Source organism: Lynx rufus, unplaced genomic scaffold (genome assembly GCF_022079265.1).
Source record: "Lynx rufus isolate CCGP_SWC_20201006 ecotype Redwood Valley unplaced genomic scaffold, mLynRuf1.p SCAF_15, whole genome shotgun sequence".
NCBI lineage: Eukaryota > Metazoa > Chordata > Mammalia > Carnivora > Felidae > Lynx > Lynx rufus.
Window position 1 is genome coordinate 53,341,618 of NW_025814829.1, and position 110,195 is coordinate 53,451,812.

Consider the following 110,195-nt stretch of genomic DNA (forward strand, 5'->3'; position numbering starts at 1 on the left):
TCCGGTGACAGGCGTTAAGATGGGATCTTAAGTTGTGCTCTAAGCTGTACAGGCTACAGAAGAAAACCCAGCCCCCAAAATGTTTAACTATTGCCCGTGATTTAATCACCCATTTACTAATTCGTCCACCCGTCAGTGCTTGAACACTGTCTGTGCCCGGGGCGATTCCGGACCGAACACACACAGGGTCCTTGCTCTGGTCTGAACATTCACGTCCTGCCCAAATCCACAGCTTGGAAGCCTAACGCCCGGTGTGATGTGTTAGAAGACCGAGCCCCTGGGAGGCGATTAGGTCGGGACTGGTGCTTTTCTGAAAAGAAATCCCCAGAGCTCCCTTGTCACTTCCACCACGTGAGGATACCAGGAGAAGCCGCTGACGCAGCACAGGGCCCTTACCCGACCATGCCGGCACCTGATCTCGGACTCCCAGATTCCAGAACTTGTGTTGTTTTCAAACCACTCAGTCTGTAGTATCTTGTTACAGCAGCCTGAACCGACCAACTTAGTCTCCTGCTCACGGAGTTTCCATTCTAGCGGAGAGGGCGGACAAACATAATTATTCGTGGTGGTGAGTGCTAGGAAGAAAATAAAGCGGGGTCACAGAGCCCGGAGTGACTGCAAGTTGTGTGCGGGGAAGGCGTGGCCGGGGAGAGTCTCTCTTCCTGAAGTTGTCCTTAACCAGTGCAGGAGGCTGAGAAGAGCTCAGAGAAGTGAGTTCCCGGAGTCAGGAAGCCCCCGGGTAAAGTCCCTGAGGTGGAAAGGTCTGAGGTGTTGGCAGACGGCAAGGAGACACGTGGCTGGGGCAGGGGGTGAGCGGAGGGGCTGTGGCTTGAGAGGTCAGCCGGGTGCAGCCCAGGTAGGACCTCGTGGGCATGCAAAGGAGGACGGACATTCAGTGGAACGAGGAGCTGCTGGAGGGTGTCTGGAAAGAAGGAACATGCTCTGCTTATAATTACTTAAGGAGCATGAGAATTTTTTTTAAAGTCATGTCTACAGCAACGTGGGGCTCGAACTTACAACCCTGAGATCAAGAGCCGCATGCTCTACAGACTGAGCCAGCCAGGTGCCCCTGAGAGTTGTGTTTTTTTTTTAACCGGTTGTTCTGGTCTAGGATTTTTCACACGTCTTTGTGGAATCTATACGGCGAAGCCTGTAAAAGATTTCTAGTTCATTCTAGTTACCACAGCTGGTATTCTAGTAGTCACCCGGCGGCTGACAGTACCTTCTGTCACAATTTAACCTCCAAAGTAAAGTCATCCTTGTCTGTATCAAAACCTGTGATTGTCCAAGATAAAGCCCATGCTTAATACGTGTAGCTTTTTCTAACGTGCAAAAGCTCCTTACATGAAAAATAGAAATATTGGGGCACCTGGGTGGCTCAGTCGGTTAGGCGTCTGACTCTTGATTTGGGCTCAGGTCATGATCTCACGGTTCTTGAGATCAAAGCCCCTCCTCGGGCTCCGTGCTGACAGCATGGAGCCTGCTTGGGATTCTCTCTCTCCCTCTCTCTCTCTCTCTCTCTCTCTCAAAATAAATAAATAGACATGAAAACTTAGAAATATTTTTCAAACAGTGGTTTAAGGAATGGGGCGTTAAGATCTAAATGACGCAGGGGCCTCATATGCGAGCCACGCAGCGTCTTGACTCAATTCAGCGTCTTGACGACTCAATTCTGTCTGTCGCTACGTAGCTTTCGTTGTCCTTCTTCCTTTTTAGGAAAAACTATTAATGGCCCCACATTCCCTAACTCCCCCACCCCTCCCCACACCACTCATCCGCTTTCTGGGGAAGTGAAGATTTTGACCCTGGACCTAAGCATCTCGGAGGTTGTAGAGAAGCAAGAGGGGGATTCAGTCTGCCGCCTGTCACCTGAAGACCTTGACCAAAGCCAGCTTCTCATCCGCCTCAGACACAGTCTCTAGCCAACGACAGCTTTACCTACCTAAGTAGCTTCTGTTTGCCCGGAGACAAAGCGGGTCACGTTAACAGTAACGCTCTGGGTTTATGGTCCCCCACCTGCGCTCACGGCAGCGGGACCTGGCCCCTATCCCCCAGCCTTCCCATCACCCATCCTATCAGGATGTCACTCTGACATTGTAAAGAAGTCATGGAAAGACTCTGACTTCCATCTTGCCGGCCCTCTCTCCTTCTCCCTCAACCACTTGCTTCGAAACCAGCTGCCAGGAGGTGAACGGCCCTATGCAGAGGCCATGTGACAAGGACTGGAGGGAGGCCTCCAACCAGCAGCCAGCAAGAAACGGAGACCCTCACTCGAAAACACACTAGGGACTGCATCCTACCTGTGAATGAGCCTAGAAGCAGACCCGCTCCCAGAGGAGCCTGGAGGTGACCACAGTCCCTGGCGTCAACAGGCCCACCACCCACCGTCGGCTCTACTCCCTTCGTCCTACAGCTCCTTTTTCCCAACACCCCGTGTCTCCCTGCTGTGTATGTTCTACTTCCTCAGTGTAGACCTCTTCCCTTCCTCCTCCCCGCCCACTTTCTCGCTGTCTACGAAGCTTCCATTTATCCTTCGAGGTTCAACTCAACAATTGCCCCTGATATGGAGCCTTCTCTAGGTTCCTTCCTCCACGTGTCCTCTACCCCTTGTGAACTCATCCACACAGCACTAGTGCGGATCTGACCCAGTCAGAGAACCAGGGCAGCGCTGTGTGAAAAGGCGAGCATGCAGGGTGGGTTCTTGACCAGGGTCAAACCCAGCCGTAAAGAGGAGAGAACTATTTCCCGGTGGGTCCACGGGGGATGGAGAGCAGCTCAGGATGGTTGGTCCAGCCACTCCTAGCTGAGGGTTTTCCCCAATATTCCAACGAGGAGGGTTTGCCAATTAAGAGCTCAAGTACCTCGGTGTTATTCTCGAGCATCTCTGCTTGGTCAACCCCGCTTCCTACTGTTGATTTTAGGCCTTATGTGCAAAGAATTCCATCAGATATTATTAGCCAGGCAGCCATTCGATAAGCATTAATTGAGTGCCTACTTCATGCATTGGGAATGCAGGGGTGGATAAGACAGACAACATTCCAGCTCTCCTGGAGCTTGGGTTCCAGCAGGGGACACAAGGACGAGTAGCTATATAAATAAATATAGTTATTAGAGTGTGGTAATCGCTATGAAAGAAATGGACGGTGCTCTCCACTGAAGAGTAAGAGAGGAGGGCCTCTTAGAAACAGCGGTCAAGAAGGCACCTCTGGGAAGTGCATCTGAGTGGAGATCTGGAAGGCAGTGAGGTGGCCATGCCCATAGATGAGGAGGAGAATGTGGGGCACCCGGGCACCAGGAGTAGTGCAAAGACAGACACTGAGGAGAGGTGCTTGAAGTTGGGGGGTTGTGTAGACCTCGTTCTTTTAATTTTTTTTTTCAACGTTTTTTTATTTATTTTGGGGACAGAGAGAGACAGAGCATGAATGGGGGAGGGGCAGAGAGAGAGGGAGACACAGAATCGGAAACAGGCTCCAGGCTCCGAGCCATCAGCCCAGAGCCTGACGCGGGGCTCGAACTCACGGACCGCGAGATCGTGACCTGGCCGAAGTCGGCCGCTTAACCGACTGCGCCACCCAGGCGCCCCGACCTCGTTCTTTTAAAAAAATGTTTATTTATTAGTGAGAGAGAGAGAGAGAGAGAGCACAAGCAGGGGAGGAGCAGACACAGAATCTGAAGCAGGTTCCAGGCTTCGAGTTGTTCGTGCAGAGGCTGATGCCAGGCTTGAACCCACAAACTATGAGATCACGACCTCGGACGCTTAACCGACTGAGCCACCCAGGCGCCCCCGTAGACCTCATGTTAAAGCTCCAGTGCACGGAGACCAAGTTCCAGGCACCTGTTTTGCTATGGAGCTATACTCGGGCCTGGTGTTATTCTGAATACTGGCAGTAAGGGGCATAGCAATACGTAAAAAACATTTTTTTTTGTCCTCTTGTAAAAACATCATTGTGAAACTCACCAAAGGCCCATATTTTGCATGCTACCAGACTATACAGCCAAAACGGCTGTCAGATCCCATCTAATCCAACCTCCTTTCAGATGAGAAAACTGAGGTCCAACAAGGTAAAATGGAAATCCCGTGGTCCACGACGTGACTGCGGCAGTGGTGAGATGAGAACTCCAAATGTGCGATTATGTACACTCTTCCCTTAACAGGTTAAGGCAGCTACTCAAGTTACTTGTATTTGTTTTGAAAATTATAAACCCGATCTTCCTCCTCTTAAATTTCTCCCTCCCTAGTTTCCCATCTAGCTTGAAACTCTTTCCAATTCAGTTGTTAAAAAGGAAACCGACCTTGATGAAGGGTTGTTCACCCTCCTCTCACCCCAAGGTGAAAGCAGTGTGTGCAACGGCGTTCTTTGTCTACGAGAGGGAACTGAAAACTCCCGTTCACAGTAAACAGTCTTGTTTCTATACAGAAGTTCTCACTGAGTAGCCTGAGAATCTGCTCGGCTGAATAAGGGGAGGGTGAGTTTGAAAGCAGAGGCCGGACTTTGGCTCACATACCTGTTGCCTACACCTGCTCACATGACTGGCCCAAAGCGGCTGAATGAAATTACTTCACCCGTGTTGAACAGCTCAGCCTCAGAGGGCCAGGTATCCGCCAGAGCCGGATTTACAAAGCTGACGAACTCTTGCACAAGCATCACCACGCAGCATTTATAACAATTAAGATGGGGGTTTAAAGCCAGGCCACAAAGAGTAGGATTCACTCCAGGAGCTGTGACCAAAGCTTATGGGTACAAAGAAAGTAGGTCAGGTGGTATGAACTTATTTACCGATTCGTAGAATATCATCATGAGAAGGTGTCCGGATGGGGCTGAGGTAGCCGTGCCCACCGCTGAGCGAACAGCACACGGGGCACAGCGAACAGAGCTCACAATGCTCTTCCTGGAAGAAGATTCTTAGGAGCATGGCCTGAGAGGGGCAGTAAGGGTGAGAGCTTTGTGAAAGCACTGACCCCTCAGATGACTTAACAGGTCCATAAGTGGTTTCGAGAAGTTCAAATTTGTGCATGAACACCGAGAGTCCACCAACAATCCCTTAGTGTCTCTGAGAGACTCCTGGGCCAGGAGCAGCTTGTAAGGTGCTAAACTTGGGGCCTTCTGTCTTTCCCACTTTGGTACGGATAGTGAAGTAAACAGAAAAGAGGAGCATAGATAGAAAATGCAGCATTTCTTCTCACGTGCCTGTCGGATATCCGTATCCAAAGGTATTCTCAAAAGGCGTGTGTGTGTGTGTGTGTGTGTGTGTGTGTGTGTGTGTGTGTGTGAAGACGCCCGCCTTCTCCTAGCAGGATGATTTAGGCGACTTCCCTAATTTCTCTAAGCCTCAGCAAACCTCGCACGGGGGACAGTTTCCCGGCCCTGAAAGAGGAGGCGGACAGGTGCGGGGGGGAGGTGCTAAACAAGTCCCCGCCCCAGTAGGTAGCCGAGCACGCAAGGGACCCGCCCCCTGCTGCCCCCGGCTCCGATTGGCCCCCGCGGAGGGGGCGTGGCCGGCCTGCGCCGCGGTGGGCGGGGCCGGGCGCGCTCGGCTAACCCCGGGCGCCTGTGGGTGGCGGGGCTGCGGCCTCTCGCAGCAGTCACCGCCATGGCCGGCCGAGCCCGCGGGTCCGCGCGCGCGCTGTTCGCCGCCCTGCTGGCGCCGGCGCTGGTGGCGCTGCTGGTGGCGCCGGCGCGGGGCCGGGGCGGCCGGGGTCACGGGGACTGGGACGCCGCCGCGGCGCTGCCGCCGCTGCCGCCCCGCGAGGACGCGGCGCGCGTGGCCCGCTTCGTGACGCACGTCTGCGACTGGGGCGCACTGGCCACCCTCTCCACGGACCAGGCGGTGCGCGGCTGGGCCTTCGCCGACGTCCTCTCGCTCAGCGACGGGCCCCCCGGCGCGGGCAGCGGCGTGCCCTACTTCTACCTGAGCCCGCTGCAGCAGTCCGTGGGCAACCTGCAGGTGAGCGGGGGGCGACGGGGCCAGCCTTTCTTTCGGTCGCCGAAATTCTGCTCGGGGACGGAGGGCGGGGCAACCAGAGGGAAGACTTTGCTCGCGGCCTACAGCCCTGCCTCTTCTCTCCCGCGCTGGCCGGGCGGGCTTTGCAGCCTTCTGACTGTTGGGCAACTCAGTGCCGGGAATTTCACGCACGCCCCCGCCTCCGGGTTGAATTCTCTGCCCGTTTCTACTTGGAGGACTTCGCATCCCTGACTCGTCCTGGGGCACGGCTGCGCGTGTTATTAAAAGTCTTACAGGGCTTGCCCTTCCTAGGAATTTTCCTGTCAGCAGCAGGAAGCTAACACACAACATCGTGAGTGATTAATGCAGTCTTTAGGCCCCCGGTGCGCATGACCTTCCCTGGTTAGGAGCAGCACGGAGTTGGGTCTGGGTGCTCATCCTGTGCCCACCTTTTGTGGCAGGGCCAGGTTTACAACTCTGGTGGACCTCTGCTGTCCCGAGAGTGGTGTGACCGCTGCGCAGCGCACTGAGTCCAGCAGTGGGCTTCGGATGAAGAACTGGAGGCATGAGACCGGTTAAATAACCTGCCCAGAGCCAGTAGCCAAACTGGAATCTTAAGCGAGGTCTGTCTGCCGTCAAAATACAGGACACAGAATGGTGGCGCACGAGCTGCCCGTGTCCCTCGGGCCAGTTGTCTTTGGTCCACGGAGTTCTGTTTGGTTTTTAACAAATTTGAGTTACAGTAGTCCCCCCCCCCCCCGCCCCTTATCCCTGGTTCCATTTCAGCGTTTCAGCTGCCTGAAGTCAACTGCATTCCAGAAGCAGAAGATCCTTCTGAGGGGTTGTCTTAGAGTCTAGTAGCCTAGTGCTAGGTTGCAAAAGCCGCCCCAGGTCATCTCGTCATGTGGGCATTTGATCATCTCTCATCATCCTCGGAGGAGGAGTGAGTACAGGACAAGAAGATACTTGGAGAGAGCACATCCACATAACCTTTATTAGGGTATAATTGTACCTTTCTATTTGTTATTGTTGCTAATCTCTTACTATGACTAATTTATAAATCGAACTTTGTCACAGGTGTGTGTGTGTGTGTGTGTGTAGAAAAAGACATGAGGTTCGGTACTATTCAGGGTTTCAGGCAGGCATCCACTGGGGGTCTTGGGTTGTATCCCCCCGTGGGTAACGGGTGGGGGGGGGGACTATTGTAGCTACCGCCATTCAAAAATTGAGATTTCAATTACAGATCTAAATGTTTAACTTCTTGGAAGATCCGTGGCCCTGGGGGCTTGAATTCTTTGAGCAAAACCAGAAACAGCTGCCTCCTTTTAAGGCACCGACACCTCTGTTCACCCTTCCCTTAATCCCAGCCCCCTCCACCCTCGTAGGCATTTGCCCAAAGGAAGCTCATTCTGTTCAATCAGTGACGCTCAACTTTGTCTGCAAACACAGTCACCTGGGAAGACTTTTAAAAATATAGTGCCGAGGGATTTTATTAAAAAAAAAAACAACTCCCCATTCCCTCCCTGATGCTTCTCATGAGGGAGAGGGGATGGAGAACAACTACTGCCCACACGACCCTATTTAAACTCGTGCGGATATGGTCATCTGCGTTGCAGGAAGGAGGAAAAGTAAGATGTACAGGGACTGTACAGATGTCAGTGACAGACGTCACTGGTGAGTGACCAGCCACTGATGACTTCCAGGTAGAACTCCAGCTCAGGTCTTTGGCAGATCTAGGGACACAGTGTAAGGAACCTATCCAGGATTTCAGGTACCCATGATGGCAGTGAAAAGGGGTGGCCACATCAGAATGAGTCTGACTCGTATTGGTTTATAGTTTCTGCTTTTCCTCCCGATTCTGCCTCTTATCTTCTCCGTGTCACCCAACCACCTGATTACATGCACACAATGCCACTCAGCATTTCCCTCTGCCCAGAAGCCTTCAACAACAACCGGCTGCCTAGAGCTGCGTAAGATTCACTTGGGATGTTTGTTAAAAATACGAACACCAGGGCTGGGACTCGAGCCCAGAAGTCAGCATTTTAACAAGCTCTCCAGGCAGGTCATTCGTGGAAAGCACAGACAGACATTGGCCTTACAGAATACAATTCTGACTCTTTAGCTTGGAGTTGAGCCCCCCACCCCCATCCCACCAAAGCCTCTCTTTCGGGTAGGTTGGGTTTCTCATTACAGTCATGTCCCACATTTCCCCAGTTCTGTTTCTGCAATGCCCTTTACCTTTAATACGTCATCCCACTTCCGTCCCGATTTTGAAAATCTTCTGAGGCTCCCTGTACTGTCCATATCATTCCAGGCTATGTTGACATCTCCTTACCCTAAACTGTACTGTTCACTTGGCGATTAGTTATACGCTGCCTTCTGATCTCTTCTGTGTCATTTTGCATTATTTAAGTTTTGTTTATGTCTGACTTTACAACCAGATTATAAAGTCACAGAGAAAGGACTTTTTTTTTGTTTTTTCCCTCCTATGGCGCCTTGCCTAATAGTGTATAGACAGTGAATGTTTGGCGAAATGATTTCAAGGAGTTCCCTTTATAACCAGTGTTGTGATGGGTCACCATGAGATGGCAGAATTTTCCACACAAGCCGTTGAAAGCGCTAAATGCAACGTGTGAATTTTGCTGTAATCTGTCAGCAGTGTCTTTCACGAAGCTGATTTCTGAATAAGAAAGAATTGAGAATTTTGCCTGCTTCACTTTTTGAGTCTAAGTGTTGTTCTTTTACTGCTGAAACAGGAATGAACAACTTCTCCAGTTTTGAAATCACATGACAATTTCTGCTAGCATAAGATAACCAAAAAACATGATTCAGCTACTTTCTTGCTTAATTAGCTAGTTGGACAACTGTGGTATTTTTATGCACTAGTTTCGTATTAGATCTAAGCCTTTAGATCTTTCAGTGAAAGCTCTAGACCAGCCTTGTATTTGGGTGATCCTGTAATTGTAATTTCTCTGGTTAATATGAAACAGCTTAAAGGCTTAAGGAAAAAGGGTGTTAAAATAATTCTTACTGAGTTAATTTCAAATCTGAAACCCTACCCCCTGCTTTTTGGGAGGAAAGGTCAAGATCAGTCTCTATCCAACAGGTGATTTTCTCAAGTGGTCAGTGGTGTTTTACCATTCATTGTTTCATGGAAGAATGCTCAGCTCTAGGGACAGTGTGTATATAACTTGTGAAATTTATTACCTCTCCAGAGACAATATTTCATGTGGGAGTATCTTTATTTTCTCTCTGCAGGAGAATCCACATGCTACCCTGACCATGTCTTTGGCACAGACTAACTTCTGCAGGAAACAGGGATTTGATCCCCAAAGTCCCCTCTGTGCTCACATAATGCTGTCAGGAACTGTTACCAAGGTAAGTGGTTATCCCACCAGAACACAGACAGGTTTTAGAAGGGTATCACCTGAGGGGCCTGGGGGTGCTCAGTCGGTTAAGCGTCTGATTCTTGACATCGGCTCGGGTCATGATCGCGAGATTGCAGTCATGAGATCGAGCCCCGAGTCGAGCTCTACGCACAGGGTGGAGTCTGCTTGGGATCCTCTCTCTCCCTCTCTCTCTGCCCCTCCCCTGCTCGTGCTCCCTCTCTCTCTCAAAATAAGTAAATAAATGAAAAAAAAAAGCATCATCTATTAACAATGAAAGGAGATATTTTAAGAATAAAATGAAAATGATTTGTGATTGAGATAATATGCAATTTCAGGAAAACTAAAGACTTAAATCAGTTCATTTTGTATAGGTGTTCGATAAGGTATTTACGCAGAAAGCGAACTATTGTTTGAAGCTGAATGGATGTAGCTCTGTAAGGTGCATCTGCTCAACCAGAGATCTCTGCTCCTGGCCATGCTGTTCACTGCACAATATTTCCCACGTGTGGGTTCCTTGTCTCCATATTTTCATAGTGGCTCACGGCAGAGAGCCTACCAAGTGAGCGAGGAGAGGGGTGCCCGTTACTGGAGGCCGGATGTGGGTTTAGACAGTGGGGTGATTGCTGCAGGGCAGAAGGCAAGGTGTCCTAGCGCTGATCTGATTGCCGAAACCGCACATTTGCTTTTCGACGTTGTCAGCCACGCTGACCTCAGACAAGTTTGATTTATGGTCTGGACGTTCCGTGTGGGCGCATCTCTGTGGCTGCATTTCACCAGAGAAAGGAGGGGTGGCAAATACTCTTGAGTTCCACGGTGCTCCTTTGAAAGACTTTTATCTTTTGTGAACTTGCGTCTCCGTGTTTAAGATGGCTTGTCCTGGCATACGTGTGCTGACGTTTTATCACGTGCCCCGTGCCGGGTACTCTGACAGCTCCAAATGACCACTCGACCGCGAAAGCTGGTGCTGGTGATGGGTTCCCACTTCAGTAAATCTCTTACCGCCAACACCTGGACTCTGTTGTTTTCTGCTTTCCTGCGTGCTTCCTTCATTTTCTCTTGATTCCTTAAGTCGAAGATCAGGATTTATAACTAAATAAACGCTTCAGGATTTGTAGAAGAATCACACATCCTTAACGGGGTTGCGGCCATGAGTCGTTTACATCACGTGTGTCCTTTAGGTGAATGAATCAGAGATGGACTTTGCCAAGCAGTCGCTGTTCGTCCGACACCCTGAGATGAAAACATGGCCCTCCAGCCACAATTGGTTCTTTGCGAAGTTGAATATAACCAACATCTGGGTCCTGGACTACTTCGGTGGACCCAAAATAGTGACACCCGAAGAATATTATAATGTCACATTTCAGTAAGTATTTACACAGCTTTCGTCTTTCCAATGTTGCCGCTTTCATTTGCGGTCCTCAATCTTTTAAAGCCAGGGGGCTCTTAACTCTTTCTTCCACCAGGGGACCCTTTGGCAAGCTGGGAAAGCCTCTGATCCCCCCTCAGAATATTTTTTAGGAGTATAATATACATTGGAAATACAATGGAAACCAACTATATTGTATTGAATGTAATGTATTGAATGTATTAAAATACATTTATAAAACATAAGTTAATTCATACATTATATGAATATAATGTAATGTATTGAAATGGATTGAAATACATTTATAAAAATATTTTTTAAACGTGTGGTATAGTAACATGTTGACTTTTAAAAAACATGTTGACTTTTTAGTGAACATATTAAATAAGATTTAGTAGCGAGTCTATATTACTGTCCTTTCTGAGTAGTGAGGGCTGAATTAATTTAAGACATCTGCGACAGCTCTAACATGATGTGAAAGTATCTGTGGGTTCTTTATTTCTGTTGATGACAGTCACAGATACGCTGTCACCACTGGGGTTTATTGCCCACATTCATCATTGAAGGAAATGATAAATTTCAGGTAGAGCTTAATGAAAACCTCTCTTTTCCATCCAAGTTCACAGAGCCCTGAACTCTGCCTATAGGCTTGGACACCAGGTTGAGAACTTGTTTGTCTGTTTTGTTGTTGTTTTTTTAATGTTTTTATTTATTTTTGAGAGAGAGAGAGACAGAGGTCACAAGCAGGGGAGGGGCAGAGAGAGAGGGAGACCCAGAATCTGAAGTAGGCTCCAGGCTCTGAGGTGTCAGTGCAGAGCCTGATGTGGGGCTTGAACCCACAAACTGTGAGATCATGACCTGAGCTGAAGTCGGACGCTCAATCGACTGAGCCACCCAGGCGCCCCTGGGACCTTGTTTTAAGGCTATGCTTTGGGGCCCTGGTTGGAGCCCAGTTCTGGCCCCTGATGGCATTTTCCCATGAGCACCAGACTTCGGCACTTCTGGACTACGAATGGTACACATCTGAGTCTGAGCATGCGGTCCTGCGCCCATCGACCTCAGTGCTGTGAATGCTGGGGGGCCGTGTGGGACACCCACCAGGAAGTGGACACTTGGGGGTGAGGAGGTTGCCACCCAAGGGGCCCTGGGAAAGAACAAAGAAGAAGATAGCCTGGAAATGGGAAAAGAACAGGAAAAAGGGGTGTGATCAGATCCTCTGACATTAGGTCAGGGTTCAAATGAAGGAATACAGAGGACTGGGACTTTTCCCGGGTGACACGGGTCACTGGCATAGCTGACATCCTCAAGGCCCAACAGCCAGTGATCATGGCAGCAGTGATAGCAGCTGGGGCTCGGTGGGCGCTGTTCGGGCTGCCGTGAACCGCCTGCTTTCTCCCCACCAGACGTTCGGTAGTGTTTCTCCTCGTCTGGAAGGTGGAGAGCTGGAGCCCCGAAGAGTAAGTCTGATGGCCAGTATGTGCTGGTGCCTGGACCGAGACCCTGGCATTCTAGCCCCGGGGCCCCCACCTTGCTTCTGCCCACGAAGATCGACTGTGCCTCTGGTCACCTCACTGCTGGCTGGCTGGGCTCCTCGCCCGGTGTCAGCCATGTGACGCACTTCTGCTGTAACGACTGGCTGCTGTTTGCGGAGATTAGGGTGACGATGCTAAGTTAGACCCGTAGGTCATGGTCATTTGGGGGCTTCATTCTCAGTGTTTCTTTATTTTGTCTCTTACTCTGTTGTAGAACAGTTCCACATTGGAGCGCTGACTTCCCGTCACCCTGGTAAATTTCTTTACGGCAAAGCTCGGGCTTTATTTATTTAGTCAATCAATCCCAGACAGGGCCTAGGACAGCGCATGGCCCAGAACAGGCGTGTGGTAAACACTGGCTACTTGTCAGGCTGATAATTTGAGACAAAGATCCTCAGCTCCTTTGAGTAAAGAATCCGGCAGTGGTGTTTATGTTGCTTCTGTATATGCAGGAGAGGCACAGGCCAGTGATTCTCTTCCGGACCCACAAAACCACCTGACTTTATAGGAATACAGACACAGCAGTTCCAGCATCACGACCGGGCAGTGAATTCTCCAGTAAGCTGGTTAAAATTTGTAAGACGTGACCATCTCTCATGTACAGTCATTTTTGCATAAATGACGTGCCCGAGGGCAGTGCTTGCTTTAATAACAAAAATGAGCTTGCCCCTGTTGAATAAGTGAGTAAAATAGATAAATTTGAGGTTCCCATTTTATTTCACAGACGAGTGAGCCTCGTCTGCAGCTCAGAGAAAAGACGGAGCATTGTCCTGTCCTTTGGAGAGGAGGACCAAAGGCTAGACCAGAGTCGGACCCCTTCTAAGGCAGGACACCCGAAATCCTAGAGATAGACACGTCTGACCACTAGTTGTCCATTTCAGAGTCTGGGAGTGGGCCCCTCATCATCCTACCCACCTCGTTTGCCCGTAGCCCAGGAGAGGGTAATGCCTGTGAGGGCCGAGAGCCTGCACGCTCCGAGGGAACCGCTCCCAGGGGCCTCGTGGCTTTCTGGAACTTTACAGAATGGCCGGCTTGCGCAGCTCAGTTTTGGAAGATGTTACTTCTCCAGATGCCATAAAGCCTCCGCATCTGAAGTCCGTTGCATTCTGGTGTAGTCTCGAGAGAGCTTCAGTACAAGTGCCACTTAGTAGGGCTCACGTGGGGATTGACTGAATCTGGTGTAGCTCATTGGACTGTTGGGTCCAGACCACGAACATATTTGCACGTGGACCGGAAGGTTCTGCCGCCACACGGCGCATCTGCGGGCGTCCCTGAGTGGGCGGTTCTCAGGGGTCTCAGCAGTCGCCTCCTGTCACCGTTGAGCCTGAGCTGCGGGGTGCTCACCCCAGGCCCCCCCTCCCCGCCCGGTGCTCCCGAAGGTTCCCCAGCACAGGCACAGGGAGTAGAAGGCTGTAAGCCACCGTCTGGCCCGGTCTCCCTCACCTGGACGTGGTTTCCTGGTAGCTGTGGCCAGACTGCGGCAGGAAAGGGGGTCCAGGTCGCCTCCCCGGCCAAACTCAGTGTCGTGGGAAGCTTGGCTGATTCCCTTCTGTCCTCAAACGCTGTTGTCTTTTAAGTGAGCTGTCAGGTGTTCTTGGCGCTCATCTGTGCTTCATCCCGGCGGCGCTTCCTGGAGCGTGCGGCACCGCACTCGGAGGCGAGGGGTGCTGGCTAAAATGAAGATTCCAGGGCCCGACCCTACACGTGCTGATACCAACCAGAACTCCGGAGCAAGCCCAGGCGACTCTCGGGTACCTGAAGCGGCTGAAATTGGCTCCAAATTTTAAGCTTCTGGATCAGGAGTTTCTCTCGTCAGTGATTATTAACTCGGAAGATTTGTCAGCTCGGTTTAATGAAATCATTCTTCCTCTCTCTTGCCTTCTCTAGGTGAAGCAGAATACAGCGAGTTAACAGCACCCGGCGGGTTGCTTGGGATGCTCCCACAGACTGGAAGGGCTTAACGTGTCTCTGTGGAATGTTTCCCAGATGCACGTGCTGATTTGCTTGCTTGCTCGTTCACTCGCTCGCTCGCTCGCTTACAAGGTAGCGCCGGACTGATCCTGGATTTCTCGGAAGACGTGGTTGCTAGATCTTCTATTTTTTTCAAATTTTGAAGCCATTTTCATAGAGTTATGCCTTCATTATGACCCAAGAAGCTTTGGTCTGTCAATTCCAAATGGTTTTCTAACGGGGCTCCTGGAAGAGGGGTGGGTGCCAGATTTAGATTGCCCATTGGCATTTGAAGGTACTTGAAGACGTGTGGGTGCTTTCCGGAAGCCCCCCGGGCTGGGGAGAGGGCCTCACTCACCCACGGCTGCACCAGCACTGCCCAAGCCTGCTTGGCAGGGCTGGCCTGTCACCGCGCGCCCGCAGGTATGTGGCCGAGCCAGACTGTGGTGGACCACTGGTGGACCTTCCTCCCCGTGGTCCATTTGTGTCTGACTGTCCTGGGTGGTGTTGATCCAACGTAGGGTGATACTTCTTATAAAAGAACTTCTTTTTCCGCTTTTCAAATCCGAAGTGATAATTACCTAGAATGAGAGAAGTCCATAAAAGCTTCTGAATTTCATTTGCCCCCCTGTGCGGACACCGTATAATCCTCGTCCTCCACTCAAAACACACCTACGCACATGTACACGCTGTCTTACTTTTTGCCCCCACATGGCTTGCAAAAGAAAAAAGAGGGGTGAAGGGGATCTTGTGGAAATCATTTCCCTGTTTTGTAAGTTAAGTTTCCTGGACATAGACCAGCTTGAGCCAGGTCCAAAGCCCGCGGCTGCCCAGTGCACTCTGTAGCTTGTTAACTAACGGTGCTCTCAACAGTGGCCTAAGGCTTCCTCAGCTGTTCTGAACCTTCAAATGGCTCCCATGTTGTTACCACCTAACGGGTCGTCGGGGAGAAGACAACACGACTTTAAAAACCAACCACATTTCTCCAGAAAAGAAGAAACTGTTTGCTTTTGTTGCCTAGATACGTGATTTCTGAAGATGAGGGAAGACGCTTCGTAAAGAAGTGTGTCAGGGATCAAGCCACTGAATCGCTAGCTAAGAGGAAGGAAGTTGAATGGGAGTCCTTGTGTTTGAAAACTACAGAACGAACCTACCTAAAATTCAGCAAACGGCTTCTGACTAAGAAAAATGACTTATCTTAAACTTGGTAAAATAGGTTTATTCCTCAAAATAATTAAAAGCGTTATTTCCCTGAAATGTGTTGGATTTATTTTCTTAACCGTAGATGTTAATATTTGTGACGCTTTGTTTCATTGCTGGTGAAACCCTTTTGCGTTTTTATTTTAGCATGCTGTTAAATCAGCCCTTGGCTGTTTCAGAGCTTACGGTGAATAATCTGACTTTTTCCCGTTGGTAAACAGCTCATTGTATCCTAACATTTGGGGGGTGGCCAGAATGCAACCTTTGTCAGGGGGCTTTCCTTGTGATAGAATTAGGTTGATGACGGGTATCTGCTTTTCTACCTTTACCGCACTGTTGTGAGTTTTGTCTCCATCATCTTATATAAAAACATACCTGTATTCAGGTAAGATCCAGTTATCACATAGGAAAGTCAACCGCTTTTTCATAGCAGGTGCCGGAGATCCCTTTACAGTTCGATGTGAAGACGAAGGCTCTGTTGTATTCTGACCACCAGAGGGCGCTGTAGACCACTTTTCTGGAGACGCTGGTTTCTTCTTTCCGGTTTCTTGGAGATGGGGATCAGATCCTTAAGAATGACACCCTGGGCCGGGTTGTGGGTGGACGGCCTTGATGAGAGGACACTGGGGCAAAGGCAGCCTCGTAGGGGCAAGGGGAAAAGCAGAGGCTTGGTCTCAGGCTGTTGCTGCTAGGAATTTATCACCCCCTCCGTGTCATTTGCTTCGGGTCCCTTTTTATTCCACCTACAGCAAAAGAGGGACAGCGTCGCCCCCTTAACCAGATAAGGGGTGAGTGTATCAAATGGTGACTGGCTTTTTGGCAGAGAGCAAGGCAGGCCGTGATCAAGAAAAGAGAGAATAACTGGGCACCTGGCTGGCTCAGTCGGTTAAGTGTCCGACTTCGGCTCAGGACGTGATCTCACGGTCAGTGATTTCGAGCCCCACATCGGGCTCTGTGCTGACAGCTCAGATCCTAGAGCCTGCTTTGGATTCGGTGTCTCCCTCTCTCTCTGCCCCTCCCTGCTCATACGCTGTCTCTCTCTCAAAAATAATAAACATTAAAAAAAAATTAAAAACAAAGAAAAGAGAATAGGGGCGCCTGGGCAGCTCAGTTGGTTAAGCGTCTGACTTCTGCTCGGGTCATGATCTTGCGGTCTGTGAGTTTGAGCCCCACGTTGGGCTCTGTGCTGACAGCTCAGAGCCTGGAACCTGCTTCAGATTCTGTGTCTCCTGCTCTCCCTGCCCCTCCCCCGCGCGTGCTCTGTCCCTCTCAAAAATAAATAAACTTTAACAAAAAAAAAGAATAAAAGTAGAAAGGGAGTGGGAGCGGAACCTGAGCCCAGATGGCTGCATTTGGCGGATGTTGTCTTGGCTTTGGGTCTGTGCTTAGCAGGTCAAGGCTGTTTGTCTTTACCAGGCCGTGGCCAATAATTGGCATTTACTCTGTCATCTAGTCCAAGTTCAGATTCCTTGGAGGCATGAAATGGGGTGGTGGCAATCCTTTATGAGATGCGGCAGGGCCCAATGAAATCAATGCACAAATAATCTGGCTCGGGGTCGTTAATGTCATGGTTCCCTTCTTAGTAATATTCAGACTGAAGGTCACAAAGTAATCGAAGAGCAGAGCCTACTTTCCTGTAGTGGGGCATGTTTTCAGTTTTAGTAATGAAAAAAAAAAAAACATTCTCCTTTGTGCAAAGCTGGTAGGTCAGTGTTTTTTAGGGGAATTCCAAACTGTCACTTCAGAGCAGCTGCTTTATAAATTTTCATCTGACAAGACCATTATAATGTAAGTCCTTTTTGGAATCAAAGGAGGTGTAAATCAATGAATAAAACTTTATCCTTTTCGTATATATATGTGTGTATGTATATATATATGTGTGTGTGTGTGTATACATATCTGTATCTGTGTGGAAACATTTTTTTAAGTTTAAAAATTCATAATCTCACCAGCCAGCATGGCTGCGAATATTCTGATATGTTTTCTTCCAATTTTTGTGTCCATGAAATATTTAAATGAGATCAAGATCATGCTGTTTAGTGATCATATATCACACTTTCACTTAATCATAAGCTTGTTATGTTACCAGAAACCATTCGTGAGGACAGCTTAGAATGGCTGCAGGATATTTTGTTAGATTGGGGTCCTCTGGGTACCAAATAATGGTCTGTATTAGCGCTCTGTTGCAGGAAACCTCGTCAAAGTAGTTGAAGCAAAAAGAGTTCACTGATCTTAAAATATTCCTTTCGAACTCAGTCTTCCTCTCCTGGCTTCTCTTTCCACTGTGTTGGTTTTAATTGCCGCCAATTGAATCTTACGGCAAAGGGGATACATCTTTCCCAGTGAGAGAATCGTTCCTGAATAATTCCTGTGTCCAGGAGTGGGCTTCCCCCATTGGCTGAGTTGGGTCCTGTGTCCTTCCCTGCAGCTGGGGGTTCAGAACGACAGGGACTGGGAGAATTTTGAAGCAGGGCTCCTGAAAGAAGAGGAAAAGTTAGGCTAATGAAAGGGACACTGGACAGACAGAAGCTAAGGACTGTTGTCACTTTCTCCAGGTTTTTTTTTTTTTTTTTTTTTTTAATGTTTAACCCAAGCAGGGGAGGGGCAGAGAGAGAGGGAAAGAGAATCCCAGGCAGGCTCTGCCCTGTCCGCACAGGGCCCGTGTGGGGCTCGAACTCATGAACCACAAGATCATGACCGGAGCTGAAGTCAAGAGTCAGATGCTTAACCAACTGAGCCACCCAGGCGCCCCTCACTCTCCAGTTTTTGAACATTGAAGTGACTTCCAACTCCTCCCTGGTATAAGAGAAAGCTCTTTCTGCATAGAGTGTGTTCCACATCTCTGTTTATTTCCTTAGAGAGATTCCCAGCAGCGGAATTCCCACGCCAAAAGCTGTCAGTACTTGGTCCAAATTGCTCCTAAGAATTTATATCGATTGTCAATCAGTCCTGCAATCGACATGGGATAGTGCGCACCTAGGGCGCTGAATTTGATAGGTAAAAATAGCATGCTTTTAATTGACGACTCTTAGGTTACTGGTAACATTGGACATTTAAAAACTCAAATACTAGTTGCTTTCCTTTGCTTCAAGTATCAAGTGGCAACCCGTAGGCTGAGTTTTCTCAAAACTAAAGGTTATGATCGTCATAGGACTTGATTTTACAAATAAGTTCATCCACAGCATTTTATCTCCTCCTTGCTTGGGACACACATTACTTTCCCTTCTATAGGGAGGGAGTTGGAGTCCCCAGATGGTTAGTTTGGGGGTGTTCACGCCATCGCACCTCAGGCGGGCTCCTTAGCTCTGTCCCTAAGAATCCAGTGACCCCTCAAGCGGCTGGTTCATATGGGTCCTTTGAAGAAATGTTGGCATAGAAACGGCAAGGGTCACACGTCAGAGAAGAATGCACGTTTCACAGGTAGCGCACTGACATTTTGGGGGCAGACAGTGCCAAGTACAGGAAAGGGTGTGAGCTCAGGAGCCAAAGGGCTGTGTTCCAATCCCGACTCCACCACTTGGCCGAGTGGCTCTGGCAGGTGCTCTGCTGGAGGTCCCTTCTGTAGGTGGGCGATTGGCATTGGTTAGTCTCTGTCACCGTATTATCGTGCGGGATGGCCCGAGGCCACCCATTGCGTCGACGAGCTGGTCAGCCTGTAGAGGTGCAAAGACCTGGCCATTTTCTGGGTAATAACACTGCCACAAGGTCACGCCTGTCATGTGTTAGTCACTGGCCTCCACTGTGCACGGGGAGCAGACGCCCCGCCCCCTCCGTGTGCTGGGTGTGTGCTATGTCCAAGGACAGGAGAGGGGGGCAGCTCTGGGACCCTGTGCTGAAACCTGGTGAGAGGTCAGGCCCCCCAGGCCAGGCGCTAGAAGAGCCTGGGGACTGCAGTGTGAACAGCGGTGGCTAGAGGTCCCCGCGGAGCTGCACTGAACTGTGCAGGGAAGGTCGCCCAGAGCAGGGAAATCCCGTTCAGTCCTCTCAACCCAGGGCCAGACCAGCTGCCCTGCTGGAGTTCAGGGCCCCTGTTTGCCTATTTTAACTTCCTTACCTTTCCCTTAAGCTGGTGACCGTCCTAAGGAGCCATAAAGGTCTAGTTGGGGACCCATCTGTCCCTGCCCAGCAGCCCCCAGAGGTGGGCTCCCTTCAGACTTACTCCTCGAGCGGGACACAGGTCTGTATGGCGGAGTGGGGGGGGGATCCCCAAGGTCCAGGCTGGGCTGAGAGAGGACTTCCGAGCCACCAGCTGCCCCCATCCCATGCAAACTCAGTTGGTCCTTCCCCTTTGCAAATGACCAAAATACAGGCTGCATGAAGTCAGAGCCTCTCCGGTGCAATCGGACGGGGTGGAGCCCTGCAAACCAGCGGCAACCTGTGAAGGTCTAATTGGCTTTATTGAATGATTCCTGAATCAGGCAGCGTCTCATCCAGCAAATGGTGGGGAGCTCCCAGGAGCTACACAAAAAGGGGGGCTTCTTATAGGCAGGAAGGGGCAGGGACAGGGACAGAGTGGATTGCCTCATCTTTCTTTGGGGGAACAAAAGGGCCTTTGGGGTAGATACCCTCACTGGTGCTGACCAGAAAATTCCAGACTGACCAGTTAAGACTATGTTCGTGGAGAAGGCTGAAACTGCAATTAGGTTAGGCATGAAGCCTCAGTTTGGTGATGTGGGCTTAGCACAAGGGACTCCATTTTGGGTCTGTTGTGTGTGTTTGTGTGTGTGTGTGTATGTGTGTGTGTCCCTTATCTGGAAGCCTGGACCCAAGGCCATCATCTGGCCTGCACCCTCAGTCTAAGTGCCGCAGGGCTAGGTAAGCTGGCAGGGCTGAAAGGGGAGGGCGCTGGACAGGCAGGAGTTGTTATACGTAAATATAATTTCCAGCTAGAAGGTAACACGCAGGGGCCATCTAGTTTGGCCCTTCTGTCTTTTCTTTTTAAAGACAAGAAGAAGAAAGTACTTTACTTTTTTAATGCTTCGATGACAAACACAAAGACATTTTTTATCTGACAAATACTCACCCAACTTCAAGTATGTACGAGGCATGGCACCAGGCAGCCCTCGGGAGCCGCTTTTCTGGTAGAGGAGCCCACACCATTATTGATTTCTCAGGATGTTTTCCAGTCTCAAGTAATAAAAAAAAAAATCCACCTCAAAGTTCGGCCCCTTCGTCTTTGAGCTGCAGACATCAAGGCTCAGAGAGGTAAAGTGATTTGGTCAAGGCCACCCAGCCAGGTAAGGGCGAAGCTGGGACCCTCTCCTGGGTTTGTGCATTCCCCCAGCAGCAGCTCTCTGCCACACCGCACTGAGGGGAAGGCCGTCTGGGAGAGTCGGAGGAGGGGATAAGCCATAGGAACGGTGGAGAATATCCGGGCTCTCAGATGCCCTGGCGTCTCCCGGTTTGAAGCTCGTTCATTGCAGATGATGATTTTGGGTTTGCTCAGATGCCCAGGAATGGACTTGATAGGCTTCTGTGGCTACACTTATCGCCTCCACCAGCCCAGGGGCCGGATCCACACGGGGCAGAGGCAGTGCGTTCCAACGTGGTGCCCAAGAGCTGCGAGGTTCAAGACGAGGAAGCACACGGGGGCCCTGCCCAGGGGCGGAGACCTCCCTCCCTCCAGAGGACTTGTCCATGCCACCCGCCCCATCAGCAACCCTCCTCACTCCCTTGGGGCACCTGTCATTCCCAGAAGGACTTTGCGCACAGCATCTCGCCCCTGGAGTCCTTTCCCCAGGCCACGATGGGGAATGTCACCTCCCCTGAATGGTGTACATGGAACCAATTCTTCCCAACACCTATTCTGGGCACATAACGTATTTTACTCATTCCTTCAATCGCCCGCCGAGGAGCACACCGTCAGCCAGCATGTGGTAGGGCTGGGATTCCAACCCGGGGCTCGTGTCTCTCCACCACTGCGGACCAGCACCGGGAAAACCTGAGTTCCAGTCCTGCTCCGGCCACTTAGCAACCTTGTGACCTTGAGCAAATTACTTCATCTTTCTGAGTCTCGGCTTCTGTAACTATCAAACGGGAACTGTACAAGCACTATTGACTACCTTGCTGAGTCGGAACGAAGAGTAAATATGACGCATAGCTAGAGTGACCGGGGGACGCAAGGTCCCCATTGAAGCGGAGGCAGCTCTCTTTCCCGTGGAAGCCCCTTGACTACCGATGGCAATTCGCAGTCGGTTAGAATTCTTCTCCTCCCCTGACAGCATCTCTTTAATTTTACCCACTTCCCAGCTTGTTTCTGCCACCTCTTGCCACCTTTGAAAATCTTTTAGGGGCACCTGGGTGGCTCAGTCGATTAAGCGTCCGACTTCGGCTCGGGTCATGATCTCACAGTTCGTGGGTTCGAGCCCCGCATCGGGCTCTGTGCTGACAGCTTAGAGCCTGGAGCCTGCTTTGGATTCTGTGACTCCCTCTCTCTCTGCCCCTCCCCGCTTGCACTCTGTCTCTCTCTCTCAAAAATAAGTAAACATTAAAAAATTAAAAAAAAAGATAGACACCAGGCGCATCTAATCTTCACAGAGGAAGAAGGAAGGAGCTTCTTACAGCTTCTCTTGGGGAGACAGGACTGTGAGATGGCCTCCAGAATTTCCATACGTTGGTGTATATACACCCTGTACAATCTCCTTGTTTATGGGAAGGGCCTGTGAATATGATGAGATATCACTCCTGCGATTATGTGATGTTATCCTGGGTGGGCCTGACCTAATCAGGTAAACCCTTTAAAAGCGGTTTTCTCAAGCTGGTTGCAGAAGTGAGAGATGGGCTCTGGTTGGCCCGGGGGGAAGGCAAACATCATGCCGTGGACTGCCTGTGGGGCCACGTTCAAGGAACTGCAGGTTTTCTCTGGCTTCTGAAAGCAGTCCTGCCTAACGGTTTGCAAGAAAGTTGGGACCTCGGTTCCATATTTGTAAGGGAATAGATTTTGCCAACAACCACAGACCTTAGAACAGGTTCCTGAGCCTCGGATGAGAACTGCCACCCCAGTCAACCTACCTTTATTTGAGCCTCACAGGAAGCTGAGTAGAGAATCCAGTCATGCTGTGCCTGCACTTCTGATCTACGTTACTGTGAAACAAGAAGTTTGTGTTGGTTTAAGCCACGAAGTTTGTGATAATCTGTTATGCAGCGATAGAAAGCTAATGCAGCTTCCAAAAATCTCAGTGTGTAAGTTAGGATCATTTGGTGGCAAGCAACAGGAACTTGCTCTGAGTAATTTCAGCGAAAAGGAAATTTACTGGAACAGTGTTCGTGGGGCCACAGGCCACGAGCCGCTCCTGGGATGGGTCCAAACAGGGGAAGCGAACAGGGGGGTGTTTCCAGGTCCTGTTTCACTCTTTCGGGGTGTGAATTCCAGGGAGAATGCGGCTGATTTGCTTTCCTTGATTTGGCAGCCTCACCAAGACGGTAACCGAGGGAGAATCGTTGATGCTTCAGAGCAAAATTGGAGTGACATCAGCAACATGTCTGAATGAGACATCCCTTGTTCATGTCCCACCCTTAATAACAATTTGGCATCGGTCCATGGACAAAAGTGCCCTTGTGGGAGCCCTGGGATCCAGCACCATATGCCAAGGGATCTGAGAGGAGTCTTGCCCACCTGCGCATCAGGTCACAGGCAGACAGGTCTCAGTCCCTGCTGTGGACCCTACAGTGGCCCGTGAACTAGCTCCTCTCAGCCACCATCTGGGAGCCCCTGGAAAACACTGCCTCAGTCACCCACAAAGAGAACCTTTGCGGAAGTCCAGAGACCAGAGAAGAAGTTGCAACACTGTTGGAAAAACAAGAAAAAAATACGAGTTTGGGTACATCAAGGTGGTTAAGAGGAACAGCTTGAATTTGTTTGCGTCACCCCGCCCCTGAGGTGGCACAGCTCGGGGGCTAAGATCTCTTGGCCCCCGTGATTTCTCCTGCGGGGGAAAGTGAGAGCATAGGAGTGAGTGCTCGGCTTTCCCAGTTGTGAGGGATGCTGTTACGGAGTCTCGCTTCTCTCTCGTTCCATCCAGGCTACTGAATCACCAGCTACATGACTTGGGAAGAGACTGGGCAGGTTGACTGGGCAGGAAGAGACTGGGCAGATAGGACACTTGGAGCATGTTAAAGGGATGTGAATCTTACTAACTGCCTTGTGGATCCCATCAAGAAGCCAGCCCACGAGCTGCTGGGGATGCCTTGCCTGTAGGTCCCCCCCCCAGCTGGCTCACAGACACCCCAGTGCTCTGGGTGCCTCCCTACACACCTGGCTCCCCGGGTGTGTTCCTGATGGCGCCAGTGCGGGCAAGTGTTGGCAGATTACCAGGAGTGTGCACAGAAGGCCAACCTGAATCCGTGGACCAGGGAGTGACCATAAACTTACCTTTAGCACCACCCTTGGGAAAGCGAAAGGGAGGCTGTCAGCAGGTGGCCTGGCACGTCACAAGACCGAGAGAGGGCGTACAAGTTTATGAATTCTGCCACAGGAGGGAGCAAGGAGTGTGGAGCAGACATATCTACAGAAGGTTTGGGAAAGTCCCAGAATCCCTAGCACGGCTGATGGAAGATATTTTCCCCCAAAGGCAATTAGTAAAGACTGGAGGAGGTCACGGCTACTTCAGATGTGAAGACAGCAACACAAAACTCCGGGGAACAAGAAAAAGTAGTGAAACATGACACCACCAAAGGACCACAGTAATCTTCCAGTAACTGATTCCAAAGGCGTGGAGAGCTGTGTTTTACCAAAGGACTCAAAATAGATGTTTTAAGGAAGTCACTGAGCTACAGGAAAACACAGAAAGACGATTCAGGAAGTCAATAAAATGAGACATGAACAAAATGGGAATTTTAACAAAGACAAACTAAAAAAATAAACACACTCTGGAGCTGAAGAAGACAATGAGTGAAAAATACAGCAAAGAACATCAACAGCAAAATAGATCGAGCAGAAAAAAGAATCTGTGTGTTGGAAGACTGGAACTTTGAAATTATCCAGCCAGAGAACAAAGAGAAAAAAATGAAAAAAAGTAAAGAAAGTCTACGTGATCCATGGGATACCAGCAAAAACAAGCAAACAAAAACAAACACAAACAAACAAAAAAAAACAGTTTGTGAATTATTGGAGTCCCAGAAGAAGAGAAGGAGGAGACAGAAAGATTACTGAAAGAAACAGTGGCCAAGAATTTTCCAAATCTGGAGAGAGATTGGGATATCCAAGTTTATGAAGCTCATAGGTCATACGACAAACTCAAATTAAAGAGATCTCCTTTGAGACACATCCCAATAAAACTGTGAAAAAGAAAACATAAAGAGAATCTCAAAAACAACAAGAAAAAAGAAGCTGGTACCTTATAAAGGAACCCTTATAACTTCATTAGCAGAGAACTTACAGGCAGGGAGAGAGTAGGACGATATATTCAAAGTGCTGAAAGAAAAAACTGCCAGCCGACAATACTCTACCCAACAAAGTTAACCTTCAGAAATGAAGGAGAAATAAAGATTTCCCCAGACAAACAAAAGCCGAGGGAGTTCACCACCAGGAGACCTGCCTCAGGAGAGATGCTAAAAGGGGTCCTTCAAGCTGAAATTAGTAATGTGAAACCTATAAAAACGTACAACACACTAGTTAAGGTAAGTGTATATAGTCGAATTCAGAATACCCTAATACTGTATTATGGTGCTGTGTTAACCATTTAATTCTAGTATAAAGGTTAAAGGTCAGGAGTATTAAAAATAACTATAGCTATAATAATTTTAATAAATACACATTTAATAAATAAAAATGGGTGAATTGTGACATCAAACACATAAAAGAAGGAGAGCCTGAGTGGCTCAGTCAGTTAAGCGTCTGACTCTTGATTTCAGCTCAGGTCACGATCTCATGGTTTGTGGGACCAAGCCCTGTGTCAGGCTCTGCACTGAGAGCGCAGAGCCTGCTTGGGATTCTCTCTCCTTCTCTCTCTGCTCCTTCCCCTGCTCCTGCGTGTGCTCTCCCTCACTCTCTCTCAAAATACAATAATAATAAAAAAAAACATAAAAGGGGAGAGCAAAAGGGTAGAGTTTTTGTATGTGATTGAAGTTAAGTTGTTACTAGTGTAAATTAGACTGTTATATCTAAAAGATGTTTTAAGTAAGTGTCATCGTAAATACAAAGCAAAAATCTATAGTAGAGTCAAGAAAAATAAGGAGAAGGGAGTCAAAGCTTACCACTACAGAAAAGCATCAGTTCACAAAGGAAGGAAGCAAGAGAGGGAGGAAGAATCAAGGGAACTACAAACCAGCCAGAAAACAAGTAATAAGATGACATTAGTATCAATAATTAACCCTACTAAATGTAAATGAATTATATTCTTCAATTAGAAAACAGACAATGACTGGATGAATTAAAAAAAAAAAAAAAGGCAAGACCCAACTATATGCTGCCTGTAAGAGACTCACTTCAGTTTTAAGGGCTTAAAGTGAAGGGACAGAAAAAGATGTTCCTAACAGGCAAGTCAAAACCTAAAGAGAGCAGGGGTAGTTACACTTATATCTGACAAAATAGACTTTAATCCAAAAAAAATGTAACAAAGATAAAGATCATTACCTAATAATAAAGAGGTCATTTCTTCAAGAGGACATAACAGTCATAAATGTATACACATCCAATGTCAGAGCACCTAAATGTAATTAAGTAGATACTAACGGATCTAATGGGAGAATTAGGCAACAGTACAATAATAATAGAGTTCAATACCCTGCTTTCAACAACAGACAGATCATTCAGACAGAAAATCAATAAGGAAACGGACTGGAGCCACACTTTAGACCAAATAAACTTATCACACATATGCAGAACATTCCATCCAGCAGCAGAGAACACATTCTTCTCAAGTGCACATGGAACATTCTCCGTGATAGATCATACGATAGATCACAAAACAAATCTTAGCAAACCTAAGAAGGTCAAAATCATACCAAGTGTCTTTTCTGACCACAAGGGTATAAAACCAGAAATCAATTAGAAGAAGAAAACTGGAAAATTCACAAATATGTGGACACTTAACCACATACTCCTGCACTACTGATGGGTCAGTAATCAAAAATTTCTCAGGACGCCTGGGTGGCTCAGTTGGTTAAACGTCTGACTTCGGCTCAGGTTATGATCTTGCGGTTCATGAGTTTGAACCTGGCGTTGGGCTCTGGGCTGACAGCTCAGAGCCTGGAGCCTGCTTCAGATTCTGTGTCTCCCTCTCTCTCTGACCCTCCCCCACTCGCACTCTCTCTCTTCTCTCTCAAAAATAAATAAACATAAAAAAAGTTAAAAAAAATTTTCTCAACAAAGGAAAGCCCAGGATCAGATGTTCTCCGTGGGGAATTTTACCAAACATTTCAAGAATGGTCACCAATCCTCAAACTCTTCCAAAAAGTGGGAGAGGAGGGAATTCTCCCAAACTCATTTTACAAGGTTAACATTACCAAAGGCAAGTAAAGACATTACAAGAAGACTTTAGATCAATATCCTTGATAAACATAGACACAAAAATTCTTCCTTTTTTTATGAAGTTTTTGTTTTAATTTCAGTATACTTGACATACAGTGTTATATTAGTTTCAGGTGTCACAAAAATTTTCAATAAAAATATTAACAGACCGAATTCAATAGCACATTAAAAGAATTGTACACTGGGACACCCGGGTGGCTCAGTCGGTTGAGCGTCCGACTTCGGCTCAGGTCACGATCTCGCAGCTTGTGAGTTCGAGCCCCGCGTCGGGCTCCGTGCTGACAGCTCAGAGCCTGGAGCCTGCTTCGGATTCTGTGTCTCCCTCTCTCTCTGCCCCTTCCCCGCTCATGCTCTCTGTCTCTCAAAAATGAATAAACATTCAAAAAAATTTTAAAAAAAAAGAATTGTACACACTAATCACGTGGACTTAGCCTGGGGACTCCAGGGTTTCACACATGCAAATCCATCAACATGATACACCACGTGAATAGAATGAAGGATGAAGGTCATAGGATTATCCTGATAGGTGCAGAAAAAGCTTTTGACAAAATACAACCTCTTGTCATGCTAAAAGCTCCCAACAAATTGGGTATAGAACATAAGCACAAACCACAAGAGAAAAAAATTGATAAATTGGGTATCATCAGAATTAAAACATTTCCATCAAAAAATACCATTAAGAGAATGAAAAAGCAAACCATAGACCATGAGAAATTACTTGCAAGCACAGAATTAATATTGCTTGTTTTAACGTTTTTTTTTTTTTTGCATTGAGATATAATTCACGTAACATCGCACTTACCATTTTAAAATGTAATCTGAATGACTTTTACTATGTTCACTGTGTTGTACACCATCCCACCATCTAATTCTAGAAGTTTCTGCCACCCCAAAAAGAGACCTCTTACCTCTTCGTCCCTTTTTATGCCTGAATCACATTCCATTTGGGGGATATACCACATTTGTTTACCATTCCCTAGTTGGCTTGTTTCCAATTTGGGCCTCTTGTGATAATACTGTGTGGACATGTGTTTTCAATTCCCTTGGGTCTATGCCTAGAGGCATAATTTTTGTGTCCTATGACAACTCTGTTTGACTTTTTTGGGGAACTGCCAAATTAGTTTCTACAAAGGCTTTATCATTTTACATTTTCACCAGCAATGTATGCGATCCCAATTTCTTTGTTTTTTTTTAAATTTTTTTCTAATGTTCATTTATTTTTGAGAGAGAGAGAGAGAGAGAGAGAGAGAGAGACTGAGCATGAGCGGGGGAGGGGCAGAGAGAGGGAGACACAGAATCCAAAGCAGGCTCCAGGCTCTGAGCTGTCAGCATGGAGCCCCGACGCGGGGCTCGAACTCACAAGCTGAGAGATCATGACCTGAGCCGAAGTCTGTTGCTTAACTGAGCCACCCAGGTGTCCCTGAGGGTCCCAATTTCTGTATACCCTCCCCAACACTAATTGCCTTTTTTATTTTAGCCACCCTAGGGGGTGTGAAGTAGGATCTCACTATGGGTTCTTCTTCTTCTTCTTCTTCTTCTTCTCCTTCTCCTTCTCCTTCTTCTCCTTCTCCTTCTCCTTCTTCCTCTTCCTCTTCCTCTTCCTCTTCTTCTTTTCTTTTACCCAGCCCCCAATTCCCCTCCCCTCTGGCAACCGCCAGTTTGTTCTCTGTATCAAAGAGTCTGGTTTTTTTTTTTTTTTTTTTTTTGGTCTCTTTTTCTCTTTGTTCATTTGTTTTGTTTCTTAAATTCCCGCATACGAGTGAAATCATATGGTATTTGTCTTTCTCTGGTTGACTTCTTTCACTTAGCGTTATACCCTCTACATCCACCCATGTTGTTGCGAATGGCAAGATGTCACTCTTTTCTGTGGCTGAGTAATATTCCGTAGTATATGTATACCATATCTTCTTTATCCGTTCACTTGTGGATGAATACTTGGGTTGCTTCTGTATCCTGGCTATTTTAAATATAATGCTGCAATAAACATAGGGATGCATATATCTTTTTTAATTAGTGTTTCCCTTTCCTTTGGGTAAATACCCAGTAATGGAATTACTGAATCATATGGTAATCCAATTTTGAATTTTTTGAGGAACATCCATGTTTTCCACAGTGGCCTCATCAATTCACATTCCCACCAATGGTGCACAAGCGTTACTTTTTCTTCCCATTCTCATCAACACTTGTTCTAATTTTAGCCATTCTGGCAGATGTGAGGTGATATTTTGTTGTCTTTTTTTTAATTTAGTTATTTAATTTTATTTTAGAGAAGAGAGAGAGCAGGGGAGAAGGGCAGAGGGGGAGAAAGAGAATCTTGAGCGTGGAGCCTGACACAGGACTCGATCCCATGACCCTGGAACCATGACCTGAGTTGAAATCAAGAGTCGGATGCTTGGGGCGCCTGGGTGGCTCAGTCGGTTAAGCGGCCGACTTCAGCTCAGGTCACGATCTCGCGGTCCGTGAGTTCGAGCCCCGCGTCGGGCTCTGGGCTGATGGCTCAGAGCCTGGAGCCTGCTTCCGCTTCTGTGTCTCCCTCTCTCTCTGCCCCTCCCCCGTTCATGCTCTGTCTTTCTCTGTCTCAAAAATAAATAAAACGTTAAAAAAAAAATTAAAAAAAAAAAAAGAGTCGGATGCTCAACCGACTGAGCCACCCAGGCACCCCTCATTGTGGTTTTAATTTGCAATTTCCTGATGATGAGTGATGTTGAGCATCTTTTCATGTCACTTGGTCATCTGGATGTCTTCTTTGGAAAAATGTCTATTCAGGTCTTTTGCCCATTTTTAATCAGTTTTGGGTGTTGAGTTGTTTAAGTTCTTCATGTATTTTAGATATTAACCCCTTATCACATATGTCATTTGCAAATATCTTCACCCATTCCATAGGTTGCCCTGTCATTTTGTTGATAATTTCCTTCACTGTGCAAAAAGTTTTTATTTTGGTGTATTCCCAATAGTTTTTAAAATAGTCCCAATTTTGTTCCTGCTTCCCTTGCCTGAGGAGACATCTCGAGAACAATGTTTCCATGGCCAATGTCACTGCAGTTTTGCTTTGCATTTATCTAATAACTAACGATGTTGAGATCCTTCTCGTGTGCGTATCTTCTTTGGAGAAATATCTATTTTGATTTTGGCCAACTTTTTTTTAATGTTTATTTATTTTTTAGACAGAGAGAGACAGAGCTTGAGCGGGGTAGGGACAGAGAGAGAGAGGGAGACCCAGAATCTGAAGCAGGCTCCAGGCTCTGAGCTGTCAGCACAGAGCCCAACGCAGGGCTTGAATTTGTGAACCGCGAGATCATGACCTGAGCTGCAGTCGGCCGCTTAACGGACTGCGCCACCCAGGCGCCCCATCTTTGGCCAATTTTTAATTGGGTTATGTTTTCTTATTGTTGAATTGTAGGAGTTTTATTTGTGTGTTGGTACTTTTAGTGGAATGGGTTGATTCGTTTACAAAGAATTGTAGTCTTCTTAAGATTATCAAAGACCGTAGACTTTTCCACATACCCAGGTCCCTTCTGCATCCTTCAGTCATGTTTTAAAATGTATTTCATATAGATCTAACTAACACCTTTTATTGCATTTGTTCGTAGGTATTTATCTTTTTAGTATTGTAAATTATGCCAATGCTTCAATGTTGACGACCAGCAAAAGCATTTGCAATACTGTGTGGTTCCAACTCAGGCCAAGTTTGGATCTGTAACCTCAGATCTACTGCAGCCATTTGCTTTACAGGTAAGGATGCTGATGTCTAGAGACGCTGAGTGAGTTACTGAAGGCCACACAGCACCCGGGTGGCAGAGATAGGCACCAAAGCCCAGGTATTCTGTCTCTGTGTTTCTCCTGGATCCAGAGTTCTGCCGTCTCACCAACATCTATAAAATATGTAAGTCCAGGAAAATGTCCTTACACGCATCGGGAACTCCTGTTCGCCTAGGGACTGGCTTCACCCCTCAAGAGAGGAGCTAGATAAAAATTAGACAAAAATTCGGAGAAAAGGAGAGTAAAACAATGGTTAAATGAGAGAAAAAGCAAGATGTAGACACACACACACACACACACACACACACACACACACACACACCCCTCAAACCCTCAAACCTCCAGAGCTTCCTGCCTATGAACCGAAAGGGGGAGTGCGTTTCTTGGCCTTGCTGGCAGGTGTCTGCCTTCTCAGAGGCCCCACAGTCCTCTGCTTCCTGAGGAGGCAGCAGCACAAAGCAGAGACACCGTCTCTCTTCTGGGTCCCAGCCATGGCTGCCACAGCCTCGGCCTCCTGGTGCCACCCTGGGGGAAAGGACAAGGTGATGTGGAAGGTGCTTGTCATCATGGCCCTGCTGCAGGCACAGCTCCCAGGAACAGGTAAGGCCGGACAGATGGATGGCAAGGAACTTCCAGAAACTCTTCTTGCGTGTGTGTGTGTGTGTCGGGGAGGGGGGGGGGTACGCAGCGGAGGGGTAGCGAGGAGCTGGCGTCTCTTTCGAAGCTGAGCAGGTTGGATCTGCTCCCTTACAGCCGAGCTGGGCTCAGACCCAGCTGCTTGAATGCACACCTGCCCCCAGTACAGGTGTTTCTAGCGCTAACAGGAGAGAGGACAGTCCATGGAGGGGAAAGGACAGGGAGGAAGGGGGCAGAGGAGCGACTGAGGCAGGCCCAGTGTGGAGAAAAAGAGAGGGAGTATTTAACAGACGCTGAATGGGATGAGAACACGTCAGCCAGGCCACTTTTCACACTGCGACGCTCGTCTCGTCTCTGCGTCTTCTCCTCGTACCCCCCCGGCTGGCTCCGTCACTTGGCCTCTTTCCTTTGTCCTTTGCCAACAACAAAACACTTCTCTCGGTCAGACGGGGTCACGGCTGTGAATCTGGCTGACTTGAAGCACCTGGACGGGGCAGGGACTGAGCAGTGATGTCCACGAAGGACAGAAGGGGCCTTCCTCCGGGCCCGTGTCTCCACTCAGCTCTGTCATGGCTGCCCCTGCCCCCCCCCCCCCACGGCCAGGGGCTGCCCTGGGACACACCCATCGTGGCTCAGTGACTCACCCACCACCCTCACTGCAAGCAGCCCTCTATCTGAGGCCAAAAAGCTAGAGACGCTGACAGAACGTAGGGACGGATGAGAGGATGTGACCTGTTAAGTCGCCATCGTGAGTAACAACCGACCAGCGAGAGAACTTACTCCTCACTTCATTTTAGCTCGCGGGAGCCGGGCTTTTCTAGAATCCTTTCACTCCCACCGTGTTGTCTAGGCCAAATTATGAGGACCACATGTGAAAAGAAAGACAAAATAGACTGTCTCAGGAGATTGGTATCATGGCATTTTTACCAGAAACAGGACCAGCTGTATTTGAACCTAAAGAAACAGGAAGACAGGTCACAAACACATGTCCCTTCTCCACGTCACGGGTCACCTCAGTGCGGGAGAGCGTTTGGCGACAGTGCTGAGAGGGCAGGGGAGGCCCCTGGTGCTTCTGTTCCTGACAGGGAACATGGCACAGCCCCAGCCTGACACCTCAGGGGTTCTGAAAACTCTGTAAGGTCACAGCGTTCTTCTCGGAAGAGCCTTGTTGGGTGTGAGTCACAAGGCCCTGTGAGGTGAGGGCCCCAGAGCAAGTCCCGGGCCCGTCCTGCGTGCGGGGGACAAGAGGGTCCCTGATGCCACAGTGGCCAGTGGATTCAGTGATTTCAGGGGAACAGCTGACGGCAGTGGCTTCAGACCCTGGGCTTCAGGCCGCGAGGTACTTCTGCTACGCGGTTTCCTCACCGGTCCGTTTGTGTTGGCCTCGGGGCCAAGGTAGCAGCAAACTAGAGTTAGATGAGGGAAAAAAAAAAAAAAAAGCTGCTTGGGTGGCGGTGGCTGCCACGAGTGACAAACAAGACCCCACCCAGCAGACGAGATGCGGGCCGTGCCCAGTTCCACGCACAGCGCCCAGGAGGAAGAAACAGGATGGACGGGATTTTCCATCGTGCGAGGCCCCTTGCTGTGCTGGTGTGGGGACGGCCCTTTCAGCTACTCCCCGAGAAGGTTCTTCCAAGCGTTCAGCCCAGTTGAGGTGAGGTGAGGAGAGAGAGGTAAGGAGAGCCCTGTAACCCCTAGGGCTGCGAATGGCATCGTGTTGCCTTTACAACTTTGCTCCGCGGAAAGGCCGCTGACAGAATTTGAGCTGAGGTCTCTCTTTTCTTGCTCAGTGAAGTCACCTATCTCCAAACTCTTTAAAAACATTTTTTTTTTAATGTTTATTTATGACAGAGAGACTGAGCATGAGCGGGGGAGGGGGAGAGAGAGGGGGAGACACAGAATCCGAAGCAGGCTCCAAGCTCTGAGCACAGAGCCCGACGCGGGGCTCGAACTCACCAACTGCGAGGTCATGACCTGAGCCGAGGTTGGACGTTCCACCGACTGAACCACCCAGGCGCCCCTCCAAACTTTTTAAAAGTCTATCTTTTAGAGATCTTTCCATTTGCCTTTTATGGAAATGCCCAGATCATGAGGATCAAAGCAAATAATGACCTAGCGTCTCCACGGGAGGAGGTCTCCCTGGGTGAGAGTCTGCCAAGCCGGTCGCCGGGGTCTGAGGCTAGTCGAGACAAAGGTGGTGTGCCTAGCGGCAGGGGCATGCTTTTGCCTGCGGGGCCCTCAGCTACTCAGTACCCCTACCTCCCTACCCCACTGTGGCCAAGAATGCTTCCAGCTGGTCAGTGTGGCCGGTCCTTTCTCCAGCCAGGAGATGCAGCGCGGCCACAAACCCTCAGGAAAAGCAGGCCCCCCAGGCTGGTTTGCAGCTCTACGTTCAAGGAGATGGCTGGATGTGGTGGCAAAAGTCAGGCCAATCATAGATGGAATCCCGGTGTTGCCACTTTCCTAGCTGTGCAACGGTAGGCAGGTTACTTAACCTCTCTGGGCCTTAGTTTTCTCCCCTCTAAAGTAAGGATAACTTTCCTTGCAGAACTGTGAAGATGAGAAATGAATGTAATATGCTCGATACATAGCAGACAGCCAATACACGGAGCTGTATTAATTATGACTATTATTACATCACGGTCTGTTTTCTTGTTCTCAACATCTAGCAACAGGAAGTGGAAACCCATGGTTAGAATTCTTAACTTGCTCTCAGCTGGGTTGTAAACAGCACTGGACATTTTCTCCATCTGTCGAAGCCCCACTCATCCTCCTTTTGATTTCTGAGCCTACAGCACAGGAACATGTGAGCGGGGGGGTGGGGGGCAACTGTGAACAAGGATCAAAGCTTGGGCAGGTCACCGGATGAGCGTTAGAACCGCCATTTTTCTTTTTTAAGACACTTATTCTGTAAGGGATACTCCCCCAAAGTGAAAACATGCTCCCAAGTGTATAATCTAAATAGTTGGGGGGAGGAAATTAGAGGACAAAGTCCACCAGCTCGTCACTGGTCGGGGTGGCCACACAGATCTCGAGGCTGAATGCTTGGCATGGGTGTCCAGGACTGGGTATTTAAATGCAAACGTCTCGAACGCCAGATCTCTGCTTAAGCTGCTCAGAGCTGGACATGAGGGGAACTCCTAAGTGGTGCCAGGACAATGGCATTTTCACCAATATTTCGACGTCCTGTCACCGGCACTGCTCGTCCAGATGAGCTACTTAAGTTCTCTCCTTTGGCGTTTCTCCCACTCGCTGGCTTAGAGACCCCAGTGCTGTGAAATGTCCCCCAGAAACAGTTCTGGGAAGCTGTCACTTAGGTAACTGACCACTGCTGTATGTTTTGAAAAATGTTTTTTTATTTTTGCCTTTGTCTTTAAAAAATTAGATTTAACTTTTACTGGATGTCCAGTCTTACTTTCGAGAGTCCCCCAGGCATCGTGTCTTGTGTTTTATTTAGAACAGTTAAGGCACTTCTTCGGGAACTGTTTTGCATTAGAGCTGTCCAGAGACACCCTTCGGGAGTCTTTTTCTCCTGAGCCATATGTACCTGTGGTCAGCTAATGGATTAAATAAACAGCGGGGACAGCTCAATATAGACTTCTTCTCTGCTCGGGCCAAGGCAAGTTCTTATTAACAATGACCTGATGGTAGATTGAATCAATTTGAGCAAACATTCAGTCACTCTGCTTAATAAAGAATCCAAACCAGTCACTTGGCACGTTAGTTGAAACAAACTGATCTGGTGAGTCACCACCTTTCTTAGCCGTCCCTCCCAGCCTGCAAAAAGGAGTCTCTGTTCCCCAAGGGAAAAGACACCTCAGTCTTGTTTAGAGAGGTGCCTAGCGCTTAGCGCACTGCCATGAGTTGAGTCCACACACAATAAATACGTGTCAAATGAATTAAAGTGGGTGAATGAAAGAATTCTAGATGTTTCCACGTAATTATATTAACTTTAATGGTTTACGAGGAATATACTGGAATGGTGTTATTTGGACTTCCCTTCTAGAGAATTTAGCATTTAAATCTAAACCCACCCACCAACCAACCAAACAAAATTTAGCTGGTGGAGGGGACAGGACAGTTTGAGGGAACAGAATGATTCAAAATGAGTTGCCGGGATGGTTTAAGATACAATCTGCTGTTATTAAAATTTTTGATATAAAATTTCCGCTGTTTGTTTTTGGACCTACAAACAAGATAATTTCGTATGATTCAAATAATATTATATCTCAAACATAAACGAATGAAGAAAGACGTTGGTTTTTCTGACTTGGCTTAAACCCTAAGGAAAAAGCAGAAAATAAACAAGGCTATCCACTGTGGGAGAATGTTAAGTAATAAACTTAAAAAAGAAAAAAAACTCATTAATGAGAGGCACCAGGAGAAAAATAAGAGTTTGTGGATGATGGCAAAAATCACAGTATACAATTGCCTCAAAATATGGAAAGAAGAAAAAAGCAGTTTAGCCGGTGTAGTCTCATTTGTTCTGAGTTACCAACTAAATGTTCCAAGTAACTATCGCTTTTTTCCCTTCTCTTAATTTGAGGTGTTTTAACAAAAATATCACAAACTCATTGGAGGAAGTTATGCATTTTTTAAATCCAAAATCTTACAAGCTAGCCCAATAACTTCAATTTTCCTTCTTTATGTTCCATTCCAATATTTTAAAAAGAGTGTACACAAATCTTTTTATGGTTGCCATCATAAAAGCATTTCCGTGTGCTTATTTTTCTTAATAATCTATCGTGAGCATTTTTTTTTTTTTAGGCCTAGCCTTCACGATGGTTTTTAATTGCTATGTAAACTTCCAGAGTTTATGTAACGTAGTTTCCTACTTCTTTACTGTTGGACATTGGCCTGTTTCTAATTTTTGTTATTATAGCTAAGCCTGCAAGAAAAATCTTTACATGCGTAGCTTTAAAATTGTCTTTTGACTTATGTCCTTGGGCTAATTTCTCCCGGGTTGACAGTGAAAAGAATAAGTTAAAGAACATTTCGCAGGATACTTTAGGCTTCTGTTGAAAACGATCCAGTGGAGGAAAGAGAGTTGTTTCCTAACTCTGACCATCTGCAAGTGTCCTGTCTTCTCTGGGGCAGCTACACAGTGGAGGGAGGGAGCGGGCCGTGCAGCTAGAAAGATCTGGATTCTGAGCTGCCGCCCTCAGAGCCTGTCCTTCCTCTATAAGATGGCGGCAGTCATGTCTGCCTCCCGCAGGGGACTGGGGAGCAGAGACGCCACTCAGAAGTGCCGCTCACAAAAGGTTCCCCGAAAGGTCGAAAAGTCGTAGCCAGTCAACATGTGGGCCCGAGCCTCCCAACCTGCAAAAGACAACAAGCGTCATTTTCCCCAGGGCGACAGCTGGATAACGTCTTTCTTCTTCTCTGTCGCTAAATCGCGGGGTGAACTTGGGCAGACAGCTCTCTCCGGGCTTTGGTTTCTCATCTGTGAGATGAGAAAGGAGAGAGTCGGACGTGCCTTGCACCTAGCAAAGGAATCGCATGTGGTCTTGAAATGGCACTTTTTGAGAACATTTACTTATCGGCCCCCACCGCGCTGGCATTGGCTCCCAGGATTCGGAAACTAAACTTGGACTCCGTGCGGCTCCAAATACTTTTTAGGTCTGGACTTCCACCTTTGTCACAATATCTTTAACTCTCTCGCGGGAGCCTCTGGCGTGAGAAACCCAAGGACGAGGCCCAGCGTTTTCTGGCTTATTAACCCTTATGCTCGTGCCCTGACTGCAGATGTATCGGGGGCGGGGGAGGGGGGGCACCCAAGGACTTGGTTGGTAAGAAGTGACTTGAAGAGAGAGCAGATTGCCGCCTGAAGCAGCGGGACTGCAGTGGGGCAGGTGTCAGGAGTTTCCACCAACCACCTTGCTTGCCTGCTATGATTTGTGCTACTCAGCAACTGATTTTCAGCTCAAGGGGGGGAAAATAAATAAATAGAAAACATTAGAAAACAAGGACAGGCAGGATCCCTGCCCCGACCAGACCGCCGCTCTCTGAACGCAGTCATCCCTTTATAGTTACGAAGTGACTTCCTACACCCTTACTTACGGGGTCCTCATTGCCATCCTAATGCGGGTAGCAGATGAAGCAGTGGGGTTCTCTCTTTGGGAACACAGACAACGAGGCTCCGAGCTTTGATGACCTGGCCTAAGAGTAGAGCGAGGCCCCAAAGCCGGTTTCTCTGACAACCTTGTCCGGTGTATACATTCTCGAGGGTTCTCTGCAGCCTCTTTCCCGGGGGCTCGCTCGTCATTTGACAATGTCATACCCCTGGTGACTGAACTCTGAGGCCGACCTGTGAAGGCGTTCCTTTTAGCAAGCATCCTTTACTGTTTTCCTCTCCATTTTGGAAGAAATAATAATTTTGATGCTGTATGTCCTCGTGTAATAGGCTTTTTTTTTTTTTTTCTGCCGAGTATATGAAATATTCGGTAGTTAATACGGAATTATGTTTCTCTCTGGCACGTTACTATAATTCTGAGCTCGGGTTTCCCACAAATTTGGTAAAATCCTTCTTCTCTGTTTCACTGTTAAGAAATAGAGCTGTTTGGGAGCTTGTCTTGGGAGGGATGGCCCTCAGTTTGCAACCGACACAGGTCTGTGTGTTCGCCTGCCGCAGCCCCACCGCCCTACGTGCATGTGAAAACCAAACGTGTAAAGCTAAATGAGGTTAAATCGTATTTGAGAGGTTTAGAGTGTAAGTAATAGCCTGTAATTGATCTGTTGGATAAAAACGTGTCTTCATACAGTGTGTAAGGTTTTATGTGTGAGATTTTAAAGAACAGTAGAGTGTTACACACAGACTGAGTGGGGATTGGTTTTTTGGCTTGTTTGTTTTTGTGAAAATCCTCAAGGAGTGGGGCAATTGCCTTTGAATGACAAACGTCTGTGAGCAGTCTTCAATGATTTATGCCCTGAGTCCCCTTGCATTTGCTTGAGCTGAGCTCAGGGAGGGCAAACCCTTTTGCTGGTGACTGGAGCAAAACAAATCAAGTTAAGAAATCCGCTGCAGAGAAAAGTACGTGAAGCATTGAAGAACCACGTAGGTGAATTTCTGGTACCTTCCCAAAGCTGGCCGGCAGGACGGCTGGGACAGGAGTGTTCAAGAGCTTCCACAGGACATTTGCAGGGTGCTGGGCTAAGAGTGCATTGTCTTTGCAAGCCTTGGGGTTTGGGGAGGACAGCCCAGAACATAAGCTGACGCCACCATTTAGGATATAACAAATGCCTACTTCTCTCTGTCGCTGTAGATACTAGAAACTCAGCGCTGCGTTTCTGTGTTTCGCCTGTTCCCCTCCATGCGATACCCCCGCCTGGGTCTAAGACATAATGTGACGGCCCCTGAGTTAGAACTGCCCATTCATCATGCGGGCTGAGGGTGGTGATGGAGAATTGGAGAGAAGAGGTGTTGGGGGGAAAGAATAGAAAAAGACAACCTGGGGCGCCTGGGTGGCTCAGTCGGTCGAGCCTCCGACTTCGGCTCAGGTCGCGATCTCGCGGTCTGTGAGTCCGAGCCCCACGTCGGGCTCTGTGCCGACAGCTCGGAGCCTGGAGCCTGCTTCGGATTCTGTGTCTCCCTCTCTCTCTGCCCCTCCCCTGCTCATGCTCTGTCTCTCTCTGTCTCAAAAATAAATAAACATTAAAAAAAATTGAAAAAAAAAAGACAACCTGGGGGTGGGGGTGGGGGTGAAGGTTGCCCCCTGTTGCCACAGGGGGCGGAATGGCCAGAGCGACCTGCTCCGGGGAGAAGGCAGCTGTTACCAGGTGACTTCACCATGGGAGTAGCTTGTGCCCAAGCCCGGTCCTAGCAAACGTGTGTGCCAGTGCGTGCTGACCCAAGTGCTCTGGTGGGGGTGCAGGCGCCCGTGCCCTACTGTGCATGTGCTGGTGTGGGATGCCATGAGCGAGTGTGTGTGTGTGTGTGTGTGTGTGTGTGTTCTGGTGTGTTCCAGTGTGTGCGTGCATGCACTGATGTCCAGCGTTCACGCACTGCTGTGCCTGGTGTGCATATGTGCCCGTCTGCGCACTGACGGACACGTCCCGGGCACGTCCTATGTGTTTCCGTGTGCACCAGGGACTGGTTTGGTGTGCCTGGCACGTCGGTCGGACTCTCAGCCGGCAATCTGGGGAGGTGCGCACTAGAGCTGAGACGTCTCTGCGCACCTTCCAGAGATTCTGTGCCGGAGGGGGGCGAGAAGTCCAGACTAGAATCGCTAGGATCCTGGAGAGGAGGGGTGGCCTCCTTACGGATGCAGAGTCTCCAGGTCCCCCAACTCCCCTCAGAACGTCCCCACCTCCCGCCGTGAGCCTGCTGTCTTTCCTTCACGCCGTCCTGTCCTTCCTCCTCCCAGCTCCCTCCACTAAGACGCTGACCGCCTCCTGTAGAAACCCGTAGGCCCCCTTCCAATCAAGCCCAGATATGCGTGACTCTCCTGGGCCCGCTGTTACCCGTTTGTTACCAGCAGTCAGGTGACAAAAGAAGGTGGAAAATGTACTGTTCTCAGAACTCAGAATTAAAAACCCAACCCAGAGAGTTCCCGATGGTGAGTCTTTCGCGCAGTGGAAGCCCAGTACGAAAACAGTTTCAGGAACTTCCCCGTCAGCAGAAAGCGTCGCCAGCTCCCCCAGTTCTCACCAGTTCTTTCCACGGTGGCCGTCTTCTGTGTTCTGACTAAAGTAGTCCAAATGCGTGTGGTGCTTTTCTTTGTTTATTTCTGCCCTCAGAATAGAATGGCAAGCAATCCAACCAGGTGGGTTTGGCCTACTTTGGCCATCGAGAGTTGGTGGCGCCAGACCGACAGTTATTTTTAATATCTGATTGTTCAAACAGATACTTGAGCAATCTGATGGTTCAAACTTTTGATTGTTCAAAAGTCCGGGTCAGCTACTGGACTTAGCAATGAGTAAATAGTAACCGAGCACATCTCCTGCACCCAAAGTCAAACAACCAGTCCTACAGATGGTTGGCCAAGCAGCCCAGTGATCAGGCCAGTGTCTTAGAGATGCCTGCTGAGTCACTGAGAGCCTTAAGTAAAAGAAAAGCTTCCCTGGCCCAGTGGGTCACATTCTCTCAAAGTCTTAATTTACCTACAGGCCTGCTTCTGTACGGTCTGGCCTAATTGTCGTCATTTTGCGAGCCTGTGCTAATTTCCACGCTGAGTTTGGTAGGAAAGGAGGGGTATATGGGGAGATACCACCCAGGGCCGTTTTGAGTTAGGCCAGAGCGCTTCAGAAATCCCCCCTTTGATGTCCTCAGATTAGAGAGAAATCTTTGTCTTTTCTCCCACTTAACTATCAATGCTTCAAAGCTCAGACCTCTATAAAATACACACATGCTTTCTGGACAAAATGAATCTTGTCCGTTTTCTTTGGATTTTAGTGGGAACAATAAAGATTGAGCTACAAAAGGTTGGCAAAGAGGATTATTCTTTTTCTTTCTATTAAGGGTAGAGGCTTCAAAAAGAACGGCTCAGAAAGTCAAATAATTGTATCCACTGCAGCTCACCTATCCATCTCCCTGCTGACCTGGTGTGTGAAATCCCCTTTAAAAAGTTGGCCAGCTCTCACCTGCCCATTGCAAATGCTGTATTGTTAAATGCTCCCATACATAATTCCACAAGGGAGGCTGCTATAAAGCAAATTCCTTCCGTTTCAACAGAGCGCGCCTCGTCAAGGATAGCTCTTTGGGGTGAGGGGAGGGGTGCCTCTAATTTTCAAAGCTTTGTCATCTCATCTTGGGGAGGGAGCTGCTTGGAAACCTCAAATGGGTTGTGAATAAAGTTATAATCACGAACTCTTGCAATCTAAAGGGCCCGGCAGGGGGGAGAATGTGGAAGGGAAGATTTAGAGAACAGTTTTTATCTTCAATTTCTTGATTTCTTTGGTTTGGAAAAAACAACATCCGTTAGTTTCTAGCTATGGCTCTAAACACAAAGTCTCAGCCTTGAAGTTGATCGAATCCCTAGTTTGTTCTCAGACCATAGCTTCCTCAGAAAATTCCTGTCAGCCATTTTGAAGAGCACAAAATGGCTCCTCTGCGCCAAAGAATAAAGAGAGGATTTGGCTCTTTAGGCATTTTTAATTTGGGGGTTGAACATCTTCTGGCAGCATTCAAGCCGGGAGTGATTTCAATTAAAAGAAGAAGAAGAAGAAGAAGAAGAAGAAGAAGAAGAAGGGGTGCCTGGGTGGCTCAGTTAGTTGAGCATCCAACTCTTGATGTCAGCTCAGGTCACGATCCCAGGGTCGTGGGATCCAGCTCTGCATCAGGCTTTGCACTGAGCATGGAGTCTGCTTAAGATTCTCTCTCTTTTTCCCTCTGTCCCCTTTCCCCCACTCATGCTCTCTCTCTTTGTAAAAGAAAGAAGGAGGAGGAGAAGGAGAAATCTAACTTCCAAATTGGCCAGTCATCTCAAACTCAGTACAGAGTGGTGACCCAAGGAAACCTGTATTGTGCTTCTGGGTCCTGGGTCCTCTCTAGGGCATCCTCTCTATGGTCTTGGATAGTTGTCCTGTGGGTTCGCTCAAACCCATGGTCTTTCTCCATCAAGTCTGACCCAGCGTCATCGCCAATCTCTTTTACTACCTCCGTTCCCTCTCTCGAAGGTTTAGAAAACCCTTTTAGAGAGAATACACAAGTCACATGTAATTGGATTCTGAATTATGCAAATTCAAAATAATGCAATTCAAAAAATTAATGTCTCAATTTAAGTGCACTGTTAAAAATAATGTGACTTTAAGTTTACACTTATTCTTATGAGAAATTAATTTCGCAAAGTCGTCAAGCATGCGCCTCGCGTGTTGTTTAACTGCCTTGTAATCAGAAGCGGCTTGTGGTAATATCATGATTAGGTTGGGGTGGGGGGGGGGCCCGACGCTGCCAGTGAATTTTACCTTCAGTGACAGGAAGAGAAAGACTTCTCTGGGAAGTCTTTCTATGTGCGGCTGGCCTGATGTGACAGAATCACAGAATATTTGAGCTGGGGAGGATAGATATCTCCAAGTTCCACTTGGAGATTTTACCAGGGAAGAAACGCTTGCCCAAGAAATCAATAAACCAGCCGAATGTCACGTAGAAAGTACGGGGCAGAGTCAGCACTTGAACCCAGGACTTTTGGATTCTTGCTCCGGCCGTCAGTCCTCTGGGCTGTCAGGTTGCCATGTTGTAAGTAAATGGAGCTTCCTGAACTGGCCGCTTGGGTCTTAGGTGCCCATGAAGATGCATGGCACGTTGGAATGGCGACCACCAGGAGCTCAGGTGACTGGGTGGTGTTAGCTCAGCCTGCCCATGAGGCCCTGATGGTGGCTGACCGGCCACCTCCATGAGCAGAAAACATGCTTAGAAGCGTGTTATCAAATCATTTAGGAATGGAGGGATTTGTTTTCTAATTTAGCGATTTTCATTAGTGTACGTTTTCACGTACCGGATTTTCATAGAACGAACATACCTATTTAATTTTCTTTTTAAAAAACGTTTACTTATTTTGAGAGGGAGAGAGAGCACAGGTGGAGAGGAGCAGGGAGAGAGAGAGGGAGAGAGAGAATCCTAAGCGGGCTCCACGCTGTCAGCACAGAGGGGCTCCGTGTCGCGAACCGTGAGATCACGACCTGAGTTGACATCAAGTTGGATGCTTGGACGACTGAGGCACCCAGGCGCCCCACGTTTAATTTTCTTAAAGAGGGACATGCCCAGATTTTCCTTTCGGTTGTTCCCCAACCTAGTGTGGGCAGGACGGATTCTTAGGACTTGGGAGGATTTCCCTTCAAGGGTTTTCTGTTAATGCCATTTCACCCGGGATTCCCACCCTCCTGCCGGGCACCCTCCCCTCGGGAGGGAAAAGAAAATGCCTTTGTGTGGCTGAATCAGTGGCATCTCTGGCTTCTCCGCTGAGGTTGTCCAGGGCCTGCGGTGACCACAGGGACAGTGACCCACTGATAGAAGATTCTGGCAGCCAAACTTGCCTCTTATAGTGACAGGGCATCTGTTAGGTTAACCTGGTTGGGGAGAGAAGATTGAAGCTAATGAGAGACATTCAAGTAATCTTCCTATTTAGTGAAGAGAGTGTGTTTTAACGACATGTTTCATTGTCAGAAACATTATCAGAGGTGGGAAGAAAATTCAGAGCAGAGTCACGCGCCTTACTTCATCCTGAATGTGTTTTCTGCGCAAGCAGGACAATGCTGCTTGTAACAAGTCCCAGCCGCCGAGCTCCGAGAACTCACAAGGGCTGATGGATGTCTGGCTGGTTTAGTGAAGTGACAAGTGGCAAGAACAGCTAACACCTGTTGAGAGGAACTCGCTCGGTGTGTGTTTTTCACATGTTTTAGGTCAACCAAGCTTGCGGCACTTTTATTGGTCTTCGTTTTGCAGGTGGGGCGACGGAGGCTCGGCGGCGTGTGGCTAGCACAAACCGGAGCTGGGCTTTGACCCGGGCAGCCTGCCCCTCCCCCTCCTCCACCAACCGTATTGCTTCTGGGTGGGGGATAAGAGCCTGACATTTGTCACGAACTTCAAGGGAGGAGCTGAGGGCTGCTTGCCACATGGAGAAGGGAGTTGCAAAGGGCAGGTCCGGTGGAGGCAACACAACGTCCCCACCTGAGGAAACCAGCAAACACCTGTGAATGTTCTCGGTAGCCCCCCACCCCAATCCCTGGACCCTCCTTCCCCACTCTCAGGGTGGGTCCTGGGGTAGAGAGCCTGGGGGCATCTTCCACTCAGGGCCCTCGGGACCCTGACGCACAGCCTGCCCCCACGCCCTGCTGGCCTGGTCTGGTCCTGACGACGCTTCTCAACTTCTCCTAAGACTATCTGGCAAGGTTCTCTCTACGATGGCTCAGTTTATTTGTTTTGAACGCTAATTGCCATTCGCCATGATGCGGCTCAATGAGGAAAGGGAAGAGGCATGTTAACATGCGATAAAGACACGGGACTTTGCCATCAGGCATCATTAAGGGAAGGACACTTGCAGCTTAAGACATTCATTTCCTACCTGGGTGACCGTCGAGCCCCTGCTGAAACGGCCGGCAGAGATGCCGACTGGGGGGTTGCTGAGCCAGCCCTGTCTCCTCCCTCCCTCCGGAAAATGGAAGAAGTCTGTCAGAAGGGAGGGTACCTCCCATCTCGGGAGCACCGGGGTTGCCCTTTAGAAAAACATCGCCAGCACATTCTGCGATCTCGAAATGAATCTGAATGGTAATTCAAGCTTCGGGGCTTGTTCTGGATTTTAGACAGTGTCTCTGCTCAGAGCCTCTTCTCCTGCTCCAACTCTGACATCTTGGCTCCACCGTAGCGGTGGCCTCCACTGGCAGAGGGACTTTGGCGGGAGGAGAGGCCACGGTGGCAGCTGGGGCTGGCCCCTCCTGCCCTCCGCGTGGTCTCCTTGGCTGGGGAGGGAAGAAGAAAGAGTTACGTTTCCAGGTCACAGCTGCCAGGGGCCCCAGCTGTGAGGCAGGGCGGTTCTGGTTTTGTTCTGAGTAAAGAAATGCTTCAAGCATGTTCTCCTCGGGAAGAGTCTCTAGAAATTGGCCACTTCTCTCGGTAGCTTTCCGCAGTCAATGAGGGTTTGAGAAACTGGATTAAGGTCAAGCCCTGACTTGCCAGGAAAGTGTGTTTCAGTCAAGAATACACTCTCATTCTAGTGAGACCTGTTTGTTTACACGCAGGTGGATAGGGGACTAGGGATGACCTTGATTTTCTCTGTTGTTGCAAAAAAAGTGTGTGTGTGTGTGTGGGTGTGCGCGTACACATACATGTGAGAGAAAGAGGGGGGGCAGGGGTGGGAATTAGGAGTCAGGGGAGGTACAGGAAGATGTACCCAAAGGGTACTCATGAGGGGCACCTGGGTGGCTCAGGCGGTTAAGCATCTGACTCTTGATTTCAGCTTAGTTCCCGATCCCAGGGTCGTGCGGTCAAGCCCCGCATCAGGCTCCGTGCTCAGGGTGGAGCCTGCTGAAAATTCTCTCCCTCCCTCTCTCTCTGCTCCTTCCCTGCTTTCATGCATTCTGTCTCTCTCTCTCAAAGTAAAATATTAAAAAAAAAAAAAAGGCCTAAACAAATAAATGAAAGGGTATCCATGAGAGAAAAAAAATACAATCTCACGATTCCTTTTCTTTTTGTTAGCAACCATTAATCTGGAACATGGTCTTCCTTCAGGTAGGGGCCACTGTCTCTTTTTGTGAGGAAGCGGCCCTGTAATGCGTGAGAAGGACTGGGCTTGGTGCCCAGGACCTAAGTGCCCGATACACGCCAGCTCCTAAGGTCGCTGCACTGTGCTCTCCTTGATTGCTGGCCCATGTCGTCATCTGACTCTTGTATTATTAATGAACTGTTCGTGTAGTGACACGTCGCTTTTCCAACGGAAGGATTCTTGACACAGGGATTCGGGCATTTGTTTCTTTGTGCTCCCTGTACGCCTGAGGTGTGAACCACTGGGGTCCCTCCGATGACACCCAGCGTCAAGCAGTGCTCAGCAAACTTTTTCTCGAAAGGACCAGATAGTAAACATCCTGGGCTTTACGGGCCACGTGGTCTTTTTCACAGCTACTCAACTTGGCTGGCAGAGCGTAAGAGCGACCACGGACGATATGTAAACCCACGAGCGTGGTGATGTGCCAACCAAACTTTATTTACAGAACCCACAGCCACTCAGATCTGGCCACAGGCCACACTTTGCCAACCCCTGGTTAAGAGCAATGATCAGAAGTCAGATGCTTGGGCCCAGACTCACCTTCACTACGTCTTAGGCCCGGTTTTCCATCTCTGGGTTTGAAAGGAGACCCCAACAGTAAAGGTCTGCCCCCCGCCTCCCCCCGGAGTCTCTATCCTCAGGAACTCAGCACATCACAACGTGTGGCTCAGCCGCGCTCAAAACAGTTCTGCTCCGCGCCACAAGCCTTTACGGGCAAGAAAGGCGAGCGGTTATGCGAAAGCATGTGTGTCAGAATCGCCAAAAGTGCTTCGAGATCAGTAGACACAAGTTCATTAACAGCACATGGACACGTGGAGGCCACTTCCCTAATTCACGCCAGAAGCTCGGGTCATAACGAAAGGGTGGCAGGTGCCGTTTTAAACCTTCTATCGCCCTCGAAATTGGGTTGAGTCTGGAAGTGAAAAATCCAGCGTCCTGTTACTTAAGGAAAGACAGAAGCAGACAAGAATTAAAGACCACCAGAGTTTGGCTCCAAGTGGGAAGAATTATCGGAGGACAATAAAGCATTGTGTGATGTCCAGCTTTTGTCCCTTGGAAACCGGACAGCTGTATCATAAATGCTGTCTGCCTGATTGTCCTCGCCTTCTCGTTGTAACGGGAGGCACCGTCCTCTCGGAAGCAATACTCTCCTTTGGGCCATGAGTAAAATAAGTCGAATCCAATCTTTCATTTCATGCTACGGAGAGCCTTCCTCCAGCGTGGCATAGGAGATTGAAAGTCACCCCGGGGAAACTAACATAGGCGGCGATCGTGGGGGGAAGTGGGGTACAAAGAATCCATGCAGCCCTTGAAGGAGAAGCCCTCTGTGGGTGCGTGATCATGGGGACGATTAAATCATACTTGGCCGTTTTGCCAAAGGCTTTCATGTAAATTACTTCGTGAGAAGTCTACAGCCCTCTGGGATGTTCCAGCAGCGCTCCCTCTTACTGGTAGAGAAGCTGAAGCTTAAAGAAGGCGGTTTGTTCACGATTGGTTATTGGTAGATTTGGACTTTGAATTCCATTCTTCTGGATCCAAACCCAAGCTCTCCTCCTACGAGTTCATGTGGGTGGGTGATGTACGTATATACCTGTGGCCCGGAGGGGTGGCATGGTCTCTTCTAAAAGAGACCTTATATAAGGTCTCTGTATAACCTTATAGAGAGAGAATACGTGCTACTAAAATTTGCACACGAGCTTCCATTATTACACATATTTTTCATTCTCTGTTTCTTCTCCTCCTAGAGGCTAAATGTTCCATTCCTGGTTTTAACCCAAAGAAAAGCTAAGTAAATTCCATAGACCACTCTTGAATAAGACAAACTGGAAAAAATACACAATGCCCACTGACTGACCTAATAGGATGTGGACTCCCTTAGCCACAGCTAACCCAACCGACGATTTCCCAATTTCTCTTTCTGATATTTAATTAGTGTCCACTTGTGTCAAATCCCTTTGGATTGAGTGCTTGCGGCAGGGTTTCTCAACCTCTGCACATCTGGGGTCAGATGGGTCTTTGCCCGGCATGAGGGGGTTGTCCTGTGCACTGTAGGATGTCTGGGAGCATCCCTGACCTCTAACTAGATTCCCATTAGCACCTTCAAGTTGTGACAACCCAAAACGTCTTCTGATATTGTCAATATCTCAGGGGGCAAAATCTGCCCCTGGTTGAGAGCCAGTGACTGGGGTCATAATTTTTGTTTGTGATCACTTGGTGATGGGTTAAGCTGTGATGGGCCATCCAATCTGACTTCATTTTGGCCAATTACTCCATTGCTAGTCACTTCCCCAACAGCGGTTGAAATGACGGCTTCGGGGACGCCCTGTGAGCATGGCTTTTGGAATGGCTCTTCCCAAGGGGGACAGCCGTAAGCCGTGCAAAGCCCTCACTTGACCTTGGGCATCCACAGTTGGCAAGTGACTCCTTCGTCTTTCATCTGCATTTCCATCTAGGTGGCGAGATGGAGGGAGGTCGGTTTCAGTAGAAAGTGGAAGCAGGATAGACTTATGAGGCAACCAACCCTAAACCGAAATTCTGGCGTTAGTACTACCTAGCTACGTGACGTTAGGCAAGGTGCTTGACCTCTATGAAACGGCCTTCTCTTTTATAAAATGAAGACAACTCTGCCTGCCTTGAAGGTTGCGGGGGAGAACTGCAGATCATGCGTTAGCTAGCCCAGAGGGCACACAGTAGCCCTACAATAAATGTTTTCTGTTACCATAAATTAAAGAAAGCAAACGCCTGAACAGATGAGTAGAACTGCCAAACGGAGTGCCTGAGGCACCCCCATGGAAATGCCAGAGGCCATGTCTGTCTGCTCCTGACCTCAAGGGTCTTCGGTTGACCCCTGAAGCATGTGCTCTTCTCCCCCAGCCCCTCAAGGCCCTCTGCCCCTGACCTCACCCCGACGTCCCTGCTCCTCTGACTCTTGGGGGACCTGAGCATCCCAAAATGGAGGATTGGAAGATGTGGACTCATGTGGACAGAGCCAAAGCATTGTTAGTTTTGCAGCTCATCTGTCCCGGGGAGTAACCAACCCCAGTTAGGAGCCACAGAGTGACAGAAGTGTGACCAGATGGGCGGACGGGAAGGCAGCTCTCTGAGGGCAGCTTAGAAGCTGCTGCCTTTGGCCGGGGGCTGGAGGAGGGGCTAGAGGGCAGGAAGTGATGGCGGAGAGCCGCACAGGCCAGGCCAGCCCTAGGTAAACGATGAAGGAGGCTTTTCTGGAACCATCTCTCTTCCCCTTCTGCGTCACGGAGTCTCTGCTTGGTAAAGGATCTCCTACGTCCCAATCACTATTTCACCAAGAAAGGAGCCCTGAGAAAGGAGGTGGCCGTCATGAGGCTGGTGGAGGACCAGAAAGGCGCTGCAGGTGCAAGTCAGGTCACGGATGGGGGGGAGGTGCCCCTTAAATGGGGGTCTGAGCTTGTTCCCGGTGAGAGTTTGTGATTCTAGATCTGCAACCCAGGACCCACGCTCAGTCCAGTGCTCCTGCTATGCCAGGCTATTTCCCTCATCCTTGCGTCTTTTTTATTTTTTTATGTTTATTTATTTTTGAGAGAGAGAGTGAACACGAGTCAGGGAGGGGCAGAGAGAGAGAGAGAGACAGACAGAATCCGAAGCAGGCTCCAGGCTCTGAGTTGTCAGCACAGAGCCCGACGCGGGGCTTGAACTCACGAACCATGAGATCCTGACCTGAGTCGAAATCCAGAGTCGTGCTTAACGACTGAGCCACCCGGGTGCCCCCCTTCCGTGTCTTCATTTAATTCTAAGTTCCAGGATAACAGGTATTCAAAGAGATTTGTTTCCAAAACAAATACCAGCAGCACTTACAATCTTCTTGTCTTTATTTATTTAATGGTCCTCCTAAAAGTAGTAATTTACCACCAAGAACGTTCCCCGCCCTGTAGACAATGAGAAACAAGCAAAACATGACCTGGAATGAAATCATTATTGTACTATATGCTGACTCATTTGGATGTAAATTTAAAAAACAATAAAAAATAAATAAAATAAATAAAAAGGAAAAGAAAGAAAACAACATGACCTGGAAGTCAGCCATTTCACCGCCCATTCTATTTAAAACTGGGATGGATTTTATTTTTTGCTTTCAGATCCTAAAACCCACACGGTTTAAAAGAAAATGTTTTTCATATTCTAATGATGACAGGGTCAAAGCACACTTACCGCGGAAAACTTGGAAAATACGGAAAAGGACAAAGCAAAAACAAAAATCATTTTGTAAAAGTTTGCCACCACGACTCGTTAGCATGTTGGTGACTGTCCTTCGAGGTTCGAATAGGTGCGTTTAGTTTTGCAGCTGTGTTTTTCACGGAACAATAAATCCTGGCCGTCTTTCCCTGTGGTCAAACGTTTCTCCACATCAATTTTCGTGCCTAGAGAGTGCCACATTTTATTCTACCACTGCCTGTCGTTGGACATTCAGATGGCTTCACATTTTGACACATGATGATGGTGCTGCTATGGACATTCCTCTGCATTAATCCGCGTCCACAGTTGGGGTTATTTCCTCGGAATAAATTCCTGGCGGTGGAATTGCTAAGTCTCCCCTCGCCCACGTCCCTTCTCCTTGGGGCCGATCTCTGGTGTCATCGTTGACGGCGATGTTAGAGTCCTGACTTCCCTCTGATGGTCTCACGTGGGACAAGGTACCTACCGCACCCCTCCCGGCTGCTCCCAAAGCACGGAGCTGGTGACCATTTGCGGTCATGGTGGTCAAGTCCGAGACCCGTGTCGTTCCTCCCAGGCATTCGTGACGGTGACCGAGGACCGCAGTGGACACAGCGTTCTCCTGCAAAGACGTCTCTCAGGGAATGCAGGCAGACCGTCTAGAAACGGTCCCCATAGCTCGACCTTCCAACCAGCTCGGTCCCCGTTTGGACGGGCAGTATCCCTGCTTGTGATTTTCGGCCTCCCGCCCTGTGACCCCACTCAAGGGGGTCGTGCGTGTCAGCTGGTCTGGTTCGTTTCTCTCTCAGCCCAGCACCCCCTCAGGTTCTTTCCGGCTTCAAGGCCAAGGTGGTGCAAAATCTCGTCATTTCAGTGTTCGGTGGTGAGCTATTGCTTTAGAGCAGACCCATGGCCAGGTGCTAACCACGGGGGGAGGGGGGAGTTGGGGGTTGGGATGGCACACGGGGCTCCCGTGGTCCTGCTTCCGCACAGGCAGGCCCAGCTAGGCACAGCGGTCAGAGAGTCGGAAGTGACTTCAAGGTCATCAAGGCCAAACTCTTTTCCAAGATGGCTATCGCTCAACAGAGTCCCGGGTGGGTGGAAATCCAGATGGTTGGAAACACTTACGTGAGGAACAACTCACTACCTGCTTACTTGCTGCTTTGTTCCACGATTCTTGCCGCGTGAAACAGAAACGAAACCCACCGTTAATGTTATTCGTTCATTGATTTATTCAACAAATATCTATTGGGTCTCTAGTATGTGTCAAGAACCGTCCTAGGTGCTTTGGGAACAGCTGTGAACATGCAGATCAAAAAAAAAAAAAATCCTAGACCTCACAGAGCTCATTAAATATTTAAAAATAGTTTAAAAGTATTTTAAAGATGGAGGGGCGCCTGGGTGGCGCAGTCGGTTAAGCGTCCGACTTCAGCCAGGTCGCGATCTCGCGGTCCGTGAGTTCGAGCCCCGCGTCAGGCTCTGGGCTGATGGCTCAGAGCCTGGAGCCTGTTTCCGATTCTGTGTCTCCCTCTCTCTCTGCCCCTCCCCCGTTCATGCTCTGTCTCTCTCTGTCCCAAAAATAAATAAACGTTGAAAAAAAAAAATTTTAAAAAAAGATGGAGACAGACAATAACCGAGGTAAGTGGGTGACGTATGCAATGGTCGTGAGAAGTGCTAAGAGGAAAGATAACACAGGGAAGGTGCACAGAGAAGGTCAGGGTGGTGGTGGAGGGGATGGGCCCAGGTGGGAGCAGGGATGTCCTTGCTCAGAAGGGGACACGAGAGTCCACCCCAGGAGGAAGTGAGTGGACATCTGGGGAAAGCCTGGCATGTTCCTGGAACTGGGGAGACGTGGGCCAAGTGAGGGGAAGGCCGGTGGGACATGGGGTCAGAGATACTGGGTGCCAGCCGGGATTCCAACGAGAGTGGCAATTGCTTACGGGCTTGAAGGACGTTTTATACCCAATGAGACAGAAGTTAAGGACTTGGACGGGCAAACAGATGCAATTTTGTGTTTTAGCACCAACACTCTAGCAGCTGGGCTGGAGTTTACTGAGGGGGAATAAGAGCGGAAGTATTACTTAGTGTCATTTGTTCAACAAGTAATTATTGAGCTCTTGTGTGCCAAACACCGAGCTAGATGACTTCCGGCATCTAATGAGCGCTTAGCCAGTGCTGGGCTCGAGGCCAGGCCCGACCCATCCATAATGGCAATTGTGTCTGTCTCCCCGTTTTACAGATGAAGAAACGTAGGCTCAGGGAGACCGCACGGCTAGCAAATAGCCAGCCTGGATGTAGCCCAGGGACTGTCCCACTGCAAAGCCTGCGATCCTGACCACTGTGTCATTGCTGGGAACTTTTTCTCACACTGGACTTTGCAAGTCTCTCTACGACAGCATGAGAAGTCCACTTCTAGGTGGTCACCTGGGCCCCCTGTCCTCTCCTCCCACTGTGTCTAGGCAGGGACACAAGACCCAAGCGGGCGAGAGCTGAGTTCCAGCCCCACTGGGGCAAGCCACTCCCCCTCTCTGGACCCCGGACTTCTTTGCTCTAGGATAAGGCCTTGGAATAGGTCTCTAATCCTCCCTCCAGCTTTAGCGTCCAATGAGTACAAGATCTGATGTGATCATCACCTTACCCCTTGTATTTGATTTTTTTTTTTTAATGTTTATTTATTTTTGAGGAAGAGAGAGAACATGAGCAGGGGAGGGGCAGAGAGAGGGAGACACAGAATCCGGAAGCAGGCTCCAGGCTCCGAAATGTCAGCACAGAGCCCGACGCAGGGCTCAAACTCAGGGGCCGTGAGATCGTGACCTGAGCAGAAATTGGACGCTCAACCAACTGAGCCACGCAGGTGCCCCTCCTCATATTTGATTATTGACAAGACCTTCACACTCAGCACCCATTGCTTGAGTATTCTCCCCCCACCCCACCCCCCACCCCCCATCTGCTCATCTGACCCTCACAGCAGACCTGAGAAGGTAACAGGTGAAAAACTCATCCCCGCGTCATAGGAGGGCAAGCTGGGGCCCGGTGGGCTACACGATTTCTCCAAGTTCCTGCTCACACTGGTGTGGAGGAGCCACTCCAAACCCTTCAGCCAACCCAACAGTCTCTAGAATGTTCCAAGTACCTGGCCATTGCCCACGCAGAAGGAGAACATCTGGTCCTTTCCAGAAAAGATGGAACCAGTCCCTAAATTGTTGGCAGAGGCTTTGCTGCAGTGGCCCCAGGGATCCCGACTTAATGGTTGGTGTGATACAAGAAACAGAGAGCAAATGGCTCTCTAGAAAGCGGGTTTTATTTGCCAGCCACACTACCCCGAGCCCTTCCATCCTCCACAAGCTACTCCTGACCCATCTGCACCTTCCTGCTTGTCCTGCTCCCCTAATGACCCTGGGGAGACTCAGCCCGCATCACCCTATGATAGCCCTAAGCCATGTCCTCATTTTTCAGCCCTTAGTGCCCTCACAGCTGAGCCCCAGAAAGAATGTCCAAGGTCCCCGAGGCTGTACCTGCAGGCACAGATTCGGCGAAAGAGCATACCGGTAGGCTTTACCGCTTCTAGGCCTGAGCAGGATGAGTGCTTCATAAACGCGGGATGAGTTAATGATTCCATATAATGATTCCACCTAGCAGACACCCATCTACGGAGAAGGCCTCTAGAACAGAAAGAGTCTCGGCCTTAGGCGGCCACCTTCTGGGGCTGGGCTCTGCCACTACCCCGCTGTGCGACCTTAAGCATTTCACTTGATGTCTCTGATCCTATTTTCTTCTGTATGCTATGGAAGGTTTGGACAGAGGTAGTTAGTAAGTTTCCTTCCAGCACCGGAACTCGGCTGTTCTGGAAAAGGCAGGCATGAAATACATCTACATTCACGTCATGAGCTGGAGTCTGGTGGCCTTCTGTGCTTATCAAACTTCCCCGTTTTCTGATGACACCATTATTACCAGACTTACTGCCTTAAGGAAGAAAAATGAAAAAAGGCATCTGTGGAAGGGGAATGATAAGAGGAGGGAAGAGAATTTGTAAAAAAAAAAATATATATGGCAACAACACTGGGGTGCCTGGGTGGCTCAGTCGGTTAAGCGTCCGACTTCAGCTCAGATCATGATCTCTCGGTTTGTGGGTTCGAGCCCCGCGTCGGGCTCCATGCTGACAGCTCGGAGCCTGGAGCCTGTTTTGGATTCTGTGTCTCCCTCTCTCTCTCTCTGCCCCTCCCCTGCTTGCACTCTTTCTCCCCCCCCTCTCAAAAATAAACATTTTTTAAAAATTAAAAAAAATACAGCAACACAATGACAAGCCTGAGCTCTGAAGGCAGACTGTCAGCATTCAAATCTTTGCTCTGTGGCCTTGGACAAGGCCTCAGCCTTCTCATCTGTAAAATGGGCACCATAACACCTATCTCACATGGCTGCTGTGATATGACCCATGTCACATATCCCCCCGCCCCTCACTTCCGTGACTGTGAGGCCTTCTCCTCTTGGCTGACACCCTCCTGGGTGCCCCTGGACAAGGCCTCCTTCCCACACACACACACACACACACACCTACACACACTGGAGGGGTCCCTTTGAGATGGATCTGAGTGGTTTCTCACCTCCTACTAGGGGGACCTGTTCGTTCAAGAAGGAGGTTTAGGGGAGCAGGGTGTCCCCTACCTGGGGCTAACCCTGGCTGGGGAGGTTGTTTATGATTTCAAGCTGAAGACAGCCTACGCGTGGAGAGGAAAATTCCCCTCCTTGCTAGGTAAGAGGCTTCACAGACCTCGCCAGCCTGTTGCTTTCGCTTTATTTTTCTTCATGCACACCTAAGCTTCTAAATTTTATAAGCCACGGCTTACTTTTATCTCTGAAGGCGGTGGAGAATGTTGGACTCAGCAAAAGTCAGTAATGGCCAACTGGGAATAATCAAGTGACAGCGGTGAGGTCTCCGCTTTGCTTTGGTGCCGCGAGGGTTAAACCCTCCTGTCCTCAAGCAGCCTGCCCCAGCCATGACCTCGCTCACCTCTTCTGTCGGTCCCCCTCCCTCCCAAATGCCATCGTGAACATATTCAGAATAGTGACCAGACAGCCTTCATGCGTCGATTGGTTTATTTATCAAAAAAAAAAAAAAAACCTTTTTTAACGTTTATTCATTTTTTTGAGAAAGAGAGAGACAGAGCACCAACCGGGAGATCATGACCCGAGCCGAAGTCGGACGCTTAACCGACTGGGCCACCCAGGCGCCCCTGCCTCAGACAATTGTGAGATAGCAAATTACAATTTTAATCCTCCTCCCTCCCCCCCCCCCACCCCGCCGCGCCACCACCGATGTTTTTATTGTGGGGAAAAAAAGCACATAACATTTACCATCTTAATAACTTCTAAGTGCACGCTTAGTGACATTAAGCACATTATATGGTTGTGCAACCCCCGCTAATGTCGAAATGTCCCTTTTCATCTTGCAAAACTGAAACTCTGTACTGGTGAAACACCAGCGCCCCCGTCCCATTCCCCCCGCCAGCCCCCGCGACCACCGTTTCGACTTCTGCCTCCGTGAATTTGACGACCCTAGGTACCTCCGACGGGTGGCCATATAAGATACTGGTCCTTTTGTACCTGGTTTATTTCACTTAGCATTACGTCCTCAAGGTTCATCCGTGTTGTGGATTGGTCAGAATTCCCTTCCTTCAAGGCTGGGTGATACCCCACTGCCTGGGGGGGGGGGCGCGCTTTGCTTCGCCCTGTATTTATTGGTCAGGGTTTGCCTCCACCTTTTGGCCAGTGTGAATAATGCTGTTAGACACATGGGCGTACAAATACGTCTTCAAGGCTCTGCCTTCAGTTCTGGGCATAGCGCTAGACGTGGGATTGCTGGATCACATGGTCGATCTGCTTTTAATTTTCTGAGGAATCTCCATGCAGTTTCCCACAGTGGCTGCACCATTTACATTCTCACCGGCAGGGCACGAGTGTTCCATTTTCTCCACATCCTCGCCAACACTTGTTATTTTCTGTTTCTGTTTTTTTTTTTTAATGTTTTATTTTCTATTTGAGAGAGAGACAGAGAGAGAGACAGAGTGCAAGCAGGGGAGGGGCAGAGAGACAGAGACAGAATCCGAAGCAGGCTCCAGGCTCCGAGCTGTCAGCACAGAGCCCGACGCGGGGCTCGAACCCACGAACCGTGAGATCATGAGCTGAAGTCCGACTGAGCCACCCAGGTGTCCCGTTATTTTGTTTCTTGATGATAACCATTGTAACGGACGTGAAGCGGTCTAAAGTTTTTTTAAATGGAAGAAATGCCCAAACTAGGATTTCCAAACTTGTATAGAGTAAAACGTACTCTTTTATTTTTAAAACTTTTTTTTTCAACGTTTTTATTTATTTTTGGGACAGAGAGAGACAGAGCATGAACGGGGGAGGGGCAGAGAGAGAGGGAGACACAGAATCGGAAACAGGCTCCAGGCTCCGAGCCATCAGCCCAGAGCCCGACGCGGGGCTCGAACTCCCGGACCGCGAGATCGTGACCTGGCTGAAGTCGGACGCTTAACCGGCTGCGCCACCCAGGCGCCCCAAAACGTACTCTTTTAGATGTGGCAAAGTAATTTCACAAATTAATGATTTTAACACACGCACAGAAATAGAATAACTGCTTATGTAAGTTCCTTCAGAGATGTCAAAAGGAGGAAAGGGAGAGGGAGAGGGGAAAATAGAAAGAATGGGAGAGAAAAAGTGAGCGGAATGGGGGCAGGATGGAGGGAAAAGGCAGCAGAGGTCCGAGGGTGGGCACCTGGATTGTTCTCGGAATTTGAGGCCGTGGGGCCTGTGCAGCACAGGGGTCCTGTAGGCACGTATTTGCCCGAGGGACGCTGATTGCTTTCTACAGTGTAGCTCTGTGCTGGGAGGGACGCTAAGAAGGGCAAGTCACTTTCCAGTGGGCCCAGAAGGCCCGAAACGGGTCCGGATGGGGCCATAGGCAGCGGACCCTCCTGTGCACAAGGCCAGTTTCCTCACCGGGCCTGGCTGTCCCGGTACCTGGGGGCGGCCACAGGTCAGAGGCAGGGCTGGGTGGCATTGGGCCTTGTGTTTCCCGCATTTCAAAAGCCTCTTGAAGGAACAAATGCATCCCAGTTGGACCTGGAGGGGTCCCCTGGGCTTCAGGCAAACAAAAGCCCCCCTCCCCCTCCCCAACCTCTTCTTCCTCCTCCTCCTCTCCTCCCTCCTCCTCCTCCTCCACCGCTAGGCTCCTGCTCTTTAAAAACCAGTGGGCCAGGAACCCATCGGCCTCTCCTGTGGGCCAGTCACGTCACATTTTATAGATCTCAGTAAAGAGGGCCCAAGTCCCTGTCTGCTGTCACTCTGGGTTTGCGTCCCTGCGTCGCTGCTGTACCATTTTTCTGGGCAAACAGAACCTCTAGGTGAGCAGCCCAGTTTTGCTCCTCTCATCCCTGGACGGGGGTGGGGGTGGGGGGGATAAGGGGTTACACTCGCGCGGAACACCACGGCCAAACCACACGGATAGAAAGAAAACGAACAGAGTTGACCGAGTAGACGGCATTGCTGGTGTGTCCAAGGGAGTATCACCGATTCACCAGGCAGGCAGGCCATCTTTAACTGACCCTGTTTCCAGACCCAAAAGCCCGTGGTAACATTTCATCCTGTCTGAATACATATTTTCAAAGAGGGTGAAATGTGGGCGTTTTTACTGTTGCTATTGGCGTGCCAAGGGAACCTCGCGGAGATTTGAAGCTCTCATCCGAGACCACAAAATCTGTCCCTGTAAACACGGAGTGTGGAGGGGGGCACAATCCGAAGAACCTATTGGCTGTCCCCCATTTGGGTATTCCGTAGTGACACATCCCTCTTGGGAAAATCCTGCCCTGGATCTGGACTGGTCTTTTGCAGGCTGTCGGGTATGAAAACCCCACAAGTCCATTCTGTGCTTCTCGGCCCTGCTTTCCAAGTCGCCTCAGGTGTGGATTCCGGAAGCAGGAACGGAGCTGCCCTCGCCCCAAAGACAGCCAGCCGGTCCTGCAGGAGACCCTGCAACTTGTGGTGGCCCTGCGAGAAGTGGTCGGAGTGTCTCACGGGGGCGAGGAGAGGGGGGGACGATTCTGTGCTGACCCTCTCGGCAGGCAGCCGGGCCCACAAGCCAGAGAGAAAGGATGTGGTAGCGGAGACTGGCCTCTGTCGCGTGGGAACCAGCGGCGTGCCAGCGGCGACAGGTGCTGCGCCACCGGGCGGGTGCAGTGCGGGACGCGCGGGGCGGGGCCAGTGGGGGTCTGCGCCCTAGACCCAGCCCTGCCGCCCACCCCGTCCGTTGCATTCCCGTTCTTCAGTCTGCAAAGTATGTTCACAGCGGCGCTCCCCGCTGATCCCCGCCACGGGCCTCGAGGCTTGCAGCATCCCCGTTTCGCTCCGGTGCTCAGAGAGGTCAAGTGACCCGCCTGTGGCCCACAGCCCTCCTGCCTCCAAGGCCGGGACACTTTCCACCTCCCCGAGACGTCACTCGTGAGCTGTGGTGTCCCGCGTCCCCTCTGAATTTGGTTTCTCATATGAAAAATGAGGGGGTTGGTGCAAGAACCAGTTTCTTGGTTTTGCTGCGATGAAAACATGTTTTCTTTCCGCTGACTTTTCCACGTTGCTCATTTCTTCGGCCTGGCAATACCTCTTCTCTCGTCGCCTCTCAGGAGCGGCCGAGCTGCTGCCACCTGCCCCTCTGAGCAGAGGGTGTGTCCTTGAAGGGGTCCGAGGGGCAGTGTGGACAGGGAGGGAGGGGGAGGGGAGGAGGCCCAACGACAAATTGGCCCCCTCCCCGCCCCAGCCCTCAGGTCATTTTCTTTTTGGTTAATGACCTTGTTGTTTGACCTTCTGGACAGCCCCGTGGCTTCTTTCCCCACCCCCATCCCATGGCCATCTGGTCTACTGGGCTCAGCCAGAGGGAAGCAGGGAGCAAAATTCATCTTGTCCTTGACGGGGAATAGCTGAGATGAGCCGGACCCAGCCAGAAGGCATGTGGGGACTTAGGCTGGAGACAGCCTTGAAAGGAGGGCTTCCCGAGCTCTGCCCTCCATGTCCCCCGCCCCTGCCCCGGTGTCACCCGTCAAGGAAGCCCTGAGCAGCGGGCCACTCCTTCCTGTGCCTACCAGCAATGCGGCTGCAAAGAGACAGACAGACAGGGCACCGGTCCTAGGGAGATCTTGGGGATTCAAGAGAGGCAGGTGCACACCAGATCACCTCCTTCAGCCTCCAGCAGTGCGCCCCAGGGCCCGAGATCCTTCGGCTGGCTGTTATTGCACCATAAATGCTCCTGCGGCCCCTTAGGGCTGGCACCCCGCAAGGTCAGCTGAGGGGCAGGGCCACCCCACCCTCATAATGCCGGCCACCCACAGGTCTGCTCAGGCAGGTGTCGCCCCTGCCACCTCCAGCCCCTGGCCTGCCTCTGTTTCCCTGCAGTGGCAAAGGTGGGGGCTATACGTAGGCCACGTTCTCAGGATGTTCTGGCCAGAGGGCTCCCCCCCCCCCCGCAAGTCGGGAACTCCGCAGTAGCCTCTGGGCCCCTGGAGGGGAAGGAGCAGGGAGGGGGGGCCGGGAGGCGGGCCAGTGGTTGAGATGGAGGTTTGGGACCCTCTATGACCAATGGCAGGTGAGGGAAGGAGAGAAAACAGGCGCGGAGAGGGGCAGGGTGGGCGGGCTGCATCCGTCTGATGACTGGAGGTAAAGGAGTCAGTCTCCCGAAGGACAACCTGCTCCCAGAGAAACAAGAAGAAAACAAAAGGGGGCCATTGGCCTCTGTGCCAGAGCATGAGGAATGATCTGGAAGAGCCGCGGCTGCAGCCGGCACCCCGCCCGGTGTAGCTTCCACCCCCAGGGCCACTCTGCCTTCCCCCCCACCCCCCACCCCCATCAGCTGCTGGGCCGGCCACCGCTCAGCAGAGCTGGGTCTGAAGGCCCCGGGCCCCGCCTCACACGTGGTAGGACAGCGGGACACCTGCTGGCACGATCTGGGAGGCCTCTGCTCGGGACCCTCCTGCTGTCACTGGGGCCAGCTCAGTGGGCGAGCCATGTCTTGGGTCCCTCAGGAAGAGGCTGAGGTTGAGGCGATGCTGTGCCGGGAAAACTGGGCTCACATCCCGAACTCTGAGCTGAGGAGCACTGCTGTAAAGGGCCGTGCAGATGTGAAATACTTACATGGTCACTGTCATTATCATCGTCCTGACATGCCCGTCATGCCCTACCCCCACCCCCAAGCCGGCCTCCAGAAGCAGCCGCTATGATCGCTGCAAGTGATGTGGGCCTTGCCGCCTCACACAACAGCCTCTTTACCTACTGGCTGTGTGACCTTGGACGAGGAACTTAACCTCTCTGAGCCTCTGCCTGTCGTAAGACGGCAAGGCTATGACCCGTCTCCCTGAGCAGATTCTGAGGGGGTCAATGAAATAAACATTTATAACCGGTGCTGGGAACACAGGAGAGAGTAATAAACACCAGCTCCCCTGTGGAGAAAAAGCAGCATGAACGTTTTAAAGGGCACGAGGACGTCCAAGATTGGTGACAAAGCAGAGTAAGAGCCAGAGGGTGGCCATTTTTAGGGTCTAAGCACCGAATCGAGAGAGGCTTGATTTCCTCCCCTGGGCACTATAATTTATAAGCTAAAGGTATTGGTTAGCTGCTCTGTGGGCAGAGCTGTGGGGTCACTGGATCGGATTGGGCCGCTCAGAAAGGGCCCATGCCGGGAGCTGAACAACGGCCTCTCCCGCCCTCCAGTTTTGTACCTCACCCCCTCGAGCAAACTTGGGTAGCGTGTGCCCATCCCGCCTCCCCTGCTCAAGGTGGGGCAGCTCCAGGCTCTGTTCCAGAGAAGAGACATAAGGCCCTGTGGCCATGAGTCCAGAAGGATTCCTGAAAGTCACTCCCATCCTCCACCGTGCCTGGAGGCCCAGGGCCTGGGCCTCCGTGGGCTGCTGCCTCCATGGCAGCTGCATTTCCTCTCCCGTCTGGGGTCAGTCGCACCCTCTTCAAGGCCACCACCTGGCCTGGCCTCTGGAGGCCTTGCTTCTGGCGAGGGCGCGAGACAGGAGAGGGACGCTGGCAGGGGTGGCCAATCGAGATGTTGTTGAGGGACGCCGGGAGAGGAGGAAGGCTCACTCAACCCCAGCCCCGCAGAGGTAGGATGAGATTCGAAACAAAGCCCACGTGACCGTGAAGCCAGTGCTTGACCGTGGAGCAGCCTCGTGGCTGTTGGGGGCAGGTCCCCAGCCTTCCTTCTTTACCTTTAGCACCTGCAGGAACTCAACATTTTGTGAGCGCTGGGAAGGGTGTACGGGTTCTGAAAGGACCCAGAGGAGGGAAGGACGTGTCCTCTTGACCCCTTCGTCCCAGGATGGCAGAGATCAGGGTGGCCCCAGGAGGGCGGGCAGGGGGGCTGAAGTCCTGGGGGACTTTTGGCCAGACGGAGGGAAGTCCTCTGATTCCTGCTGAGACCGCTCGGATGGACCCTTCTTTTTTTAAAAAAAAATTTTTTTTTTAACATTTATTTTTGAGACAGAGAGAGATAGAGCATGAATGGGGGAGGGGCAGAGAGAGAGGGAGACACAGAATCGGAAGCAGGCTCCAGGCTCTGAGCCATCAGCCCAGAGCCCGACGTGGGGCTCGAACTCACAGACTGCGAGATCGTGACCTGAGCTGAAGTCGGACGCTCAACCGACTGAGCCACCCAGGCGCCCCTCGGATGGACCCTTCTAAGGGTCGTCCAGTGGGTGAGGGTGGGGAGGCCGGGAAGGGAGGGGGCAGGCCACCCAGGCAGGGATCACCCCCCAGTGAGAGGTACAGACAGCTGCTGCAGCTGGGCACCAGCTCAGGCCCCACCTGCCCTGAGCCTCAGTGTGTCCCCAGTGACGAGGGCAAGCAGGGACCCCTGACCAGTCTCCCGGGACTAATGAAGCGAGGATCCTGTGATCCCACTGCTTTTCCAGGAGACAGTTGGGACAAGGGTCCCATCTGGAACATGGGTCCACCCGGAGTATTACGCATCCATCGGCCCAAGAAGCCATTTCTCAAGCCCCTGGTGCCCGGTACCAGATTGCGTGGTGAACTTAGCGCATCTATCCTCGAGAAACTTAACGGTTTCGAAAAGAAAGAGGACATTTCACACGAAAGGATCAGAGCAGTAATTCTGAATTGTTCTTTCAGCCTCCCCCCAACATTACGGAGGGCCCCAAATTGCGTGCTTCCCCGCGTGCTTACAAAATTCCCCCCTTCCCCTACTTCCAAATCTCTCCCGGAGTCAACGAAGCTTTTGGAAAGCAAATGAGTGGCAATGAATTTAGGCTTTGATTCCATTTTACGTCTTTTAAAATGTTTAGTTGTTTATTTTGAGAGAGAGAGAGAGAGAGAGAGAGAGCATGCATGAAAAAGCATGCACACAAGCAGGGAGAGGGACAGAGAGAGCGGAGAGAGGGAATCCCAAGCAGGTTCTGCACTGTCACGACCCAGGGCTCGATCTCACAAACCGTGAGATCATGACCTGAGCCAAAAGCAAGAAAGAGCTGGACGCCCTCCCAGGCGCCCCCTCCATTTAACACTTTTTATACAGTAAGTTATTTCCCAGTTTCTGTATTCTATTCTAAGTAACAATTTTCTGGCGATACCTCCTAGCGGGTCGTGGTTGCGAACCAATAGGCTAGACTCCGAGTGTTGAACCATAACCGTAATTGTGCTCTCTGTGGGCCTGATCGTTGACTTGAACAGCCCCATGAATCTTACGTGTGAAAACAAGCACTAGTTAGATTCACGTTACAAAAATTCCCAAGTATGATAAAAAGCCAAGAAATCCTAGCCGGTTACAAATTAAGTGAATTCTTCGTAGCCAAATCCTTTCCAAATCAAAATTACAAGAAAGATTATCGTATCTTTTTATAGTAAAAGCACTATATATGTTATGTGGCCTACGCGTGCACCTTCACGCTTGATTTAAAGCAGGGTGGGTCGAAGAGTTAAAAGGTTTAAAAGGGGCCTCTTTAAACCGTCCTTTAAAATAAGTCGCTATTTCCCTTACCGCCACCCGAAAGGGTATTCTGGAGTCCCTCTTGTTGGCGTGCCCCAGAGCCTGCAGTGTGAGGTTCAGGGGGCTCTAAACTAGGCTTTGGGAACCGGAGAGGTCTCGCGTTGGCTCATTGGCTGGTTGAGCAGGAAGACACCGCAGGAGGTGGGGGGCAGGACTGGGGACAGGGGTGGCCTCTGGGAGGTGAGGAAGCCCCGGGTCGCGTGCCCCTGCCACAGCGTTCTTTGTATGGTAAACACAAGTGTTGTGTTGGCGCTTTCTCCAGCGGAATGAATACTCTGTTTGTTCTGTATTCCTTCCCAAGCTGCTTCCCATTTTCAGGAACCTGTTGACCCTGGGGCGTCAGGCCCAGGGCCGGTGGCTATTGGGTAACAAGGTCCAGCCAAGGCACATTTTTGGATTCTTAGGACCCCTTCTGCACGGAGCTGGATGTTTTGGTTGGGGGCACGGGAGACAAAAAGTACAGTTGGGGAGCTCACACCCACCAGGGAGAGGCAAGATTCAAGGTCAGCAAGCAAGTAAACAGGTGGCTGTGACGGTCCGGTTAGGGAAGGAGGAGCTCAGGGCACCTGGCGAGGAAGAAGTGACCTTGACTGATGCATAGGATCTGGATCGACAGGAGAGAGGAGGGGGTCCCAGGGGCAGTGGAGGCACAGACAGGGCAGGAGCTAGCGAGGCCCCACGGAGGAGAGACCCGGCAGAGTGAAGACACGTAGACCGGGAACATAAGTGGAAAGTTGGGTGACCAGAATAGGAGACGCTGAAGCCTCGTGGTGAAGGCGGGGGGGGGGGGGGGTTGCTATGTGACGTAAAAACAAACCAGAACTGCCCGGCGGTCTATCTGAAGGTGGGGGCCGTGACCGCCATCAGGCTGCAGTGTGTGGTGGATGGAATCAGATGTGTCATGTGATGTAATTGCCACCATCTTGTGGTCACAGAATCATGGTCAAGGTAACTCGATCGGCAGGCCTACTTGAGCCTTTGAGCTAATCCAGACTGACATTTAAAAACAATTCTTTTTTTTTTTTAGTTTTCATTCCGTTTCATATCCTCCGCCATTTTCAAAGTAATGCACGTTGAATTTAGAGAATTTTAAAAGTATAGGAAAGAGGGAAGAATCAAACAAGGCCCTACGCTGTCACCCATCACCACGGGGCGGCTACTGCCACTGGGGTCGCCTATTTCCTTCCAGTCTTTCTGTTAACGCTCTGGCTTCTTACATGGTTGGGATTAAACAGTGAACTGTCCATGAGCCATATGGGCTTGAATCCTTTTTTTTTTTTTTTAACGTTTATTTATTTTTGAGAGTGCGAGCGGGGGAGGGGCAGAGAGAGAGAGGGAGACACAGAATCCGAAACAGGCTCCAGGCTCTGAGCGGCCAGCACAGAGCCCGACGTGAGGCTCGAACTCACGGACCACGAGATCATGACCTGAGCCGAAGTCGGACGCTTAACCGACTGAGCCACCCAGGCGCCCCTGGGCTAGAATACTTCTAGTAATCGTGTGGTTTAATGACCAGGATCTCACTACCTTTTAAAGCATATTATGCCTATTTATTTTTATTTTTTAGAGAGAGAGAGAGAGAGAGTGTGCAGGTCGGGGAGAGGGGCAGAGAGAGAGAGAGAGAGAGAGAGAGAATCTCCAGCAGGCTCCATGCTCAGTATGGAACCCAACGCAGGGCACCCTCCCACAACCCTGGGATCATGACCTGAGCTGAAATCAAGAGTCAGACACTCACCCAACTGAGCCACCCCATCGCCCCTCTTGTGCCTTTTTAGAACACAACAGTGGGGCACCTGCGTGGCTCAGCCGATTACGCATCTGACTCTTGCTCTCAGCTCAGGTGTTGATCTCAGGCTCATGGCTTCCAAGTTTTACAGTTGGTCTTTTGACCAAGAAGTCATCAGCTCAAGCCCCATATTGGGCTACATGCTGGGTGCGGACCCTACTTAATAATAAAAAAAGAAAAAAATAGAGTATTAAGAATGGGGCTTTTTTCATTTATAAAGTAATATGTGCTTACCTTGAAAGTGTGCAACACTCAAAAATGTAAACACTTAAATCACCCATAACTCTATTGTCCAGAAATCATCTCCTCTTTTGTGACATTTCCTTCTAGAGTTCTTCCAAAACCATGTGTGTTTTCAAAACAAAACTGGAATCACACCACGTGCAATTTGGATCGTGCAGTCTTCATTTATCATATCATAGAAGTTTCCATTTTCTGACAGTTGTGAACGTTCTACTAACCTAGCGTTCATTACTTAGCATGAGTCAGGCCATACAAAGCATTTTATGTATATTAACTCATATTATCTCACAACAACCCTTGGAGATAAGTACTACTTTTTAATTCCCACCTCAGGGACAAGATAAACTCTGGCACAGAAGGTGGGATTTAAACTAGACGTTCATGGGGCGCCTGGGTGGCGCAGTCGGTTGCGCGTCCGACTTCAGCCAGGTCACGATCTCGCGGTCCGTGAGTTCGAGCCCCGCGTCGGGCTCTGGGCTGATGGCTCAGAGCCTGGAGCCTGCTTCCGATTCTGTGTCTCCCTCTCTCTCTGCCCCTCCCCCGTTCATGCTCTCTGTCTCAAAAATAAATAAACATTAAAAAAAAATTTTTTTTTTAAATAAACTAGACATTCATATGCCAGAGCCTGCACTCCTATTCCCCAAACTCCCCAGCACACACACACGGGCACGCACACATCTATGCTTTCTTCCAGGAAACAGCCTTTCAAATATTGAAAGCATCTCTGAGGCCCAAGCCTTACCTTTCTCAGGCTTAATAGCCTCATCTCAGCCATCGTTCAAGGCTGGGAGGCCCTTCGCCCTGCCAGCCTTCACTCAGGCAGGCCTGGCGTTTCTGGGTCCCTTTAACTGGGCAACTAGACGCAAAAACGTGGTTGCGGGGACTTCTGCCCAAGGCAGTTTGCAGCCAGCCTCTCCACCTGCGTGTGCTGGACGTAGACTCCGTCATTGTAGCCGGAAGTGCATTGGCTTTTATGAATAACAGCCAAACCGTGATGAGCAAAAAGTACTTCTTCCAACTCCCTCGGTTCCTCACGGCTCCGCAGCCCGGTTCTTCCAGCCTTTTGATTCTTTGCCTGGTTCTCCAGAGCACAGCCCAGGAAAAGAGGGGGTCAGAGTTTCCAGGGGCCTTAGGGTGGCTGGCTGAGGACTTTCATGACACCTTGGTGGGGATCAAAATGGCGGCATCTCGCCTGCCTGGGGGCGTCCGGGCAGGAGGGGAGACCCAGAACCTGGAAGGAGGCCGAGGCTGCCCCACGAGCACCTGTGGTTCTCCAGAGGGCTTCCAAGTTGTACAGTTGGTCTTTTAGCCAAGAAGTCACCAGCAGTCACAAGAGCGGGTCCAGAAGAGTCCGAGTGGGTAGGACCGGTCAGGAAGGGAGGCGTCTTCCGGGAGAGTGTTGGAACCGTGCAGACGGCACGTCCGCGGGGACCTCTCCCTTCCCCAGCACTGATCAGTGGAGACTGGGGTCAAGGCAGCCTTCAGGTAGAATTGCCAAGGTCACGAGATTTAATCCCCAGTACCTTCTGCCCAGGTGTCTCCTGGCCTGACCAGTCCTATTTTCTCTCAGGCTCCTGATAAAGGAGGGCGAAGAATCCAGTTAAACAATTTCATGTTAAGGCTTTAGTGGTGCTTAAGGCGTCGTCATCTCAGGGTAATTTCTACTTTAACAGAGACCTCTCAGACACCCAAACGCCTCTGTCTAAAGATATTTTCAGAGAGGGAGCTCCTTGTATCTTCCTCCCCCCCACTCCTACCCTCAGTTTACAACAGGGTGGCCAACCCTGTCTTCCATCCATAAGAGCAAAGACTGGAAACCTGACGGTGCGCCTTTGACATCTTTGTGCCTCACCGTCCCCGTTGGGGAGAGGAGGAGAACGACAGCATACACCTGTCGGTTTTTACGAGAAATAAATGAGCCACACGATGCATCCGAAGCTCAGAGAATCGACTCTGGACCGCAGTCAGCCTTCAATACGTGTGAGCTATTACTGTCGCTGCGGGTTGCTACTTTGGGTTGGAAAGCCGATTCACATACATTATGCCATTTTATCCTCGTGACAACCCTGGGAATTCAGTTTTATTGCTCCCACTTTATAGCTAAAGAGCCAGCTCCCTGAAAGGAGCGTTCCCTCCGCAGGGGCAGGGCTTGGCCCTGGGCCTGGGGCCCCGGAGGACTCACAACCCAAGCTCACCAGAGCTCAGAGAAAGTGTCAGCAGCCTGGGAAAATTGCTATTTCGACACACGGTGTTGTAGTGACGGGGGTAGGGTCATCCCTAACCAACGCTCTGACTTCTAAAGGGGAGAGCGGGGTGGCTGTCTCAGTTCCAAACACGTATAAAAGCAGAGAAAATGATAAAATGAACCTCATGTACACATTTCAGTAAGTATCTCTAAACGATGGGGACCTTTTTTTTAAATTTTTTTTTTTTACATTTTATTTATTTTAGAGAGAGAGAGAGAGCACAAGTTGGGGAGGGGCAGAGAAAGAGGGAGACACCGAATCCAAAGCAGGCTCCAGGCTCTGAGCTGTCAGCACAGAGCCCGACGTGGGGCTCGAACCCACGAACCGCGAGATCATGACCTGAGCCAAAGTCAGTTGCTTAACCGACTGAGCCAGCCAGGCGCCCCCCCCCTTTTTTTTTAACATAACCACAATTCCGGTATCCTACTTAGACAATTTACAATAATTCCTTAATATCATCAAATATCTACTGTGTATTTCAACCTCTCCAACCTCCTCATTTTTCTTCTTTTTTTTTTTCACTTTTGCGTTTGTTTGCATTAGGAGCTAACTGGCTTATGTGTCTTTTTTTTGTATGTTTCGTGTCTTTTGTACTTAAAGCTTCCTACCCCCCACCCCCACCCCCTTTATTTCCTCGAACCGTGTTTGCTGAGGAAGCCGGGGTGTTTGTCCCATAGGCTTTCCCACGGTCTGAATCCCACTGATGGCTTCCCCGTGGCATCTTGGGACTTGTTCCTCTGCCTGCCGTCTGTTTCTAAACTGAAAGTTGGATCTAGAGGCTTCATCAGATTCAAGTCTGATAATGTAGTGAGATGTCACTGATGATCATGCCCCGAGCTGCTGTTTTGTTGGGGGTTAGCTCTTCTTTTGTTTATTTGGTGGAATATTTCTATAAAGAAAAACTTCCCGGGGGCGCCTGGGTCGCTCAGTTGGTTGAACATCTGACTTTGGCTCAGGCCGTGATCACACGGTTCGTGGGTTCGAGCTCTGTGCTGACAGCTCGGAGCCTGGAGGCTGCTTCAGATTCTGTGTCTCCCTCTCTCTCTGCCTTTCCCCCACTTGCACTCTGTCTCTGTCTCTCTCTCTCAAAATAAATAAACATTAAAAAAAAAAAAAAGAAAAAAGAAAAGCTTCCCTTCATGAACTATTCGGTTATCCTGATACTCAGGATAAATGCTTGATTCCTTCCCCTTAGTTACAATAATTTGTTACTTTTAGATGAAATGACAGGGACAATGTGTGTGCTTTGATTCTAAATAATTCTGGGAGCGGGGCATGGGCAGGGGTCCAGAAGATCTGTGGCTGCTGTAACAGGTGCACAGAGGTTCCTTCTACTACTCTACTTGTACATATGTTTGATACACTTTATTACAAAAAGCAGTGTGTGGGTTGTTTTTTTTTTTTCTTTTTCAGTAAAAAATTCAGTAATGGTTGAGTTCCCTGGCATCCTCCAAAGATGAGCAATAAATGTGTTTGTTGGTTTTTTTATTTAAAAAAAATGTTTTTTAATGTTTATTTATTTTTGAGAGAGAGAGCGTGAGCAAGGGAGGGGCAGAGAGGGGAGGCACAGAATCCCAAGCAGGCTCCAGGCTCCGAGCCGTCAGCGCAGAGCCCGACGTGGGGCTCGAACCCATGGACTGTGAGATGGTGACCTGAGCCGAAGTCGGACACTTAACCGACTGAGCCACCCAGGCGCCCCTGTTTGTTGGTTTTAGTGTCATGATATCTGCCCTGGCTTGAAACATACTTAAGTGTTTTGATTCGTTGTACTTGTTTTTCTTACTGATGTCAAACTGATTTTATCATTGGCCAGTGGGACCCTCTTCCAGTTGGCTCCTTTTGACATAAGTCCAGTGGTCTTTGACAGCGTCCTTGCTTACAGTGTGACCAGAGTCCCATTTGTGTTGTACATTTCCTACCCAGACCGGGGGCACTTTTCCAAGGTAGGGCTGCTATCTTTTGCTAAGGGTGTTTTGTGCCTGGCCGCTGTTACCTAAAAAGATCTCTTGGAGGCTCTGGTTTAGACTCTACGGCCAGGGGCAGAATTTTCCTCCCCGCATACCAAGCAAGTGTACCCCAGCCAACCCCCACCCCACTACCGCTACCCTCACACCCCCAGCCAAGCAGGTGTCTCAGGACGTTGACTGTGCTGGTGGGTGGGTGGGTGGAGGGGAAAGGAGATTAAAATCTGACTTTAAAGGCTCAGGCAGTAACTTGCTTGAGGTTGGCTCCCCCTCCCCAGCGCCAGCCCCACCCCCCAGACTCAGAACCAGGTAGAAGGAAAGCAGGGCAGTGAGCATATTCAGTATCTCCATCTATCTATATTTAGGCAGATTTATCTCGGAAGTGAAATCAGAGAGAAACATTTAAGGAGGGGGTAGTGGGGTACCTTGGGTTCACATAGCTTGATCTAATTTGCCGGGGGTGGGGGGGGGGTGGGGTTGGGGGGGTTACAGAGCAGGCAGAGCCCCCCCCAGAGACGAGTGTAAGACAAAAAAGGCATAGGAGGACCAAACGGGCGCAGGCCAAGCACAGCCTTCCGCTGTGTGAGGCACCACCGCGTAGAGGAAGGAGGGAATTCGTCAGCTGCCAAGCACACAGCTAGACTCTACCCGTCCGTGTGACCAGGAGGCCGGTGAGAGGTGAAACCACCCGGTGATGGGGTGAGGGGCTGCAGCACGAAGCAGGGAGACCCCCTTCCCGGGGAGAGTTGCACAAGCCTGGAAGATCTCTGGTCAGGAATGTCTGGGCCGGGCGTTCCACTGTGTTCCACTGTGGCCAGCGGGCCACACGCTCGCGCAAATTCCACGTGGCAGAGGAGAGGAGGCCCAGGGCTCCCAGCTGGACATACCAACGGTGCGAGCTCGGTCTGGCCAGGTCCTTCATTTTGCGTGTTTGTTTTTTAACAATGGGGATAATAAGGACCCCTCGTCCTCAAGGCTGTTGTGGGAGGTGAAGGAGTAGGTGAGCCGGGAAGGCCCGTGAGTCACCAGATGTGCGTATGACTAAGCGAGCCTCACATCTCTGCTATGACCTGTGAGCACAGGGTCCGCACGCGGGTTAGAAACAACCACAGCTGTTTTCACGACAGTGTCCAGATGGAAGCTGCTCTCGGATGGAGGTGGGGCGACGGAAGGGCCCAGAAGGGAGGATGTGGTGAGCAGAGGGAGGGAGAAGCCAAGCTTGCCCCTGGGCACCGGCTGGAGACTCTGGGAGACAGCTGGTCATTTCAGGGGAAAGAATCACCCAGAGGCCCTGATAGGGAGGCTGAATATAGATCTACCGCTTTTCAAGGCGAGGCCTTAGAAGACCTAAGACCATAGGGGTGTGTGTGTGTGTGTGTGTGTGTGTGTGTAAGAAGCAAATGGTGGCAGACACCTGAGGGGTCAATACCTGACATCCTTCCAGGCCCGAGCACTCGAATACAGGCTTCCCCCGCCATCTGAAAGAAGGGTCCCACGAAAACTTTCGTAAGTCAAAGTGGCATAAAGCAAAAAAAAAAAAGCAATTACCGCTAGCGTACGTGGAAACATTTTTTAGCGTTCCCAAGCTCAAAAAATAACCTCTCTTTGGCCTTTCTCATACCTGAGGGCACAGCCTGCTAATGGGTGCACGGGATAAATTGAGAAAAAGCACAGGAACTCACAGACGCAGGCTGCACAGGGCATTGCCCAGGCCAAAAGGAAGCTTCTCCAGGACGTGAAGTCACTGGGCCGTGGGACCACCACGCCCGACAGGAGCTGAGGCTTGATCAGACATGAGATAGGCAGCCACACCATATACACACATTGACAGCATTTCCTACGGATGCTTCTGTCCTTTTGATTTTTTTTAAATTTTTATTTAAAAAATTTTTTTAACGTTTATTTATTATCGAAAGACAGAGAGAGACAGAGCGTGAGCAGGGGAGGGGTGGAGAGAGAGGAAGACACAGAATCCGAAGCAGGCTCCAGGCTCCGAGCTGTCAGCACAGAGCCTGATGCGGGGCTCGAACTCATGAACTGCGAGATCGTGACCTGAGCTGAAGTCGGATGCTCAACCGACTGAGCCACCCAGGTGCCCCTGATTTTTATTTCTTTAAAGAAACCATGATAAGTTAAATAAGCTGCAGAGGGACCCAATGTAGTGTTGGCAAATCCTAACAGAAGTGTCATGACACCAAAAAGTGATCGTGGCTGTGTGTACTTGTCCCCTTGAAAACAATCCACACCTGTGCCTTCTTAATTTTGCCGCGTTTAGATAGAAAAAGTCAATTTTGCTAGACTCGCTTTCCCGATGCACACATACTACGTGTGAGTATACAAACACATGTAGCAATAGATAAAATTCACCAACTGGGTTACTGCTGTCCGTCTCTTAATTTTTCATTGTGATTGAAAATAGTGCCTTCCAGAAAATATAAGTGAATGTATATTTGATCTCAAAATGAGGAAATACTTTCTAAGCATATAAGTAAAAGCAAAGTATTTGACTACTTAAATTTCAATTTCTAGATGTCAAAAACACCAGGTGAGAGGTAGATGACAAAGTGGGAAAATATTCACAATATATGCGACGTGAAAGGCTGAATATCTCCAGTAACATGCTCTTAGAAATCACTTCTTTTTTTTTTAAGTTTATTTATTTATTTTAAGAGAGAGAGAGAGAGGGAGAGAGAGAGAGAGAGCACGCACACCAGCACATGTGTGGGAGAGGGGCAGAGAGACGGGGAGCTGTGAGCACAGAGCCCGACGCGGGGCTCAAACTCATGAACCGTGAGATCATGACCCGAGCCAAAGTTGGACACTCGTGCCCTGAGCATGTGACTCTTGATCTTGGGGTCGTGAGTTCAAGCATCATAGGGGGTTTACAGTTTACTAAAAATAATAAATAAATAAATAAATAACTTAAAAACAAAACAAAAAACATTTGCCCTGTGTAAATTGGCACTGTCTTTCTGGAAAGTAATCAGCCCTAAGCTTAAAGAGTCTCAAAAATATTTATTCCCTTCGGTTACGTATTCCCATGTGTCTTAATTTATTTCTCGAGAAATAATCATAGGAATAAAAATGCCTGTGTTCAAAGATACCTATTGCAACACTAGAATACTCAAAAATCTACAAAAACCTATACTTCTGGCAATGTGGGGGGTTGCCAAATAACTATACATAACAATACTTAAGAACAGTCAAGAATAGGCATTCTTGGGGCTATGACCCCAGTTTTGGAAAAAAAAAAGCATTAGAATAAACATTGGAAGACAATACAGCAAAATGTTAGTAGTGATTATGTTTGGGTGGGGGGGGTTGTGGGAAATTTTTATTTTCTCGTTCATGCTTTTCTATAGTTTCCAACATTTCTATAATTAACATTTTTACTCCTGGAATCAGAAAGGCTATATAGAATATAAAATTATCCCCCCCCCACTTTTGAATTGAGAAATCAAATTCATCCTACCATTACCCCGTGGTCTCTGGAAATGCAGGCTGGTGTGGGAGGAGCAGAAGCGAGCCCCATGGCCCATCAGACACGGAGTCGAGGTGCGAGTCTGGATTTCAGGGGGGAGTGGCTGGAGCTGCAGGTCTGATTGTTGGGGTCAACAGCACATGCAGGTATTTCGAAGCCCCAAGAAGGAAGGGGTGAGGTCACAAAGGCAGCGAGTTCAAGATGAGAAAAGAGACCCAAAGCCTGACTCTCGAGTCCCTTCGAGACACCGGGAGAGGCAGGGGCATTGGCAGGGGCCCAGGGACCCACTCTGGCCCTTTGTTACAGGTCTTCAGTGACTGAAGGAACACTTGGCACTGATTTATTCTCAGACTTGACGTCGTTCGCCTGCACATTTTCCTTTATCTCTCTTTCTCCTTTCAGACCCAGTTCTTAAAAAAAAGGGGGGGGGTGGGGAGGAATCATGCATTGTTCTTTTTTTTTTTTTTAAAATTTTTAACAATATTGTTCTTGAGAAAAAAATCATGTCTGGATAACAAAACCATCAGATGAAAAAAAATGCTGATTCTGGGGCGCCTGGCGGGCTCAGTCCCTGGAGCGCGCGACTCTGGATCTCGGGGTCGTAAGTTTGAGTTTGACATTGGGTGTAGAGTCTACTTAAAAATTTTAATTAAATCTTTTAAAAGTGCTGACTCAGTGCATGTGACCATCTTAGCGTGTCAGGGTATCCACATCAACAATAAGCTCTTAAGTGGACTGGGAAGCGATCCAGTCCTGAAGGACGGGCAGAGACTTGACTCCCTTCTCCAGTGAATCCCTTGATTGTGTGGCTGGGCCTTCCTGCAAATCAAATGGGTCTCCGTCTTCCAATTCGACAGATCAGTCCTATGGGCCTCAGGTTTGGGTCCAGCACGTTCAGTGAACTCAGTCCCACAAATGTGTAATTCTCGCTTGCCAAAGTTTTTGAAAGATTTATTTTGAAACCTGATCACTTTTTTTTTTTTTTTTTTTTTCCAGTTTCAGCAACTTCTGTTTTTGCGGGCAGTTTGCGTCTTTTCTATGCTTGGGAGCGTAGCTTCCTTCCACTGCCTGGAAGGAAAGAGCGCGTTGTTTTTTTCTCATCCCCTCGGTTCACAACCGACCAGTAGGTGCAGGACTTCTTTTTTTTTTTTTTTTTTTTTTTTTTTTTAAATTTTTTTTTTTTTTCCAACGTTTATTTATTTTTGGGACAGAGAGAGACAGAGCATGAACGGGGGAGGGGCAGAGAGAGAGGGAGACACAGAATCGGAAACAGGCTCCAGGCTCTGAGCCATCAGCCCAGAGCCCGACGCGGGGCTCGAACTCCCGGACCGCGAGATCGTGACCTGGCTGAAGTCGGACGCTTAACCGACTGCGCCACCCAGGCGCCCCAGTAGGTGCAGGACTTCTAAGAGTGACCAGTTCGTGGGGAGCAGAAGTGTTAACCCCTGTAGATTTGTGGGTTACAAGTTAGCAGAAGGCAGGGCTGGCAGTGGTGGTGGGCAGAGAAAAATGAGGGTTCCCTAGCCTCGGTGTCCCCTTCTTGGGAGCAAGGTGGCCGGGGAGGAAAGACCAGCCCTTCCCCAGGGACTGAGCCCTGTGATGTGGGCCCAGTGTAAGTCGCCGGGCTGAAGCGAAGGCAGGTGGCTCAAGCGGTCCCGTCGGTCTAGCAGAGGCTGACTTGGAGGAACCTTCACATTAAACTGATTGATGGCTTCTCCGTGTCTGGGAGAGGTGTTTTGGCTCTGTGTCAGAGCCCCCATCAGACAGGCCTGTGCTACGAGAGGTTTGAAAAATGGCTTGGATGAAAAAATTGACTCTGTTCAATAATAAATTATAATGATGATTGGTATTTATAGAGCATCCTTCAACTGAGGGAGCTCTAAGTTCTTTATGGATATTAAGTCACCTTTCTCACCACAGAGAAAAGATAATAATTTTGTCAATTCAATATTTTTGTGTCCCTTTTTTTTTCTTTTATCGAGGGAGGAGGATGCTATCACAGGGGTGTTTTCTTACGTTAATTTGGAAGCAATAAGTCTTCCTTTCTTTTTTTTTTTTTTGCTGGAAATCTCTTTTTACTGAACGCCACGTCAGAAATTAAAAATGAATAGTGATGCCTAAAATGCGTGTGTATGTGCATTTATATGTCTATGCGGATATAGTATCTATATAAATATTTAATTTTTATGGTCTAAACCTTCTCCCTCAGTTTTCATGAGCTAGAATTTATTAGCTGCTGAACAGTAGGGCTATTATTATTTGCTTTCGCACCTAAATGATTTAAAAGTCAATTATGAATTGGCTGAGGGGATTGGAGAACTGTGCACGTAATACGGCTCCGCGATTTCGATTTGTTACCAAATGTCTGGAATGAGGAAGTGTCCAGGGTGGGAAATAGCCCACAGACGTACCATACGGATATTAAAGCAACCAGACAGAGGCCCTAGGTCACTGGGATGTGAGCAAGTCTGCCGGGTTTCATCTGAGTGGGTTAGGGGTGGGGGCAGATGGTGCTGCAGGAGGTGTAAGCAGACACATAAATCTGAGAATAAAGCAGAACCCCAGGACTGGCCAAAACAGTGATCGAAAACCAGGCAAGCCCGAGAAGAACAGCCCCCAGCACTCTGGTCCGCGCTGCACAACCCTAGCAACAATTAGAGCCAGGGCCAACCTCCGCCAGGGTCCCCCAGTGGGGTTGGGGGGGGGGTGGCGAGGGACATAAACCTTTACTGCGTTTCCCGTTTATCTGCAAAGTGCCGTGTTCTGAGTCGCCAAGGCAGAGAAGCAGGCGGGAGGCTGGTAATGACCCAACACGACAGAATTATTTGTCGAACGGAAAACATCCCCCTAGAATTCGTGTCTTTGAACATCCCAAATGGGAGATGAGAGTTTTCAGGTGGTTAAAAAGGATGAAGTACTTTTGGAACAAGAGCCAGGCCTTCTGATGCCTTTTCACACTTACTAACTAACCAAGGTGCTCCGGCCAGTGGGGCTGTGCTACCGGGTTATCACTCCCCCCACTTCTCAACAGTCCCCACCCCTGAGCACCCCCATGTACATTACACACGTACTCACATACACATAGATATGAGTACATGCATGTGTATACACATGCTTATATATACACATACAAACACACATTTTCCCTCATGAATGAAATGAGTTCACCTTTATTTTCAGCATTTGAGTGACTTTTAAAAAGTTGGGGTTAAAAAGGCAGGGCAGGGAAATCATTAGTCTTCGGATTATCGCGAAGTGTAAATTTCCCCAACATCATTAGTCCCCAGTCCTAACGTTAAAAAAAAAAAAAAAAAATCCAAAGTGATACAATGTCAAGATGGACTCAAATGTCATACACAGAACCGTCCGGCTCTGTTAGTCCAAAGACGAACTGATTTTTTTTTTTTTTCCCTGAAGGAGGTCCGAGGTACCCCGGCAAATGGTCAGACAAGTGTGCGAGGGAGAGGGTTCTTTTCTTTGTTCGTTTGTCTCATTTGAGGTCCTCCTAAACATGGTGATTGGTCCCAATCATGAGGTCTGCACCGAGCTGCAGACTCCAAAGCATCAACCAAGACCCCCAGTGAAGTTAATTAAGTTTGAGTCTCGGGCTAGTAGATGCCAGAATAAATCTAATGTGTTGTCAGCGGGCTCAGTCAGCAGAGCCGAGCTCCAGTGAGGAATTTCTGTGCAGTAAATATCACTTAAATTCCTCTCAAAGTTGGAGCGGGTGTCAAAGTCCAAAAAAGCAATATTCCTTGGCAACTGCTGTCAGGAGTGTGTTTGTGCCTGGCCATGTATCATCTGAGCACTCAAATTAGCAAAGAAGAAAGATAGGGAGTTAATATCACCCAGCTGACTGCTCCAAGAACTACTTTAACTGTAACCAGAGAAATATGGAGAGGGCATGGCCAGTCATCGACGACCTCCAAATGACTAGATGCTCAGAATTTTCTGGCAGCCCGGGCTAGATAAATAATTCCTGCTGTGAAATAAATAAACTCGCCGCAATATTTCAGGGAAACCAACGCTTTTACTTCTTGTTCCCTCGGCTACAAGGAGCTGAGGAAACACTACAGGTGCAGAGCCAAGGAAGGTGGGGAGCCTATCTGCGGCTTTCTGCGTTCTGTCTCGCTGCCCTCTGGCTGGGGAGAAGTTGGTGGCCCCGGGAGGCTGACGAGGTCGGAGTGGGGCAGTGGGAGTGCTTCCAGAACTCTGAACACGAGGCTTGTAAACCTATTCCATGTCTGGACAGGTCTTTGGAAGGGAAGGAAGGAGACAGGAAAAGAAGGAGGGAAAGGGGGAGAGAAGGAAAGAGGACAGAGGTTCAAGGCAGATGAATATTGCAGTCAGTAATCGTGCTTCCCTTGTTCTTTGTCCTTGCTTTTTTTTTTTTTTTTTTTTTTTTTTTACATCAACTTGACAATTTTTGCCTTTAAAACAGAGATGAGTGAAGTTTCAGGTTAGTGCTGTCACCGGTTGTCAGGTGTTTCGGAGCCAGAAAAACTACAGGCAGAATTCTTCCCTTTTCCCCATCTTCACTCACCCTGCTTGCAGTGGCCTTCTGCTTTCAGAAGGGGGGACGGAGTGGGGTGCTGAGAAAAACAGTTTTGGGGAGTTCAAGGTATTGGGGCCCCTAACTGCTTTTGGGATCAGCGCGGGTGCCCAAAGCACCCAGGAGGCAGCCAGTTCTGAGCCCGAGGCAGCTCCTCTCCGGGAGTTTGCTAAAGGAGACTATTTCAGAGCCATTACTGGCTGATGCAACCCCTAGAGATGTCCGGTGCTGAAACTAAATTCCTCCTCCCCAGAAGAAAAACAGGGGTTGTTTAGGAACCCAACACACAACTCACAGCAGGCAGGCAGCCTCTGTATTTGGAGCTAAGTGTCTGTAAAAACCCAGTAAGAAATGCAGGCTAGGCAAATAAATAAGCTGCCTTCAATACATCACAAATTGGGATGCAGAACACTGTGGCTTCATGCTGAGCTCGGTTGCAACCCCGGGGTGATTTTGTTTCAGAAGAGTGGCATCTGGCTGGGGGGGAGATTGTAAGCTTATTATTTCCGGTTGTAATTTAAGCTTATCAAAGGAAGGGTACTTAACAGCTTTATTAATGCCCAATAAAAAGGCAATTGCTACGTGCCACAATTGGCACGTTCTGGAGAAAAACAATGTACAGCCAAACATTCAACTGCAGGGGTTTCTATTTTGGGGGGCAGTTATTAAAGGCGTGTGTCTTCTTAGCCAGAGTCAGGATTCCTGGGGTGTTCTGTGGTCTTGTGGAATGAGAAGGGCATCTCCAGGGCTGTGTGCTTCTTTTATTTTTTTTATGTCTATTTAATTTTAAGAGAGAGAGAGACAGAGCACGAGCGGGGGAGGGCAGAGAGAGAGGGAGACACAGAATCCGAGAAGGCTCCAGGTTCTGAGCTGTCAGTACCGAACCCGAACTGTGAGATCCTGACCTGAGCCGAAGTCGGATGCTGAACCGACCGAGCCACCCTGACGCCCCTCCAGGGCTGTGTGCTACTAAGCCAGCAAACAAAACATTATAAACAAACAAACCTTTTCTGTCCTGTTTCCCCCTGACCACGCCCCTTTAAATTGGGCGTGGTCTTCACAGAAAAAGAAAATGTGTTTAGCTGAAATGAATCACTAGTTTTAATTCAGGCAGTAGGTTGGTATAACCTTAGGATATAAATTTATGTAGACTCAGATCAAATTCCAACCATTCATTTCACGGAGGTCTACTCTTTTTAAGCTTAAAAGTTAGATTTTGTTTGAAAACCTAATGACTCTTTGAATTTGGGGTTCAGCTAATAAGTTAGCCCAGGTTTAGTTCAAGTTCGCACTAAATTGGAGGCCGATGTGCAGGATCAAGAAAAGAGAGATGCAGGGGCGCCTGGGTGGCGCAGTCGGTTAAGCGTCCGACTTCAGCCAGGTCACGATCTCGCGGTCCGTGAGTTCGAGCCCCGCGTCGGGCTCTGGGCTGATGGCTCAGAGCCTGGAGCCTGTTTCCGATTCTGTGTCTCCCTCTCTCTCTGCCCCTCCCCCGTTCATGCTCTGTCTCTCTCTGTCCCAAAAATAAATAAACGTTGAAAAAAAAAAATTTTAAAAGAAAAGAGAGATGCAAATTACAAACCCAGGTTCTAAATATCCCAGCAGGCTGCCTCTGTGAAGATGACTTTCATTTTTTTGTGTGAATTAGTGCGTGTGTGTGTGTGTGTGTGTGTTACCCTCCCCTTCCCCCCCTTCTCCTTTAGAAACCAAGAAATGATTGGGGCGCCTGGGTGGCTCTGTTGGTTTGGGCGTCTGACTTCAGCTCAGGTCATGATCTCAGAGTTTGTGGGTTCGGGCCCCGCATCGGGCTCTGTGCTGACGGCTCGGAGCCTGGAGCCTGCTTTGGATTCTGTGTCTCCTCTTTGCCTCTCCCCCACTCCCACCCGCACTCTCTCTCAAAAATGAACAAATATTTTAAAATTTTAAAAAAGAAAGGAAAGAAAAGAAATGATGACTTTTTCAGGTCTCTGCTTCCAGCTCCGGAGGCTTTGGGTATTTGAAGTCAGATGGGAGGCAGGAATGAGCAGCGCTAATTGGGTGCTGCTGCAAAGGGCAGCCGATGGCAATGTGAGTTTGCTGTGTGTACCTGGCCTGTCTGGGGAGGAAGAAAGGCTTGCTGGCCCAGGTCATAGGTCATGTCGCAGACCTGCCTGCAATTCCCTGGGGGACTCCTATACTAGAGTGGACAGGGTGACCTTTATTCTAAGTAGTCCAGGGCAGTTCCTGCCCTTCATGGGGGACACACAGAAAAGCTGTGCAGATGCTGGGAAGGGTGACCTGCTGACCGCCCCCGGAGCGCCGGGTCTAGCCAAAGGAACAGTCCCCAAGCCCTTAGGGCCGGGGCTGCTGGGCAACATGTCACCCCAGGCTACCCGAGGTGCCAGGCTGTGATGCTGCCTCCAGAAGGGACCGTTTGTGTACGAGGAGAGGTAGAGGAGGCGAGGATGACAGAGGAAGAAAAGGCTGGGAGGGGAGAATCGGAGGAGACAAACAAGAGAAAACTAGAGGGAAGAAGACAGGACGGGGCGGGAGGCAAGCTGGAGGAGGGCTGGACGGGGCCGCAGCCGCAAAGGCCGGAGGGCAGATCTTCCGGGCTGGGAGTCTGCCCCTTCTGCCAATCGACCGCTCACATTCTTCTCTGACATTACAGACAGAAGGAGGCCAGGAAGTGGCCCAGGTGCCTCTCCTCTGTAAATGGGGCTGGAGCCGACTGCCCTCTGTAGGCCCCAGGCGCACCTCTCCCCCGGGCGATCTTCCCCGGGCACTCATGCATTCAGATCCGCTCACATACACACGCAGAGATTCCCGGGTCCCAGAACAGCCGCTTTGCCAGCATCCCTGCCCGTCACAGGGATGGGCTCCCCTCCCTCCGCCACGCGGGTCTAGCTACAGGGCCACACTTGGTGCCCGGCAGGCACGGGCCTCCTCTCCCGGAGACCAAGCTGCCTTCTGGGACCGCTTCCGGAAACACTGGCCCGTGACCTGGCCAGTGGTCCAGCGTGGTCCTGGCCCTGGGATGTGAGCGGGGAGGCGGGGCCCCGAGTGGGATGAGGAGGTCGACGTGCTCCCATCAGCTTCCTGAGCTCCACACGGGCTCCGCGCTGCTTGGCCGGTGACGGAGGCCGAGGCCTCTGCGACTTGTACCGCGCTGAGTGTCCCGCTGGCCCCCTGCAGCTTCTGCTGTGCGGTGAGTCGGTGAGTCGGTTGCACCAGCCTTTAACGCCAGCGTGCCATCAGCTACCCACATCCTGCTGGTGTACGCCTGAAGAATGCAGAGTGAGTTAGATGCTCAGTGACCTACAGTGTGGCTCAGGATGAGGACAGGGGTGGCTAATATAAGGCATCAAAAATGTACCGTTACCACTCTCTCTTAATTCAAAGCGTCATATTCTTGTATGAGAACGGGGAAAGGCATAAAAAAGATGTAAAGCACCCACCTTTTCAGAAACCGAGATGGAACGCTTTGCTGTATGGTCTTCTAGTTGCTTTTCTACAGGGATACTGGAATCTGTCTCTACTTAGAAATCTAGAGGTGGAATCAAACAGGGAAACGAGAATGGCGGGAGGGTGCTGCACCTGCCACCTTCGGCTCTGGGAGCGGACCTCACTGATCCTGGTGGTCCTGGGGAGGCGCCCTGCTGACCAAACTGAGATAACTGGGGCCGGCGAGAGGGGAGGTGACAGGCCCAAGGCTCGCCAGAAGGGGGAGGGCCCATGCTGGGGCCCGAGGCCACAGGGTGAACCACGTCCCTGGGAGACAGGTGATAGCCCAACAAGCCCTCAGCCCACCCACCACCGCCCACGTCCCCCAGCACGTCCCCAGCTGCAGGGGCGCACGCAGGCTTTGTGGGGCCTTTGATCCATGCAAACGAAGTACGTCACAGGCGAGCGCTGGCCGGGCGTGGGCTGCTGGGCACGCCGAGGGTTGCCAAACTGACAAACACACTCCAGGAAAGCCTTCCCCCTCTAGCTGGGCTTCAGGCCCACCAGCAGCCCCACGGCCTCACAACCGACCTGCACGGGAGACTTGGAAACGCACAAGGCCCTCCTCCCTCCTGGCATCCTCCGCCCCGCCGGCCCTCCCCCTCTCCCCCCTGCTCAGACTCAGAGGAGCTCAGAAACAGCTTGCTACAGGCCGCAAGACGAGTCAGCAGCCTGGCCGGGTGGGAAACGGGGTCTTTCTCTGGTATCTTCCCGCAAACAGGGGGCAGATTTCTCTGACGCTTACTTCTGTGCCTCAACGTCGAAGACGTAGAGCTCTTAGTCTTAATCTTATTTCTTCTTGTCAAACTTTTGAAGGGATTAGGGGGAGAGAGCTGGAAACACAGAAATGAGGGAGGCAGCCCTCTCCGGGCTCAGCCTCAGAGTAAGGGTTCAAGCAAAACCTACCAGACTTGATCAGCTATTCACTCCTCAAACCCTGATGACTACCTGCTTCATGCTGGAGCTAGCTGGGGACTGGAGAGTCAAAGAAGAGTAAAATATATTCCAGATGTCGTGGCGTTTAATTTTTTTTAACGTTTATTTATTTTTGAGACAGAGAGAGACACAGCATGAACGGGGGTAGGGGCAGAGAGAGAGGGAGACACAGAATCTGAAGCAGGCTCCAGGCCCCGAGCGGTCAGCACAGAGCCCGACGCGGGGCTCGAACTCACGGACCGCGAGATCACGACCTGAGCCGAAGTCGAATGCTCAACCGACTGAGCCACCCGGGCGCCCCTAGTGGAGTTTAATTTTTAAATGGGAACAGACCCATCATCGAATAATTAGCAAACATCTGTCAAGAACTTATCATATTAATACTGTCAAGTATTTATCATATTAAATACTACTTATCTTTAAACGGAATGTTAACTACATTTTCAAACGATATGCTCAATATGGTTTTCTTCAACCCCCAGATTCATTATCAGGAAGTTCTTCTCAATTTAAAGCGATGTGTCCAATTGTTGATGTGAAAAAATACAAGCAACACGCTACAGCCTGGAAGTACAGAGAAAGTACTGGACTTCTTGCCCCCTTTTCTTTTCTTTTCTTTTTTACAAGGTTCACATTTGGATCTCTGTAATTTAGAGGTACTTCATCTGAACAGGTATCTGGGGGCGCCTGGGTGGCGCAGTCGGTTGAGCGGCCGACTTCAGCCAGGTCACGATCTCGCGGTCCGTGAGTTCGAGCCCCGCGTCGGGCTCTGGGCTGACGGCTCGGAGCCTGGAGCCTGTTTCCGATTCTGTGTCTCCCTCTCTCTCTGCCCCTCCCCCGTTCATGCTCTGTCTGTCTCTGTCCCAAAAATAAAAATAAATAAAAAAAAAAAATAAATGAACAGGTATCTGAAGGTTGAAGGAAAATATATTGAATGTGTTATTTGAACATGTCGCTAATATTCTGTGTACCCATAGATTTAGGGGCGCCTGAGTGGCTCAGTTGGTTAAGCGTCTGACTCTTGGTTTCAGCTCAGGTCATGATCTCGCAGTTCGTGGGAGCCCGCACTGGGCTCTGTGCTGCCGGCGTGGAGCCTGCTTGGGATTCTCGCTCTCCCTCTCTTTCCGCCCCTCCCCCACAGGCTCATGCACTCGCAGGCCCTCTGTTTCTCTCAAAATAAATAAATACACCTTTTTAAAAAAAAAAAAAAACCAGGGGCGCCTGGGTGGCGCAGTCGGTTAAGCGTCCGACTTCAGCCAGGTCACGATCTCACGGTCCGTGAGTTCGAGCCCCGCGTCAGGCTCTGGGCTGATGGCTCGGAGCCTGGAGCCTGTTTCCCATTCTGTGTCTCCCTCTCTCTCTGCCCCTCCCCCGTTCATGTTCTGTCTCTCTCTGTCCCAAAAATAAATAAACGTTGAAAAAAAAAAAATTAAAAAAAAAAAAAAAACCAATACATTTAACCCATGATTCATAGACTAGAAACAGGTGCCCACTGAAGGGAGCACAACAGTTTTCCCAGAGGAGGTAACATTTGAGCAGAGCCTTGAGAGATGAGTGAAAGTTTGCCGAGCTGGAGAGTCTAATGGAAGGTTGGGGTAAGCGCAGGCCTACTAGAAGCAGTGGGCTGGTCAGCCCCTCAGCTCGTTCTCTGTCCAAGCGTCATCCTGGCGGGGCCGGGGGCCTGCTCACCCCGGGGTCCACCCATGAGCAAAGGCCCTGCCCACCTTCCTCCCTCCAGGCCTCGGAAGCTGCCACGTCCCCCGCCCGCTCGCTCACGTCCCATGTGCACCGGGACAGCGGGGACGGTGGAGCGCACGCTTGGGAACCGACACTCTGTGATGTCTCCTCATTACGAGATCTGAAGTATTTTTCTTTCTGATGGCCGGCTTGAACACTGATCACAGCTGCCAGGAACCATAGAGACTGTTATATTAAGGCCCTCGTTGTGGAGGCAAAGAAACCGGAGGGAAACAGCTTCCCCAAGGACACACACATTGCATGACAGCATTAGCCAAGGCTCCCATACAAATGGTCTCTCTTCCAACTCGGAGGTTCTTCGATGGGTCCGGGGCAAAATTCATTTCACGGCATTAATGACCACTACGCAGCCAGTCAACGAATCCGTGCCTCCATTATCCAAGCAATTATGGAATTACTGAGTCCCGAAATTCCTACCACTGGGCTTCCTACCGACAGCAGTAGGAACAGAAGAGCGAGGAGCCGTGGTCTTCGCCCTTTAGCAACCTGCAATCTACTTGAGTAGGAAGGAGCCCCTTCCACACAATGAGAGCAACAAATAAAGTGCTCTTTGCACTAAAAAGAACTGATGCTTGGCAGGTGCGGTGGGAGGGGGCTCTGGAAGCCGCTGGGGCAAGACTAGGGCCGAGAAAGGCGTGCAGCAGATCCCTGGAGGGGCAGGGGGAGCCAGAACTGGACGGAGGGCCATAGGCAGCGCCTGGGAAAACGGAAGTGCGCTCGTTTGTGGCCACGGCTGCGCTGGCCTATGTTCCCCGCTGGCTGGCTTCACTTCAGCAGTTCTCCTCTAACAGGGTGGGTGGGTGATTTTGTTCCTTCTCCATCCAGGATACATCAGGGAAGGGGATATGGGGGCAAGATGCCAGCTCGGATTTGGCTGCAACATTTGTTTTTTCCCTCCTTTGGTGGTCATTCTGGTCTGTTTGGAAACCGGGCTTGTTGTCTGTGACCAGCTAACCCTGCAAGGGGGACTAAAGCGTGCATGGACCACCCGGTCACCCCCATCCCATTTCCACACAGCCCTGAGGAAGACACTCCGAGTCCCTGAATTGCCCAGAGCAGCTGTGGCTCCCCTACCAGGAGCAAAGGACGCCTCAGAGGCAGTGCTGATGCAGCGTGAGACGCCCACCCCGGCTCCCGGCCCTCCCCGGGCTGGCATCTCACACCAGCTGCTCAGAATCTCCCAAGACCCAGGTGGCTGTGAGGTCTTCCTGGGCAGGGCCCCCCCGGAAGCCGGTCCTTAGCATGTGACTGGATGTGAAGAAGGCAGGGCAGGACCATCCCCGTCAGGATATTTCCAGCAAAGTCAGCCCTGTAGGTACGACATGATGTCCACCTGCGATCACACGTCGGCACGAATAAACGTGGGGAATGGACACGAGACAGATCTGCAACGTCACAGTCGTGGCTCCCCCGGGGGTCTCTCTGACAACGGAGATGGAGTGTGTGAGTATTAGTCCCCATCAGGGTGCTCTGTGTCTATGACAGAGAGCCTCGGGGCTGCCCTCCCTCAGGGAGCGGCCTGTCCACAAATGCTCAGGTGGGGCGGAGGCACTCAGAGAATCTTCCAGAGCCAACCAACCCAGAAGGCACTGGTCCCGGAAGCAGGGTGTACATGAGACTATGGGGGCGCATGTTAAAACACAGATCCCTGGACCCAGCTCCAGAGACTCTAATTCAGCAGCTTGGGGGCGATTCTCACACAAGGCCCCACACCAAACCGGGGGCTCCAGGCCAAGAGGAGCAAAGAAACCCTTCTGTGCCCAGGAACGAGCTCAACCGACTTTTTGCTGTCTTGCCAAGTCAAAATTCTCTGCATCTGTATTTTTCGTAAATACCTTCTCAAGGCGACCTGGTCAGCACAAGTCAGAGAAAGCCAGAAAGTCGCCACCTCCTGGGCCACTGGCCTCCCCAGGAATGGCTCCTCACTGCTGTCCGGGGTGGGGGAGCACCCCCTCCCCCCACCGCACAGCGGCGGTCCCGGCGCCTGCTGTTGGAGTCCCCAGAGCAGTGCCCCATCAGAGGGCGAGCTCAGATCCAGGGCTCTGCCCTGGCGGGGCGTGTGCCCCAGGAAAGCCCGGAAACAGCGCTCAAGCGGGGCTCCAAAATGAAAGCAGCTGCCGATTGTGAGAGCGGCAGCTTTGACGACATGTGGAGTCCCCCTGTGTGAGAACAGAGAGACCCCTGTGCTTGCTCCCGCGGGAAGCGCGCTGGGGGCGGAGGCCCAGCCGGCGGCGTTCTGCGTCTCGCTCCTCCAGACCCCGCGCGCCGGTGGACACGGGTGGGCATTCCCTGGGCGAGCCCTCGCCCGGTCGCCGTCCCCACCCCAGGCGGACCCCTGGCTCTCTGGAGGGACCCTCGGATGCCCCCCCCGCCCCCGCCCGACGCCTGGGAAACAGCCCCGCCCACCCCGGCGTCCCGCCGCCCCCGAGGGCTCGGGGGCCTGGCGACCTGTGAGCGCAGAGAGGGCTGGGGCGGTGCGGTTCGGGGGAAAGGGACCGCAAGTGGGGGCGGGCGCCTGAGTGTGTGAGCAGTTTAGATGGGAGATCACGGGCGATAACCCGGGCCCTGGATGGCAGCTCAACAGGAAACCTCGAGGAGGAGACGGCTGCGGGCAGGGGGGGCGGGGCCGCTGCTCCCGTAACCGCACCGACGGCGACCGCCCTGGGGAGGGTGGGGGGCGCGGCCGGGAGCCCGCCCAGGCCGCCCGCGCGGGCGGGGCCTCGGCCCCCCTTCCCTGGGCCCGGGTTTCCTCTCCCTCTTGGCCAAGGTTGCCCTTTATGGATTCGGCCGGTGACTCCGGGGCTGGGGTCGGGCAGGGCCGGGCTTTAGGCGTCGTCGGAGTGAGGAGCCCCGCGCCCGAGAGCGCCTGGGTGGGCCCTGACAGCACGGGCGGGGGGCGCCCCCGGGTCAGGCCGCGGGGGGGGGGGCCCGAGGAGTGAGTGTGGGGATGGCCGTCTCTGGAGAAGCCTCTGGAGCCAGTCGTCCTTCTCCTTCCCCTTTCCAGGAGGCGGCCCAACCCCACAGGCCGGGAGCGCGTGGCCTCTTTAAATCCCGGGGCGCATAGTAGCAGTTTACTCTGGCCCAGGAGTACACTCAGGCCCAGGTCTGATTTAGAACCAAAACAGTGTTTCCTCCCCAACCTCTGAGAAACTTGGTGCAGTGGGAAGTGCTCCTCGAGGCCTCATCCTGTGCCTGTGCCTTGCCCCAAGCCTGCCACCATGTCCTGCACAGTGCGAGGGCCTACAGAGGTGGACAAGGAAGCCCCAGGCTGGAGGGGGCGTGGGGTCAGCAGGTGTCTGCTATGGGTGCCAGGGGAGCCCTGAGGAGGTGGGTGACTTCAATGGCCTGGGGCCTGCAGGACAGCTCCGAGAGCACGCGGAACGGCTGCAGTTCCAGCGCGCCCCCCCCCCCCCCCGCCCCGGGTCTGCCTTCAGCTGCCCAGGCCGCTCAGCTGCAGATGCCCAAGTCAGCAAGTCAGTCGGCCTCTTGGGTGCCCGCCTCGCTGAGGGCTGCGGCTCTGGTGGCCCAGGCTGTGGCCAGAGCTCCTCTCATCTCCCGCTTCCTGGCAGACGGGCTGGTGCTCCTGTCGGCCTTGGGGAAGGGACAGACCTTGCCTCTCATCCCGGCAGCACTGGATAATAATAGCATCAATAATAATCATGCCTGCCGGTTGCCGGCATTAGGGTTGTCGTGTTCCTACGTGAATGTAACCGTATTCCCAAAACGGCGTTATAGCGAAAATGTCTGTATATTGGAGATTCTTCCAGACCCCGGTGAGTGATCGCTAGAAATGCACCGAGCCGCAGCCTAGTTCGAGGATGGGTCCCTGTGCGTCCACTCTTGCCCAGCCTAGGACTGTGCCGCCCACATTTCGTGTGATTTAAGGGCTCACGACATTCATGGGAAATAAATAAACTCCTCCCCTCCTCTTTTCCTGGCTCCTCCTGGATTAAGGTGTCGAGAACATTTTTTGTGTAGAAAGATATTATCAATATCAATGTCGATATAGGCATAGATGTAGAAACATTTTTATGGTGGCGAAGTAGACAAAACAGAATTTTACCGTTGTAGCCATTTTTAAGTGTACAATTCAGTGGATAAAGTTGTTTGCAATCACTACCAACTGTTTCCAGAACTTTCTCATCATCCCAAACAAAAACTCTAAGCAGATATAGATTTCTGTATGTATAATTATACATACGCAGCCTATATAATATGTCTTTCTTTTTTCATACATAAATCCATTTAGAGCTTGCTTTTTTCGCCTAATTATCTTGGAGCTCTTTCCACAGCAGCACATACAGAACTATCTGTTGTGTTTTGGGTTTCTTAAACTGCTACATATGAATATACCAAAATTCGCTAATTAGGTTCCTAGCTGGTGGATGTTTCCGTTGTTTCCGTTTTCCTGGTTTTGCTCCTGCAAATAACTATGTAACAAACATCCGTGCGTGTCTACGTGTGCGCGCATACTATGAGGGCTTATCTGCAGAATAAATTCAAGTCTCGGAGAAATGGCAAGATCATGCCTGGAATTTTGACATGAGGGGATTTGATAGAGTGGATTTCTTTTAAATCGTGTTAATGTTCGAGAGCATAATGTGAGGGCTGTGTGCCGCGTGCGGACGAACAAAGGCCTGACCTCTCATCCAGGCTCTGCTGATATGCGCCTCGGGACCTCGGGAGAGTCCCTTCACCTCCCTGACCTTCAGTGGCTTCATCTGCAAAGGGGAGCAAATAAGACGTGCCCAGATCAACCAGTCACGTGGGCTTAGGGTCCACCCGAGGTCATCATTTTAGCCGAATCACCTCTGTTAAGGCCTTTCTCCAAACACAGTCACATCCTGAGGTCCCAAGGCCTTCAACACAGGAATTTTGGCGGGGACACAGTTCATTCCGTAACAAAGAGCTGGGTGCTGAAGGCATGTCACTGAATGATGAAAAAGCACAAGAATGAAGGGGTTTGCATCCTCTCGGTAGAAAGACACCCCTTTCTGTGTGGAAACCATAGCTTGGTTTATGGGGCAAGGGCAGGAAGAGATAAAGATTACTACTTTCAGATGAACTTACACAACTTGTGGATGATCTTTACAGGGCAGTCGGCACCCTGGCGGCCTAGCCTGGATTTTAGGCCTGGCCCGCAGCTTGCCTGGGCATCTCCAGGCAACCTGCCCCACCCCCACCCCCACCCACCACCAGGCAACCATGAACAAAGTTTATTCCAATTGACTGCTTTTGTCTGTTAAATTGTATTCACATTCTTGAAATTCCAAAAATAATGTGTATTTGTTATAAAAAGAGAGAAAGTCCTACAATTGCTCCCACTCTCGTTCAGAGAAAAATCTACTGGCTGAGAAGTTTCTAACTAATCCCCACCCCCACCCCCCACCCCCGCCCCACCCTCTTACCCTCTAACCTTCATCTTCTAGCACTCTCCCTCTCTCATGCCACCCTGGCCACATCTACCTCCTTGCTGTTCAGATACACCAGGCCTGGACCCACCACAGGACCTTTGCTTCTGCTCTCCCTCCGTCAGGGGTGCCCTTCCTTCACATATCTTCACAGCTGAGGCCTTCTGACTATCCATGAAAAATAGGATCCGTGTCTCTCTCTCATTTTGTACTTTCAGTACTAACCAGCAGTGAGATTAAGAGTCTCTTTATAATGTTTATAAGCAACTTGTTTTTCCTCCTCTGAGAATCGCCTATTTATATCTGTTGCTGATATTTCTTTCGGACTAGTCGTCTTAGCTTTCATTTTTCAAAGTATTATTGATTGAATTCTAAGCCTGCGGAAAGCTTGAGGAATGAAGCTGTTCATCACAGAGTTATTTACAATGGTGAAAAATTGGAAACTAAACCACCTTCAATGGGGAAATGGTAAATAAATAGCAGAGGAATTATTACACAACCATTAGAAAGGATATTCAGTAAGCCTATGAAATAACATGAAACATGGGATATAAATAACTGACATAACATGAAAATATAATGTTAAATTATAATGCTAACAGGAAACGACAGATTTTTTTTTCAGGGAAAAAAATTTCACATAGAATAATTATAACTTATAAATAACAAACACTTTGGAAGGCAATCTGCTGTCACGTGAATAGTGGCTGTGTTTGAATGTGGTATTATGGGTGATTTTGATTATTTTGTACTTTCCTGCACTTTTATAACGAGTCGATTTACTTGAAAATAAAAAGAAAAGTGATCATAGGAAAATTTTTAAAAATGATTGCACAGAATCAGAACAAACTTCGTGGAAACAATGATACGCGAAAGCAAGTATTCTTCCATAATCCTGTTACCTTTAAGAAACCCAACACCTTTCTTCCCCTTTGCTGTGGAATCCGTGTCTATGGGAATATATGATTTGTGCGTAGCTATGATCAGACATTTAGCTTTACAATGAAACGCGAGCGTTTGAAATCCAACATTTGAGGAGGGGAGGTCGAGGAGGCCGTGGCAAGTCAGAGTAGCAAGAAATTATACGGTACCACGTTATGTAGACTCGTTCTCTAGGTCAAGGCTGTCTCCAGGTGCGTCAGCCTCTAGAGGCCCAGAGTAGCCTCACTTTGGTAGCAAGCCTTCCGTCCCTGTTAATCCTCTAGGCCTCCCAGCCTCCTGCCCCCTCAAACGAAGGCCAAGGGTAGACTTAGAAACACATCTGCTAATGTGGCGTGATCCTCAGAAAGGAGTCTGTCCATTCTCAGCCTGGAGAGGAACCCCTCTCCCCAGCCCCGAGGGCCAGTGAGTTGTCCAAGCTTAGAGCCAAAGGGTGGTTAGGATTCTGGAGCAGATAGTATCTGGAGATCTAGACAGGCCTGAGCTCGACCCTGGATCTAGACCTTTGGCACGTTATGAACCTCTCTGAGCCTCAGTTCCCCCAGCTGTACTCTCACAGTCGCTGTAAGGACCGAATGAGAAAACCCACATATGCTTCACCTGATGCTTATCGTCATGACCCAGGTGTCTATCTTTCCTGCCGCAGTGAAAGTTGTTCGGTGAAAGGGAGCAAACCCCCTGGCAGGGGAGGTCTGGGTCCGCGAGCCGGGCATCACACCCCGCACAGGCACCCCAGGACTGCTGCCACTCTGCCTTCCTGAAAACACATGACTTCCTGTTTTCTAAAATTTTAGCCTGCAATGTCATCACCAGTTGTGTCTTTGCCTGGGGGTGGGGCTGGGCAGCAGCCCGACCCTGGGCTCAAGTTTGGGGCTGCAAAACGTGGTCAGGGGGGCTTGGGATCCGGCTGGTCCTCCCGGAACTGTGGGCCTTATGATGCACATCGATGCCGTTAGCGCCTGTATCCCGGGAGCTTAAATGTATTTAAATGCATTTAAATGTCACATACCCTGTGAGAGAGCTATGCAATTATTCCATAGTCACATAGCTGCTTAAGTGCCGGAGCCACGACCCGGACTCAAGTTCTCCACCCTCAAAGGATTTATTCTTGCTGTGATACCTAAGTGCTTCCTATTAAGGGGGAGACCAGCTAGACACGGGAGAGATTTTAAAGGCCGCGTTATAGAACGGGGAGACTTTGTGTTCTTTGTGCCTCTGAGGGCAGAACTAGGCCCAAGGCTGTTTTTTAACAACTCTGAAAATCAGAGCTCTCCACCAGCGATTGACGAGTGGTGAGCTCCCTGTCACCCAGGGTATCCAAGCAGAGGCTGAAGGTGTCAGAGAAGAAATGCCTACAAAAGGTGGGAGGCTCTCTGGAGAGCGGGAACTCCGGAAGCACCGGGAGAAAGGGGAAAGACCAGGGAACGAGCAGCAGATGCTCTTGGGAACTTCTGTGCTGAGTGAACTTTCTGGGCTTTAATCTCCTTGTCCGCAAAACAGAGTCGGCGGTAATTCTGCCCATCTCAGGAAGAGTTGGTCTGAGGATCAAATCAGATCATGCGAGGGCAAAGAGTTCTCTAAGCGGTACGCTGAGTGCAAACGCAAGCTCCCTCGGTACCCTTTCGTGAAGCCAGGAGCGATCAGAGCGTCCGCACCGGAGCTCCCGGTGTCCCGGGCACGTCACACCGATGCCTGTGCGTCGTCCGATCTTATCCTCAGACCCGCGGAGGGTGGGCATCTCCATCCCGAGCTGGGGAGCGGACCAGGTTCTGTCCCCAACCTTGGCACGCGAGAGCGAGAGGTGGGACGCCCGCTGCTGCCGTGGTGGCGAAGAAGGGCCACCTGAGCCCGTAGCTGAGCGCGTGGCACTGGGCGGGGCACTTCCCCGGGCCCTGTTAGCTCAGCGCATCTGCATAACTGCCCTGTGAGGTCGGTCTTGTTAAACCCCTTTGGCAGACGGGGTAAGCGAAACTCAAGAGAGGTTAAGAAAGCCGTTCCCCCAAACACAAAGCCAGTAAGAGGCAGATTCAAAGACTAAGACTGAATAATAGTCTTTCTGGCTCTACGGCAAGTGAAACCAAAAGGTATCACCTGTGCTTTCCAGGGCTTGTTGGACGGGGGACACAGGAAAGGCCCCCACGCTGCTGGGACGGCACGTTAGAACCCGGCGAACAGTAAGGGCGGTGAATTCAGAGCTGGGTGAAAACTCGGTCCTGCACCCACCGGTGAGGCGCACCCGAGGCAGAGAGGCGAGAAAAGCGCCTGGCGTCAGGAGACGCAGTGGTCTCGTCCAGCTCTGCCACTAGCCTGCTGGTGTCCTTGAGGAAGTTACTTTACTCCTCTGGTCTCAGCTTATTGCCCCACGTTGCATTGGGCCCAGTAATACACCCCCGCCCACCTTCTGGGCTCTCATAGACTCGAGCTCGATCAGGCACAGGAAGTAACTTTAGAAGTACAAATCGGGGTTCAGATGCAAGGCATCTTACCAGTTGGCTTTGAGGGAGCCGGGCGGGGGGGGGGGGGTCGCCCTGCTCCCCCAACAGGGTGTGTTGGGGGAGGAGCCTGGCTGGAGGTGGAGACGGGCTAGTGTGTTAAACTAGCTTCCAGGAACGGCAGGCCCGGGTAGATGGAGACCTGTGTTCCTTGTTCTCAGCAGCTCCCAGTCCGGCTGGGAGACAAACAGTACAGTTCAATACACCTCACCCAAAGCAATTAGACTCTGTAAGGGCAGGTGCCTCCCTCGGCTGCCCTCTGGGGCCCCGGAGTCTTCTGTTAATGGTCCGTGTTGAGAAACTTCTCGAACTCGGGACTTCTATAGAGACAAAAAGGTGTATGGAGAGGGCTAGGCTCACTCTCACTGAGACTCGTGACACTTTTAGATGCAGTGAACCGTAGGAGTAGATACGCTGGGATCCGTCACTGGTTGTCATGGCGTCTCCTCTGGGCGTCTCACCTGTTCCAGGTCCTGGGCCACATGGCAGGCCCAGGCCGGAAAGCTTCAGTTTATTATGCTTAAAGTCAAAATCAGAGTAATCAGGGTGGCACCGTGGGGGGCTTCAGAGCAGGTAGTTGCAGTGGGGGGAGGGGGCGGGGGGGGGGGGAGGGCCGGGGCCTGAGGCCAGGGCTCAGGGTGCATCGTCTGTGCGCACACGAGGTCAGGCAGGTTTCCGACAAGGCCTGTTCGAAGAGGAGAACTCCTAGGGATGATGATTGGGCGCCGTCCCACGTATTGGCTTCCCGCTACGGGTCATCTCCATGCGTCCATGGTCCGGTCTGTGGGCCAGGAGGCCAGGTCCAGCTGAGCACCACTGAGATTTTCAAAGAGGAGGGGCTGCTGGGATTCTCTGCTCGCTCCCTCACTTGCTGGGAGATAGGGTTCTCGTACGGGACAGTAACCTGCTGGCCCACCTCATCGATGCCTGCCTGGTCGCTGACAGTGTGACGGCAGGGGGCTGGGGAGTGACCAGAGTCCAGGGTCCCAGTTCAGCCAGGCCCTGGCCATCCTGAGCTGTATCAAGTCTGTGATGGGGATTGCGGTGAGCAGGCCGGGCAGTGACCTCACGACCACGGACAAGGGCAGGCTGGGTGCCAGGCTTCTCCTCTTTTCCCCCGTGTTCCCATCCCGTATTCAGTACTGGACGTGCCTGGGTGCGGAGGGCCAGCTCTTCCCAGGCTCCAGCTTGCTCTGCTGGGCAGGGGTCATCAGGTTATGCTCTGTCCTGGAGTAAACAGAACCACTTAAAATACCCCCGTCTCGGCCTGGCCTCCATCTGGGAGCACCTGCCTGACGCCTCCAGCCCTACGACACCTGGATGTGCTCCGGCCCAACCTGGACTTCAGTCTCCATGTTTGCTCTGTGTCCAGATGCAGGGCTCCGGCGTGGTGGGGACGTGTGGATGGGGTCACCTGCTAGGCCCGGGGAAGGTGGAGCGGGCATGGGAATTGGGGCCGAACCCCCTTCTTTTCCAGATTAGCTGAGTGTGCCCTGTGCACGGAATGGCCCGTGGGGGTCCAGGTTGGACAGATGAAGGCTCATGGGGTCAGAGCCCATCCCCAGCTCTCGTCCCGCAGCCCGGCCAGAGGCCGTGTTCTCCCACTTTGCAAATAGGGCTTGTCCCCTTTCCCTGGCTGGCCACCGTCACCCCTAGGCCTGTGCTGGGAGGCTATTGTTAGCTTGCCTTTGTTTTCTTCAACCCTACTCCTCTGATGGGAGGGCAGCATTTTCTGAATGGGAAATCACGTGACTGCTCAGAAGGCAGCCCCCTCATCAAATGCCCACTGGTTCAATGGTGACGGCCCCTGGGCAGGATCTGGTTCGCTGTGTGGCTGTGAACACCCGGAAGTTAGGGGCGCCAGTGTCTCTCGTCCTACCCAGTTGAAACAATTTTATGCAATGAATTTATTAAAAAAAAATTTTTTTTTTTTTTGAGAGGGGTTGGGGAAGGGCAGAGGGAGAGGGAGAGAGAGAGAGAATCCTAAGCCATCTCCATATTGGGGGCGGATCTCACCACCCTGAGATCAGGACCTGAGCTGAAATCAAGAGTCAGACGCTCAACCAACTGAGCTACCCAGGAGCCCCTCTCATCCCACCCAGGTTAAACGTTCCTGATACTATTTGACCCTTCCTCTCTCTCCAAAAAAAAAAAAAAAAAAAAAAAAATGTGTTGGTGGTGATTTGGGGGGAAAAAAGTCAGCAACAATAATAGCAGACACGTTATTATTACGTGCTGGGCCCAGCACCCCGTAATAAATATCTTATTTAATCCTCACTATCACCTGATGAGACAGGTCGTGTTACTGGGGCAGAGGGCAGGAACTGCGATAAAACCATTTCTGTCGTACAGGAAAGCTGCCGCCTTAGAGCTTGTTAAACACCTCCCTCCCTCCGGGACTGAATGGGATGTGGGTTGCAGAATGTGTGCTAATGGATCAGGAAATGAGGCCGCCGGAGCTCTGCCTTGGGGGTGAGGGTGCAGGGAAGAAACCGGAAGCAGGAAGCAGGAAGTATCTCTGCTTCATGCTTTTGGGTTGGCATCCCGGAAAACTACGTGCTGTTCGAGGGAAGCCCCTCTAAGCTGTAGCCATGAGCCCCATGAGGGCAGGGACTCAGAAGGCCTCATCCCGAGGTCAGACATCATTGTCCTTATGGAGGAGATTTACAAGAACACCTCCCAACACGTTTTTTTCCCTTTGTTTTCACCACACCCTGCGGGTAGAGGTGATTACCCACCATTTTGCAGATGGAGGAGCTGAGGCCCAGAGAGGTGACGCGGCTTGCCCAAGACCACACAGCGGCTTTGTGGCAAGGGGAGGGCGAGAATCTGCCTGACACCCCACCCGGGGCCCCTTCTATTTCAGCATCCCCTGGCATCGAGCAGATGCCCAAGAAATATTTGATCAGTTACATAATCGAGTTAGGTCCCGGGTCCCTTTGGGGAAGTTTCCAGGCTATCACCGCCTGCCTCAGGCCCGCTGCTCCCAACACAGGCACAGCTGGACCGGGTGGAGGAAGATCCTTCCCCGGGAAACGTGTTGCGGTTAATATCCTCTCCTTGACCAAACCACACACAGCATACTTGTCATCGGCCATAAAATCACGCTGCTCTTTAGAAAGAAAGGAAGACAGAGAGAAAACCTGTCCCTGTTACTTATCTCTGGGGGAGGCAACCAAGTCCCCTCCCCCACTGCGCTGGCTCTGCACAACAGGAAGAAATATTTCTTCTCATTTGTTCTAAATTTACTGTCCAGTCATTTTTCTGTCCTCATTTTATGTGACAGGCAGCTGAGCGATTTTTCTCCCAGCCCTTTTTCTGAGTCTCAGCCACCCCCATAAATTGCCGCCGACACCTCGTCTCCAGTCCCCAAAGAAAAAAATCACCCCCGGCGTTGGTGGTCTTTGCTGGGGGCTGGCTTACCTCCTAGAGGGTTTCAGCCGCCTACCTGTGGTCAGCAGGGGACTTCTGGCCCTGCCCCGGGGGCCAGCGGGCAGGCCAACCGTGGGTGGACCCCCTCATCTTCCCTGAAAAGCCCAAGCTATCTAATGAACGTCTACTCTGTGCTCCAATGTCCAGGGTAGAGGCTTGGTGGAGGGGACTCTCAGAACCCGACAAGTTACGTGGGGGGGGGGGAGCGCTTTGTGGGAGGCAGGCTCTTGCACCTCCATCCGGTGCAGAATTTCGGGGGCAGAATCAGCCATTGAGTGGCCAGGGGCGAAGGTGGGGGGATAGGAGCCCCATTTCACACCGAGTGGAGGGGGCGTGTTGGGCCCGGCAGGCGGGAAGAGGAAAGGCAGGTGGGTAGGAAAGGACTGGTGAGCCCAAGGAAGAGCAGTATGTTTCCCACTGGAGCAGGAGAGGCAGCGCGGGGAGGGTGTCGGGGAGCTGGGCCCGGATCGGGCCTGAGCCCGGCCTGATGAGTTTGGACTTAGTTCTGAGTGACCGGGTCATCAGTAGTTTCTGAGCAGGGGCTGTGGGAAGGGACGTTTACAAAGAGTTCAGCTGCCTGGGGCCCAGAGGGGGTCTTGAATTCGGGCGGGAGTCGCAGGCTTGAGGATTCGGGGAGGGGAGGGGAGGGGAGGAACCCTGCCGCCGCCCTGAGTCACACAGCACGTGGGAGAAGCCCAAACATCGCTCCTGGAGAAAGGCGGGCAGGGCCGGACCCAGGGGAGGGGGGCGCAGAGAAGCACAGTCCCGGCCGCCTCTCGCGCTGTGTGTGTGCTGCTGGGGAAACCTGAAGTTCTGTGTGTGTTTCTGCGTCGTGCTGTTGGGAGGTTCTGACAAGTTATTCCGTTAAAGGGGTGCCTGGCACATAGTAAACATTAAAGAAATGTTAGCGTTTTCACCCTGTTTAACAGAAGAGGCGGCTGAAAGGGTGACTAACGTGCCGCAAGTCACCCCACTGGTAAGGGCAAGCCAGCGCTCAAGGGCAGGGTATCCGCTCCCACAGCCCCGATCCGGGGGCTGCGGGCGGCCACCAGAGGGCACTCTGACCTTGGGAGAAGCCGCCGCTGTGGGCGGAGCTTAGCTGGCAGGGGCGGAGACAGGTAGCGGGCCCGGTACGCGGGCGGAGTCGCTGCAAATACCTGGCAGGAAGTACGGTCTGAAACCCAGGTCTCACGGTGCAGCGAGCTTTGAAATAAAATTGCTTTTATTTAGCCAAGACATTTACTATATCTCCTTCTCCAACCCCGTTGCCCTAAGATGCCAGCGTAAGGGGCGCCTGGGTGGCTTAGTCGGTCGAGCGTCCGACTTTCGACTCAGGGCAATGAGCTCCTGGCTGGTGGGTTTGAGCCCTGCACCGGGTTCTGTGCCGACAGCTCAGAGCCTGGAACCTGCTTCGGATTCTGTGTCTCCCTCTCTCTCTGCCCCTCCCCCACTCGCACTCTGTCTCTCTCTCTCTCAAAATAAACAAACACTAAAAAAAGTAAAATACCAGCGCCAACTAAATGGACAAAGGTTAATATGGCAGCGGGGATTAGCGGCTCACAGGCAGTTTGGGGATAGGACAGGCTAGATGGATTTCTGAGCTACCTTTTGTAGGGTGCATCCGATTCTACCAGATGGCAGAGCTGCAGGGAGACAGAGGGAGAGGATATGTAGAGGGAACAGTGCATGCAAAGGCACAGAGGCAAATGGTCCGGAGGAGCAAGGTGTGACCCCGGAACTATAAGTGTGTGGGGAAGGGAAGGGGTTCAGGGACAGGGACAGACGAAGCTGAGGCCATGGGGCTGGGACTGGTGAGTAGTGAGACTGCCGGGTTCAGGCTGGGAGGGGCTCACCGAATGTACCTTCGTCTACTGCTTATGAGACTCCTTGGGGCCCAGGGGAGGGAGGCCCAGCCCCAGACCCCACTGCCCTGAGGGGGAGACTGCTCGGTGCCCCGCACCGAGGAAGCCGAGTCAGGAAGGGGGAGTTAACCCCGGTTCCCACAGTCCTGATGGACGATCTCACCCGAACTCAGTCCCGTTCTCTCCCTGTGGGTAGGCCTTAGGGAGCCACACACCTGACTCAGGTGGTGCCATTCATCCAGACGTGGGCATCTTATTGCAGAAGCTTCCAGAGTGCATGGTTCATTTGGGCGCTCACACACGGCTGGGCCGCAGCGGGCCTAAGGCAGCAGTTCTGCGTCCGCTGGACAGCTTCACTCCCCCGCCTAGTTTCTGCTTCCCTTCGGTCTTCCCCAGGATCTGTGACCCCACCAGGTGTCATGTCTGGCTGTTGGGGGAGGCTGGGTTTTTCCCTTGGTGCTGGTCCAAGGGTATGGGAGAGAAGCTGTGGTCAGATGGGGTGTGGGGAATGGATTCGGCCCCCCTTGTCATGGTTTCCCTGGCCAGTTATGGGGCCACCCTAGGACGGTGGGGACGTGTCCTGTCACCCTGGGCCTGGCTGATCAGTCTCATCTCTTGGCACAGAGGCGCAGAGTTTTGGCCTGCTGGATCCCAAACTGTGCTACCTGGTGGACGGAATCCTTTTCATCTATGGCGTCATTATCACTGCCCTGTTCCTGAGAGCGAAGGTGGGTACCTTGGACTCTGGGGAGCAGGTGTGGGCTCCCCTACTTGCAAAGTCTCAAGCATGGGCAGGGCCCGGAGCGTGGCGTCCCCGGCAGAGCAGGGACCAGCCAAGCGTGCCCCTTGGGTGGGCTGGTGTCTCACTGAGCCTGACAGAGTGGAAGGGACAGCCTGATGCCGGGGTCTTGGAGAGGAACCATACAAACGTGTAAACATCCCAGCGTCCCAGGGCAGCGGTACCGCTGGCAGGAAAGGGGCTTTAGGGAACTAAGAGCGGGAGGTGGGGACCTACGGTCCCTCCCCAGGTCCTGTTGTCCTGCTGCTGACTGAGGCCCCCGCCAGCCTGTCTCTGGAAACCTCAGGTTCCGTGTCAGGAAGTGCGAGGGTGAGCCCAGAGCTCGGGTTTCAGCGGGTGCCTTGCAGAGTCTGGGTTTCTTGGAAGGGCTGGAGCTGGGGCTGGGGGGACGCCGCGGTGCCAGCAGAGGGTGGAAGGAGGCTGGGTCCTTGTTATCACTTGGGTCCCCCCCAGGCTTCTGCTCTTTTGGATTGTCGATTTGGGCAAAAGATGCTATTTGAGGAACAGTCTTATTAATTTTCTGTTTGAAAGTTGGAACAGCGCTGTCCTAGATCCTAGATGATCTCTCGGGTGGTTTCTGTAGGATCTGTGAGATCTGTTAAGGTCTCCGCCTCAGCGGAGAGAACTGAGCCGAGAGCGAGGTCGTGTGTGCCTCGGGGCAGGTCCGCAAGGACCCTAAGCTAGCGCCAAGCAGGGACGCCTGAGGTCACGATGGGAGTCGCGACCATGCGCAGCCTCCGTCCACCTTGGAGTTGCTCTCCGAGGGCCCGGGGGGGCGGGGGGGGGGGTGACGGCGGCGAGGGCAGCGCCTCCGCCCGGGTGGGGGGACCAGCGCGGTGGCCGCACGCGTCCCCGGCGGACCCAGCGCTCTAACCTCGCCGCCCCCTCTTCCAGTTCGGCAGGAGCGCGGCCGCCCCCGCGAGCCAGCAGGGCGCCAACCAGCTCTACAACGTAAGTCTGCCCTCCCGTCGCCCCTCCCCGCCCTCCCCCTCCCCCCAGGGGACCGCGGCAGGGTCCGGGCTGCAGGCTGGCGGGTTGTCGAGCCTCCCTAGGGCCCGGGAACACGGGGACCGTAATCGTACCCGCCGCGTCCACACGGTCCTGCTTAGGGCGCGCTGGCCGGTGAGCCCCTCCCACCCGCGGGTTGCAGGGGCCCGAGGCGGGTGGGCGGGGACGTCAGTGGGTCTTCAGGGCCGCAGGGAGGAGGTTTCACTCTCCTGGGGCAACGGGACTTGGGTTGAATCTATTTACACACACACACACACACACACACACACACAGTCACGGGGAACGCACGTTCGTTCTCTGAGATGCGGGTACCCGGCCCGGACCAGCTTCCACCCCAGCCCCAGGCCTGCTCCTTTCCTTGAGAGCCACGCCCAGAGGGAACTCCCAGTCCCGCCGGCCCAGCCCTCAAGAGGGGGTCTTTCCAGTCCCTGAGCCTTTCCCGTCGGTTCTAGGAGCTCAATCTGGGAGGAAGACAGGAGTATGAAGTTTTGGATAAGAGACGAGGCCTGGACCCTGAGATGGGAGGAAAACAGGTAGGCATTCCTGTCTCTGCCTGTGTGTGCCAGTGTGGGTGTGCTCAGCGGCCGCAAGGAGAGAGCTCCTCGGTGCCTGCGCGCTCTTGCCCCCTCCCCCCCCAAATCCATCCTATCCCGCAAGGGCCCTAGGGCCCTAGCACAGGTGGACCCATTGCTTCCATGCCCTTCTCTTCCTCCCCCCAACCCCCCCCCCGGGCTCCGTTCTGCATCGCAAGGGACCTCCTGTACGTGAATGTGACACCCTTGTATCCAAGGTCCACCCGCTTGCCCTTAAACTTCTTGTCCACCCTGAGATGCACACACAGTGGGGCCATCTGCCCCCCAAAGGAACAGATCTGGCGAAGAGGGCCATACGGGAAGGGCCCGAGGCCACTGGACAAGGAATTCTGGGTCCCAGGTACCCCTTGGAGCGTGGTGGGGCTCCAGGCTCCTAGTGGCTCTGTTCTCTTGGCTGTGAGCTCCACAATCTGTGGGGACAGGAGGCTGGATAAGGCTAGGCGAGGGCCCTCTTAAAAGCAGGGCTCAGCCCAAAGGCCCGCTGCCCAGGTTTTAGGGTGGCCCTCCCTTGTTTCTGGTCACACCTGTCTACCCAGCCCCCTGTGTCTGAGCCCTGTGCTGGGCCTGCCGTTGCTAGAGCGGACGGGCGGGGAGGAGAGGAGACCCTGGCAGTTTCCTTGGCCCCTGCCTTCCAGCCTCAGCTCTCCTCTTCCCTGGACTAGGAGGGGTGAGGAGGGGTGGAGACGGAGGGGTGAGCAGTGCTCCCTCACCGAGCAGTGGCTGGCCCTGCTCCAAATGAAGGTACTCAGTACCTTTCCTTTTCAGCCAGAAATCCCACTTACAAGTTTGTGATACGTATGGCACTGTGTCTGCAAGGGGACACGCAGACTGGCTCTCAGCCGAGACCCCGCGGCCTGCCCTGGGCAGGGCTGGGCCAAGGAGGCCATGCGGGGAAGTGAACCCTGTGTGCAAGGGAGTGTGCAGTGTGCACTAAGAAGCAGAGGTTGAAGTAGAGCTGTGAGGGTGGGGGAGGTGGGGGCAGGGCCGCAGGAGGGAGCTGGTGGGGGGCGGGCGGGCAGGTGGCCCCGGGGGTGCGGAGGGGAGGCGCAAGGAGGCCGCTGCAACCCTCCTGCCTTGGGTCCCTGCTTCTCCACCTCTAACCTTCCCCTTGTCTTTCCCAGCAGAGGAGGAGGAATCCTCCGGAAGTCGTGTACAATGTGAGTACAGGAGGGCAGGCTGGAGGGGGGCTCCTGGTGACGGCATCACTCCCTGCCCTGTGCCTTTGCCCCGCTTGACCTTCCCGTGCCAGATGCCCCACCTGCTCGCTGCCTGTGGCGGCTGGCTGTGTATAGAACAGCCTTCTCTTGCCTTCCCTCCCTCAGCCCCTGAGTCTGCCGTTGGAGTTCCCTGTAGACGGCCCCGGGGGACGGCCAGGTCAGGCTGGACCAGTATAGGGTGGCGGGCCCCTCTGAGGGGCTCCTGCTTCTAGAGGCTGGAGTCTTCCTGAGTGTTGCCTCTTGCTCAAAGGTCAACCTCCCCCTCTGGGTGTGCGTCTGATTGTGGTTTTCAGACTGTTGACGTGGGTCTGCCACGAAGCGGACCAGAGAGAGCTGACTCTCCTTCCTTCCTGCGGTTGGTTGATCCACAGCCCATGGTGCTGGCTGTGGAAAGAGACAGCTTGCTCAGATAAACGGTTCTGGGGGCTCCAGGGGGCCCTCGCGTTGTCCACATTCACGTTCTTTGGCTAGGATTCCACATTTTATCTTTGAACCTAACCCGGGCTTCTCAGCTCAGTGCAAAGGGCTGGCAGCTCAGAGAAGAGTCCAGAGGGCTGAGGAGAAGGGTGAGGTTGGAGCTGGTCGGGGACGGAGATGCTTATGTGAATAAGGACCGGAGCTTTGATTGTGCGAGCTCCCCGCCAGTAGGGAGTCGAGAGGCATCCTCTTCTGGGGGAGCCCAGTGTCTTCTGCATAAGGTAGTGAAACCGGTGTCCCGTGCCCTCTTCTTTTCCAGGCACTGCAGAAAGACAAGATGGCGGAGGCCTACAGTGAGATTGGGGTAAAAGGCGACGTGAGTGCTGCTTCCCGATTCCCAAGAATTGGGTCAGGATGGGGAAGCCCCTCCCAAGGAGCTCCTCCTCCGCTTCCAGATGTGCCTGCTGGAGGCCTCAGTTCCCACCCGTTCGCCTACATTCCCCTTATCGCCTGCAAAAGCCCCTGGGATGGTTGCCAAGGGGCGAAGCATTGGCCCTACATAAGATGCTAAGGAAAGGCTGATGTTCTTTCGGGGGCCGCAAACCCGGGCCCCATCGGAGACGATCCTCACCTTAGTCTTCGGGCCTCAGGACCTTTCTAGCCCAGGGGCAGGGGTACCGGCTGGGAGACCGTCACCTCTGATTCTCTGGGGGCCCCTGGAGTAGAGGCCTTGAGCCGGAGGCCGCTGCTGACTCTGTGCCTTTCCGCCCTTTTGTCTCCCTCCCACAGAACCAGCGGCGGAGAGGGAAGGGGCATGATGGCCTCTACCAGGTAAAAACGGATGCGGGGCATCCGGTCCGCGCTGCGGGCCCTCCGTCCCCGGGTGCCGTCTAACCAGGGGCGAGGCCAGACGCCCACGTTCTGCTTGCTGGTGGCACCAGCTCTCGCCATCAGCCGGGCAGGGCGAACCCGAGGCCCCTGAACCGGCCGGGCCCTGGGGCAGGGCTGGGATGTAGCGATTGAAGCATGGCTCCCACGGTCGTGCCCACGGGAGCCCCCGGGGCACTGGCCACGGAGGAGCAGCAGCTGCGCAGAGGCCGTGCGGTCTTGCCAAAGGGTCGATGTAGGCCGAGGACGCCACACGAGCAAATGATTATGCAATCGAAGGAGAGCCAACCTATTTCTCTAAAATGTAATCCCCAGCGGGATTTTATTCGGCTCCTTCTGGCTCCCCTGGGCCGTTCACAGTTTGCTTGACGGGCTCCAAGGTGTCAGGCTGCCCAGCTTGCCTGAGTTCAGAATGACGTCAAAAGGGCCCCTAGCATTTTCCTGTGAGTGGCTTCCTGGATCTGTCTTCTGGACCAGGGGGAGATGTCGTAGTGGGACTGGGACCAGGACAGAGGGCATAACTGTAGTGGGGTGGCCTGGGAACAAGGCTCCGGGGGGACGGCTGAGGTCAGGGAGCCACTGTCTCCTTGTGACAAGTCCTGGCTTCCTGGAGGCCCAGGTGTCAGGGACAGCAGACTCTGGAGCGAACCCCGATTCCAGCTCAGTGTTTGGGGAGGGTGGGGGCTCTCCTTCCTCTTTGGTCCAACAGGAGGTTCTTCTAGGCCCCAGACACTGTAGGGCTCAGTGCTCGGGAAGCTAGAAAGAAGGCAAGAATTTAGCTGGAAAGGAATTGCTTCCAGGTCATTCCTAGCAGGACATAGAACATATTTTTTCTGTAGCCTTCTGGGGCCAGGCCCCTACCTGGGGCACGAGGGGATCGTTCCTAGGCCTCTGGAAGCCACTTGTTGGCCTCCAGGTAGCCTAGAGCCCACGCGGAGCTCTTGACCCACTTTTCTTTTCTGATTTGCTTTCACTAGGGGCTCAGCACGGCCACCAAGGACACCTATGATGCCCTCCACATGCAGACCCTGCCCCCTCGCTAAGAGCACCGGGCACTTCGCCAATCACAGGCCAGACCTGAAGACACCCAGATTGTGAAAGACACAGGATAAAGCGTTTATAACCCAGTTCACTCGTATTTCTTCACCACCCAAGTATTCCTTTTTAAGAATAGGATGCTTCGCGTTGTAACATTTGGTCACGTCCATTTCCAAACCGTCATGCACGGAACGTCGTCCCTGGACTCTGCAGGGGAGTGCGTTCCCCCAGGGCTGCGGCCCCGTCCTCGAGGAGCCCGTGGTGAGCCCCGCAGGTTCTCGGGTCTTCTGGTTTGTTGGGGACTGTGGACAGGCCCCCGTCCTGGCATGTTCGGTCCATGTTTCGTCAAGTCCCCAGAGAAACTCAAACGTTAGCACATATCCTAATAGGCTCTATTGTCCTGTCTGTATTTGAGTGGCTTTGCTCCTGCTGTAAATCCGGCGTCTGTTGTCAACCCGTGCCTTCATGTCAAGGTGACTTGTAACTGGGGCAAAGGGGCTGTCGTGCATCCCTGTGAAAGGTCTGTGCAGAGGGGACAATGGGAGGGGAGCCGGGGCACGTCCGCAGTGGATGAGGTGGGGAGGGGCAGGGGGTCATGGAGCCTCCGTGGGGGGCACGGGGTGGGGTGCGGGGCACACAGGAGGGGGCCCTCCTCGGTCAAGCGTACATTCCCTCCGGAGAGGTCAGCGTCCGTGGCCCAGGCACTCAGGGACCCAACGAGCCTGAGTTGGGGGGGAACTCTCCGGGGGGAAGCGAGTTGTGACCAGAGCGGCCCAAGGGGACGTAGCAGGTGCCCTTACAGGTGTGACGCAAGCAAGCGTGGGGGCGAGGGAAGGGGCCGGACCACACTCTGTCCAGGCCCTCGTTCACGTCGCGCCCCGGGTGAGAGACGGACGTCACCGGGAAGGTCTCGGCGGGAGGCTCAGCCCCACGCAGACCCGCAGAGACACACCCCCCCCCCGCCCCGAGGGCCGTGGCGACTCTGGGGAACATCGCCGTGTGATTACGGGGCACGCGACTATGAGTGGACAACCCTCTCTGTCTGCTGAGTTTTAATTTATACTCGTTTGCTGTAGCCTTACTCTTTCGCATAATAAACGCTTTGGTGAAAATGCGTGTTCTCCGGGCTTTATTTTGGCAGTCCGGCCGGTGACGGTAATTTAGTCGTCGGGCAGTCCGTCTGGTGCCCTTGTCAGGGGACAAAACTGACTTCCGGAGAGCAGCGTGGCTCCCTGGGGGGCACAGGTGGCCACGGGCGTGCCCGGGGGGGGGGGGGGCCCGGAGTGCCTCCATCTGGGTCGGTGGCCGCGCCTGGAGGCCTTGAGTGCAGTACCAGTGGGCAACGTCAGGCTGGGCCAGGCCTGTGGGGGGGGGGGGGCGGGGGCAGGAGTGCAGGGCTTCCGGCTCCGTGCCCAGCTGGTGGCAGAGGGAGGCCAGCAAGCAGCCAGTCAGCAGAGTCTGGGACTTGCAAACAGCCGCTCATGCCACTGCCCCAAACCTCAGTCTTGTGGGGTTGGGGGAGGGCCGGAGGACGACAGAGGTCTTCTTCCGTCGGGTTCCCTCTAAATGCAGGGGCTGTACGCGAGGCCCCAACTCATCAAGCTAGCAGTTCATATCGGGTCGTGTTTGAGATCAGAACCCAAGATCGTGGCTGTTAAAAGCCCCCCCGAGCACCTAGGATTCCGGCAGGAGTGCTGTGCATCTCGGGCCCGGGGGAAACGCGTAACAACTCCCGAAGAGAAGGCATTCAATTTGTAATCCGGCCTCGTAGGGGGAATTCAATTCCATTCAACAAATATGTACCCTGCACCTCCCTATTTTCCGTGCCCAGCACTTTACAAGCCACCCGGGAGGACAGAGAAGTACCACCACAGGCTTAGGGGTTTGAAATTTTGCCGCTGGATGCCAGGCGGATCACAGAGAAGAGCTGCATCCCACGGCTGTGTCGCGACACACAGGGGCCAGGCGGGGAGGGGTGGCAAGTTTCCCGGGCGGAAGGCCTCGGAGGAGGGACGGAACGTAGGACGGCTGATGACAGCCAGCCCTAAATTATGTAACCTGGTCACGAGGCAACGGGACGGGAAATGGGTGTTGTGTGGCGCTAGCGGCCTTGAGTCTAAGACAACAGATGGCCCCTTGTGGGTTGCCACTCCTTTTGTCTTCTACTCACCGGGCACCCGAAGTTGGATTCAGCTGTTGGTCAAAGTGAGTCAGCCTCACACGTCAGACCTAGTTTCAGGGTCCGCGGAGTTACACGCAGGCCGTGTGACCCGTATGTATGGCTGGCTTGAAAACAAGAGTTTGGCCCAGTCCCGTCAACAATTTAGCTCAAGAGGCAGGGAGGAAAGCCAGCGGCGAGGTGTGGGTGCCACAGGTGACCTGGGTGGGCAGGGCACTTACCGGACCACAGGCAAGACGCCCGCACGCACAGAAGAGCCAGCTGGGTGAGAGCCACAAGTGCTGGGGGGAGGAGCCCAGGGTCAAGGGGAGGCGGCCCAGGTGCCGCTTCCTAGGGGCCCGGGGCTCCCCCCCTCCAAAGTACAGCTGGATTCCTTCCATCCCCAGAAGCTACTGATCGGCTCAGATGTGCCGCCAACTTATTTTACGTAAAAAAACCCCCCAACTCTTAACATAAACATCCATTGTAAGATGCAGCCCTGTTTCGTGTTAAAATAGGAAGATGGGTTTTAGAACAAAGGAAGGCCGCTCACTTGCACTGAGGGACCACGGACGGACGCGTTGCGTGTGCATGTAAATTAAAATGGAAGCTTTTGGTATTTTTAAAAACCTGCATCGCTTTGTTGTCACTGAAGTTAGGTAGGATGTGGATGTTTCCGATCAAGTTTTCTTCTGCCTGGAGTAAGTATGCCCTAAGAACAGAACGGTCACCGAAGCCGGGTTGGGCAGGGACAAAAAGGGCAGGTGATCAATTGAAGCTAAGAGGAGGTTCCAAGGGGACTCAAAGCCTGGCCATTCGGTCGGCTGTTCAGCTGTAGCTGTAGACCTGGTCCCTGTCCACAAGAACTCATGATGCCTTTTGGCAGCCTGGCACCGGACGTTTCTGCGACCCTACGACTGAGTTCTAACTACAGAGGTCCTGCACCTTCGAGCGCTCGTTTTTGGAGAAAGGAAAGGCAGCAACAGAGCAGATGTCATTGACACCCTCTCGCGGGGAATTCAGCTTGGCCGATGCCAAGCGGAAGTGGGTTAGAACGTAACTCCCTTCTTAACAAGGCCTACAGGGTGATGATAATCAGTACTTTATCCCCATTCTGTAGGGATGGCTTTTGCCTTCTGAGGTCTTTCTCATGCTGGCGGGCGAGCAGGTCAGTCTCTACCAAACAGAAGATTTGTTAAGGACTCCGCAAATTGCTTTAAGGGATAAACTTCCCAAACTTACATGCAAGCTACAAACCCGAGGGGTGGGATAGCAGCCTAGTCGGGTTACATCAGGGGACGAGAGGAACCGAGATCGGCCTTCCCATTCCGGGCCCTTCAGAGGGTGCAAGCACGTCTTGAGACAACAGCGCTCTCCTACTTCAGGGAGCACAGCCGGCAGACCCGGGTCGCACACGGTCGCGAGACAGGGAAGTTAGCCTCCCAAAGCTCTTCAACAAGCTGATGTTTGCTTTCTGTGGGAAATTCGCTTTAGGATTCAGATTTTCAGGGGCACCTGGGTGGCTCGGTCGGTCGAGCATCTGACCTTGGCTCCGCTTTGTAAGTTCGAGCCCCGCGTTGGGCTCTCTGCTGTCAGCCTGGGGCCCGCTTCGGATCCTTCGTCCCCATCCCTCTCTGCCCCTCCCCCGCTCCTGCTTTCTCTCTCAAAAAATAAACATTAAACGAAAAGAAAAAGCCTCGAATTTTCATTCAACAAACTGCACTCCAGACGCTAAATGTGAACTCGTATAAGCTAGAGGGAGTGAGGTTGAGTTGTGTGCCCTCCGACAGGAGAACCAGATGCCAAGTCCGGGGCTAGCTTCTTTCAGAGAACCCTCAGGGAATGGGTGTTCAGGATGTGGCAGGAAACGTTGGAGGGGCACCAAAGAGTATAAAGAGCGAAGGGTGGAAAAGTCAAATTCAACACCTGGTCTGCCATCAAAGACACAAGAGAAATGGGAGCCCTGAAGGGTGATCTTGCAGGACCAGTCAAGGGCCTGTGGCTTTCTTTGGTCACACAAGGCCCTGGGGTGCGAGGAGCCGACCCTGAACCCTCAGGGTCTGGGGAGCGAGAGAGCTGTGGCGGCGGCCACAGCACTCCAGGGGACACAGGAGACAGTGGGCGGTAGGACCCAGGGTGGGGGTGGGCTAGGAACCAAGGTGCCTCCAGTGCCTGGGACCCCTGAGAGCCCCTCCTGGAAAAGACCCACGGGAAGGCTTATGCGACGGTCTGTGTGCGGGAAGCGTCCAGAATACCAACACGACAAGTGCAAGGAAACTCCAACAATGTGAAAACACTTGGAAAATGGTTTAATGATGTTTTACAACAGAAACGAACTGTACAGTTACAGTAAGTTTAATATATATATAAAAATTACAGCAGACAAATGCATCTACACAAAACCTACCGTTTCATTCTGATTCACTGTCACCTACGCAATCTCTCCCAAGCCTACAGCCCCGGTGGGAGGCCCCAGGAGGGGGAATCATATAAAGGGCACTTTTAAAGAGACAGCACCGCTCATATTCCCCACCACCTCCTCAGGCCTCACAGCTAATTCCCCAAAATGTGAAGTTGCTTGCGTTTTGGGTTTTCAAAATCCAGAAAACGTGTGTTTCCCAGGGACCCGGATAACAAGGGCCCCCGAAATCCAGGTTATCAGCAGATTCTTACAAAACATTCCTATCCGAGGGGAAATGGCTAACCAGGCACTCTGGGGCAGTGAGGCTATACAAGAGCCACCCAGATTGCAAAGTTACCTAAGGAGAAATGTAAAAGGACTCCCAATCAACTACTTAGAAATTGTCACTGCCTCATTAAAGCTGCTGGACAATTTTGGAAAGAATCATTTACACCACATCGTAAGTTTCCACAAAAGAGAACTCAAACTCACATTTTAAACTTAAGTACATAAAACAAAAGTTTTGGGAGGCCAAGGGGCCAATACCCCTTATGACCCTCCCTCGACAACAGTGGAAAAACACCCCTGAATCAATATTAAAAAAAAAAAGAAGAAAGAAAGAAAGAAAGAAAAAAAAAAGTCAAAGGAAGAAAAGAGAAAGGTGGTGGTGGTGGGGGGAGTTAAGATATTTAAAGACAGAGAGAGGAAAAAAAAAAAACCCAAAGCATCTTTAGGAAAACACGATCACGGTCTGTTTAAAACAAAAACAAAATCCCTGTCGGGAACGGTAATCAGCAAATATGCAATCCAAATTGAACCCGGTGGAAGTTTATTACTGAATATTATGTACACTCAGAACTTTTTCATTTTCTTTTTTATTATGAACACCTAGGCAGTGAAAACTGTTATGTTAATACATACATAGACACACCCAAAACATACAAAAATACTATTATTTCAAACTACTAAGAATAGGACAGTTCAGTTATTTTCATGCTATGACTTTAAGAGCATTACACTGAAACAAACAAGAAGTTAAACGACATTTTTTTTTTTTTAATATCCCAGAAATATACCAAAATATACATCTAAGCTTTGGAATTACTGAGGTTACACTAATGCAAGTGCTGGGTAATCGTACTTAATACACAAGTCTAAGGTTCTGCAGGAAAGAAATCATCTTTGGTATCTGCATCAGGCTAATATTATTAACATTTGGATTTTGCTTTGGGATAGAGCTTGTATGACCCTAGAACCAAATACCCGCCCCGCCCCCAATCAACTGAGATTAAAAAGATCCATGTAAAAAGTTCCTTCATTTGCAAGCCCCCCACCCCCACCCCCGAGTTAAAAAGTCACAGGCATCTACCTAGCACAAAGGTTGTGAAATACAATGCATAGTTGCACAGTGGTGCTGCAGAAAGGAAACCAACTACGGTAAGGAGAAACGAAAAGCTCGATAATCATTCTGCACGTTTTCTCACCAACAGGGCAGAGCCGCTTCCAAGCAGTTCCAGTAAAGGAGAGAAGAAAAGGCTTAGAAGGGCACCTTGGCGTGTCCTCACTGTCATGACCCCAGAGGTCCAAGCACCCAGCAGAGCAGCCAGTCCCGCACCAGTGTCTTCAACGTCCCCCCACTCTGTGGGTCCGGCGGCCCGGCAGCAGGCCTTGGCCTCCCAGCTCCCCCGTGCTAAAAGCCCCTGTGGTGACCGTGGTTGCTGGGGGGGTGGCTCATCACGGCGATGGCGGCTTTTTTATTGTTTTGGAAAATCTGAAATGCCAATTTGTTCCACGGCACATTCACAGGTTGGCCAGAGCAAAACTACCGAGGACGCACCTCTGCAAACCCGAGCACATGGAAAACAGACCCCCCCCCCCTGCCCTTCCCGTGGGTCACAGCCCCCCACCCCCACCCCTAGCCTCACTCCTCTAAATGCCAGGACGCCACAGACTGGATTGATGCTGAAGACTTCTCTTTTCTTTGGTTTTTTTGTTTGTTTTGAGTTTATACAATCATTAAGGAATCTTTGGTTTTGGCTGGAAATTTAAAAAACAAAACAAAACAAAACAAAGAAACCACCCTCCCCTGGCTTATAGCAGCAGTAGTAAGACCTGGCAAAGCTTTCTTTCAACACTGGGGGTGGGAATTGAAGGCTGGGAACTACATTCAAAGAAAAGGTGAAAGGGCTGGGGATGCAGCTTCTAAAGAGCCCGTCGGATACAAGATTGTCAAATAATAATAATATTAATAATAATAAAAACTTAAATATTTGGATTTATTATTATTATTTTTTTGGTCATGACAAAGGAAAAAAAGTGAAATGTGTATGCAGCAGTCAGCTTAAAGGAGCCTTTGGTGTCTTTTTTCCCTTCCACCCAAAGTCCTGAAAATGAGCAGAACCCTGAGGCCGC

At 51.2% G+C, this 110,195-nt stretch overlaps 2 protein-coding genes and 1 non-coding gene across 5 annotated transcripts; 2 read left to right on the plus strand and 1 right to left on the minus strand.

The window, feature by feature from the left end:
- Window positions 1-5,577: 5,577 nt before the first annotated feature.
- On the plus strand, window positions 5,578-15,437 carry CREG1 (cellular repressor of E1A stimulated genes 1). Of its 2 annotated transcripts, XM_047077062.1 has the most exons (4): window positions 5,578-5,946; window positions 9,202-9,321; window positions 10,511-10,695; window positions 14,118-15,437. In XM_047077062.1, the coding sequence occupies exons 1-4, from the start codon at window positions 5,593-5,595 to the stop codon at window positions 14,119-14,121; spliced, it is 663 nt and encodes a 220-aa protein (XP_046933018.1). In that variant the 5' UTR covers window positions 5,578-5,592; the 3' UTR covers window positions 14,122-15,437. The 2 variants fall into 2 exon arrangements, with proteins under 2 accessions (XP_046933018.1, XP_046933019.1); XM_047077063.1 differs by lacking the exon at window positions 14,118-15,437 and having other exon boundaries at window positions 10,511-10,699.
- A 15,580-nt stretch (window positions 15,438-31,017) lies between these two features.
- On the plus strand, window positions 31,018-104,336 carry CD247 (CD247 molecule). Of its 2 annotated transcripts, none has more exons than XM_047077064.1 (8): window positions 31,018-31,209; window positions 97,889-97,992; window positions 98,958-99,014; window positions 99,524-99,604; window positions 100,786-100,821; window positions 101,618-101,674; window positions 102,088-102,129; window positions 103,164-104,336. In XM_047077064.1, the coding sequence occupies exons 1-8, from the start codon at window positions 31,101-31,103 to the stop codon at window positions 103,227-103,229; spliced, it is 552 nt and encodes a 183-aa protein (XP_046933020.1). In that variant the 5' UTR covers window positions 31,018-31,100; the 3' UTR covers window positions 103,230-104,336. The 2 variants fall into 2 exon arrangements, with proteins under 2 accessions (XP_046933020.1, XP_046933021.1); XM_047077065.1 differs by having other exon boundaries at window positions 31,020-31,209; window positions 100,789-100,821.
- On the minus strand, window positions 67,251-67,335 carry TRNAQ-UUG (transfer RNA glutamine (anticodon UUG)). The gene has a single exon. It is a non-coding gene; the product is annotated as a tRNA-Gln (tRNA).
- Window positions 104,337-110,195: the final 5,859 nt, after the last annotated feature.

What these genes read in the sequence shown, in the direction of transcription:
- CREG1 (XM_047077062.1), top strand. Translation starts at nt 5,593, where the DNA reads ATGGCCGGCCGAGCCCGCGGGTCCGCGCGCGCGCTGTTCGCCGCCCTG. An exon ending in AGTCCGTGGGCAACCTGCAG is followed by an intron (nt 5,947 to 9,201) that starts GTGAGCGGGGGG and finishes TTCTCTCTGCAG; the next exon opens with GAGAATCCACATGCTACCCT. An exon ending in TGTCAGGAACTGTTACCAAG is followed by an intron (nt 9,322 to 10,510) that starts GTAAGTGGTTAT and finishes TGTGTCCTTTAG; the next exon opens with GTGAATGAATCAGAGATGGA.
- CD247 (XM_047077064.1), top strand. Translation starts at nt 31,101, where the DNA reads ATGGCTGCCACAGCCTCGGCCTCCTGGTGCCACCCTGGGGGAAAGGAC. An exon ending in GCGCCAACCAGCTCTACAAC is followed by an intron (nt 99,015 to 99,523) that starts GTAAGTCTGCCC and finishes CGTCGGTTCTAG; the next exon opens with GAGCTCAATCTGGGAGGAAG. An exon ending in CTGAGATGGGAGGAAAACAG is followed by an intron (nt 99,605 to 100,785) that starts GTAGGCATTCCT and finishes TGTCTTTCCCAG; the next exon opens with CAGAGGAGGAGGAATCCTCC.